We start from the raw sequence: 141391 nt of genomic DNA on the forward strand, positions 1-141391 counted from the left end.
TGCGGCCATGAACCATTGCACCACTGAGTGTCCAAACTGCAGCAAAACCCTTGGTTACAGCCGCATACGTAAACAGCTCCAGATCTGAGGAAAAAACAAAATCGTCCTGAAAAAAGGATCTACCGTTATAAGTGTAAAAAACTCACACCAAACCAAGAGATCATCCTTAAGGTAAAGGACTGACGTCTAATGTGTGAAAAGGGAGACTTTAAGCATGAAGTGGCCAAAGATAAACGCCTCGAAAAAATCTTGCCAACCTGCATAATACGTGAAGCAAAAGCAAGAAGCCCAAGCAGAGAGTGGAGCTCCTTCAGCAACACCTTCTTCTTACGGAGAAGCCTGATAATAGACAACTTTGCCTTCTCCACCTTAGCCTCAGGGAGCTGAAACTAACAGAATTGTATCAATATGAATACCAAGAAAATCAAGAGAAATAGAAGGGAAGACTGTCTTTTCAGAGGCCAACGGAACCCCAAAATTCTCTGAGATGCCTCAAAATAATTTCAACCAATTAAGACAGCGAGGGGAATCAGCAGAACTGACAAACAAAAAATCATCCAAGTAATGAATAACATGATCAAAACCTGATTCATAAACCACCACCCACTGCAAAAAACTGGAAAAAGACTCAAAATAAGAACTGGACATAGAGCACTCCATTGGCAAACATCTGTCGAAATAGTAAGACCCATCAAAGAAAAAACCAAGACTAGGGATGAGCCGAACACCCCCCGTTCAATTCGCATCCAGAACATGCAAACGGACCAAAAGTTTGCGCGAACATTCTGACACCATTAAAGTCTATGGGACTCAAACGTGAGAAATCAAAAGTGCGAATTTTAAAGGCTAATATACAAGTTATTGTCCTAAAAAGCGTTTGGGGACCCGGTTCCTGCCCCAGGGGACATGTATTAATGCAAAAGAAAGTTGGAGCAGTGATTTTAATGATGCTTAAAGTGAAAAAATAAAAGTGAAATATTCCTTTAAATATCATAGCTAGGGGGTGTCTATAGTATGTCTGTAAAGTGGCACGTGTTTCCTGTGTTTAGAACAGTCCCTGTACAAAATGACATTTCTAAAGGAATAAAAGTAATTTCAAACTGCTTGCAGCTGTAATGTAATGTCTGATCCCGGCAATATGGATGAAAATTATTGAGAAAAATGGCATGTGTAACCCCACAACCCATTACCAGGCCCTTTGGGTTTTGTATGGATATTAACCACTTCAGCCCCGGAAGGATTTACCCCCTTCCTGACCAGAGCACTTTTTACAATTTGGCACTGCGTTGCTTTAACTGATAATTGCGCGGTCATGCAATGCTGTACCCAAACGAAATTTGCGTCCTTTTCTTCCGACAAATAGAGCTTTCTTTTGATGGTATTTGATCACCTCTGCCGTTTTTATTTTTTGTGCTATAAACGGAAAAAGACTGAAAATTTTGAAAAAAAATGATATTTTCTACTTTTTGTTATAAAAAAAATTCAATAAACTCAATTTTAGTCATACATTTAGGACAAAATGTATTAGGCCACATGTCTTTGGTAAAAAAAATGTCAATAAGTGTATATTTATTGGTTTGCGCAAAAGTTATAGCGCCTACAAACTAGGGTACATTTTCTGGAATTTACACTGCCTTCAATTTATGACTGCCTATGTCATTTCTTGAGGTGCTAAAATGGCAGGGCAGTACAACCCCCCCCCCCCCAAATGACCCCATTTTGGAAAGTAGACACCCCAAGGAAATTGCTGAGAGGCATGTTGAGCCCATTGAATATTAATTTTTTTTTGTCCCAAGTGATTGAATAATGACAAAAAAAATTTACAAAAAGTTGTCACTAAATGATATATTGCTCACACAGGCCATGGGCATATGTGGAATTGCACCCCAAAATACATTCAGCTGCTTTTCCTGAGTATGGGGATACCACATGTGTGGGACTTTTTGGGAGCCTAGCCGCGTACGGGGCCCCCGAAAACCAATCACCGCCTTCAGGATTCCTAAGGGCGTAAATTTTTTATTTCACTCCTCACTACCTATCACAGTTTGGAAGGCCATAAAATGCCCAGATGGCACAAACCCCCCCAAATGACCCCATTTTGGAAAGTAGACACCCCAAGCTATTTGCTGAGAGGCATGTTGAGTCCATGGAATATTTTATATTTTGACACAAGTTGCAGGAAAGTGACAATTTTTTTTTTTTTTTGCACAAAGTTGTCACTAAATGATATATTGCTCACACAGGCCATGGGCATATGTGGAATTGCACCCCAAAATCCATTTATCTGCTTCTCCTGAGTATGGGGATACCACATGCGTGGGACTTTTTGGGAGCCTAGCCGCGTACAGGGCTCCGAAAACCAATCACCGCCTTCAGAATTTCTAAGGGCGTAAATTTTTGATTTCACTCTTCACTGCCTATCACAGTTTCGGAGGCCATGGAATGCCCAAATGGCACAACCCCCCCCCCCAAATGACCCCATTTTGGAAAGTAGACACCCCAAGCTATTTGCTGAGAGGCATAGTGAGTATTTTGCAGCTCTCATTTGTTTTTGAAAATGAAGAAAGGCAAGAAAATTTTTTTTTTTTACTTTTTTCAAAATCAAAAATTTACGCCCTTAGAAAGCCTGAAGGCGGTGCTTGGTTTTCGGGGTCCCGTACGTGGCTAGGCTCCCAAAAAGTCTCACACATGTGGTATCTGCATACTCAGGAGAAGCAACAGAATGTATTTTGGGGTGTAATTTCACATATTCCCATGGCATGTTTGAGCAATATATCATTTAGTGACAACTTTGTGCAAAAAAAAAAAAAAAATTGTCTTTTTCCCGCAACTTGTGTCACAATATAAAATATTCCATGGACTCGACATTCCTCTCAGCAAATAGCTTAGGGTGTCTACTTTCCAAAATGGGGTCATTTGGGGGGGGTTGAACTGTCCTGGCATTTTATGCACAACATTTAGAAGCTTATGTCACATATCACCCACTCTAATAACCACTTGAAGACAAAGCCCTGTCTGACACTTTTTGTTTACATGAAAACATTTTTTTTTTTTGCAAGAAAATTACTGTGAACCCCCAAACATTATATATTTTTTAAAGAAAATGCCCTACAGAATAAAATGGTGGGTGTTTCATTTTTTTTTCACACAGTATTTGCGCAGCGATTTTTCAAACGCATTTTTTGGGGAAAAAACCACACACGTTTTTAAATTTTAATGCACTAAAACACACTATATTGCCCAAATGTTTGATGAAATAAAAAAGATGATCTTAGGCCGAGTACATGGATACCAAACATGACATGCTTTAAAATTGCGCACAAACGTGCAGTGGCAACAAACTAAATACATTTTTAAAAGCCTTTAAAAGCCTTTACAGGTTACCACTTTAGATTTACAGAGGAGGTGTACTGCTAAAATTAATGCCCTCGATCTGACCTTCGCGGTGATACCTCACATGCATGGTGCAATTGCTGTTTACATTTGACGCCAGACCGACGCTTGCGTTGTCCTTTGTGCGAGAGCAGGGGGGGACAGGGGTGCTTTTTTTTTTGCTTTTTTTTTGCTTTTTTATCTTATTTTTAAACTGTTCCTTTCATTTTTTTTTTTTATCATTTTTATTGTTATCTCAAGGAATGTAAATATCCCCTATAATAGCAATAGGTTTCTTTGGAGCCACTCTGGTCTCTGATCAGCTCTATGGTCAGCTGGCTGAATCACCGGCTGCATTCTCAGGTTCCCTGTTGGGACAGGAGAGCCAGAGAAAAACATGGAAGACGGTGGGGGTCCCTCCCATTGCTTGTAAAAGCAGTCTAGTGGCTAATTAGCCGCTAGGATTGCTTTTACATGAAAGACGACCGCTGGCTGAAAAAGAATGATACCAAGATGATACCTAAACCTGCAGGCATCATTCTGGTATAACCACTCAAAGCCCAGCAACATACCAGTACGTTGCTGGTCCTTGTTGGGCATATATTGTAATCTTTTTTTTTCATGCAGCCTGTGGGCTGAACGAAAAAAAGAGATTGGAGGGTATGCCCACCATTAGAATACCTCCCTTCATCCACCCACTTCTAATGATGGGCATACATGCACCATTTATATATGCCGAAGCATGGGGGCATCCTCCCGCAAAAGTTAGGAGCAAATCGCTCCTCCGCCCCTGCTGCCCCCATGCTTCGGCATACATCACCTCCGCTGGAATCACAGGTTTATAGCTGTAGCTGTCAAGATAAATAAATCCGCGCTGCAGCTGAATGGCGTACCTGAAGACAAAAAAATGGTTAACAATGAAACACAGTAAACGGTAAAGTATAAAAAAATGGCATACCTGAAAAGCAAACATGATAAAACATAATAACAATAAAACATTGCAGAATAGAATACAGTAAAAAAGAGCAGAACAATAGAGAGAGAATAAAGAGAGAGAGAACAATAAAACGACAACTATTTTTGTTTTTATTTTAAATTTTTTTGTATTTTTTTTTTTTTTACACTTTTTTTTGTAACTGTACCGGTTCCAGGTTCGGGTCTCTCAAAATGCGATGGCATCTTGGGAGACCCTGTGAAAGTGTGCCTAGTCTGTGCAATGCTGTACACTACGCTAATACTCAACTAGTGTATGGTAGCGTTCAAAACATTCACCAAGCAAAGACCAAGATTGTCAGGACAGGAGGGACAATAATACCGGGTGTCACACCTATATCCGCGCTTGCTGCAGACACAACATCTTTTTTTGGGGGGTTCGTTGGGTAGGGGTACTCGGGAGGACATAAAGAAAATGCCTCTCATGCAGCCGACTGCATTTGGTTGGGGATGTGAATGGGGGAAGAACGGGTGCTGCAGAAGTGGTGGGTTCCCAATTAGGATTGGCGAATGCAGCAGGAAGGGCACTATGGGCACGACGGGCCTGTGTTTGTCTTCTTGGTGGCAGCGGGACACTACTTGTGCTTGCCACCTCACCAGCTTGAACTGCACTTATGGGACTTGCCACGTCACCAAGTGTTACTGCAGTGCTGGGTGTACTAGGTGCTTGCCAGTTCACCAAAACGCTACCAAAAAAACTGCTAGTGATTGCAGGGATCTCTGCGAACGCTGCAGTTATGCGTTTAGTGTTTTGTAAGTGACAGTGATCGATCGATACTGCACTTGGGTGGGCTGGGCTGGGCCGGGCGGAGGGGTAAAACGCAGGTGCTAGCAGGTATCTAGGCTGATCCCGCTAACACTGCGTTTTTGGGAACCCTAAACTGCTGGGGACGCTAGTATAGATCTGATCGGATCAGATATTGATCCGTTCAGATACTATACCACTAAGGGAGGTGTATGCTGCGTGCGTGGGTGTTAGCGGTACTGGCGCTAACCTGACGCTGCCTGGGGCGACGCAGACCCTATCTGACCCTAAAACCTAACTTATATCACCGCCGGGCGATCAGGGGGTTAAACCTTTATTCGGTAATAAACGGCGGGTGCCCTGACACTATAAAAAATAAACGAACTAACCAGCGTCACCCGTAACAGTTATACGGTGATCACTGGTGAAAGGGTTAACTAGGGGGCAATCAAGGGGTTACCTCCCTAACTAGCGTCACCAGTGACACTAATACAGCGATCAGAAAAATGATCGCTTAGTGACACTGGCGACAGGGGGTGATCAAGGGGTTAAAACTTTATTAGGGGGGGTTAGGGGGGTATCCTAGACCTAAAGGGGACTACCACTAACTGCCCTACCACACTGTCACAAACTGACACCAATGCAGTAATCAGAAAAAAAAACTGCTTGGTGTCACTGTGACAGGGGGGGGGTGATTGAGGGGTGATCAGGGGGTGATCGGGGGGTGATGGGGGGTGTAATGTGTGCCTGGCGTGTTCTACTGTGTGTGTTGTGTTGTGCAACTCACTCAGATGCCTTCTCTCCTCGGCGCCGGAACAGAAAATACCAAGCCGAGGAGAGATGACATCACTTCCTCTGCTGCTGTTTACTATACAGCAGCAGAGGAAGGATTTCATGGGCTGGGAGCAATCGCGAGGGAGGGCCACGAATGGATGGCCTCCTCCTCACCTCTCATCGTTCCCGGACAGAAGCCGTCCGCCTCGGGCACCAGGGGGGGTCCAACAGGTACGTGATTTTGCCTGCCCGTGCCATTCTGCCGACGTATATCGTCGTGAGGCGTTCGGCAACTGGTTAAAGGGAACCCCGCACCGAAATTAAAAAAAGAAAAGGCGTGGGGCCCCCAGGCCCTATATACTCTGAACAGCAGTATACAGGAGGTCCAAACAAGACAGGAACTGTAGGTTTGTTCTTAAGTTGAATCTGTTTGTAATTTGGAACAGGTACATTTTTTAAGTGTAGCTCCAGCCAAAAAAATCTATTTTTAAGCTTTTTGGATAACATAGGGAAGAGTTATCATCACCCCTGTAACATTTGTTTTGCTGTCTGTGCCCCTGTACAGAAGATTTCACCTCACTTTCTGTCCCAATGACAATTGGATTTTGAAAATTTGCTATTTTTATTGAAACAAGGATTGGTGATAATAAAGCACCAGTGGAGACACCTTTTTCCCATATTAACGCTTACAGGAGAGAATTTCCCTTCCTAGGGGGTAGATTTCCTCTCACTTCCTGTTGTCTCCCTCCGTTTGTAAGTAGGAGTCATTTGTAAGTCAGATGTTTGAAAGTAGGGGACCGCCTGTATATACTATATGGCCTGCCCTATATACTCTGCAAACATTTGGGCCTTAGGTGTTGGTGGTACCAGAACACTGTAAGCCCTCACAGTTACTCTTGGTGGGCGCTGGAACGGACCCTGCTGTGAAATATTATATCAAGAATTGTAATTACATGACCCTGTTGAACAGGGTCAGAAAAATTGGGCCTTTGGTGGTGGGTGTGGTGGTGTTGCCACAACACTGTAAGCTCTCACAGTTACTCTTAGTGGGCGCTGGAGCGGGCCTGCTGTGAAATATTATATCAAGAATTGTAATTACATGCCCCTGTTGAACCTGTTGGTCAAATTGGGCCTTTAATGGTGGTATGGTGGTATGACCACAACACTGTAAGCCCTCACAGTTACTCTTGGTGGGCACAGGAACGGGCCCTGCTGTGAAATATTAGCTCAAAAATTGTAATTACATGCCCCTGTTAAACAGGGGCAGAAAAATTGAGCTTTAGGCACTGGTGCTGGTGCCACAACACTGCAATCCCTCACAGATACTCTAGTTGAGCGTAGGAACGAGCCCTGCTGCAAAATATTACAGCAAAAATTGTAATTACATGCCCCTGTTAAACAGGGGCAGAATGATTGGGCTTTAGGCACTGGTGGTGGTGCCCAGGACCAAAAATGTTCTTAGAAGCTAACAACATGAACATTGAGGAGGAATAGGATAGTCACTCAGCATCAGCATAGGCAGTCATCAAGGGATCTCACATTCATAAAAAAATGAATCAGTTACATCAGCATCAGGTGCTTGGTAGCTGGTGATCCAAGACTGATTCATTTTTATGAAGGTGAGCTGATCAACCAAGTCTGTGGACAGGTGCACTCTGTGATCGGTTACAAAGCCTCCAGCAGCACTGAATGCGCTTTCAGAACGCTGGATGCAGGACAGGCCAGTAGCTCAATTGCATACTGTGCAAGCTCTGGCCAGTGATCCATCCTCAAGACCCAGTAACCCAGTGGATTTTCGGATGGAAAGGTCTCCAAGTCTGATCTTGCCCGAAGGTATTCCTGCACCATGTAAATCAGACGCTAAAATGATGGCAGGCTTGTGTGCTTCCTGTGGACGTTTTTTCCCTCTTCCAATACCACTACATAGCTGATTTGCTTGTGTATGCCAGATGGACTATATTGTCAATTACTAGCAGATTTGTATTGGGACTTTTATGATCTCTGTGTTGATGCGCCTATACTTGTGCTCATGTCTGCCTTGTTCTTTGGTGTGGGTCTTTTCAGTACTGTTGCCAACGGACTGCATGGGAGCTCAACATATGTCTGGTCAAGCATGTGGTGCCCAAGCGGCTGCTGTTTTGGCCATGCTTGATACGCTTCAGACATATGTTGTAAACAGCAACGGTGAGATCTGCTGCCCCCATCTTAAAAAAGGCCCACACCAAAGAACTTTTGAAAAAACGTGCTGAGTCAGCAGCGCCCTGCACATGCAGAGCTCTGCGGTGTGATGCAGTCGGTTGGCTGTCCTTAAGCTGGCCCCTGGAGAGCATCCTGCCTCATTGGAGATGTGCCTCCTCCTCCTCTCTTCTATCAGGCACCCACGTAGAGTCAGTGACCTCATCATCCCCTCCCTCCTCGCCACTGGAGCAAACCTGGCAGTATGCTGCAGCTGGGGGAACATGACTGCCAGTTTCTTGTCCTTCTTGGGTACCCCCTCTCTCTGGGCTCACGTTACTGCCTTCCTCAAGCTGGGTACCATCATCGGAGCCTTCAAAATGCTGCGCATCCTCCTGCAGCATGTACCCGACACTGTGGTCGAACAGTTCAAGGGACTCCTCAAGACATGATGGTGGGGCTAGGGAAGGAGTGACTGATGCTATTGAGCCGATGGAATAGGCCGCTTTGGCAGCTGCATTGGCAGCCAAACTTGTCTTAGCCTGGGTGACAGCTCAACACGGCCAGCTGTCAAAAAAAAAAGGACAAGCATGCCCCACGTCCACGTGCTGAGGATGCACCGTGTCCACGACCAACACTGTTGGCTATAGACACAGAGACTGCTTGCCCTATTTTAATGGTCTGAGAGCATCTGCCTTTCCTTGGTGGCCTTCCAGACATGCTGTAAAATTGGATTAGCAAAACACCGCCTGAAGTCTACTAGAAAAATTACACCAGGAATGGCCTGCAGTCAGGTATAGGCTTAGCTAGACTAGAATGCAGCGGATATATATGTAGGAGACTGTATATATATCTTTATGCACTGCAGATCACTGAATCACCTGCCTGCCTGAAAGTGTTGTTGAAAACGTACACCAGGAATGGCCTGTAGTCAGGTATAGGCTTGGCTAGACTAGAATGTAGTGGGTATATATGTAGCAGACTGTATATATATCTTTATGCACTGCAGATCAATGAATCACCTGCCTGGCCTGCCTGAAAGCGTCTTTGAATATGTACACCAGGAATGGCCTATAGTCAGGTATAGGCTTGGCTAGACTAGAATGCAGTGGATATATATGCAGGAGACTGTATATATATCTTTATGCACTGCAGATCACTGAATCACCTGCCTGGCCTGCTTGCCTGAAAGTGTCTTTGAATACGTACACCAGGAATGGCTTATAGTCAGGTATAGGCTTGGCTAGACTAGAATGCAGTGGATATATATGTAGGAGACAGTATATATATTTTATGCACTGCAAATCACTGAATCACCTGCCTGAAAGTGTATTTGAAAACGTAGACCAGGAATGGCTTGCAGTCAGATATAGGCTTGGCTAGACTGGAATGCAGTGGATATATATATATGTTGGAGACTGTATATATATTTAATGCACTGCAGATCACTGAATCACTTGCCTGCCTGCCTGAAAGTGTATTTGAAAACATACACCAGCAATGGCCTGCAGTCAGATATAGGCTTGGCTAGACTGGAATGCAGTGGATATATATATATATATGTTGGAGACTGTATATATATTTTATGCACTGCAGATCACTGAATCACCTGCTTGCCTGCCTGCCTGAAAGTGTATTTGAAAACGTACACCAGGAAATACCTGCAGTTAGATATAGGCTTGGCTAGACTTGAATGCAGTGGACATATATGTAGGAGACAGTATATATATTTTATGCACTGAAGATCACTGAATAACCTGCCTGGCCTGTCTGCCTGAAAGTGTATTTGAATATGTACACCAGGAACAGTCTGTAGTGAGATCAATAACCTGCCTGGCCTGTCTGCCTGAAAGTGTATTTGAATATGTACACCAGGAACAGTCTGCAGTGAGATCTAGCTAAACTGGATACAGTGTATCCTGGTATGGATTTTGGGGGGACCCCACGCCGTTTTTTCGGCGTAGGGGGTTCCCCTTAAAATCCGTAGCAGACCTAAGGGCCTGGTATGCCCCTGGGGGGAACCCATGCCGGTTTTTTATTTAAAATTTGGCGCGACGTTCCCCCTCATGATTCATACCAGACAGCTTTCGGCACTGCCTGTCACTCATCGCGAAAGGAAAACAAAGTTTTCCTTTACCGATGAGCGAGCCAGCTCGGCGCTGGCTCCCGTGACGGGGCTCACTAGTGTCAAATCTCACCGATAACAGCGCCGAGATTGACACAATATCGCGGTCACCTACTGTGTGTATATGTATATATATATATATATATATATATATATATATATATACACAAAGCTGGGATGTACTGTATATATATATATATATATATATATATATATATATATATATATATACACATATACACACAGTAGGTGACCGCGATATTGTGTCAATCTCGACGCTGTTATCGGTGAGATTTGACACTTGCGAGCCCCGTCACGGGAGCCAGCGCCGAGCTGGCTCGCTCATCGGTAAAGGAAAACTTTGTTTTCCTTTCGCGATGAGTGACAGGCAGTGCCGAAAGCTGTCTGGTATGAATCATGAGGGGGAACGCCGCGCCAAATTTTAAATAAAAAACCGGCATGGGTTCCCCCCAGGGGCATACCAGGCCCTTAGGTCTGCTACGGATTTTAAGGGGAACCCCCTACGCCGAAAAAACGGCGTGGGGTCCCCCCAAAATCCATACCAGACCCCTATCCGAGCACGCAGCCCGGACGGTCAGGAAAGGGGGCGGGGACGAGCGAGATGATGACGCAGAAGACCGGGCCACCGCTAGCAAAAGAGCGGCAGAATATAGCAGAGTTGCCCGGCAGAAGAACCGGACACTGGGAGAAGAGGCCGAACACCGGGAGAAGAGGCCGGAGAGAGCGGAGAAGTCGGAAGAAGACCCCCGAAGTCGGAAGAAGACCCCCGGAGCTGCCTAATAAATTACTTTAAAAACCTGTGTACTGTGTTTTTTTATTGACGCTTTTTTCCCTAGGTGAATAGGTAGGGGTACGATGTACCTCATACTCATTCACATAGGGTGGGGGGCCAGGATCTGGGGGCCCCCTTATTAAAGGGGGCTCCCTGATTCCGATAAGCCCCCGACAACCAACAGCCAGGGTTGTCGGGAAGAGGCTCTTGTCCTCGTCAACATGGGGACAAGGTGCTTTGGGGTGGGGGGGTCCGCAGGGCGCCTCCCTGCCCCAAAGCACCCACCTCCCATGTTGAGGGCATGTGGCCTGGTACGGTTCAGGAGGGGGGAAGCACTCGCTCGTCCCCACCCCCTTTCCTGACCGGCCTGCTGCGTGCTCAGGTAAGGGTCTAGTATGGATTTGGGGGGGACCCCCACGCTGTTTTTTCGGCATAGGGGGTTCCCCTTAAAATTCATACCAGACCTAAGGGCCTGGTATGCCCCTGGGGGGAACCCATGCCGGTTTTTTATTTAAAATTTGGCGTGGCGTTCCCCCTCATGATTCATACCAGACAGCTGTTAGCACTGCCTGTCGCTCATCGTGAAAGGAAAAAAAAGTTTTCCTTTCCCGATGAGCGAGCCAGTGTGAGATGCACAGTACCTTGTCGCTGAGAACCAGTGCAATGGGATTGCGCTGGAAACACATTCTCGCGGTCAGGTACTGTACTAAATACACTGCCGCTAATTGAATCAACTGCCTGCCTGAAGTATATTAGAAACAGTACAGCAGGAATGGTCTGCAGTGAGATCTAGCTAACTGAATAAACTGCATGCTCAAAGTAAATAATATGACACTCTCTCTCTCTATCTCTCTGTGCAGGCGGCCTTATATAGTGTGGGGCGTGGACTTAACCCCCTGAGCCATATTTGCGGGTCATAGTGCATGCTTGGCCAATCATCAGCCAGCAATGCACTGCGATGACGCCACTCAAATTTGGCGCGAACGCCCCATAATGTTCGATCTTCGAACGATCGAACAGCCGATCTTCGAGTCGAACTCATGTGCGACTCGAACTCGAAGCTTATCCCTAACCAAGACAATTAAAAGAGCGAGGAGAAAAGGTTAAACGCCTGAAGGCAGACTTAATGTCTGACTTGGCCAAAAGGGCACCCAGACCACAATGTTTAACTGAATAGCATCATCAAACGTAGCGTATGAGACCGAACAGGAGGATGCATCAATTTCTTCATTAAGGGACTGTCCAGTTGGAAATGACAAGTGGTGTATCAGCTGGAAAGAGTTAGGCTCCTTCTTGGGCACGATACCTAGAGGAGATATACGAAAATTATCAAAAGAGGGGGAGCTAAACAGGCCGGCCTACCCTCTGAGATTTCCTTAGAAACCCTGTCCTGCACAGCCTGCTTGTAAACCTCCACCGACTTAAAATTATTCACAGCCGAACAACTCGTACCTGAAAAAATTGGCAGCTGGAAACCATCAGCAAAGTTTTCAATCAAAAGGCTGGCCCTCTCCCTGTCTGGATACAGATGCAGCCACAGCAACATTCCTTCCAGCCTCACAGCATGCAGCATGCAGGCTTTTTGGAAAATATCCCCCTCCATGGCTGAGCTGTCCCAGAAGATTTCTTGAAGCATTTTACCAGTAATTACCAGAACAGAATGAACACTCATGCCAGTAGCAACAAGACGTATTCTATCTGCATTGATTCTCATTGAAAGCATAGCAAATACCATGCTTGTAAGCCGCTTGCACATTTGCCACAGGGGCAGGCTGCCTAGGGAGAGTGGACTTCTGCGGCAGGGTCAGGTTAAGCCATAAACCTACATCTTTCACCCCCCCTCTTCAAATTAGTATACACGGACAGTTTCTGGAAGAAGGACTCATCATATAAGAAACACCCTAGGCCGTCAAAATGCCTGTAAGTCTCCACATACTGAAAAAGACCACCACACACGTAAACTTCTCCCCCATGATACGTGCGAAAATACAAAACGCGTGGAGCCAATTGTTAAACGACCGTGAAACCGACCGACGCCTGTCCTCCTCGGCTCTATCTTCCTGCCTTCTATCTGACCTAACTGGAAAATCTTTAGCAGAAGGGAGCAAAGATAAAATATCAATAAATTCCCCCGTCCAAAGCTTCTGCTTGGTCGCTAGGGGCAAATGAAAACCCAGAGGGGACAACTCACGAGGAAGCACCTCCCTTAAACAAGCCTCAGTGACAGAGGTACTCAATGCAGGCTGAGTAGAAACCACAGAGGAAGAAGGAACATTAGCAGACAAGGCAGGAGGACTGGACACCGTAGCACAAGCAGCAGGGGGAGACCAGACATTAGAAAGAGAAAAAAAGACAGAAGCTGCAGGCTAAGAAGAAAAAAACCTCAAACCTTGATTTAATTGCTAAAAATTAATGATTAAAACAAACTGTGCAGACGCACCCATCCCTGTAGCAGGAGCAGCTGGCGGCTGCAGTACCTTATGCAGCCACTCTGTGGAGGGATACACCACAAGCCCGAGATCCAGAGCAGCAGTAGTGCTTGGTGCAGGAGCTGCCGCTGACACTAGGTGGCCGACAGTCTGGAAAGCACGTTGCCCGGCAACAGGGACCGCGGCCGGGAACGTGGTAATCGCTCCGGCCCCCGGGGGCCTGCCCCTGTCCATCCTCTCACCGCCTCTCGCCAGAGAAGGAGACCCAGCCCGCCTCCTCTTCTGTCCAGCCCGCCTCCTCTTCTGTACACGGCAGCTAGAACGCCAAGCCCTGCTGATGTCACAGGCCCCCGCCTGCTGCAGATGCGGCTCCTTCTCTTGACATGATGTGACCGGGCGCTCTGAGGATGCTTCTTTGTGGCATCCGTGCCAATGGCGTTGCTGCTGCCCGCCTTCCTGGAGTGTGCAGTGGGCCGTGATCCGAGGGCCCAGCAGCGGCTTCCAGGTCCCCTTCACGCTGCTGGCCTGCATCCGCATCAGCCAGCTAAAGACAGCGCTGAAGCCACTCCTCCCCTCTAGCACTTTCCTCCAGCAACCTGCGAACCAGACTTTCCATGATAAATACCCAGGCAGCAAGCTCTCAGGAGTGCAGGGGCACTCTTTACATCTAGAGGAAAAGAGATTTCATCTCCAAATACGGAAAGGTTTCTTCACAGTAAGAGCTGTGAAAATGTGGAATAGACTTCCGCCAGAGGTGGTTCTGGCCAGCTCAGTAGATTGCTTTAAGAAAGGCCTGGATACTTTCCTAAATGTACATAATATAACTGGGTACTAACATTTATATGTAAAGTTGATCCAGGGAAAATCCGATATTCTCTTGGGGGATCAGGAAGGAATTTTTTCCCCTGCTGTAGCAAATTGGAACATGCTCTGCTAGGGTTTTTTGCCTTCCTTCGGATCAACTGTGGGTATAAAATTGCGTATATTGGATTGTACAATATTTTTTATTTTATTTATTTATTGTTTTTAGGGTTGAACTGGATGGACTTGTGTCTTTTTTCTACCTGACTAACTATGTAACCACTTAGCCACTGCGATGGCCACATGATGCACTAGAATGCATGTTACTATATGACAACACACTGTACCATATGCACTGTCTCCCAAATGTAAAGTCTATTTCTGGGTTTCTTATAACTTTAAATAGTTTATTTGGACTAAGCTGGTCCAAACAAACTATTTGCTCCGCTAAGTAGGAGAGCTGTATAAACTGTATGTAGCCTCAGCTGTGTTCCTGCAACACAACAGACACTTCCTGTCCTACTCCTGGAACAAAAATTAGTTGAGTTAAGCGCAGAGCCTCTTCTGATTGGCTGAAAAGAAGAAGCGGGCAAGTGACATCACAATCCCCACTTCAGCCAATCAGAGCCTTGTATTCATTGATGAAATACAAGGCATCCTGTGAATGGCTGAGCAGCTCTCACCCTGACTCGATTTTGTTCCAGGAGCGGGATGGGAAGTCCCCATTCCACTGCCAGAACACAATGTTGAATACTGGATGTAGCTGATGCCACACACAGTTTATACAGCGCTCCCAGCAGACACATCTGCTAGTGAAGGAAATAGTTTGTTTGGACCCGCTTGATTCAAACAAACTATTTAAAGTCACAAGAAACCTGGATTTAGGCGTTAATTTCACCCCGGGAGGAGGGAGGAGCCAGATGTGGGCGGGGTCTAGCTGTCGATGCTGAGCCCGGGATGCCCGGCATCCCCCTATCCGTGATGCACGCTTCGGATTGCTCACGGTCCACCCCCTAGCCCATTGCCGTCCCCTCGACACGCTGACCTTGGTCCCCTCCGCCTATCCGTCAGACATCGAAGCCCCAGGAGTCGGCCGCAGATGGTGGAGGCGGTGAGAGCGGTGCGCCCGGACCTGCAGCATTAAGCCGACACCGCAGTGAGGAGTTCCGTCGAAGCTGCGGGTACATCGAGCCTTCTCCTATGCGAGCGGGTGCCTGGTGGGCTCTCGCCGAAACTACAAAAAAAAAAAAAAAATGCATGGATCTGTTTAAGGCTGGGCTCATGGAGACCGTCCCCTAGCTACTTACGAGGAAGCAAAAAAGAAAGCAGTAAGTAAGAGAAGTCCAATGTGTGACTGGAAGGCAGTAAGGAGCAGGAGAGAGCCCCAGGAGCTACACAACTGGTAAAGACACTGATTCGTTTAAAACCGACCAGAAGGGTAAGTGACCGTTTTGAATCTTTAGGACCTGTATGTATTTCTAAATACCGCATGTTAATGCCATACCACTATACTCTATCGGAGCAATAATCAAAGGAGGAGATTCAATTGATAATATCTTGCAAACTGTATTGGACTGTAAGCTGACAACAATAAATCGATCGATCCCTGGGGTTGTGTAACAGTTGAGGATTTGTGTAGCAGTGTGATATGTTATACCATGTAGCCCCCAGGGAACGGTAGTCACCGCAGAGTTAGAGGTGACAGGCAGCGACCTGTTATATAGTATTTCTGTTTGAATTTGCAAAGATCCGGCGGCGTGGATCGGTAACTCGCCAGCCTCCACTTCCGCTGGGAATAAAACACCTGTTAACCTTTTTACATTATACAGAAGTAAGGTTGTAGCGAGATGAAGGGAAAGAAATAAAAGGATGTGTTTAACTCTTGCCAAAACATCACAACCATAAGTCCATTAAAAACGTTCTGTACAGGATGATATCTGGGGGATACCAAAAGGCGGGAACAAAAGAGTGAACCACATGAATATATGATTTTTGAGGTGAATAGAACGATTGATAATTAAGCCTTTAAGTGTGGACTCTTGGTTGGCGGTTTATGCCTGGCGGATAGACTAAATCTCCATAAGAGCAGAATTACCCCTGGCCTGGTAGAAGGGAACCTCCCAAGGATCGCTCTCGGGGCGAAAGAGCCACGAGAAAAGGCCCTTATTCATAGGTGGGCGTTCTTTGCAGCCCGCGGTGATAGAGGTGGTAAGTGAGGAGGAGGAGAAGCCGGTGTACTCGTAACAACTTTGCCCTACCGGTTTATAATAAGAAGGGGAAAAAGAAAGAAGAAAGAGAAGAGGAAGGTGAAAGAGGAGGAGGAAACAGAAAGAAGACAGGGAAGAAGGAAAAATGAGAGGTAAATCAACGAAAGGGGCAACCACCAACCCACCTAGAACAAGCGCAAGCCCAGGAACTATTAGAAAATATATGGTTAACGACAGTAGCAAGGAAAGCCCGGGTAAAACAACAGGGGCCAAAAATAAAACTCCACAATGCCCATCTAAAATTGGGACAAGAAGACAGCTTGCCGACACTGAAATATGACTCTCTGGTAGCGAGACAATGGAAGAACTACCAACGGAACCCCAACAAATAAAACAACTCCCCACAAAGGGAGAAATGGCAGAAATGTTCGCAAAACTTGAAGCATCGATTAAAGGTGAGATAGGTATCTTGCATGAGAACATGAAACATATATTAAAAAGAGTTGAAGAGGTAGAAACCATAGTTGACAAGCAAGGGGCCGAGATAAAAGATCTGAAGCTCCAGATGGAAGCACTACAGATAGAACAAAGAAACATAAGGTACAGACTGGAAGACCAAGAGAACTGTAGTAGAAGGAAAAATCTCCGGATTAGAGGTCTCCCTGAGATGCAAGGCGGAAAAGAGAATCTGCAAGAAAAAATGGATGTAATTTTTAAAGACCTGATGAATCCAACTGATACCAGTTGCAAATTAAAATTGGATAGAGTGCACAGGATCAGAAAGCCGGCTGAAATTGGGGGAGACGCTCAGCGAGACGTTATTGTACGATTTCTTAACTACCAGGATAAGGAACAGATCAAAGTCAGCCTAAGAAAAAATAATCAATTGAAGTATGGGGAAACAAACCTGCAAATCTTCCAGGATCTGGCCGCAGAGACCTTAATTAGGAGAAGAACCCTGAAACCACTACTGGCTGTACTTAAAACGCACGAGGTACAATACTCTTGGGGCTTCCCTGCCTGCCTAATTGGACGTAAGGATGGCCATACAGCAGTACTGAGATTCCTGAAAGAAACGCAAAAATGTTGTCATCGTTTAGACATCCCACTAATGGAGATTCCGGGTTGGTGGGAGGGAACAGTCAACCAAGAGTCTACAGATGAACTAACTGCATGGAAACCTATACTTACAGTAAAATGAACTAAGAGGCTAAAACTAAATTAGATTTAAAGGGACTTAGTATGGACATCTTTATATTTCTGTGGCTGATGGGGGGCGTGGGTGGCGGGGTGGTGGGGGGATTGATGGGCCAGGTTAATCTCCAATCCAGGGAAGAGTTATTGGCACCTGATCAGGCCTACTTTAAGCTCAACCTCTAGGGGGACAACCGGAGGGCCGGGAGGAGTTGGAGGGGCCACGGTTTTCTGGGTCCATGAGAGGCCTGTTTTTCCCCTAAATGTATGGGGGTTTTGAAGTCGGGAGAGGGAGGGGAAGGCAGAGGGGATGATGCGGGGGGTTTGGTAGGTGGAAGGGGTGAAGGGGGAATGGGGGGAAGTAGGCAGGGGGAAGGGCGTGTTAAGGATATCGAGTCATGGGCTTCTACCCTTTAGAGAGGTTCAAAAATACGAGAGTAAGAGAGGATGTCTAGTTTAAAAATTATTTCTTACAATGTAAGGGGCCTGAATTCTCCCATAAAACGCGCCAACATATTAATCGAACTGAAATTCCTGAAAGACGAGGTGGCAATGCTCCAAGAGACACATCTAAGCATAGCAAATGCGTCTCGGAGTGCTCACTGGCAAACATTTATGGGCCAAATAAGAACACATTTAGATACGTAATGGGCGCCCTGGCTAAATTTGAAGAATTTAAGAGGGGGGGGGGGCATCATAGCAGAGGACTTTAATTTATGCCTAGATCCCATGAGAGACTGTATGTACCATGTACAGGTGGAGTTTGGGTGAATAAACTCAAAAAGAAGTTGCATCAGCTCCAGCTTGTAGACGTTTGGAGGATGCAACATGGCAATACAAGAGACTATACATTCTACTCCCCCGTACATGCGACGTACTCGAGATTGGATTTCTTTTTGGTTGAACACCGGTTACTGGAGGCGGTCATTGATGCGGCCATCGGTAACATGACGTTTTCCAATCATTCACCGGTGAGCCTACAAACAAAAGTAGGGGAACTCCGAACACAGGGTTTAGGCTGGAGATTGAATGAGGATCTTCTCCAAGATAAAGATATGACAAAGAGGATCAAAGAAGAATTAGACCTGTACTTTAAAATAAATGTGCTGGGGGGGGAACACTGAGGCCACAGTCTGGGAGGCTCATAAAAGCATATATTAGGGGCATATTATTGATGATAGGATCGGAAAGAAAAAAGAGATTGGTAAAAGAAAAAAAAACGTCCTGTTAAAAGAAATCCAAGAACTAGAACAGCAACATAAAACATCGGGAGAGGGGGAGGTGTTGGTAAGTCTACATAGGAGAAGAGAAGAGATGAGGGCTTTAATTGAACATGAAACGCGTAAGATTTACAATCTAGTGAAAAAAAGATAGATATATTAATGTCAATAAACCGGCAAATTACTAGCCAGGGCCTTGAAAAAAAAGAAAAAGACTAATTATATCGAAAAATAAGGACCAAGTCAGGGGAAATCAGATATAGAACGTGTGATATCACGAGAGCTTTCCAAGAATTCTATGGAGAGTTATAAGCAATAAACACAAACAACCCACATGAGGCCAACAAAAGAGAGGATATCAAAAACTTTTTAAAAAACGCACGTTTACATAAAATAGCGGAAAGCGATAAAACCATATTAGATGCCCCTATAACTAAACAGGAGCTCAAGAAAGCCCTCCAGGATTCCCCAACCGGTAAAAGTCCAGGGCCAGATGGGTTGACCGTTCTCTACTACAAAAAATTTCAGGGCTTACTGATACCTATAATGTGTTCATACATGAACGGAATAGGGGAGAACTGGGAGATGAGGAAAGAAGCACTAGAAGCTAGTATCGCTATCATTTGGAAAGAAGGAAAGGACAGCACGTTATGCTCCAGCTACAGGCCCATTTCACTCCTAAACGTCGACACGAAATTATTCTTAATAATTAATTAATCTTAGCTGACAGGTTGAAACAGATAATCAATGAGATTATCCACCCAGATGAGGTGGGTTTCGTGCCAGGTAAAGAAGGGAGAGACAATGGTATCAAGACGTTAATGGTGGTCCAGAAAATAAAAGATAGTGGAGCCCCAGGTCTACTCCTGTCGATTGATGCAGAAAAAGCTTTCGACAGGGTAGACTGGGGCATCATGTGGGACACTTTGGAGGAGATTGGACTGGGTAATAGAATGCTTAGCTGGATAAAGGCCTTATATACACACCCCACAGCGAGAGTGAAGCCGAATGGAACTTTATCTGAACCATTCAAAATGTATAAACGGCACCAGACAGGGGTGCCCACTCTCCCCATTGCTGTTTGTGCTGGCTTTGGAGCCCCTCCTTGCGAAGATAAGGCTTAATCCGGACATTAGCGGGGTAAAAATAGGGGAAGAAGAGTACAAAATAGCTGCCTTCGTGGACGACATATTATTTTACGTCACCCGCCCGAGGATTACTCTTCTGAACCTGATAGAGACTATTAAAGCCTACAGTAGAATATCCAACTTCTGGGTCAACTCAACTAAGTCTGAAACTTTGGACATAGTTGAAGGCAAAGAAGGGGAAAATGCATATCAAAAGAGTTTTCCATTTAAATGGGGGATAAATGAGCTTAACTACCTAGGAGTTAAAATTACCACATCTAAAGAGTCATTGTTCCAAGCTAATTTTATTTCACTCATTAATGAGATCAAGACCGACCTGAACAGACTCCTGTGTAACCAACTCTCATGGGGATGTAGAATTAACCTATTTAAGATGACAATCCTGCCAAAAATCATTTATAAAATGCAAATGCTCCCAATCCTAATCCGCAGAGTTATTTCAACAGATTGCACAGTTTCTAAAGTTTATATGGAGAGGGAAAAAACCCCGAATAAAGTTTACACAATTAACCAATGATAAGAGGAAGGGGGGTGGGGGGCACCAGACATTAAAAAATATTATGTGGTAATAGCCTTATCACGTATTCTAGACTGGGTAAAAAATAATAAAGAAAAACAATGGGTGAAAATAGAGAATAAAATCAGCGAAGTAGAGTTGGGTAAAATTGTGTGGATTCCACCACAGTATAGAAAACTGAGCACAGAAATATTGGACATCACTAAACACGCACTAAATATGTGAGATAAATTGCATGAAAGGGAGCACTGGGGATACAATTCACCGTTAATCCCGCTTAAGGACACAGATTATTTTACACCTGGGAGAGAAGATCTGTTTGGGAGGTGGATTTTGAAGGAAGATGCCCAACTAAAAGACATCATGAGACAGGGCAAGCTGTGTACATACCAGGAGTTAAAAGCTAAAGATGAATGGTTTATTATAGATCTATGAAAGTATAAGCAGATGAAACATTTTGTCGATGCACTCCCGCAGCCAATTAGGTCGATGGAGGGTCTACTTCCCCTGGAGAAAATAGGGAGGGGGGGTGTCTCTAAGATCTATAAGATATTGAACGAATCAGGAGAGGTGGTGCGTCCACCATATCTTGAGAAGTGGGAGGAGGAATTGGACATCAAGATCAGTGAAAGGGAGGTGGGGCTGATTTTGAAGAGGGTGAACGCCACCTCGGTGGGCTTTAAGTTATCCGAGATGAATTATAAGATCCTTGCGAGAATGTACATCACCCCTGATAGAGAACACAAAATCCAGAAAGAATCATCGCAACTATGTTGGAGGGGCTACAGGGACATTGGGACAATGGCGCATATATGGTGGCAGTGTCCGGAAATTAAAAAATATTTGGGGGAGATAAGGAGAATCATTTCTGAGATCACTAGCATGGATATCCCGGATGACCCTTGGGTGTGCTTACACCATGGGAGTAAAATGCCCACGAAGAGGTACTTGAAATCGCTGCTACCACACCTCCTTAATGCTGCTAAAAGCCTCATTCCTAGATATTGGCTGGACAGAAGGAGACCTACATTGCGGGAGTGGTTCAACAAGATAAGTGAAATTCACTGCCTGGAATATTTGAGGTACAGTAAAGGGTTAGATATGGAAGTCTTTGATGAGACATGGAGGGATTGGGTAAAATATAAGTTCTCACTCCAGGTGGCCGAGGTGTGGGAAATTTAGTTTGATGCCTTACTGGGAATATAAACTAGACGATTCACACTAATCGGTATAAATGAGAAGGATGAGGATTGGAACAGGTAGAAGCCATGATAATAGGGGAAGGAGTCGGGGGGTTGGGATAGGGGGGTTGGGTGGGGGACCATGGGGTAGTGAGGGGGGTTGGTTTAGGAGGGTTATTGGGGATAAATAACTTCTAGGGGAAGATTTGTATCTCCTGTTTCTATTATTATTTTTGAATAATTGGTTAATAAAGAACGATTATGCCACAATGATGTGAATACGTAAAGGGATGAGATTGAACTGTAAAGTTGAAACTATATCTCCCACATAACACTTCGCTGATGTGGCAAAGAAAAAAAAGAAAGGCGTTAATTTCACCCCAATAAACTGCGTTGTAACGCAACTGGAAAAAAACTTGCACAAGACTTTTGTTCAGTAATTGAGGTACTTTGGTAGACCATTCAAAATGAATCAATGTACATATCATTATGGTGCGAATAAGCCCTAATAGTAAATCTTGTAGGAAAAAACTATGACGCTGCTGTAGACAGACCATTAATGCAGCAGGGTGGATGTGAGGGATGAAAAAGGGCTAAACAGTTTAAAAGATCAACATTTGGAGGGAAGAGGCAGCTCCCCTATATAGGTCCCGAGTAAAGCTAGTGTGTGAAAAACGAAAAAAAGCAGGACGCCTCTGAGTGTCAGGAATTGGAAACAGCTATTTAGTAGTGACGAATAAATATAGAGTTCACATTAGATGGAGAAAATATCGGCTAGTCATCTGTGCAAGTCTTAACATCCCTAGAAGGGTGGTGAGGGTGGTGGGAAGTGGTGGTGAGAAGGAAGCACTGGAAAATGGAGAGGCCAGCTGCGTTGTGTGCATCAGTGTCATGAATCTTGGAATACTGAAGTATTTCTCCTTTGATTCTGTTACACAGTGGTGGGTCTCCCACCCAACGCTGTATCCTGCCCTAGGCCAACAAGGCCCAGGCCTAGGGCAGCACTTTGCAGGGGGGCAGCACGGAAAGATTCTTGCTGGCTTGAGATACACTGTTAGTGTAGCATCGGTCTTATGGGGCGGACTGGGCTAACCCCCTCCAGACGGCTCTGTGGTCTGGAAGGAATGCATTGTTCTGTGTTTGACCATTTGTTTATGTACTTTAATTACCCCCTGAGGCTTCTCTGTGTCATTACACATATCAGTCCTTCTATTCAAGCTATAGGACCAATCCCTGCTGACCCTGTTTCAACGAGTTTGAGAGCGGTTGGCATTATATGGTGCTAACCCATCAGAGACCACCATACAGAATGCCATTAGAGACATCCAGCTGCAGGATGAGTGACAAGAGAGAAAACTAGAGCGGCAACATGAGCGGAGAATGGCGGAAATACGGCAATCGGAGACAACACCTAAAGATACAGCGCCTTTCCGTAAGTTGCCCTTTTGGGTGTTCAAACTATTTAAGGAAGGAGAGGAGGAAATTAAAGCATTCCTGCAGGACTTTGAGAGACTATGCCAGATACATGATGTACTGTCTCAAGATTGGGTCGCCTTACTGGCGAGTAATTTAACTGGCAGAGCGTCCGATGCGTATCGGGCCCTGGAGAACAAGGACGCTAAAAATTATGACCGGGTAAAAGAAGCTCTGCTAGCCCGATTTGCCATTACACCCGAAGCCAGCGGGATTAAGTTTCGAGAATCCCGGAAACAAACCAAAATAACATAGGTGGAGTGGGCACATCGTCTGCAGCGGAACCTTAAGGGCTGGTTCCAGGGAAGCCACACTCATACCATAGAGTACATCACCTAGCTAGTACTCTTAGAACAGTTCTTTAACCACACCCCTCTGGTAGTACGGGATTGGGTGCAAGATAAGAGACCACAGACTGTACAGCAAGCGGCTACTTTGACCGATTAATATCTGGACTCTCGAAGGTCAGGCAAAAGCGAGCGCTATCCACTCTCGGCCCAGTTTACCAGACTCTAACCCAACTTCAGTACCTCAGTGGTCTGCCTCTAGACCCCCAGCCCGACCCAACCCTCCTACCGGACCTAAGTGCTATACCTGTAACAAAACCGGTCATCTGCAGCGATATTGCCCTACCTAATCCACAAGGTACCGAGAGACTGCTCATCCATCCAGACCAGCAGCTCATTGCTTCCAGAACGAGCCCAATCATCGAGATGTTCAGGAAGAGAGCGGCAAACTTTTCGAGGCTGACCCCGTCCAAGCTGCTGCCAGAGATAATCGGCAGCACCATCGTAAGGCAGTATGGGTTAATGGGCAGCCGGCTCAGGGACTCCACGATTCTGGGGCTACGATTACCCTCACCCAGCCTCACATGATTCCCCAGTCAGCCCGGACCGGCCAGACTGTTGCAGTCAGGGTAGCAGGGGGCAAGGTGCTACGTTTATCCCCAGCCCAAGTCCTCTTGGATTGGGGCTCAGGGGAGCGACAAGTGCGAGTGGGATTACTATGTGAGTTACCCGCGGAAGTACTTTTGGGGAACGATTTGGGGCATTTAACTTCCTCATATGCCCCAGAGGCCGCCATGGCCGTGACAACCCGACGTCAGAGCCAACTTCAAGACAACACCACTCCTATGGGGACCCAGGTAAGACCAAATCCTCCTACGTTACCCAGACTTGACAAGCCTGTGTCCTGGGATTCTCCCTCCGACATTAGGCAAGAGACTCAGAATGACCCAACTTTAGCTGGTTATTGGGACAAGGCGGGTAAGGATCCAGGTGGGGTTGGGGGAAGACAGAATATAGAGGGAGGGGGGGTTTCTTTATCGTTACACTGAGGGAACGGGCACCGGGAAGCGACAGGGTCCCCACAAACAGCTAGTTGTACCCCAGAAATACAGACGGGAGCTATTGCGGCTGGCTCACGACACCCCCTTGGCCGGACATTTAGGGATAGCTAAGACTGGTTGTCTCATGCTTTCTTCTGGCCCAGGTTACTGAGGTGCGAGAATACTGCCGGACCTGTGAGACTTGTCAGAAAGTAGGGAAGACAGGGGATCACCCAAAAGCCTCGCTGCAACCCCTGACGATCATTAGAGAACCCTTTAGCCGCATAGCGGTAGATATTATAGGCCCACTGGCCCGCCCCAGTGCCACTGGGAAGAAGTATATTCTTACGGTGGTGGATTACGCCACCCGCTACCCAGAGGCCATTCCCTTATCCAATATCCAGGCTGATACAGTAGCAGATGCCTTACTGCGGGTATTCACTAGGGTAGGGTTTTCCCAGGAGATATTGTCCGATCAGGGTACCCAGTTCACAGCCGAGCTGTTCGCCTATAGATAGGTACCGCAAGAGACCACGGGGTTTTCCCCATTTGAGCTGTTATATGGGCGAAGGGTTAGGGGACCCTTAGACTTAGTGAGGGCCCAGTGGGAGGGGGTAGAGGATCCGGAAGGCCTCCCCATCCTTAGTTATGTCTTGGAATTCAGGGAGCGACTGCGGGAACTTACCGATCTAGTCCATGAGAATATGCAATCGGCCCAGAGTCAGCAGAAGGTTTGGTATGATCGGTCTGCGCGGAATCGCATCTTTTATATCGGACAGAAAGTCCTGGTACTAAAACCCCTGGAGCAAAATAAATTACAGGCCTCCTGGCAGGGCCCCTATCAGGTGGTAAAACAGCTGTGCAATACCACCTACGTGGTTACCAGCTATGCAGACACAAAAATTGTTTTAATATGATGAAGGCCTATCATGAGAGGACTGAGGCATTAGCCGTCATATGCGCTCCTGCCACCTGGGACTCTGAATATCTACCGATGCTGGAGCTTCCCGAAATCAGTAACTATTCCGGGGGTGTAGAAGATATATGGCTAGGAGATAGATTAGGATCCCAAGAACGAGAACAGGCCAGAGAATTACCCCAGGACCGGCAGGAGATGTTCTCAGCACTCCCTGGGTACACTCACATAGCTGTGCACAAGGTAGAGACCCCAGGCAGAGGCCCCTGAGACAACCAGCCTATAGGATTCCCGGAGCAGTGCAAGAAGGGATGAGAGCGGAGATTAGGGAGATGCTCGAGTTAGGGGTGATCGAACCATCAGCAAGCCCCTGGGCTTCCCCTGTAGTATTAGTCCCAAAACAGGATGGCACGAGCCGATTTTGTGTGGACTATAGGCGACTGAATGACTGTACTGTGACAGATGCCTACCCTATGCCCCGAGTGGATGAATTGCTTGACAAAATAGCTCAGGGACATTATCTGATGACTATTGACTTGTGCAAGGGCAACTGGCAGATTTGCTTGGAAGTGGAAGCCATTCCAAAGTCAGCCTTTATCACCCCGTTCTGCCTTTATCAGTTTCGGGTAATGCCATGCGGGATGAAGAATGCTCCAGCTACCTTCTAGCAGATGATAGATGAACTCCTCTATGGTCTACAAGATTTTGCATGCTCATATCTTGACGACATTGCAATCTATAGCCAGACATGGGAGGAACATCTTAAACACCTGGGAACAGTGCTAGATAGGATCCGAGCCGCTGACCTGACCCTGAAGCCAGACAAATTTAATATCGGGATGTCTGAGGTGCAATATCTGGGGCATAGAGTGGGATGTGGGAATCAGAGGCCAGAACCTGCAAAAATCGAGGCCGTCCTAAACTGCCCCAGGTACTTGCATTTTAGGGACAGCAGGGTACTACAGGAAGTTTGTACCCCACTATAGTGACATAGCCAAACCCCTGATGGGCCTGACCAAAAAGACTCTCCCTAGACAGGTCCTCTGGTCCCCGGAGTGCGAGACAGCGTTTCATCAGTTAAAAACTGCCCTAACGCAAGCTCCCATACTGGCGGCACCCGATCCTAACAAACGCTTTGTCATTCATACAGAGCAAGCAATGGGGGGAAAAGCTAACTTAGGACTTTAATTGGGACGCAAGGGAAAGTTTGCGCCCCCATCCTTAATATCATGAAAAAGAGGGGGGGAGGTTGGGACTTTGAATGAGGTGCGCATGATGCAGCCCAATCACACTCACAGAGGTGCAAACATATGTATGTTTATTAAGGACCAATGATCAACATGGCATAAAAAATGCATTGCATACATTAGACATAAAATAATCGCATATAGACAATAAATAAATGTATATACAACCATGGGGCATGGGTAGGTACAATTATGCATCTTAATCCCCCAAGCAAGATAAAAGTCACGTGAAGTAAAAAACATCTGAAAATTGGTCAATGTGTGTTGGATGCATCAAAAGTAGGCCCGACGCTGCGTTTCATGGACTTCAATCCACTCTTCAGGAGCCAGATGCATCTAAATTCTATAAAAAATGTATGAAAAGCAATATAGTTTCAGGGTCTAACAAAATCAGCAGAAAAGGGGGAAATTTGGGCATAATGGGCCATGCCAAAAAGATTACTCACATGATAGCCAAAACTGGGACCGTGCGACAAAACAAAGCCAGGGGTAAGCCATGGAGCCTGGCCCGGGAGCTGAGAGGGGGACCTCAGCGAGGAACACCGGACCGCACACACCAACACCCCGCAGTGGAGGGGACTTCTATAATGTAGGAAATATATAAAATGTATCTATGATGATACAAGTAACAAAAAACGAGATGATATAAGCTGCAGATCTCACCAAGGTGATTGAAAAAAGCACCCGGAAGATTACCTTGAAAAATACATGTGATGTTTGAAGCCACATAGATAGGAGAGGATCAGGGTGTGCATAGGTTGTATCAGCGCCATCTCTGAATACCATAAAGCAGGGAGTGAGGTGCAGCCCCAGTATGGAACGCCAGCTCCCCCTCAGAGTCATGCAGGCACGACACAGTGGAGCAAGACCTCGGCAAACGCCAGAGAAGCTCACCGCATGTCAGCCTAGCTGATATACCAGACATCTGTGTGTGCGACGCCCAACCAAGGAAGTCACATGCACAGTGCCGGGGGCGTGGCGCCGATGCACGGTGGAAAGATCCGCCCAGCCACCCACCCCCAACCCTGTGGACGGGAGGTAGGAGGGTGGACACCAGCATACATCGCAGCTCCCGGGAAACAGGACATCTGCCCACCCACCGACAATGAGTCACACAGACACAGTCTGGCCACAGAGAGTAAAAAATGTATAAAGTAGTGAAAGATCAAAGTATGTGAACTGTCAGTGCAATGAACGTTCCATATAAAGCATGCTGAATTACGGCCGGACCCGGTAGGAATCCGCCATAAGAGAGCGACGGGCTACATTCATGAGCACCTCCATCCCTAATCAATGCAAGCAATGGGGGGAAAAGCGAACTTAGGACTTTAATTGGGACGCAAGGGAAAGTTTGCGCCCCCATCCTTAATATCATGAAAAAGAGGGGGGGAGGTTGGGACTTTGAATGAGGTGCGCATGATGCAGCCCAATCACACTCACAGAGGTGCAAACATATGTATGTTTATTAAGGACCAATGATCAACATGGCATAAAAAAGGCATTGCATACATTAGACATAAAATAATCGCATATAGACAATAAATCTATATATATATACACAACCATGGGACATGGGTAGGTACAATTATGCATCTTAATCCCCCAAGCAAGATAAAAGTCACGTGAAGTAAAAAACATCTGAAAATTGGTCAATGTGTGTTGGATGCATCAAAAGTAGGCCCGACGCTGCGTTTCATGGACTTCAATCCACTCTTCAGGAGCCAGATGCATCTAAATTCTATAAAAAATGTATGAAAAGCAATATAGTTTCAGGGTCTAACAAAATCAGCAGAAAAGGGGGAAATTTGGGCATAATGGGCCATGCCAAAAAGATTACTCACATGATAGCCAAAACTGGGACCGTGCGACAAAACAAAGCCAGGGGTAAGCCATTGAGCCTGGCCCGGGAGCTGAGAGGGGGACCTCAGTGAGGAACACCGGACCGCACACACCAACACCCCGCAGTGGAGGGGACTTCTATAATGTAGGAAATATATAAAATGTATCTATGATGATACAAGTAACAAAAAACGAGATGATATAAGCTGCAGATCTCACCAAGGTGATTGAAAAAAGCACCCGGAAGATTACCTTGAAAAATACATGTGATGTTTGAAGCCACATAGATAGGAGAGGATCAGGGTGTGCATAGGTTGTATCAGCGCCATCTCTGAATACCATAAAGCAGGGAGTGAGGTGCAGCCCCAGTATGGAACGCCAGCTCCCCCTCAGAGTCATGCAGGCACGACACAGTGGAGCAAGACCTCGGCAAACGCCAGAGAAGCTCACCGCATGTCAGCCTAGCTGATATACCAGACATCTGTGTGTGCGACGCCCAACCAAGGAAGTCACATGCACAGTGCCGGGGGCGTGGCGCCGATGCACGGTGGAAAGATCCGCCCAGCCACCCACCCCCAACCCTGTGGACGGGAGGTAGGAGGGTGGACACCAGCATACATCGCAGCTCCCGGGAAACAGGACATCTGCCCACCCACCGACAATGAGTCACACAGACACAGTCTGGCCACAGAGAGTAAAAAATGTATAAAGTAGTGAAGGATCAAAGTATGTGAACTGTCAGTGCAATGAACGTTCCATATAAAGCATGCTGAATTACGGCCGGACCCGGTAGGAATCCGCCATAAGAGAGCGACGGGCTACATTCATGAGCACCTCCATCCCTAATCAATGCAAGCAATGGGGGGAAAAGCGAACTTAGGACTTTAATTGGGACGCAAGGGAAAGTTTGCGCCCCCATCCTTAATATCATGAAAAAGAGGGGGGGGGGTTGGGACTTTGAATGAGGTGCGCATGATGCAGCCCAATCACACTCACAGAGGTGCAAACATATGTATGTTTATTAAGGACCAATGATCAACATGGCATAAAAAAGGCATTGCATACATTAGACATAAAATAATCGCATATAGACAATAAATCTATATATTTACACAACCATGGGACATGGGTAGGTACAATTATGCATCTTAATCCCCCAAGCAAGATAAAAGTCACGTGAAGTAAAAAACATCTGAAAATTGGTCAATGTGTGTTGGATGCATCAAAAGTAGGCCCGACGCTGCGTTGCTTGGACTTCAATCCACTCTTCAGGAGCCAGATGCATCTAAATTCTATAAAAAATGTATGAAAAGCAATATAGTTTCAAGGTCTAACAAAATCAGCATACAGACGCCTCCATGTTCGGACTGGGAGCCGAACTAAGTCAAGTTGGCGATGACGGGAAAGAGCACCCGGTGGCGTATCTCAGCTGCAAGTTGTTACCCCATGAGGTTGGATATGCTGCTGTGGAAAAAGAGTGTTTGGCCTTAGTCTGGGCTTTAAAGAAATTGCAGCCCTATGTGTATGGATGCTCTTTTACCGTCATGACGGACCACAATCCTTTGATATGGCTTAATCGGGTGGCGGGAGAGAACGTCCGATTACTAAGGTGGAGCCTGGCTTTGCAACCGTACAGTTTCACCATACAATATCGACCAGGGCCTCAAAACAGGAATGCGGATGGGAAAATATGAGGGGGTTGTTTGGGACTTTAAATGAGGCACAATTAAGTGGCTTCATCCCGGTATATGGTACACTTAGAAAAGGAAGTTGGGACTTTAAATGAAGTGCTTGGGTAGTGGGGGTAGAATAAACCATATTTAGAAATGCGTTATGAAATGTTTATTGATTGTACACAATGGCAGGCAATAAAAAAGTATTCATTTCATATACAGTAAAAAATTAATTACATATATGTATAGGAGATGTATACATAGCATAAACATAATAAAAAGTATACACATATAGCAGCACATGATCTAATATAAATAAAAAAGTAATAAAGCATAATATTGCTAGCAACAACATGCCTGGTAGCGACACGTGCACCCACATGGTAAATGTGCATTTATTGAGTAGAGAAACAATTGATATAATTGGAAGAAATAGAAGATATAAATAACTAACTATGGTTCCATATAAGATGTAGCTGGGGCATCAAAAAATAAAGCTTGACGCGTTTCGTGGGTGTATCCCCACTCATCAGGAGCTGATGCGATCAAATTTCCTATGAAATGTATATAAAAAAGTATAATGAACCATAGTGTCCATATGAAAAAGTAAAAAATAAATAAATGAACATTGAATATATGTAGCTGTTCTTACCAAACACACTCACCAACTAAGGCAGCAAGTGCAGTGCGCGGTGGTGGGTGCAAGGGGGGCCAGGAACATAACCTCTCCACGGGAGCCGAGGCGGCATAAATATATAGATGCAACATCGGGCAGGAAGAAAGGAAGAAAATGGGGCAGAGTGAGTCCACAAGCGAAATGTGTTGTCGTACAAATCTAGGAACAGAATAATATAATCTATTAAGTGTATATATGGTTTAAAATAGTAGGGTTTTTTGGATAATATTAATTATATGATGAATGCGGATGGGTTATCCTGGCGACGGACCTGGAACCTTAAGACTACTTTTCCAACATCCTCGAGTTGACCCGTTTGGGGTCCCACTGTGGCTGTTGGACTGTTTCCCAGGGGGGGAGTATTGTCATGAACCTTGGAATACTGAAGTATTTCTCCTTTGATTCTACTACACAGTGGTGGGTCTCCCGCCCTGTCTTAAGGCTAACCCCCTCCAGATGGCTCTGTGGTTTAGAAGGAATGCATTGTTCTGTGTTTGACCGTTTGTTTATGTACTTTAATTACCCCCTGAGGCTTCTCTGTGTCATTACACATATCAGTCCTCCTATTCAAGCTATAGGACCAATCCCTGCTGACCCTGTTTCAAGTCCTCATTTGCATGGCCAAGAGGACCTGAGTGAGGACTAGTTTACTTTCCAATTAACCAATAGGAGAGTGGTTGTTGGGGCGGGGTGTTCAAACTGCTATGTATAAAAGTGTGTTGTGTGCATCCAATAAAGGTGAGATTCCTGTTTGAACTTACATACAGCCTGCCTGGTGTTTGTTCTGAGCTATCACAACTGGATTCAAACGGCACATAGCTGTAGTCCAAATCCGGTAGCATCGGATGACTGAACCATCAGATGTTGCGATATGATTCAATAGCCGCAGAAGAGTGTCAGGAGAGTGGAACTGAGCGAGCAGGGGCTCGTTACAATCAACAACTGTGTGTCCTTGCCTTGCTTGACACTCTTCTGAAATGCAGAATTTGGCCAGGAAGTGGCTGGGCAGAAAGACAGGAGCGCTGTGGCTAGGGAAGCTAAACCATGTGCAGATGTCACCACCTCACCCCAGTGGAGATTGCCATGCCATGCGAGGACACAGAGGCCTTGCACGTGGTTTAGATTCCCCAACCACAGCATTCCTGTCTTTTTTGTCCAGCCACTTCCTGGCCGAACTCTGCATTTCAGAAGAGTGTCAAGCAAGCCAAGGGCACCTAGACGCTGATGCCCACCACACCGCCAGCCTCTCCATTCACTAGTGCTTCCTTCTCACCACTAAGAATGAGCTCCGGCATGTTCGCACAGCCCACGTGCAGAGCCCGCCAGGAAGTCGGCACTGCGCTGCGCTAATCACAGGCAGTGAGACATTGTCCCGATGCGTGGCTGCAGAGATCGGGAAATGTCTCACTGCACTGCCTGTGATTAGCGCAGCGCAGTGCTCACTTCCTGGCGGGCTCTGCGCGTGGGCTGTGCTAACACACCGGAGCTCATCCTTACTCACCACCCAGAAGCTTCCTGGCCAATCTCTGCACAACACCAGTCGCTTGCCTGCCGATCTCTGCTAGAGATGTTAAGACTTCCGCAGATGACTAGCTGATATTTCCTCCATCAAATGTGAGTACTATATTTATTCATCACTACTAAATGGCTGTTTTCAATACTACACACTCAGATAGAAGCGCCTCCTCCTTTTTCTGTTCTAATAGTAAATCTTACTTATAATGTTTAGTATTGCCCCAAGGTGCAACAAAAACGGAAAATTTATATTAAATACTTACCGTAATTTTCCTTTCCTGATAGGCTCCATGGCAGCATACGTGTGAGGGTTGACCCCACCTCCATAACTACCCAATAGGACCCCTCTCTATAAATTTCAGCTGTGAGCTCCCAGCCGTGTTTCGTAACTAGCCTACTCCAAGCATTGGGAGGGACTCCTGCTGCCATTGAGCCTATCAGGGAAGGAAAATTACGGTAAGTATTTGATATAAATTTTCCGTTTTCCTGACAGGCTCCATGGCAGCATACGTGTGGGAAATAACTCGCCAAACACACCCGGGTGGGCACAATGCTGAGCAAGAAAATAAATTTAACACTGTCAACTGACAGCACTTTCAAACCAAAATTAACGGATGACAAGGCGGCTGGTTCAACACAGTGAGAAACAAACGTATTAATAGATTACCAAGAAGCCGCTCTGCATATAACTTCCGGCTCCACATGACGAGAAGCCGCCCAAGAGGTTGAGATACTCTGAGTTGTGTGTGCAGTCACTGCCTCTGGAGGAGCCAAGCCCTTTGCTTTATAAGCCCTTTGAATGGTCTGTACTATCCAAGCAGAAATGGATCTAATTAAGGCTTGTTTTCCTTTATTTTTTCCCTGTAGAATGAAAAGAAAGTCTGTTTGTCTAAATGATTCCGTAACTTCCAAATATTGACTCAGAGTATGTCCTACATCAAGGGGATGGACATCTTGACCCTCTGTTGTGCCAAAGGTAGGCAACACAATTTCTTGATTTTCGTGAAAAATAGATGTTACTTTGGGGTTTGATCCCAGCATGGGAATTAACACTGCTCTATCCAGAAAAAAGGTCAGGAAAGGCTCTATAGAACCTAGGTTTCTGATTTCAGACACTCTTTTGGCTGAAGTTACTGCCACCAGGAAGACGTTCTTGAGTGTGAGGTTGTTTACTGATAGAGGATTTTCAGGATCTGTTCCAAGTGTGGAAAGAAAATCTAGAACAAGGGAAAGATCCCATTTAGGAAACCTTGGTTTTCTTTGAGGTCTTCGCCTGATAGCACCCTTGAAGAATTGGCAAACCAGGGCATGGTTAGCCCATGAAATTCCTGTAAACGCCGAGATGGCTGATATTTGTACACAAAGGGAACCTACTGCTAGAGGCAAATCCAACCCAGTTTGCAGAAAGCTCAGGATATCCTAGACTTCTGGAGAACCATAAGAATTAGGTCTAGAGGCCATGTGTTCTTTTTTTTTTTTTTTTTTTTCCACTTCAGCGAAAATTTTTCTGAGAGACATTATTTCAACTTTATATGTCAAACTTTATCTCTTCTCATTTTTCACATCATTGTGGATTGTTTCCGTCACATCTTTATTGTTTTTCCCTTCTAGGATATTATTTAATAATTTTAAAAATCGACGACAAAACGCCTCCTATAAATATGAACCCACTATTATCTTATTCTCTCTCAGTCCCTCTTATTTCCCCCCACCCCCCTTCCCCCTCCCCCTCCCCTGTGTTTGGTCCGTTCCTTTATGTTATTTATTTATCCACTTGGCTCTGCACCTATTCTTTCTTTTATCTTATCTAAATAAATGTCTGAGACTTTGTATTTTTTCCAACTTTCCCATCTACTATTATTCCTTTTCTCTCCTCCTTCCATTTTGTAGTGATAATCTATTTCCTTTAGCCAGTTTCTAATATCTGGTTTTCCACTTTTTAGCCAATTCTTGGAAATTAAGGCCTTGGCCGCATTCAGGAGGTTAGGTACTATTGATTTTCTATATTGTTTCTTAGGTTTATTATAGATATGGAAAAGGCAAGTCCAGATGTTTTGTTCTATTTCTTCTTCAGTTATTTCTTTTATGTTATTTAACACTTCCTTCCAGTACTCCATTATTATTGGGCATTCCCACCATATGTGTATGATCGTTGCTATTTGGCCACATTTTCTCCAACACAAAGAGGTTTTGTCTTGATGAAATCTGTGTATTCTTACTGGGGTCATATACCATCTTGATACTAGTTTATAATTCATTTCAATAGTCTTCATGTCCCAGGCCTTATTATATCCCATTTCTATCATTTTTCCACTTTTTGGTTATCTATTTTTATATTCATTTCTTTTTCCCATTGATTTATGTATTCTGGTCTTTCTTGTGCTTCCAAATCTGTCAGTGTACTATAAATTTTTGATGTTCCGTTTTTCAATGGTATTTCATTGCTACATAGCTTTTCCAGTGCGGTTAATTTCGTTTCGTCTCTCAGTGGGTGTGGTATTGTGCTTACTAAGTGCCTTAGTTGATTATAATTCCATTCATTCATCTTCCATCCGTTCCTTTCCTCTATTTCTACTCGTGTTCTTATTTTGCCATTTCTAGTGATATCTTTCAATTGTGGGTTACGTATTCCTTGAATTCCAAATATTTCCTTCCCAGGGGTGAAGAAATTCGATCCTGTGAGTGCTAATAGTGGTGAATTATATTTCCATTCATTCTTTAAGTGAATGGTGTCCCAAATTTTAAATACATTTTTTGTTATTTCGTGTGAGTCAGTGTCCAATGTTCTATATTTCCGTGGGATCCAAATATTCTTATGTAATGTGACTCCGCTTATTATGTTTTCCATTTCCACCCATTTTTTTTCATTTTTCTCATTTGTCCACTCTAACATTCGTGTTAAAACTATGGCTTTATAGTACCTACTTATATCTGGAGCGGCCAAACCTCCGTGCTCCTTTTTCCTTGTAATCAGCGTGTATTTGATTCTTGGTTTTTTATTAAACCATATATATTTTAACAAAATTGTTTTAATTATTTTAAAAAAGCTCTGCGGGATCTTTACTGGTAACATCTGTAATCTGTAATTTATTTTGGGTAGTATCATCATCTTGAACATATTTATTCTTCCAATCCATGAAAGTGGCTGTATTCTTAACTTTTTCATTTCTTCTTTGACCTCATTGATCAATGGGATAAAATTTGCCTGGTAAATTTTTTCGACTCTAGGAGTTATTTTAATTCCAAGGTAATTTAGTTCTTTTACCCACGTAAATGGGAATTCTTTTTGTAAAAACTGAACTTCCTTTTTCTCTAGTCCTATGTTTAATATTTCCGTTTTTATTGGATTAATTTTGAAATTTGACAGTTCTCCGTATTTTTTTATTTCCTTCAATATGTTTGGGAGTGACACTCTTGGGTTGGATATGTACATCAAGATGTCGTCCGCGTAAGCTGCGATCTTATGCTCTTTTCCTCCTAGTCTCGCTCCTTCTACCTCTTTGTTATTGCGGAGTGTTGCTAATAATGGTTCTAAAGCCAATACGTATAATAGTGGAGACAGTGGACAGCCTTGCCGTGTTCCATTCTGCATCTTAATTTTTGGAGAGAGTCTACTGTTTACTTTTACGACTGCTGTCGGGCCATTATACAAATTTGTTATCCACTTCATCATTTTTGTCCCGATACCCAAGTGCCGCAATGTATCCATCATGAAACCCCAGTCTACCCTGTCGAATGCTTTTTCTGCATCCAATGACAGGAATAGAACTGGGGTCTCATTCTGCACCTTCTTGTGCAACATCAGTAATGATTTTAGGCTGTTGTCCCGCCCCTCTCTCCCCGGGACAAAACCAGTCTGGTCCGGGTTGATCCACTGTGGGATTAGTTTTTTTATCCTAGTGGCCAGGATCTTGGAGTACAGCTTCGTATCAGCGTTCAATAGGGCTATTGGCCTGTAGCTTGAGCAATTAACTTTGTCTTTCCCTTCTTTTGGTAGTATTGTAATATGAGCTAGTAGCGATTCACTTCTTATTTCTTCATCTTCCCCTAAGGAATTCATATATTCTAATAGTTTTGGAGTCAGCTGTTCTTCAAATTTTTTATAGTATTTGACCGTGAACCCGTCTGGTCCTGGACTTTTTCCTACGGGAGTTTCCTTTAATGCCAGTTTTACCTCTTCTTGCGTAATATTTTTTTCCAATTCTTCTAGTTGGTCTATTTTTATTTTTGGTAAATTTGCTTTTTTTAGATATTCTTGTATCCTCTTTGTTCTTGTATTCGCTTCTTTCCAACTTTCCTGTCCTTTTATTGCATATAGGGAGCTGAAGTATTTTTGAAATGTTATCGCTATATCTGTAGTTTTATTTACCACTTCTCCTTTTTCATTTTTGATCTTCTCAATGTAATTCAAAGACTTCTTTTTTTTTACCAAATTTGCTAGGTATTTTCCTGGTTTGTTACCCCATTTGTATTTTTCTTGTACTACTCTGTTGTACTCCTTCCTTTCTTCTTGTTCCATACAGTCTTTTAATTGCGCTCTCTTTTGAGATAATAGGCCGAAGATTTTGTTGTTTACTTGATTTTTGTGTTTTCGTTCCAATTCATAAATTTCTTTAATTATTTGTTGCATGTTTGTTTTCCTTTCCTGTTTTTTTCTTGCCCCTATGGCTATTAATTTGCCCCTAATAACAGATTTATGCGCCTCCCATATAGTTGCTTTCGATACCTCTGGTGTATCGTTTTCCTCAAAATATCTTTTAATTTCTTCTATGATACTTTTTTCGGTCTCGCTGTCTTCTAATAAAGTTTCGTTGATTCTCCATGGACCCCTTTCAAAGACTTCTCCTTTTATTTTCATTCTCAACGTTACTGGGCTGTGATCTGAGGCGGTTATTATACCTATTTTTGTTTCTTCTATTTCTTCCAAGTTTCTATGTTCGAGCATGATGTAATCCAATCTGGAGTAACTTTTGTGTACTGTTGAGTAGAATGTGTAGTCCTTTGTGCTGGGGTGCTGAATTCTCCAAGGATCTATTAGTTGCTGTTCATATAGTGTTCTTTTTAATTTCTTTAGTTGTTTTACCTCTTTGTCCCTTACTATTGAGGTGCTGTCCATTTTGTTATCCATGCTGAAGTTGAAGTCTCCGGCTAGTATTAATTTTCCTTGTTTGAATTCCATTAGTATTTTAATGATATCTATCAAATATTTTTTAGGGTTCTTATTAGGACAATAGACATTAGCCAATGTATATTTTACCCCTTGTATAGTTCCTGTAATAAAAAGATATCGACCCTCCGGATCTATTTTCCTTTGATCTATTAGAAAACGTACATTTTTCCCTAAACCGATGGCTACTCCTTTGGCCCTTCTTATTGACGAGTCTCCTTGATACCATGTTGATACCATGTTGGTATGTTTCTTGAATAAATTTTGGTATTTGAGTTTTGGGTTATATGCGTCTCCTGTAGGAAAATTATTTCTGCTTTACTTTTTTCTAGTTCTCTGAGAATGATGTTTCTCTTCCCTGGGGAATTTAGAGGCCATGTGTTCTGTGAATTTGGACCAGATACGTTCATAAACTTTATTAGTGCTCCTCCGTCTGGCATTAAGAAGAGTCGGAATGCCTTCTTCTGGACAACCTAAGGCTTCAAGCCTTCCCCTCTCAAAAACCAGACCCTGAGATGTAGATGAGCAGGGCATGGATGCAGGATTGTGCCTTGGGACAGAAGATACGGCCTGATAGGAAGAGGAATTGAATCCCGATAACTGAGGAGGGTTAAGAGGGGAAACCATGGCCTGTTGGGCCAAAATGGTATTACTGCTATGACTTCCACCTCCTCTTTTCTGAGCCTGCGGAGAAACTGGAGTATCACAGGTACCGGAGGGAAGGCATACGTGCTGAACCTCCACCGATCCGTGAGGGCATCTATCCCATAGGCTTGGGGATCCCGGAACCTCGAATGATATTTGGTCAGTTTGTAATTGCATGGGGATGCAAAGAGGTCCACTTCTGGAGACACTCCCAGTGTCAGGAGCCACTTGAACACCTCTTTGTGCAGGGACCACTCATTGTTGTCCATTTGAATACAGTACAGAAAGTCCGCCTGTACATTCTGGACCCCTGGAATGTAGACTGCCGAAATGTTGGACAGATTCTTCTGAGCCCAGTTCATGATTGGCTCCACCTCCCGTAGGAGAGACCAGCTTCGAGTTCCACCTTGCTTCCTTATGTAGGCCACCATGGTTGTATTGTCCAACCGGAGCATCACTGAGGAGTTTTCTATCAGATGGTGGAAGGATCTGAGCGCCTGAAAGGCTGCTCGTAGTTCCAGTATATTGGATACAATCCTCTGAGATGGCGAGTTCCATCTGCACTGAGCCACTTCCGACAGGCAATGAGCGCCCCAGCCCGGATTGCTGGCATCTGAGGTTACTGTAACCCATGTAATGGGGAGAATCGAGTGGCAGTTGCGGAGATTCTTCCCTTGGAGCCACCAAAGGAGAGTCTCTCTCATGGATGGAGTGAGGAGGATGCGATGACTCTTGCTGGGAGAATCCCATTGTTGGAGAAACCCTTTCTGGAATGGGCGAGTGTGCCATTGCGCCCACTTCACCATGGGAATGGTGGCTGCCATAGTGCCAATCACCTTCAGACATTGAAGAGCGGACAGGTGAGATGAAGCGAGTGTTGAGCGGATCCTGTCCCGGATCACCACAATCTTCTCCTCGGGTAATGAGCTGGTGCCTTCTAGTGTATTGAAATGGGCACCTAGAAATATGAGGGACTGAGATGGATTCAGGTGACTTTTCTCCAAATTCAGGAGCCACCCAAACTCTTGCAGAGTGGCAATTACTAGACTCCTGTGCTCTAGAAGTTGACCCTTGTCCTGGCCTAGAAGGAGGAGGTCATCTAGATAGTGGTGAAGACGAACTCCTTTGACACCGGAGCAGAGCAACAACAGCCAACAGAACCTTGGAGAACACCCGAGGTGATGCTGTGAGACCAAACTGAAGGCAGGTAAACTGTAAGTGATGATCACCTACTGCAAAGCGAAGGAACTTTTGGAAGTCTGCCACCACTGGAACATGAAAGTAGGCATCTTTCAAGTCTATTGACACCAACCAGTCTCCTAGATGAACTGATTGTTGAATCTTTAATAGTGACTCCATCTTGAATTTTTCCTTTCAGATAAACCGGTTGAGATGAGTCAGGTCTATAACAGGCCTCCATGTGCCGTTCTTCTTTTGCACCAAGAATGGATGGGAATACATGCCTTCGCCTCGTTCGCCATCTGGAACAGGAATCGCTGCACCTTGAGCTAATAAAGAGCTTACGTAAGCTAAAAGAACTTTCTTCTTCTCCTCTGAACTTGGAAGATTTGTTGGCAAGAATCTTAGTCTGGGAGTGCTGTTGAAAACCCAGGTGTGGCCTGAGGAGACCGTCCTGACAGTCCAGAAATCCCGAATTGAGGCCGCCCAAACATGCCGGAAGTGGAGAAGGCGAGCCCCCACCTGACATGTTTGAGCGGGCCCAATTTCAAAAGGACTTAGTGGAGTCCTGGTTACCAGTAGAAGCCTCTTTTGTGGGCTTTTTAAAAGAGGACTGCCTGGATTTCCAGGATCTTGAAAATTCCTGACCAGGCCTGTAACTACGTGCTTCCCTTGCACGGTCGGTGTTCTGCATTCTTGAAAAGGTACGTTTCTGATTCTGTAAACGTCTACCTTGAGGGAGGAACCACGATTTACCACCTGTAGCCCGGGTAATGGCGCTATCAAGCTTGTTGCCGAAGAGAGACGAACCCTCAAAGGGAATACGGCACCAAGCCTGTTTAGAAGCTGGATCCGCCAACCAGGGTCAGAGCCACAAGGTCCGACGGACGGTGATCGCTGACAACATCACCCAAGCCACTAGGCGAATAACATCAATAGAGACCTCCCCCAGAAAGGCAGAGGCTAGACTGATTTCCTGAATAGGGGAGCTCTTGGCCCCTTCTTCAGAGATACCTCTAAGAGAATCATTCACGTTGTCTGACCATGCCTCTAAAGCTTTAGAGACTGCTGCTAAAGCCAAGGCAGGTTTGCACACTGTGCCTGCTGTCAAATCATTTTTAGGTCGGAATCAATCCGTCTCTACAGAGGATCTTTAAATGAGATTGTATCTTCGAGAGGGAGAGTCACATACCTCACAAGTCTCATTAATGCAGCATCTACCAAGGGAGCTGACTCAAGGTGTTTAACCTCTTCTTCCTTGAAAGGGTATAGTTTAGATATTTTAGACTGCATGGAACTTTTTCTATCCATCTTGCCCCATTCTTCAGATATTATGACTCCTACTTCAGTGAGGAAAGGAAAAAAATATGACGCTCCTTGCTGAGCTGTTTGAAAAACTTTCTCTGTTTAGGAGGAGAAATTACTGGATCTTCCCAATTCAAAGCGTCTCAACAGCTTTCACTAGAGAAGGAACCAGGGCCCATCCCAGGGGCCCATCAAAGCCCATCCCAGGATCATCTGCTTCTGACCCGCTATCTGAAGGGGGAGCTGACTGGTGACTAGGTTGAGAAGACTCCCACGTCTCATGGACTGGATCCTCTTCTGATAGGGAAATCAGTGGATCTGGAGGAGAATCACGAGGCTTTGCAGCGTCTTTCTCCTACAGCGACTCTTACACCACTCGCTTAATTAGTGTTTCCAGGTGTTGGTCTGCACCTTCCCTCTCATTAGCTGCTCTAGAGAAACAGCGGTTACAGAGAGACTTGCTGGCAGGAACTGGAGCCCTGCATCCCCAACATAATTTCTCCGATCCCCTACTATGAGATGAGGGTGGGTGAGGAGAGCCTCTACTGTGGCCTTTAGACTTAGAGGATGAACCATGGTGTCTAGAGCCAGAGGAGGAATGCCGGTGGTGTGGTTTAGAAGACCCACTCCTTCTGCGGGAACTACTTTGTCTTTTGTCAGACTTAGAAGGACTGAGGAAAGGAGAAAGACAGGAATGGAGAGAGAGAAAAGGCACAAAATCAGAATAATGCCCTACACTCCACTCTCTTCCCCCCCAGCAGGCAAGTAAAGAAAAAACACTTTCCAATCCTACCTGCTGTGAGAGGATTGGCCACCAGGAGACAGTGAAGAGTCCATGGCTGATGCTTGGAATCACTGCAGGTGAACATAGGATACATCAGATATATCAGAAAAAAGGCAAACAGGCAAAGTTCAGACCAATCTGAACTGAACTTACCTGGGGTAGGCTCTGCAGGTGCTCAGGGAAGTCGCCGCTATGCCCTCGATCATTCCTGAGATCTGCAAGCCTCCCCAGGCATTTTAAAATTGGCGCCGCGTGACGTCACGGCCGCGCCAGGCCCGCGATCCTCGTGCGCATACGCGAAGCAGGCCTCGCTTTCGTTCCGGGACTGCACATGCGCAGAACGCAGACAGAACCCGGAAGTAGAGGGAGTGGCGGCTGGAACGCACAGGGAACCAGCCGCTGCATAGGCATTTGAGAAAGAAAAGGCACATAAGAGAGAAAAACAAAACGACAAATACACACACTGCTGCCATGAAGGCGATACATGCTCACCACCACCTATGATCGATTCGGCCAGGAACGTCCGTACACACACACACCGGACTTTCAGGCAGGTAATGGCCACCTGCATACTGCTAGGCAAACAGGCCTGTGCGCGCTTGTCATTCCACATGAATCCAGTTCTTCAGCGCTTACTCTGCAATACACTCCATACCCTGCTAACAGTCAAGGCTTATCGGAGGGACGTGACATCACATCGGTCGCCCGATACGATTGCAAGACATCGTCTTCAGGTAGGAGAACCAAACATATGGTCCTACGGAGGAGGACAAAAAAGGAACATGGCTGGGAGCTCACAGCTGAAATTTATAGGGAGGGGTCCTATTGGGTAGTTATGGAGGCGGGGTCAACCCTCACACGTATGCTGCCATGGAGCCCGTCAGGAAAATGGAAAATTGTATACTTGCCTTTCCGTAATTTTCCTTTCCTGTCGCATCTCATGGCAGCATACACCTATGGGGGTTGTGGCTCCGCCCCCGCAACCTGATAGGACCGCGTAGCTAATAAACTCTGAGAGGGCACCCGCCCCAGTATTCTCCGTATATATATATATATATATATATATATATATACGTATATATATATATACGTATATATATATCTTTTAATGATCTTCATCAACCATGCTGCGATGGTGCGAGAGGTTGCTGCTTGTCCTCTTCTAAAGCCATGTGGAATGATTAGGAGATTCGCCGTCTTTCTCAGTTTACTGGTTGCTGAGAGGTAGGCTTGGATACTGGTCTTTACATCAAGTGGGTGTGGATCACTCTGTTCTGTGGGGAGGGTGGGGAGGCATAACTCTTCATTAAAGTGGAAGGAAGATGACACCTTCGGGATGAAGCGATCCGATGGTTTTAAGACTACCTTGTCTGGGTAGAAAGTTAGGTATGGTTCCTTTGCCTGCAAGGCCTGCATTTCCGAGACCCTTTTAGCCGATGTAATTGCTATTAGGAAGGTGACCTTGAGAGTTAGGTCCCACAGAGAGATGCCCTCTAATGGAAAAAATGGCTCATGGGATAAGGCTTCCAGCACTACCGAAAGGTCCCATGTCGGGAAGGAAGGTTTTCTGGGTGGTCTCAACTTTAGGCAAGCCTTTTGGAATTGGATGACAAGAGGTTTCTGAGCCCACTTCACTCCTGTCATAGCGGACAGGGCTGACACATGTACCTTCAGGGTACTAGACCTAAGACCTTTATCTAATCCTAGCTGGAGAAACTCGAGGATATGAGCAACTGATGGAGATGACGAGCTCCAGGATTGCTGTTGTGCGACTGAGAGAAAACTTATAGGTTTTGTTGGTTGTGCATTTTCTGGCTTGAAGGAGAGTGTCTACCACTTTCTGGGAGCAGCCTTGGACTAAGAACCTAGTCCTTTCAATTTCCAGGCTGTTAGATGCAGCCTCTCCGGAAATGGGTGAAGGAGCTGTCCCTGCGACAGTATATCCGCTGTCATTGGGATCGGCAATGGCTTTGCTGTGTTCAGTTGGAGGAGCGTCGTGAACCATGGTCGTCTCGGCCAAAATGGGAGGACTGCTATCACTGTGGACTTTGACCTCTTGAGTCTGAGTAAGAATCTTGGAATGAGGGGCGTCGGTGGAAAGATGTACCCCAAACGGAAGTTCCAGTTGTGCTGTAGACAGTCCGTGCCCTCTGCCGATGGGAAAGGAATTCTCGCTAGATACCTCTGGCATTTCGTGTTGGTCGGTGTTGCTGCCAGGTCTATATCTGGTATCCCCCAGGTTTTGGTTATGAGGGTAAAGGTTTGATGGCTTAAAGCCCACTCGTTGTTGGATACAAAGGTCCGACTTAGAGAGTCGGCTAGTTGGTTTTGAACTCCTGGGACGTACATTGCCGTTAGTCCCGACAGGTTCAGCTGTGCCCACTCGAAGACTGGGCGGACTTCCTGCATCATGGAGCGACTCCTGGTGCCTCCCTGCCTGTTGATATAGGCAACTGCCACCCTGTTGTCCAATTTTAACAGGACTTCCTTCCCCCTGAGGAGGGGGCTGAAGGCTAACAGAGCTTGGAATGTTGCTTTTATCTCCAAGATATTTGAAACCACATTCTGTGTCTTGAATGTCCAAAGGCCTTGGACTGCGTGATGGCAGTATTGTGCCCCCCAGCCCTTTAGGCTGGCATCCGAAGTGATTACTTCTTGGAGAAGGGGGACTATATGCCTGCATCTCTTCAGATTGTTCAATCCTGTCCACCACCAGAGTGATTGTTTCACTTCTTTCTGGATTGCGATTGGCTGAGACAATGACACCCCGTTCCACTTTTTTAAAAGTGATGCTTGCAGGGGTCTTGTGTTCCATTGAGCCCATTGTACCATCAGGATGGTTGCTGAGAATGACCCCAATATGCTGAGGTACTCTTTGGCTGGCAGTGTGGTAGAAGCTAATAGCTTCTTTGCCTTCTGAATTAGACTGGGAATTTTTTCCCGCGGGAGTTCTATTGTGTTGAGGCGGGTATCTAGTTCCGCCCCCAGGAATATCATTCTCTGGGTGGGCTGTAAGTTGCTTTTCCCCCAGTTTATAATCCAGCCGAAGTTTTGTAGGGTGGTGGTCAGACTGGATCGATGCAGTAGAAGGGAATCCCGATTGTCTGCTAGCAGGAGGATGTCGTCCAGGTAATGATGGACCCTCAAGCCTTGTTCCCTCAGTAAGGCTATTACTGGCAGTAAGACTTTGGTGAATGTTCTTGGAGCAGTGGAGATCCTGAACGGGAGACTCCAGAATTGGAAATGGTGATGGCCTACCGCAAAGCGGAGAAACTTTTGAAATGAAATATGAATGGAAATGTGCAGATAAGCGTCCTATAAATCGACAGAAAGCATCCAATCCCCGATATTCATGGCCCAAAGAATTGACTGCAGGCTCTCCATTTTGAATGTTTCGACTAAGATTGAGCGATTGAGATTCTTTAAGTCCAGAACAGGACGGAGGTCCCCTGTTTTTTTCTTCACCAAAAACAACAGGGAGTAGAATCCCGTTGTTCTTTGGGATAGTGGAACTTCCACTATGGCTTCTTTCTGGAACAAATCTTGGACGTATTTTGTTAGTAGCGTCCTTTTCTCTCGAGATGCCGGTAGTGAATTGGTCTCTTGGTGACCGTGTCTTGAATTTCCATTTGTGCCCGAACTGGACAGCATCTACCGTCCATGGGTCCTTTATTGTTTCCGCCCAGACCTGCTTGTATCTCATGAGCCTGGCCCCTACTATAGCTGGTTGGGCGGACACACCTTCAAAAAGACTTTTGATCCCCTGTGGTAGGGGTCTTAGACTTTTGGAGCTTGAGAAATGATGACTGGGGGTTCTTCCAGTTCCTCCTTTACTCTTTTCCAGGCCTGTAAGATTTTCCCTGCCTGTATTTATCCGGGAGATTCCTTCTAGAAGCGGGTGGTCTCTGCTGTCTGGGCCTTCTATCTGAAGGAATAAGTCCAGATTTCCCGCTGGTGACTTTAGAAATGGCAGAGTCCAGCTTTTCTCCAAAAATATTTGTGCCATCAAAAGGTATTTTACACCAATTGGACTTTGAGGAGGGATCTGCCAACCAGGATTTTAACCAAAGCGCCCTTCTGGCCATTACTGAACTTAACATTGCTCTTGAAGTGGTTTTAATTATATCCACAGAGGCTTCTGCAACAAAGTCGCCTGCAAGACTAAGCTCTTGGAGGGCTGAGATAACTTTTTCTTGTTCCACTCCTGACACCAGATTCTCTGCATTAGTGGACCAGCTTGAGATAGCCCTACCGACAGCAGCCAGTGCTATTGCTGGCCTGCAAGCACCACCTGCCGACAGGTAGGTTCTTTTAAGATCCAGGTCGATCTTTCTATCCAGGACATCTTTGAATGTGACTGCGTCCTCTATTTGGAATGTTACGTGCCTAGCGAGGCGCATCAGAGAGGAGTCGACCATTGGAGGAGATATTAGTGGGTTGACGTTAGGCTCTTTAAGTGGATAGAGCTTTGCTAATCTGTTACTGAGGCTGTTTTTTTTCTCAGGCTTCTGCCACTCATCCTTAATTAGATCCTCAAGTTCGTCAATGAACGGGAAGGTCTCCGGGTCTTTTTTAAGGTTTGGAAAGTATTTCCTCAATTTTTGAGGAGTTTCTTTTTCCTCTACCCAATCGATTGCTTCCTTTACTGACTTCACGAATGGATCGATTAGTGAAAAATCAAAGCCGGTGGATGTCTCTAGATCATCATTGTCAGAAAGAGGATCTGACTTCTTTGATGATGATGGAGCAGCGGATGAAGTGCTTTGTATAGGTCTGCTGACCTCGGGCCCTGCGATTTGAAGGGATGGCTCTCTATTTGACTCCCTTGTATTTGTTTCTCTGTCTCTAGTTGCCTCGTTGAAGCATGTGTGACAGGCTAGTTTGTCTGGAAGCGCTGTAGCACCACAAATCCAGCAGGAATTCCCGGATGGACGGGAAGGCTGGGTGACAAGAGATTTCCTGCGTGCAGGGGATTTCTTGTGATGGGAGTGACTATGCCATGATTTTGATCGGCTTCTTCTGTGACTCGAGCTCCTCCTGCGGCTTGAGCGGCTTCTGCGACTTGAGCGACTTCTGCCGAGTTCTGAGCGACTCTGCCGGTGGCTTGAGCGGCTCTTTCTTGAAGGCTCCCCTCGTCTTGAATATGACGATCTGGAAAACCTGGTGGGGCTGTTCAATTTAAACAGCATTAGTAAAGGCTCTCTTTTTTTTCCTTTTTCTTCATACTTACCAATCATCCCCTCTTACCTAGTAGGCTGGCGATGGTCTACCGGGGCAGCGGCCTCCATGAAAGGTGAATGAACCAGACCTATAACATATAGGTAGATTAGCATGAATGAGTATAAGCAGGCATAGTGAGCATGAAAAAGAGGCCAGAGAGCTTACCTGGTACGTGGAGAGAGGGAGAGACAGGGCAGTGCAGCTGGATAATACAGCAAAAATCTGGTCGTTTTTTCCCCCCTTGCAAGCTCAGGAGACAAAAATGCTGACAATACAGCTTTTTAAACGCCGTCGCGACGGTGATGACGTCACGCTCGCGCATGCGCAGAAGCGCTCCGAGGTATCCGGCGCCATCTTGGAAGCTGGAAAGGGAATCCATGGACGAGATACCGCTGTCTGTGCATGTGTGAAAGAGGTGAGACGCCCGGCGCTATACACATGGAGCGGAGAGGAGTGACAGGGCTCAGAGACGCTGATGGAGGCAGAGAAAAAGGGAAAGTTTCCCCCCAAGTGCTCAGAAGAGAAGCTGGAGACCGCTGCAGGCAGTAAACCTATTTAAGGTTTGTAATGCATTATCAACATACCCCTGAGACCATCAGAGTGGGGTTCCTTCTGTTTAGCTCATTTAGGCTCTGTTTCCACTAGTGCGACTTTTCATGCGACTTGGGACTGAAAAGTCGCATGACAAATTGTTTCCCATGATTTCCAATGAGTACCGTTCATATCTGTGCGACTTCAAGTCGCAGCGACTTCAAAGTAGTTCCTGCACTACTTTGGTCCCACTTTGATGCGACTTGAGGTCCATAGATACAGGCATTGCTTCAAATCGCGGTAAAAAGTCGCGGTAAAATCGCGGTAAAAAATCGCGGCAAAATCGCGCGACTTTGGGGACGCAATAGTGGAAACATAGCCTTAGAGGCTGTACAGGAAAGGACTTCCACCCAGGAGACGCTAGAACCTGGCTGGGACGAGAGTGGTAAGGGATGCTGGGGCGAATACTGGGGCGGGTGCCCTCTCAGAGTTTAATAGCTACGCGGTCCTATCAGGTTGCGGGGGCGGAGCCACAACCCCCGTAGGTGTATGCTGCCATGATGCGACAGGAAACTAATATATGCCCATCTGTGTATAGTAAATACAACCCACAATTATAAAAACTGCACATGCTAAAGAACAGGCAATTTCTGGACCTAGTCTAGATAGATGCATGTTTTATTATTTTGGAGGATATGTAATAAGTAAATGTTATGGTTTAAGTAAGCACAGGCATTGCCAACTTTTTTAGCCTTTTTTTCCCCCCATTTTCTTGCTATTACAAATACAATCCTGTTTGTAGTTTTGTTTATATTTGTTATTCTCTTTTAAATCTTAAATAATTAAATAGAGAGTTTAAGTGACTCAGTACTGTAGATTGCAGATTAGCATTGCAGGAGTATTGTCTGCTAAGTAGCAGGCTCCAATTACTATGGGGAGGGAAATTGTAAATAGGGCTGGCTAAGAGCAGTTGGAAAGCAGAGAATGATATAGTCACACCTGTTGTGAATGAGGGAGAGAGAGGAAATGCTTGGAGTGAAAAGTCTTGGAACATCAATAATGTAGACATTTCCCTGTTATAAGGATATCTCAAGAAGCATTGGGAGACTCCTGAGTAGAAGAAAAAAGTGGATTTGTCTGCTAGGTCGTTATTGAAAATATCAGAACTGGCTTCTGGACCTGTATTATGCCTCCACAAGTGATGCTGGATTGCTCTGATGGGAAAAGGTTAAATCCACAATTATCTGCATCCCTAAGGAGGAGAAATTCATCCAGGCCCAGCAGCCAGGAGCTTGGAATCAAATGTGTCCTTGTGGGAGATGGTGCAGTAGGAAAGACGAGCCTGGTGGTTAGCTACACTATAAATGGCTACCCCACTGAGTACCAGCCAACTGCTCTAGACACATATTCAGGTGAGTTAATTTTAGTATCATTAATACTGTGTGAATTTTTATGTTGTTTCAATTAGGGAGGACTATAAAGCTTATTTTGGTGGCCAGTTTCCATATCTTCTGCTACAGCATCAAAAATAGCAAACGCTATAGTATATATATCTGTGGTGGATGAACTTTTATTGCATTTTGCATTTTTCCATTGGCACTCAGTTGCTAAATAGTACAATGTTTAATTTCCAAAACTGTTCAGATCATTTGTGACCCTAGGAAAAGTTCCTTCACCTCAACATACCAGCAATTTGATTGCAGGGTCCTACCAAAAAAAATGTATTGCAAGGACCTCCAAACACTATACTTCTACTCACACACAGTCATGCAATGCTGCAAGCAAGTTGCTCAAAAATCAGCTTAAAGTGGTTGTAAACTCGCATCAGGGGGAAAAAAAACCTGCAAGACAGAGGCATAATGAGCTAGTATGCATAGCATACTAGCTCATTATGTAATGCTCACCTGAGATCGAAGCCCCTGCTGCAGTGCCCGTACACAGCACCAGCCGGCGTCATTGCTCCCGAGTTACTTCCGGGTATCGCGGCTCCGGCGCTGTGATTGGCCGGAGCCGCAATGACGTCACTCCTGCGCATGCACGCGGGAGCCGCCGGTAACAGCACACTCACTGAAGCGTGTGTTTGCTTCAGTGCGCATGTGCCGATGACGTTGGCACATGCAGATACAGGGGATATCTCCTAAACCATGCAGGTTTAGGAGATATCCGGGGTAGCTACAGGTAAACCTTTATTATAGGCTTACCTGTAGCAAAAAGTGGATTTGTAAGGGTTTAAAACTACTTTAAAAGCAGTAACTGCAGGAGATTGTGGCAGTACAGACAAAATGGCCTTTAGAGTGGCACCCACACTGTAACCCCATTGATAACTGAACTTGAACAGTGTAATCTATGCATTGATCATATAGGGGTTTAAACGCATTTGGCACTTGGAGGCAGGGTTGCCAACTATCAGTAAATTTACTGACAGTTTGTAAAAATCTGATTTCCCTATTTATTTTTGTACAGCTGTCTATAAATATCAGGGGCTGATAATTTGCCATGCTGTGTTTTTAATTCTGAACCAGGCAAATTACTTTTTAGGAGTATTGTCAGAGTTTCCATATTGTGTTAATACTAGTTGTCTTAGTTTTTAATAGGATATCTGTCATTTTTTCAGGTTATCGGTAAAAAATGTGCTCTGCCAGTAAATTTTATATGTTCTGTTAGTAAAAAAATGCTGCGGAAGGTTGGCAACACTGCTTGGAGGGTTAACATCACAGAATAAGGCCTATTTATGCTTTTGCGTTTTTGACATGCTAAAACACATGCACTCCGCTTCACCTTTTAATGAAGTATTATTTAATTTCAGTGAAACATTGAAAGCTAGAGTGATGGCTGCATAAACTGTTGGTGCTATATAAATCCTGTATAATAATGCAGTAAAAAGACCAAATGGTCCCCATTTTTTTCACCTGATTGGGAGGGGGCATGAGCGCACAGTGAGCAGGTGACGTTGATGCGGCAGTGCGTTTTGGAAATGCAACATTCAGAGCCTTTAGTGAAGCCTTTAGGGAGCCCTAATGAAGTCAATGACAGCTCATGTAACATGCATTTTCATTTTGCGTTGGCAACGGGGTATTAACAAGTCTTGATCAATGGCTGTTAACTCAATCCATTCCACAGCCTAAAGTGAAAAATGCATTAGAAACAAGTATTAAAACTGTCAACTTACAAAGGAAATGCACCTGTGTCCATGCTCCTGCCTAACACTACAAAATACTGCACCTCTATGCACATGCATAGATCTAAATGGGCTCCAAGTGTTAAATAGCTACTGATTTCCTTTCAAAGTATAAACCTTTTGTCTTAATTAGGGAGGGGTGACAATTCACTGTTGTCATGCAGAGTGCGTGACATTACTAAGAGAGTGACACTTTCTAAGCACAATCTTCTTACTCCTTATTATCCTGGACAATTGTCTTTTATGTGTACTTCTCCCACCAGGTCTTGTCCCCTGCTAAGATGTCATAGTTCACACCATGCAATCATTTTAGTGCTACAAAGGCTGTAATAGAATATCCTATTAAATGGTGCACCTAAAAACTGATAGAAATGAATAGCCTCTGGTGAGCTGAATTCCCCCCCCCCCCCCCCCCTGTCACGTCTTCTGTTGCAGCAGGGGAACGTTCGCTTTTTCTGCTTCATTGTCATCATCTATCAAGGCGAGTGACACCCTCCTTTTCTATGAGCAGACACACAAAAACATTTCACCACCATTGCTCCAAGATAAGATTTAAATTTAAAAAAAAAAATGACCTGCATCTACTTAGAACTTAAAGTTTGTGTCAACTGACCCTTTTTCTTCATCTTCACTTTATAGACTCTATGTTGAACATTACATAGAATAATCAGTTTTTGGAAGTCTTCGCCCACGTTCACATTGGGCTGATTTGGAATGCGATTTGACATGTCAAATCGCATGCCAAATCGGCGGCTATTGCCGGCAATGGCACCGTCCTAATTGGTTCAGTGCTGGCTTTGCGACACCACACCGATTCCCAAAAGTAGTTCATGTAGTACTATTGGCAACTTCGGGGGCGATTTGAATAGACATCTGTGCAGCAACCCGCACAGATGTCTGTCAAATCGCCCCTGAAGTCAGGCTGCATTGCCGGTTTGAAACTTCTTTCCCAGTGTGAACCTGGGCTTAAAGCGGTAGTAAACACCGCTTGGTCATTTTTACCTACAGGTAAGCCTTACCTGTAGGTAAAATGAATATCTCCTAAACGTGCACAGTTTAGGACATATTCATCCTGCATGCAGCCAGTGACATCACTGGCGAATGCGCTCTGAAGGTTTGGCATACCTTGCCAAAAATTCCGAGCTTCGTGACGAAACCAAGGGCTCCTATGCGCCAATCACACAGCCGGAGCACGCAAACCCTGAAGACAGACCGGGGAACATGTCAGCCTTTTCAGAGGTGACTGTACAACGCTGGAGGGCTTCGTTCCAAGGTGAGAATTTCATAATGTGCTAGAATGTGATGCGATACATGCGCAGTTTAAAACCGCTTTAAGTTGGCTATGCACTAGTAGAATTTTTAGTTGAAATTTTTTTTAATTTTAGGGATATTTTTTCTGTTTTCTAATTGTTAATCAGGCTAAATATTCAATTGTTTTTGGCCATAGTGAAGAGAACTCAAAAGAGCAGAATTTTTTTTTTTTTTTTTCTGTTAAAAGCAAACAAAGTTGAACTAATTTCAGAGACATTTGTCAAGCCATTGAATGTACTTAAGATTTTTTCATATAAACTTTTGTACAAACATTTGAAATTCTACTACTGTAGGTAGTAAGACCTAATCTTAGGCGTGTTGCAATATAATAAAAACATTTTGAAGACATTTTCATTATTCATTGTGCAGAAGAGCTATGAAGGCTGAATATTTATTTTTTGTTTACAAAAGTTTTATTTGAAAGTTTGAACATATATGTGCAGTAAAGGAAGTTTCATATAACAATAGTGTGGTGTATATGTGTGTGTGTGTGGATTACTCAAGGAAGTATTGTATTGGTGAGGAGTTATGACAAGATCCAGTAGTTCCATTTATTATTAAAGATATTTATGCTATCATGAAGCGTATGGTGGATCCTTTCTGAAAGTTTAAGCATTTTCATCTGACGCAGAACCTGCGTCCATGATAGATTGTTGGTTCTCCAGTTAAGTGCTATCATCCATTGAATTGAACTGATCAATGAATGTAGCAGTCTGACGCAAGGTACCGGTGTGTTTGGAACATTGGCATATAGAATGCATATTTGTGGGGTAAGGGAGATTTTTTGTTTAGAAGATTCTTCAATTCTGGCCATAGCTGCTTGCCAGATGGGTTTGAGGTGATCACAACTCCAGAAAATGTGTACGAAAATACTATGTTCTAAGCAGCCCCTAAAACAGTAGGGGATTCCCTAAAAGAGATCGCTCTATTGCTTTTGCAGAGATTGTCAATCATAACACTTCATAGCTCAGAGGTGAAAGAACAATCCAACTCAGTCTCCTAGTGTATCATTAGAGCAGATTTTTTTTCTGGCATAGAGGGAATTTGTGTCTATAAAGTTGTGAGATTAGGCCTCTGTCTCTTGAGGAATATATGCATATTTGTTCAAAGATGGTATTTGAGGTATGGATTTGTAGTGAAAAGAATTGTTTTATTTGATTGTAGTGGGTGAGCTCTTAGTGGGGTAGATTGTATTTTGTTTGAAGTGTGTCAAAGGGAGGGAATTTTGATTTAGTGATGAAAGATCCCAAAGTGGTAAGGTTATTTTCAATCCATATTATGAACGTGTTATAGTCCATTGTAGGAATGCATGAATCTAGCATCTCCTAGGTATGAGGCTAGAGGAGGGGTGCTAGAAGCTAGTTTAAAGGGATCTTTGACCTTTCCCATGGTTGGAAGAATTGGGCAACTATCATGTTGGATTTATTTAATATATGATAATTGTACTTATTGGACCATAATATGCCTTGTAGGTATAGAGGAGAGATTGAGAATGACTCGAATATTTTTCAGGGGATATTGGGGATTGGGGCAAACCATTGGGAAAGTTGTGAGTCTGGCAGCAAGAAAGTAGTGCCATATGTTTGGAAGGCCGAAGCCTCCATTATTTTGTGGTCTGTGCATAAGAGAATAGCTGCATCTAGGTTTTTTGTTGCCCAGATAAATTTAAATAAATTTCTCTTTTGGAGGGACTGAATTCTGGTTTTGGGGACATTGATGGGGAGAGCTCTAAAGCAATATAAAAGTTTGGGGATGATTGATATCTTGATGGCACAGATTCTACCCAGGAAAGAAATGTGATATGAGGACCATCATTATTTTTTTTTTTTTTTTTTTTTTTTTAAGTAGGGAACAAATGTGGGAGAATAATGGAGGGTAATTCTGTTTGTAGATTGATTTGAATGATGGGGTGATATGGACACTGAGGTATCTGAAGGATGGTGTGCTCCATGTGAATGGGAAGTTTTGTTGTAGAGGAGATTGTGTATTTTGAGGGCGATTGATAGGTAGAGCTGAACATTTGTTTATATTAATACCCAGACCTTAGATGTTATGGAAATTTTTTAGTTCTGTGAGAAGGTTGGATATGGAGATAAAAGGATCGGATAAGAATAATAGGGCATCATCAGCGTATAAGCTTAATTTAAATTCATTGAGGCCTTTGGTGTAACCTTTTTATATCATTATTTATTAATGCACTAGCCAGGGGTTCAATTGCTAGGGCAAATAAAAGTGGGGATAGAGGACAGCCCTGCCTAGTTCCTCTGCTCAGAGGGAAGAATTTTGAGTACCTGGAATTTTGATTCTGGTATATGGAGAATGATAGAGGGCATTGAAGCCATGTAAAAATTTATCAGATTCCAAATTTGGGGAGGAGACTATTTAGGTAGGACCAATTGATGCTATCAAACGCCTTGTGGATGTCTAAGCTTAAAAGACAGACTGGTCATGAGTGGAGGTTGGCGTCTTGGATGATATTTGAAACTAGTGTGATGTCAACTATTTGTCGGCCTGGGATAAATCCAGTTTGATCTATGTGGATGAGGTTGGTGATCAATGCTGCAAGTCTGTCGGCCAACAATCTGCCAAATATCTTGGTCGTTATTTAGTACTGAGATGGGGTGAAAATTTTGTGGAAGGGTGTGGTTTAGGGATTAGTGACATGTTGGCCAGGAGCATTTCTTCAGGAAAGTGGTTTCCTTGTAGGATGTAGTTAAATAATTTGGTGAGTTTGGGTGCTAGAAGGGGTGCACATTTCTTATAGTAGGAAGATGTGTATGCAACGGGGCCTGGAGCTGTGGTTGTTAAGAGATGTAATTATGTTTGTTATCTCTAGGACTGTGCAAGGGTTGTTTAGGGATTTAATTTGTTCATTGGTAAGGGTTGAAAGTTGTAGATTGTTTAACCAGTTGAGAGATGAGCGTTGGTTTTGGCTCTGAAAGAAGGTTTTTGTAAAAGGAAGTAAATATTTCTAGGACTTCGGGGGGGTGGGTAACCAAGTTACCATTTTGGTCACGTAGTTTGTACAAATGTGGTGGTTTTTATTCTTGGTTGAGTTTTCGTGCAAACATGGTAGATGCAGAGTTTCCATGTAACAAAAATTTAGCTTTAGAAAATCTAAGAGCTTTTTCTGTCACAGTCCCAGGACATGATGGGACTGTGACGTCATAAGGGGGCGGGGTCACCGGGTGACATCACCTGGTGACCACGCCCCATGCCTATATAAGTCATTGCGCACCGCTCACACAGCATTACAGCGTGAGAGGGTCGTGTCAACATCGGAAGAAGAGAAGGAACAAGATGGCGGAGAAGACTGGGCCATCACTAGCAAAAGAGCAGAAGATAGCGGAGGAGCCCGGCAGAAGATCCGGAGAGCGGAAGAAGAGGCCGGAGAGCGGGAGAAGAACCGGACACCGGGAGAAGAGGCCGGAGAGAGCGGAGAAGTCAGAAGAAGACCCCAGGAGCTGCCTAATTACTTTAAAAACCTGTGTAGTGTGTGGGTTTTTTTTTTTTTTTTGACGCTTTTTCCCCCAGTTGAATGGGTAGGGGTACGATGTACCCCATTCTCATTCACATAGGGTGGGGGGCCGGGATCTGGGGGCTCCCGGATTCCGATAAGCCCTCCGCCTGCGGACCTTGACAACCAACGGCCAGGGTTGTCGGGAAGAGGCCCTTGTCCTCATCAACATGGGGACAAGGTGCTTTGGGGTGGGGGGCCACAAGGCGCCCCCCTGCCCCAAAGCGCCCACCCCCCCATGTTGAGGGCATGCGGCCTGGTACGGTTCAGGAGGGGGGGGCGCTTTCTCGTCCCCCACCCCCTTTCCTGACCGGCCGGGCTACATGCTCGGATAAGGGCCTGGTGTGGATTTTGGGAGTGACTCCACGCTGTTTTTAGGCATAGGGGGTTCCCCTTAAAATCCATACCAGACCTAAGGGCCTGGTATGCCCCTGGGGGGAACCCATGCCGGTTTTTTATTTAAAATTTTTTGCGCGGCGTTCCCCCCCCCCCCCCCTCATGATTCATACCAGACAGCTGTCAGCACTACCTGTCGATCATCGCAAAAGGGGAAAAAACTTTTTCCTTTCCCGATGAGCAAGCCAGCGCAAGATGCAAAGTACCTTGTCGCCGAGAACCAGCGCGATGGGACTGTATAAGTGATCTAGGTCTTTAGTGAGGCACTTAATTGCTGTAAGCCTATTCTTGTTTTTGGCTGCTGCAATGCTGATAAGGTGACCTCTCAAAACAGCTTTGTGTGCTGACCAAAGTGTTGTGGGAAGAATATCCTCTGTAGAGTTTTCATTGAAATAATTTTCAATATGAGTAGATATTTTTTGGATATTGGAGGGGAATTGTTTCGGCGCCAATTGAAGGGAGTTGGGGTCAGACCTTAATGAGATGTGTCAAATGAGACCATGTTGTGATCAGACCATTGGCAAACATATGCTTTGGTTGAGTTGGCGAGCAGGATTGGTGTACAGAACATATAGTCTAGTCGGGCATAGCAATCGTGAGGGTGGGAATAGTGGGTGTATTCTTTAATGGCTATGTTATGGGCTCTCCAGGAATCTATCAGCTGCAGCCCGTTAAGTCCTATTCATAAATTTAGAGAAGGTTTTAGAAGAAGGGACTATTCGGCTTCTATCCAGAGCTGGGTGAGCAGCCATATTGAAGTCCCCGTCTAGAATCATGTGTAGAGAGCTATATGGATTAAGGGAATCAAAAATTAAAAAAAAAAAAAGGAATGTTGGGATTCATTGGGGGTGTATACCGATGATAGTATCAGTAAACGGTTGTTAATCTTTCCTTTTGATAATGATGAAGTGGCTGTCGTCATCTCTGTAAACGTTCTGAACATCAAAAATAATGGAATTGCGAACAGACGACGACTCCTCGCTTTTGTTGTGAAATGTGGTGAAGTATGACTGACTGACAAATCTTACGAAGTATTTTGGGTGAGAGATGTGTTTCTTGCATCAGAATTATGTCTGCATCAAGTCTTTTTATAGTGCTGAAAGGCTTTTTTGCAATTGTGCGGGAGTTGAAACCTTGGACGTTTTGAGAAAAGATTTTAAGATCCATTAGGAAACAGACTATATTGAAGGTTATGTTTCTGCTAGAGGTTACCTGAGGTGTTCTGGTTACACAGTGTAGAAGAGATCATTGATATCTGAATGGTCTAGATTTAGCATTAGGATGACCTATAGAAAGGTATGATTAAATGTATGGAGTCGTTATGTATCCAGTATTTTGTGCTTTGAAGGGGGGTGTCTTTGAAATACCACAAGAAGCATAACTTGGTATATATGATGTACTAATGAGAAATTTCCAGTAAATAGAATGCAAATTTTAAACAGAGCCATATGGGCTATGTAAAAGCAGAGAAAATAAAAATAAAAAAAAATAATAAAAGGGGGTCAGGTGGCGTATAGCCAGATGACCTTGTAATAAGGCTAAGAGAAATTGCATAAGGTGTGCATAGTAATGGGGTATTTCTCAGCACTGCCCACTGCTTATAAGACTAAATATAATAATGTGAGAACAATATTAAACGAGAATATAACAATTAACTGAGAGAATTATTAACATTAATACTTTCCCTCCACCCCCCCAAAATATGAGGTGGTGAAAATGCTCAGTTGGTGAGGTGGTACATGAGGGAGGCATGCTCATGTGGGCACTCGGCTCACATTCCTGGTGGTTGTTGTGATAACTGGATAGCGTCCAAGGGAATCACAAAACTGATTCAGAAAGAACCTTTTAAACTGGATCCAAAAAAGAGGAAAATGAATTAACACGATCTAATATTAAATTGAATCAGTGAGAAGGGAACAAATCAAGGATTCAATCTAGAATGAAGTGGAGAGTCAATCCTAGGGTGATTATCGCCATCTTCTTGTGTCACGTTGGTTTCGGCGTGAAGCTGGGGTTGACCAAATAGGTGATGATCGTGGGGTAGAAGGGGGGGAAGGACAGGGGGTTCAGGATCCAGAAGGCCCGGTTTTACTAGGAGTTCTTTTCTCTCCAATGATGTTGTATACCGTGTAGGTAGAGCCGTTGTGTATCACTGAGAGTTTAAATGGGAAGCCCCAGCAATACTTGATTCTGGCTGTTTGTAGAATGATGGTAACTTCTTTCAGTCTGCTGCTCCTATCAAGCATAGCTGGTGAGATATCCGGGTATATCTGTACCCTGTGACCCTCAAACACTGTTTGGGGTGTTTCTGGAGGTGCGCATGATGTCCTCTTTATTAAGAGTCTTTAATGCACATGATGATGTCACGTGGAGGTTGTCGGGTGTTGGTTTGGGGCGAAGAGCCCTGTGAATCCTGTCGCAGGTGAATGCAGATATTTGTTTGTCTGGTAGTAGGTTGTGGAAAAGTTTGGAGATAGCAGATGCAAGGTCAGTGATCGATTTCTGGGATACCACGCACTCTTATATTATTAAGTGGGTTTTTTTTTTTTTTTTTTTTTTTTTTTTTCCCTGTTGTCCAAATCCTTCCATTTGAGCCTGCATAAAAGCAAAGTTATCAGCAAGAGTCTCAATCTTTTCTGAAATCATTATGGACAAGGTAAAGTTTGTCATGTGGTGTTTCAAGAATGTCAGTGCGGTTTATGTCTGCTATCTCCTGTGATAATGTACTGGTAGTCTTATGAAGTTCCAGCTGTATCTTGTCAGCTAATTTTTCATATATAGCTGGCAGACTTTCATCTAAGTCCGCTTTGGAGTGCTGTACTCACTGTTTTTAGCAGTTGCTTGCTGTGCAGGCGTGGGAGTGCTGGAGGCTGCAGAGGAGCCGGCGCCATCTTGGAGCTTTTTTGCCTGAGATTTCTCCATGTTTAGGAGATAGTTAGTTAGTTTGTCAGGGAGTGCTGGGAGCGGCTTTTTCGCCCTCTTTTCCGGATGGGCATGCACTGGTATGTTACGCTGGGGGTTTGGGCTAAATCCGGGTTAAATAGCCCTGGGAAGTCTGGCTTGACAGACTGGTGTTCTGCCGAGCAAGGTCCCCTTGGCGGATATGACCCCCTGTACTGCGCAGGCGCATCGCTTGCGCAGTACAAAGAACAAGGGAGCTGCCGAAAATATCTGAAGCTGAACAGCTGTGAGTCAGTTGTACACGGCACCAGCGCAATGAGCAGGACATTGTGCCCGACGCTGCCACAGTCTCCCGATGCTCGTACTACTCTGCAAAGGGCGGGTGTACTGTGACTCTCGGCTGTGTATGTTCAGCTAGGTAAAGCTTCGTACTGCGCAAGCACTGCGCTTGCGCAGTACAGGGGGGTCATTATCCACTGGGGGAACTTTATCAGCAAGACACTGGGTCAGACGGAACTGTGCTCAGACACGTCTGTCCCGCATCGCACCGTGCATGCGCCCCCGAAGGCTGAATATTGAACAACATAATCTGATACTGCTCAGTGTCAGTAATTGCATTTTAATATTATATCCTAATATGCCAATGGGCGATAAATTATCAAGGCAGAATTTGGGGAGCGGGGTGTCAGCAGAGTACATGGACATGTACAAATTTCTCAGGAGGATTTCAGCAATGTCATTTGGAAATGATTGGCCCTTAAACTCAAAAAAAGCAGATCAAAAAGTAGCCAATCATTTTCTGTATGAGCCAGCTATTTTAAATGCTCATTTAAAAGTGGGTAAAATGAAGCGGGATAAAGAATATTCTTGCATGAATAATTTTTTTGGTGTTCACTCACTCTGCCCCTGCTCCTAGATCCCCTGACAACTTTGTAATAATTATACCACTGGAAATATCTATGGTCATTCTGTTGAATTAAAACCGATTTGAGCTGATGAAAACTGAGGTGGGAGGGGGGGTTCATGTTTTAATTTATCCATAGGATTAAGGGCCGGTTCACACTGCAGCGATGCGGGTACCCTGCAAATCCACTGCGGGTTCCCGCATTGCATGTCTCCCAGCAGCAGTTTCCATTAAAAGTTAATGACACCCCCAAAGCAGTTCGCATATTGCAGTGCGAGCGGCAAATTAAGGACAGGAATCGGGTGTGAACACCATGCGATCTGATTCTGCTGCGGACCAAAGAAAGGGTCCTGTGCGAGTTTGGTCCAAATGCAACACAAATTCAGCTATGCTATCTGTATGGCTGAAATTGCATTGCATAGAGATCGCATGTGATTTGGGGTATGAATCACATCCGATCTCGGACATCACACCAGTGTGAACCGGTCCTAAAGGTTGTTTGATGGCTCTTTGGGAACCACTTCAGTTTTGTGCTCATTTTATTTCCACAGTTTTCAGTGATCTTCACATTGTGCGAGTTCAACTAACTTGCATGATTTCATTACTGCATGTTAGTCCCGACTTTGGGGGTGATTTCAGAGACATCTGTGTGGGTTTCTGCACAGATGTCAATGGAAATCGCACCCCGAAAAAGCCAAAAGTAGTACAAACTACTTTTGGGAATCGGTGCGGCGACGCACCGATTTGGATACTACAATTGCTGTCGATTTGACATGTCATATCACATGCCAAATCCCATCAATGTGAACCAGGGCTTAAGGTGGTCATACAAGAGAAGTCTCCTTTGATGTAAAGGTCATTAAATCTTTCTGCTGAAAACTGACTCACCAAATCTCTTCTCTGATATTAAAGTGATTGTAAACAATCACCTTGTAAAACAACCCTTTCAGTTTAAAATAGAACTGAAAGGCAAAAGTTTTTGTATAGATGTATAAAACAAAAAAAATATAAATAATAAATACTGAAGAAAACTAGTAGGAACACCAGGGATTTCACATAAAGGAAGCAATACAAAGAGAACAGGATACTTAATCGTAAATGGTACAAAAGGCACCTATCAGGAATATGAAGTGTTGGGGTAACAAACGCTTTAAGTAGCTGGAGTGTAGGTTGTAAATGAGGAGGGCTCACATACATATATATTGTATAAACACCGCAATTGTCTTCCACAATATTGTGTGGTGTAGGTGTGTTGTGTGTTGTTTTTTTTTTTTTCTCTCCCACTGCAGACCTCCATATCTCTGTTAGCCATTACATGTGCAGTGAAACCTGTTGCAGGTTAGCAGACATCCCAACCTGTAAAAACGAATTTCAGGGAGGTGCTGCTGTGTGGCTTTTCACTCACCCAAGCCCTCCCCCACCACCATCAGTCTGAAGAGTTCCCCTTTACATCAGGGCAGCGGAAACAGAAAATGGGCTCAGCCAACCTGCCAACAGATGGGGGGGGGGGGGGGGGGGTGCGGTGTGATCTGGATGCATACAGAGAAATCACCTGAAATTTGTACTCTCGCTTTGATCAGTGTCCCCTTGTCCCACCAAATTATTTCACCTGCCTCCCAAGTACCATCACTCCTCTATAGTTCCCATTGTGTGTACACCACGCAGGGGCTGCCTGCATGGTCACCAGACTTTGTGTGGAAGCATACAGAGTCAGCCAGGGACACAGTGCTGCCAGAGAAGATATTGCAGTGTATAACAGTAATGAATGTCATCCTCACACTCACCAGCTCTCTCTCACTCCTCCCTCTGTTGAATCTGACACAAGCTCCCTCCACACAGCTGCTGCTCACCTCTCATTGGCTGTCCCGGTGTTCTGCCGAGTTCCCCTCGGTGGATAAGGACCCCCCTGTACTGCGCAGGCGCAGCGCTTGCGCAGTACGAGCCGGCGGAAATAGCCGAAGCCGAATACTTTTAAATCAGCTGTACACGGCGCCTGTAAGAGGGCCCCTCATGGGCTCGCTTTGCTTGCCATGCTTCGCTCGGCACTTTTTTTTTATTCTACCTCTAGGTCCACTTGGATGGTGGGGTTTGAACCTGGATCTAGGGCGCAGGCGCCGTGTACAGCTGACTCAAGGTTTTCAGCTTCGGCTATTTTCGGCGGCTCCTTAGTCGTTTGTACTCCGCCTGCGCAGTACAGGGGAGTCCTTATCCGTCAGGGGGGAACTTTCTCGGCAAGACACAGGCTTCCAACTCTTGCTTGCAGCTTAAAGAGGCTCTGCAGTCTGCTTACATAGTTTGTAATAAAAACATCTTTGCCATTCTGAAGCTTACACCCCCCCCCCACCACCTCCACCACCACTTTGCATATATTCTGTACTTGCCAAATATGCTACAGAAATGTCCTTCCACTGAGTCTGGCTGCATCCATTTTAACTGTGGACAGCTGAAGCTCATGTGACCGGCTGCCTCTCTCCTCCTGACTGACCCCAGTGGGGGATTCTTGTCCCCTCCCACTCTAGCTCTCAGATCAGGAGAGGCAGCCGTCACGCAAGCGGCTCCCTGAAATCGGGTATAGACAGTCTTTGTGTGTATAGATAGACTTTTTTTTTTTTTTTTTTTTTTTTTATTTGCGTTTTACAGCTTCAGGTTTTTTTTGTTTAGCCAATAGACAGCATTAGGGGGAGGCCAGGGAGAGCTGCTGTTTAAGCAGAAAACGAGCAACAAAACACTCGTAAAACTCTCAAGTTGGGTGTTACTATTTAAGTCTATTGGGCCAAAAACGCTTGTAATCTGCCAAAAAGAAGAGAGATAGAGATATATATATATATATATATATATATATATATATATATATATATATATATATATATATATATATATATATATATATATATATATATATTATTGTTATTCTTCAGGCGGCAGAATGTTTGGATGTGAACAAGGGCCATTGAAATGCACGAGATTTGGCTTATTGAGTGTTACAGCTAAGTACACGTTTTTAAGCAGAAAATCAGTCAGGTATAAACAGGGCCAAAAGAATAAGTGCACCTTTAAAACAAAGTGCATTTATCCTTTTTGCCCCCTTCCTCTGACCTAATCTAACCCACCCTTCCACAACCGCATACGAACTTCTATCTGAAGGTCACAGTTCCACTGTTTACATCCAACAGTGCACTTCACTGTCCTGTCTGCACCAGTGCATTAGTGTCCACTTTTGTGGAGGGGGATCGCAGTGAAAGAATCACTGTGGTACACTTGACGACCGCCGTACGACGATATACGTCCACAGAGCGGCACGGGCAGGCAAAAGGACATACATATACCTCCTTGCCTTCCCGCAGGTGGGGGGTCCGATCGGACCCCCCCGGTGCCAGCAGTGGTCGCCTTTGGTCTGGCAGCGATCAGAGATGAGGGGGTGGCCATCCGATCGTGGCCCTCCCCTCGCGAGCGCTCCCAGCCAATGAGATTCTTCCCCTGCCTCTGTGTAGTACACAGAGGCAGAGGAAATTATGTCATCTCTCCTCGGCTCGGCAGTTTCCGTTCCGGCGCCGAGGAGAGAAGACTGAAATGTGAGACACACACACACACACACACACACACACACACACACACACACACACACACACACACACACACACACACACTAGAACATGCCAGGCACACATTACACCCCCCCTTTACCCCCCGATTTTTTTTTTTTTTTTTTTTTTTTTTTTTTTCACCCCCCCCCCCCCCCCCCCCCCGTCACACTGACACCAAGCAGTTTTTTTTTGATTACTGCATGGTGTCAGTTTGACAGTTACTGTGTTAGGGCAGTTAGGGTTAGCCCCCTTTTTAGGTCTAGGGTACACCCCTAACCCCCCCTAATAAAGTTTTAACCCCTTGATCACCCCCTGTCGCCAGTGTTGCTAAGCGATCATTTTTCTGATCGCTGTATTAGTGTCACTGGTGATGCTAGTTAGGGAGGTAAATATTTAGGTTCCCCGTTAGCGTTTTATAGCGACAGGGACCCCCATATACTATCTAATAAAGGTTTTAACCCCTTGATTGCCTCCAGTTAACCCTTTCACCACTGATCACCGTATAACCGTTACGGGTGACACTGGTTAGTTTATTTTTTATAGTGTCAGGGGCACCCGCCGTTTATTACCGAATAAAGGTTTAGCCCCCTGATCGCCCGGCGGTGATATGCATCGCCCCAGGCAGCGCCAGATTAGCGCCAGTACTGCTAACACCCACGCACGCAGCGTACACCTCCCTTAGTGGTATAGTATCTGATCCGATCAGATCTATACTAGCATCCCCAGCAGTTTAGGGTTCCCAAAAACGCAGTGTTAGCGGTATCAGCCCAGATACCTGCTAGCACCTGCGTTTTTGCCCCTCCGCCCGGCCCAGCCCACCCAAGTGCAGTATCGATCGATCACTGTCACTTACAAAACACTAAACACATAACTGCAGCGTTCGCAGAGTCAGGCCTGATCCCTGCGATCGCTAAGTTTTTTTTTTGGTAGCGTTTTGGTGAACTGGCAAGCACCAGTGGCCTAGTACACCCCGGTCGTAGTCAAACCAGCACTGCAGTAACACTTGGTGACGTGGCGAGTCCCATAAGTCCAGTTCAAGCTGGTGAGGTGGCAAGCACAAGTAGTGTCCCGCTGCCACCATTGCTGCATTCACCAATCCTAATTGGGAACCCACCACTTCTGCAGCGCCCGTACTTCCCCCATTCACATCCCCAACCAAATGCAGTCGGCTGCATGAGAGGCATTTTCTTTATGTCCTCCGAGTACCCCTACCCAACGAACCCCCCCCCCCCCAAAAAAAAAGATGTCGTGTCTGCAGCAAGCGCGGATATAGGCGTGACACCCGCTATTATTGTCCCTCCTGTGAATGTTTTGAATGCTACCATTCACTAGTTGAGTATTAGCGTAGGGTACAGCATTGCACAGACTAGGTACACTTTCACAGGGTCTCCCAAGATGCCATCGCATTTTGAGAGACCCGAACCTGGAACCGGTTACAGTTATAAAAGTTAGTTACAAAAAAAGTCCCTCTCCTCCCTCTCCTCCCTCTCCTCCCTCTCCTCCCTCTCCTCCCTCTCCTCCCTCTCCTCCCTCTCCTCCCTCTCCTCCCTCTCCTCCCTCTCCTCCCTCTCCTCCCTCTCCTCCCTCTCCTCCCTCTCCTCCCTCTCCTCCCTCTCCTCCCATGCAATTTTTTATACTTTACCGTTTACTGTGTTTTATTGTTAACCATTTTTTTTGTCTTGAGGTACGCCATTCACGACTTTGAGTGGTTATACCAGAATGATGCCTGCAGGTTTAGGTATCATTCTTTTCAGCCAGCGGTCGGCTTTCATGTAAAAGCAATCCTAGCGGCTAATTAGCCTCTAGAATGTGTTAGTGTATTCTGTTAGTAACACACCCCTCCCCCCAACTGGCAATGATGCTGTCCATAGGTGCCCCTGTGCTCATTCATCCAGAGTGAGTCATAGTTGCATAGACGATTAAGGCTGAAAAAAGACAATACTCTATTCAGTGCAGCCTGTGTAGGTGCACGTGTATCAGTGTCTATAATTTCCCATTTCCCTGTATGTTGTGTCTTTTTAGGATCTACATCTAAGAGTCTCTTAAATATAGCCGTACTCCCTGCAGCCACCACCAGTTGTGGGAGAGAGTTCCACATCCTTATTGCCCTAACAGTGAAGAAGCCCCTATGCAGTTTAAGGTTAAATCGCTTATCTTCCAGTCTCATTGTGTGCCCCCGTGTCCTTTTACGCTCCCTAGGACTGAATAGTTTATTTCCTATGCTGGGATCCCCATTGAGATACTTGTAGATCGCTATCATGTCCCCTCTCAAGCATCTCATCTCCAGCGAGAATAAATTTACTGTTTGCAGCCGTTCCTCGTAATTATGTCCTCCAGTCCCCTTTATTAGTTTTGTTGCCCTTTTCTGAACTCGCTCCAGCACATCCCTTTGGAGGGCTGGTGACCAGAACTGGACACAACTCCAGATGAGGCCTAACCAGAATTTATATAAAGTGGCAGATTCATAGTTTTGTTCCTGGAATATATCCCTTTGTTTTATGCATGCTAATATTCTGTCTACTTTTGGTAGCTGCAGCTTGGCACTGCATGCTGTTGCTCAATCTGTCATCTATTAGCACCCCTAAATCCTTCTCCATTCTTGGTTCTCCCAGCTGTTTTACACCTAATAAATATCGGACAATTGTTGGATTTTCCGCGGACAAATGTTGAAAAGCAGGCTTTAAAATTTTCCGCGGACAAATGTCTGTCAGATTTTCCGAGCGTGTGTACACAAGTCCGTCGGACAAAAGTCCAAATTATAAACACGCATGCTCGGAAGCAAGGACGAGCCAGAAGCGGACGGTCTTGTAAACTAGCGTTCGTAATGGAGAATTAACATTCGTGACGTGGAAAATGATAATCTCGAAATGCAGCGCACATTCTCTTCTTCTTTGATGGGATAATAATGAAGCTGCTTTGCTGGTAATACTGATGGAGTTATTGCAAACAAATTTTCAAAGGCTTTTTTTTCTAGTGATATCAAGAATATTATTATGCTCCCCTTTTATTTGGGAGAAGTTACCACCAACACCATTATCCCGTAGTTTTTAAGATCAAAGATACAATTATGTTGGTGTCCCTTTTCAATGTTACACTGTGTGTGTGTGTGTGTGTGTGTGTGTGTGTGTGGTGTGTGTGTGTGGTTTTTTTTTTTTTTTTTTTTTTTTTTTTTTTTATAAATGTATCTGCCTACTCTCAAAATGTCATTTGAAGTAAAACACATAGCAAAGTAGTATTCTCCACAATTTTTTTTTTTTTTTTTTTTTTTTTTATTGTGCATTAAAAAAAGAAAACAAATAAAATTAGGCATGCTATCTGCAATAGAACTTGCCCAAAAAGTGCATTCTATGCATCCAAAAATATAGAAAATATAACAGATCAAATCATTTATTATTCAACAAAAAAATAAATAAAAGCCTCATGCATGTGTCCTGCTTCTTAATATAGGGGGTCAACAATGTCAAGAGTTGGTGAAAGCAGGGGTCCGTCATCCAGGGATAATTCCAAAAAACATCCAGATTATTCTCCTGGAGCTCCCTCAGCAAAGGCATATGACATAATTGGTCACAATTTAATAAAGCAACCAATTTTTGGTCCCCCTCCTCCCTCCTCGAATTAATAAAGCAACCAATTTTTGGTGGTCCTCCCTTGGGTTTAAAGCAATACCTGCAAGGCCAATAATAATGTTATCTCCTCCGATTCTGCAACATGTCTGGTTGATGAGCGGCCGTTCAGAAACAAACTGAAAAGCGCAAATCAACACTCGCCAAACTTCTACTAACACAAAATTAGCAGGAGGAGCCCAGAGGGTGGCTCTAAAAGAGCTGAAAAACCATGTAGTATGTCAGTGTTTGTTGGCCGACAATTCCTTGCTGCTTCTTGTATGCAAGAAAAAATCCAGACACACGCCTTCGGACAAAAGTCCAAGATTTTGTCTGCGGAAAGTCCAATCGGGTGTACTAGGCTTTAGAATTCCATCGGGAAGAATCTGCAAATTCCTGCAGCTGCAAAAAGTTCCCATACGGCAATTCCCTGTGGTAATCATAGCTCGACACAAAACTGTGGCCGCATCAGCCTGTCATTGCATTGTATGGGCTGAGCAGCGGACACAATTGTCATTTAGCCACAGAAATTTGCAGGTTCTTGCCAAGTGAATTTGCAGTGTGCGAATTACCTGTGTGAATGTACCTGTAACCATCAGCTCTATCTACAATGAGAGTTTTGGTCTAGGAGCTTCTGTTCTCCTATATATTGTCCCTTTTTAATACCTCTTGCTGTAAGAAGATATGAATAACATTTAGCTTTCCATTCTATGTATTCAGATATCACTGGACACTCAGTACTTTACCAAGTTCCTTTGAACTATACCAGTACTGGTATTTCTTGTTTGCATTTGACTAGTATATAATATACTGATGCATAAACTATGCTAGAGGGTTAATGAGGAAAACAAACATAACTTTACTGTCACTGGTATCGGTTGACAATAGTGTTTCCGGTTAGACAGGTTCCTCTCCTATCTACGAAGGAGGTTATGATTTGATTTTCCCAGCAGTTAACAAGCTTCAGTAGTGACAGTATACACTCAATCACAGATCACACCCCGTCATTGTCTGACTTTCTTCCTTCACTTGCCATATATGACATCTGCTGCCTTATGGTGAAATGCTAGAAGAAAGGGGTGTGTGGGTGTGTATGTATGTAGATAGATAGAGATATATTCTAATATTTGGAATGAAGACTGTCATAATTAGTATTTTTTTTTTTCTATGGAAAACACACTGAACAGAAGAATGGAGGCAGAACAGATACAAAGTATCTTAAAAGAACTGTAAGCGAATCGGTCAATATGAATAACAATAGGTATGCAAGTGCTGATCGGATGCCATCTGGCTGCTGTTTTCTCCAGCATGCTCATTCGGCTGGCTTCTGACGGACAGGCTGCTGTACAGAGGCCTAATGTCGGGCGGTTTTCCTCGTTCAAAGGTTTTTATTGAGAGATCAACATATGGTAACAAGTATAATATATCAATTAAAGGTATATTAGTAGTTACATGTAAAATAAAGAAGCAGGTTACGGCATTGTATTAATATAACACACCGATGGTAAAATTAATGTTAGATAAGTTCCCGATTTATCAAAGTGATAGTTTTCAGACTGTTTCAATTTTAGCTTACATTAATATTTTGAGGATCATTATCAGTTAATGAAAGAAAATTAGGTCTATTTGTGTTTGAGTTCTTATGTGTGTTAAACATTTGAATAAAGTATACCGTATAAGTCGAGCTTTTCAGCCCTTTTTTTTTTTTTTTTAGGCTGAAAGTGCTCCCCCTCAGCCTAGTGCTTAATATTTCACTCACAAACATGGAATTGATCCCGGCTAGGGCTGCACTCCCATTCACATGGGCAGAAAAATCAATCCCATATCTTGGAATTCATTTAACAGCATCTCATTCTGACTTATTCTCAACCAATTATCCTCCTGTATTAAGACAGATCACAAATCTAATAAAACAATGGTCGCAACTTCCTTTATCCTGGATAGGGAAGATTAATGCAATCAAAATGACTATTCTACCCAAATTGCTTTATCTATTCAGAGTCCTCCCTATTCCAATTCCTTCCTATTTTTTGAGAATAGTACAAAAAAGAGCAACTTCGTTTATATGGGGCTCTTCTAAACCACGTATACCTATACACACACTACATCTTCCCAAAAATAAAGGAGGCCTGGGATACCCTAATTTTGCTAACTACTACAGAGCAGCACATTTGGCCAGTCTGTCCAAATACCATGCAAAACAGGAAATCCCATTATGGGTATTTATAGAGGCTTCAGAAAATGACCCTCTATTAATATCAAATTTATTATGGCTTGATCCTAAAGACCGCTTTAAAATTCATAATCCCATAACTAAACACTTCTTATCTCTCTGGGATAAACTAAAAACCAAATATCAGTTACAATCTCCAGACAATCCTCTCCTTTCTTTTATCAGAAATCCGGCCTTTTATCCGGCATGGATCTACCCAAATTCTTTTAAAGCTTGGACAACATCAGGCATTCAGACACTAAATGACTTCATAGCATCTAAATCATTCCTTTCATTCCCATCGCTTAGAGAAAAATATATGATCTACCAAACTCTGAGATATTTAGATATCTCCAAATCAAAAATTTCTATACACCATTCCTAAAGGGGGATACACCATTATCCCAATTATCCATTTTTGAATCAATCTGTACAAAAGATCCATTTGCTAAAGGTACAATTTCATCACTTTATAATCAATTATATGGAGTAGCAAATCTTAATAGACCCTCTTACGTTCAGAGGTGGGAGGAGGACCTGGGACGAACTTTAGAAGACACAAACTGGTCTAACATATGGCTCACATCTAAGTCATCTTCACCCAACATCTTAGCACTGGAGACAAATTATAAAGTCCTAACTCGCTGGTACCTTGTACCCACTAGAGTGGCAAAATATTCAAATAATACCTCAGCTCTTTGTTTTCGAGGATGCCCAGAAATAGGCACACATTTACACATATGGTGGACGTGCCCAGTAATCCAAACCTTCTGGAAGGAAGTCTTCGTGATTGCATCTAAAATATTTAAAAAAATAATACAACCAGATCCATATTTAACTTTACTTAATCTAAAACCGGAATGGTGAACACTCTCTCAATTCAAACTTATGATCCAACTAATAACGGCTGCAAAACAAACAGTGGCCAAGGCATGGAAATCTCCTACATTGGTACTAGCAGAAACAATTCACAGAATGAATAATACAATGTCCCATGCTAAGATGGTAGCCATCGATCAAAATCAAATTCCAAAATTTGAAAAACTTTGGCATCCTTGGATAAAACAGTTCCTGTCAAACTTCAATGACTCTGTCCTGTTGCCATGGTAACAGATTGAATGACTTACAGAGACACCCATTCTAAGGCTTCAGAGAGAACTAAAAAGAATAATAAACTGACGAGCGGGACAACCTTGTGGACCATACCTCTACCTTTCAACCCTTTTTCTTCTTTCTCTTTCCTTTTCTCCACCTTACGATTAAAGCTCATTATCAGAATTTATTTGACCTATATACACTCTACTTGTAAACAATATGTATAGTAGGTATAAATCATTTACCTACAAAAGTAACTAAGGAAATTATATATATCTTTAATTTAGGTTTACGTGAACCCAATGTTTAATATTTGAAATTTCATGATATTTACCTATATAAACCCTACTGTAAAACAATGAGCTTACTTTATAGATCCTTGTAAACTTACTTTATGTATCTTTATAACATTGTATACTCAATAAACTTCTTTTGACAAGGAAAGTGCCCCCCCTCGACTTAAACTCGAGTCACCGCCGTCTGCCTACATGATCAACGTGTCATGCAGACAGACGGCGGCCAGCGTGTGATATTACCATTCGGCGGCCATTCCACTGTTCAAAAGCCGTGCCTCCTCGTCTGATGGGCAGAAAACTTCATTTCCCAGCAGTCAGTGTACAGCCTATCACGGACATTCTTTCATCCTCATCCGTGGTATGGGGATGAGAGAATGTAGATGGGCATTGCTGACCCTCTTTTCCACTTACAGTAGCTGCTGCATTTCTCACCCTCGGGTCAATGCATTTTTCCCAGTTTTTTTTGTGGTAAATTAGGGGCCTTGACTTATACTCGGATTGACCTATACTCGAGTATATACGGTATGTATCAAACTACTGAGTGTGATATTTTAAATATATTCCATATCACCTGTTGCTGTTGGGTACTTTTATGAAATAATAAGAGAGAAATAATGAAGAGAAGAAAAAAAGAAAATAAGGGTAAGGAAAGGTGGGGGGGACACAGAGGGCATGGGAGTTCCGGAGGCATAATCTTTTCTTATAGTTTTATCATTGTTGCATATAAAAATGTTAGTTACCATGACTGGAGTACCTGATGGTCAAAGTTTATAGGTAAACAGTGTGTGTGATCTATGGTTTCCATAGACCTTCATATCCTTTCAGAAATTCTTTATCTAGGGCTTCATTTTTGCATGCAACAATGACCGATTCATTCTGTGCTTGGTTTCTGCTATGTTTAGTATGGGCGTTTTCCATGCTTTAGTTATTGTCTGTTTCGCGGCCGTCATAAGTTGTATGAATAGCTTGAATTGTTTACGAGTCCTGTAATACAAAAGTTCTTAATTTGAAGGTAACAAAATATTTCTGATTGAGGGAGCCCAAAAGACTTGCATAAGTCTGGGAAGGGACGGATTGTTGTATTTAGGATCATGTGATTTAAACATGTTATACCTGCTTTGGACCAAGCCCGAAAAGATCTGGGATAAGTCCATGCTGGATAGAAAGTTGGGTTTTTGAGAAAAGGATAAGTTGGGTTTTTGAGAAAAGGATAGAAGTGGATTATGTTTTGGATTGCAGACCATGAGAGATTTTGAGTCTATCCCAGATAGCTAGAGAATGTTTAGTGATTGGGTTTTTTAAAGTTTTACAATCTATGGGACGTAACCATAAAATATTGTGTATACAACTCTTCTGATTTATAAAGAAAGAATTGCACTAGGTGCGTGGTGCATAAAAAAAAAAAATGTAGGTTACTAAAATAAACGGTGAAGGATATCCTTCTGCTAGGCACTATAACCCCGATATAGGGCACAGAGAGATAAATGTATAAATAAAAGTGCAGCGCCGGATAATAGACCAATATTTACCAAGTGAATATAATGTGTAGGCTTACACTAATGTAAAGTATATAAAATTAATCATGATTAAAAATAAAAAAACATCCAGTGAAAAAATAGTCCATACGTAATTAATGTGTTGAAGAAAATATGTGCATGATGAAACACAAAATGTGACAAAGTTCATAAGTGAAGGTGTCCCATGAAAGAATTTTGATACAAGACCCTAAATCTGTATTCGCCACCACTCATGCTGCCTGTCACCTTTCAACAAATGGATTAACAGAAAGCCGGCGCCCGCCCTTCTCCGGGGGTCAAGTCAGGCTTAGTAGAAACAGCAGGGACACTGTTAAGGACTCGCTTCTCTCACAGGTGACCAGCTGGCGTCAAGGAATAACTTACATGGCACACTCACAGGAGACAAGTGCTGCGCACCGATGGAGGCTGCTAAAAAGATTCAACAAGGAGTGTTAAACCCTTGGGGCGAAGACCCATCGATGAACTTGGATGCTCATTGGCGTGCGGCTCCTGTCCCTTCGGTTATCCATCGGTGCGCAGCATTTGTCTCCTGTGAGTGTGCCATGGAAGTTATTCCTTATTGATGCCAGCTGGTCACCTGTGAGAGAAGTGAGTCCTTAACAGTGTCCCTGCTGTTTCTAGTAAGCCTGACTTCACCCCTGAGAAGGGCGGTCGCAGGCTTTCTGGTAAGCCTCCATTATTTGTTGAAAGGTGACGGGCAGCGGTGAATACAGATTCAGGGTCTTTTATCGGAATTCTTTCATTGGGACACCTTCACGTATGAACCTTTTTGTTGTCACATTTTGTTTCATTATGCACGTATTTTGTTCAACACCTTAATTACATATGGACTTTTTTTTTTTTTTTTTTTTTTTTTCACTGGATGTTTTTTATTTTTGATCATTCATTTTATATACTTTTACATTAGTGTAAGCCTACACATTATATTCACTTGGTAAATATTGGTCTATTATCCGGCGCTGCACTTTTATTTATACATCTATACAATTCTGCAGTGGTTAACGAGATGTTCATTGCTGTGGATTTGAGTATTAACCATAAGGCCTTAGATGATCGAAGGTGTGTTGTTGTGTATAATAATAATATTATATTTTTTGTATAATATATATATATATATTCATCTTGTGGTGACAACCTCCCAATTCTATGCCTGTTATAGAAGGTTAAATTTTTTTTCTTCTTTTTGTGCTAAAGGCTCAATAAGCAAAGCAAATAATAAAGGTGAGAGTGGGCATCCTTGACGTGTGCCCCCTTTCTATGTTGAATGTTTCAGATTTGTAACCTGCATATTTAATGTACGCTTTAGGTTTGCAGTAATGTGCTGAGATCCATTGTAAGAAATGGGGGGCCAAATCCCAATTTACTAAGAGTATAGTGTGTGTGTATATAGGACCATGAAATGCAATTAAATGCCTTTTTTTTTTTTTTTTGTATCTAATGAGAGGAAACCTGCTGGGATGCGACGTAATTTGGCAGCGTGTGATAGAGTGACACGTCTAATATTATCACTTGCTTGTCGGATAGGGATAAATCCTGCTTGGTCTTTATGTATAATTTTACCAATTAATGCATTAAGTCTAGTAGCAAGGATTTTGGCTAATATTTTAATATCTACATTTAGTAAAGAAATAGCATCTGTTCGAAATATCGTCCGAGTTTGGTTTGGGAAGCATACAAATAGTTGCTGTTAATGTTTCCTGTCTAAATGAGTGACCTGATAGTATAGAGTTGAAGGCATCAGTTAAGGTGGGTGATAATGTTTTATTATATGTACGATAATATAGTACGGAAAATCCGTCTGGGCCAGGTCTTTTGTTTGTTTTCAGTGTTTTGATAGCACTGGACACCTCTTCTTCAACCGATAGGTTTCTCTAGTAGCTCTAGCTGTGTTGTGGCTAATGGGGTGGAGGGAAATGTGGGAAAAGAACTCATCTGCTTTGGATGTATCCAGCTCAGTGTCAGACGCATATAAAGTGTTTTTAAATGTTTTACATTTTTGAAGTATTTTCCTTGGGTTATTGGAGTATAAATCTTTACATATTTTGAGACCAATAGGTTTAGTGGGAGAGTTGTGAGGTTTGAGCGTGTGGGCTAATAGTTTCTGGTTTATTAGCTTTCGTGTAAAAATAGTTTTATCTGCTGATTCTGTGAGAAACAGGTCAAATTCAAGTTTAGCCTTATCCAATTGCAGTTGTAACAAAGGGGAAGGATTGGATTGAACTGCCATGTATCAAATGTTAAAGTTTGTTTCTAGTTTGTTTATATAAAGCTCTACGCTCTCGATTAAATAGAGCCACTTGTCTCATACATATATCACGTAAAACCTGGTTTTTGAGCTTCCCACAGAGTGAGCGGGGATATATCATGGGTATAGTTGTCTACAATGTATTCTTTTGGTGCAAATTCAATATTACGTTTATGTGTTGGGTTTTTAAGTAGGTGATCTCTAAGAAGCCAAGTCGGATCATGTGCTTTTGGAATGGTAGAGGCTATAGTGGTAAGTATTGGTAACATTTTGGATGTTAGGATTTCAGGCACCATAGGAATATGAGGACTATTTGTGAGAATGAGCGATTGGGATGTGAATCATGGGTAAATTGTGTTTTTAGTTGGATTCAGTTCACGCCAAGAGTCTACTAAATTTATGTTTTATAATAAGTTGTGAAAGAGTGTCTTTTGTTTATTTTCAGTCTTTTGATAGCACTGGACACCTCTTCAACCGATGCAATGTAGTCTTAAAAAATAATTTTGTTTAGCCTACAGCTGTTGTGTTTATTGCTGTGCTGGTTTTCTCTGTTATATAAACATTATTTAACCACTTCAGCCCCAGAAGATTTGGCTGCTCAATGACCAGGCTATCTTTTGCGATACGGCACTGCGTCGCTTTAACTGACAATTGCGTGGTCGTGCAATGCTGTACCCAAACACTTTTTTTTTTTTTTCCTCAGTTTAGGCCGATTATGTATTCTATTACATAATTTTGGTAAAAAAAAAAATTGCAAAAAGCATATATTGATTGGTTTGCGCAAAAGTTATAGCGTCTACAAAATAGGGGGTAGATTTATGGCCTTTTTTTTTTTTTTTTTTTCTAGTAATGGCGATCTGCGACTTTTTAATCAGGACTGCGATATTGCGGCGGACAAATTGGACACTTTTGGGACCATTGACAATTATACAGTGATCAGTGCTATAAAAATGCACTGATTACTGTATAAATGTCACTGGCAGGGAAGGGGTTAGGGGGCAATCAAGGGATTAACTGTGTTCCCTAGGTGATTTGTCTAGAAAGGGAAAGTGAAAGTGGAAAGGGAAAGTGGAATCTCCACATAAATAACATTCCTATTTTATGTGATTTGATTACCTGTAAAAGGTGAGAGGAACAAAGTAGGACTTTTGTTGGGGGGAATAATATGAAATTACTGTTATGGCAGTATTATGCAAATATCCGGTTAGAATCAGATATCGCCCTTCGGGGTCATTAATCACCTTTTAATGTAAATGGGTTATTGCGGTGAAATGCATTAAGTACGCCTCACTGTTTAGTTGAAGCTGAGACTGTGTAGACCTGTGAGTACATTTTGCTGAAAAATTTAGAAGTGGGTTTCTTGAAGGCACAAGATGTGTGCTTTTCTAGTGGCAAAGGAGCGAAAGGCTTTGGTGTGTTTTTTGTGGGATGTGAAAGCCCTGAACATTCAGGGATAGTATATTTTTATCTGAGTCATAGGGTTATGAATGCATGAGGTAAGAGATCATGTTTTCCAAAACATTGTGTAGATAGACCTGCCTCTAGAAGGGGGGGGGGGGGGGAATAGGGAAGGATAGAAAAGGAAAGAAGATCTAATAATAAAAACATTAAATATTCTTCTTTTTGAATAGTAAATTAAAACATATCTCATTACACTTCCATTGAGGTGGTAAAAAAACTCCCCCCAAGGGTACATTGGCCACTGTCGATTGTCCACTATATCAATGAACTAACCGAGAGTAGCAAAAAGGAGTGCGAGAAACATTCCCAAAAGAAAAACAAAGCCTACTAGTAGCAAGTTTCCATACTTGTATAAGTAACGAGAATATTTTAGCACTAGCAGGAACTGGGGGACAGATGATGGAAAAGAAACATGGATATTGAAGATTGATCCATTAAGCCATTTATCTTGGATCTGGAGTAAAGCAGTTGTTACAATATGTTTATATTAAGAACTTGTTAAGACAATTTAAAGGTGATTAAATGGCAGAAAAAAATAAAGATAATTAGACTGTTTAGCTGTCTTATTAATCAAGAGATATATGAAGAATAGATCCTAGCAGTATGAAATTATGAAAATGGAAAAGAGAGCTAATTTTCACATTATCATAATCGAGTGTGTCTAAATATAATAATAATAATTAATTAGATGCAAAATGTGAAATAGACAGTAAGGATTGGTGAACTTGTCCATCAAGTAGAGAGAAATATGAGTATAATAGTATTCTTCAGTCCATAGTCATCAGGGGCTTGATCAGGTGATCAATATCGGCCCCTTTTTATGTGAGCTCTGGTGCTCATTTCTCCTTGGCAACGCAGAAGATTTATTTGGAGAAGATGATGTTGGTCTTCGTCGAGTGGTTTCTTGATTTCTGTGTCGAGTTCAGCAGATGCAGGTCTTGAAGGGTAGTTTGGAGTTCATTAGAACGACATGTAAATTTGGAGCCTTAAAATGCAAAACGCACTAAAAAGGGAATCCCCGTTGATGTGTAATTTGATTGCAGTAAGGGTTTTAAGGCCCTTCTTTTATTGTAAGTTGGGACAAGTCTGCAAAAAGCTGGTAATTGGGTCCTTGGAAATTAACCACTAGTGCACACCCCTAGTGGCCAAAAGGCAAAGTCACGTAAAGGGAACGTCGTTTCGCCTAGCCGTGCCGTTCTGCCACAGTAAAACTGTGGCAGCTGGTCAACAAGCGGTTAATGTGAGAATCCTGTTCATTTACAGACCACTGTTTTTTGTTTGTTCAAACTTTCTGTCCCATTGTCTTGAGTCTAGAGCAATTAGAATTGTTCACACCATTTCACTCCCAATGTGTCTCGCAGTGGGCATCTTTGAATTCAGTTTCACCTTTTTGTTTTGATGGTTGTTTGCCTTTTTATATATTTGGGTAAAAAGCATGAGACCATCAAATTATTTATTTATTTTTTTTTAATTCTTTCCAGCCTGGAGGAGAGATGTGGGGTCTTGTAGACCCCCACATCTCTCCATAAAGAGGACCTGTCACGCACCATTCCTATTACAAGGTACGTTTACATTCCTTGTGATAGGAATAAAAGTGATCAAAAAAATTAAAGGGAAAGTGTAAATAAATAAATTAAAAAATGGTCCCCGCAAGCTTGCACACAGAAGCGAACGCATACGTAAGTCGCGCCCGCATATGTAAACGACGTCCAAACCATACATGTGAGGTATCACTGTGAACGTTAGAGCGAGAGCAATAATTCTAGCACTAGACCTCTTCTGTAACTCTAAACAGGTAACTTGTAAAAAATTTTAAACCATTGCCTATGGAGATTTTGAAGTACCGAAGTTTGGCGCCATACCACGAGTGTGCTCAATTTTAAAGCGTGACATGTGAGGTATCTATTTACTCGGTGTAACATTTGTCACATTATTCAAAAAATGGGCTAACTTTATTGTATTTTTTTACCGCACAAATGCCATGCTAGGGTGTATAAAAAAAACATATATGATGTTTGGTGGTTCTGAGTAATTTTCTGGCAAAAAACAATGATTTTTACATGTAGGAGAGAAGTGTCAGAATTTAAGCGGTATGGAAGTGGTTAATATCCTTTATACAATAAAGTGGAAAGCAGCTACGAGCAAAATTGTAATGTATTTGGATTTGTACAAAGTATAGATGTCATAGAAGGTTTAATAAATGAAATGCTCTCAGAAATCCTACGCATGTCTAGCATAAAAGATGGGCAAGATAGGCATTGGGAGTTTTTTCCAGTACTGAGGAAATAGCCGTCTTAATACCTAGTGTTAAAATGAAAATGATTAAAACACCAACATTTACATTCTAATGTTAGAAATAAAATTGCCCATCTGTGCTGTATCCTGTATGTTTTTATTTTAATCACTTAATAGCCTTTTTTATTAAATCTCTATTGTTTGCCACAGGCCATTATTCAGAGACGTTACATAGTAGGTAAGGTTGAGAAAGATAACAGTCCATTCAGTTCAACCTGTGTAGGTTATGTGAGTCAGTGTTGATAACCATTTCCCATATCCATGAATGTTGTGTTCTTTAAGATGCACATCCAAGTTAAAAGTAAGGTATTATTTGGTAGTGTATGTATATGTCAGAAAACTAGTCCTGTATACTAGACTGATTTTGTCTCTAAGGCCTGATTCACACCTATGCTTTTTTTAGTGCTTTTTGCATTTTGCAGATTTGCACTACAATCTATTTAACATGGTTTCCTATAGAACACGTTCTGTAGTTAAAATCTGCAAAAAGCACAAAAAATTCATAGGTATGAATCGAGCCTCACAGGGTACAATTAAGTTCTGCCACCTGATTTTTCCAGGGTGGTTTGTGTGTTTGTTTTTTTTTTTTTTTTTTTTGTTTTTTTTTTTGTTTTTTTTTTGTGTGTGTAGTGGTGTGTGTGTGTGCGTTTTTTTTTTTTTTTTTTTTTATTTCCTCTACAATACGTATCTTTATATAGAGGTACATTTCTATTTACTAGATATTTCCAAAAGGTTAGTGACGGTGGAGCTGTTTTTTTCCAGTTTAAAACAATTGCCTTTCTCTCATAGAAAAGTAATTTGTGTTCTCTTTGCCACTGCATAACTATTTATTTATTTATTTTTTCCACTGTTCCTAAGAGGCAAATCACCACACTCTGTTCTAGAGTGACAGACGTAACTGCCACAATCACATATGGCTCCTGCCCAGAACATGACTATAGCCGGGCAGGGCCCGAATACATGAATAAAATCTCCTGGAACCTGTCCGCATCTGCAGCAGTTTTGAGAATTTGATGGACTTATTTTATGTAGTCTATATGGTGTATACTAAGATCTTTTCTTTATCTTAAATTGTATGTGTTTATCTCGTAAAGAGACCAGCGTCTTAAAGGGGAATCCCCATATATCATCCCAATCTTCTTCTTCCTCTAACTCTGGGATATCCCTCTCCCATCTTAGCCAGATCTCCCTCATATCCAATAGAGCAGTGGTTCTCAACCTTTCTAGTTACCCCTTGATAAAGTTTCCCAAGTTGTGGGGACCCCTAACAGTAAAATTATTTTCATAGCGTGGGTTGTCAGCACGCAAGACAAGTAATTTGCGCCCCTAACCCATGGACGTTTAGCGCTCCCTGAGTCCCTTCCACTCGTACAGTATTAAAACCCCTTATGGTACATTTTAGGATGTACTACTCTTTTTCTCTTTGTTCTCGTTTCTTTCCCTTTTATCTCTCTATCCATGTTTCTTGTTCTTTCTCTTATTCTTTCTCTCCCTTTTTTTTCTTTGTTCTTCCCCCCTTTTTTCCTCTCCCTTCCATGTATTCTATATTTTTATTCCTTACTCCTTGGTGGGGGTAATACTGGCGGGGAGTTGGGATGAGTGGCAGTGCTGGGGGGAGTTCTGATCAGCTATCTTAGGTGCTCTTGATCAAGGTCATCTGCTGATCTGAGAACTGTAGTGGGGACTTTTAATGGCAACTCTAATCACAGCTAGTGTTGCTCCACTGTTTTTCCGACTTCGTGGTGTATCGCAGCAGTGACACCTGTGCCGAAATCAGGCGATCGGGTCTCCTCCAGCCCCTCCCACTTCACATTCCTCACCAGTCAGCTAACCTCTAGTCTCTGCCCCCACCCCTGCCGTGAACTGAATTGGCGGCTGCGAAGAGGCTGAGTGGGCGGCCGCGTGCTCCAGGGACAGCCCTGCTGGGCGGCCGCAAAAAGGCTGGGAGAGCGGTGCGGGCTTTAGGAATAGCCTACGATTCTGTTACCCCTGGCAAATCGTCATTCAACCCCCAAGGTGGTCCCAACCCCCAGGTTGAGAACCAATGCGATAGAGATACTGTCAAAAGGTGGGTATATAGAGCTGATATGGGTTTCTTTTATTAGTTTCATTCTAACTACCTGCTCTAGCCTGGACTCTGTTGGGGGAGACCTTGTGGGAATTGAGCAGAAAGGGCGTGAAAAAGTTGCATATAGCGGAAAAGATAATTATCGGGAATATTTCACTGTTCCATTAATCCTACAAAAGGTTTCACATTTCCTCCCTGCACTACCTGGTCTATAGTTTTAACCTTAAATTTATCCCAGGCATCTGGATCTTGAATGGAGCTTAATTGGGGTAACTAGGGATTCCCCCACAAGGGGGTATTCAGGGACATAGTCATTCCGGGATATTGGATATTTTTCACAAGCTAGCCCGATTCTCCATGCTCTAATAGTTAACATTTAAGGGAGTCAAATTTATATGGGGCTTTCGAGCCTCAAAACAACAATGCTTGAAGTGCTTCAATGGAATGTACCACCCCTGCCTCTAACATTGTAGAAGGATTATATTTATCTGGGTTAAGCCATCCTACCACCGTTACCAAGTCCAAAGAGCCTCTGCCACTGGCTCTATTGCTATCACGAAGAGAGTTGGTCAGAGAGGGCAGCCCTGTCGTAGCCCCCTTTATAGCTGGAAAGGGGCTGACAACCTTCCTCCCAGCTTAACCACTGACATGGGATTTCAATATGTTGTCTGCAACTACAAGATAAACACCAACGGGAATCCCATCCTTCTAAGTATTCCCCATACAAAAAGGCCATTCAACAGTGTCAAAGGGCTTTTCTATATCCAAAGAGGCAACCGTTCTAGAGCCTTCATTTATGTGTTGGACATGTATATTTAGTGTGTAATCTACGTAAATGAATATTTGTTCTTTGGGGCATAAATCCTGTCTGATCTGAGTCAATAATAGATGTCAACAGGGGTTGAATTCTTAAGATGAGTATCTTCATCAATATTTTAAAATCAGTATTTAATAAAGCTATTGGCCTATAAAGAAGCACATAATTGTGGCTCCTTATCTTCCTTATGACTAAGAACTATGTGTGCATATCTCTTTGAAATGGGAAGCGACCCCCTGTAGTAACCCCCTTGTGTATATACCACTGCCAATTTTGGAGCTAAAATATCTCCATATTCTTTATACAGTTCACTAGGGAGTCCATCCGGACCCAGAGTCTTTCCACTTGGGAAAGTATTTATAGTTTTCTGGATCTCTTCACTAGTAATAGGTCAAACCAATGCCTCTCTCACTACCCGACAGCCATCCTAGCGCTATACAACCCAAAAGGACAAATGGCTCCCCTGGATGGAAGTCAGGGGGGAGAGTAGAGGTGTATAAAGAGCTATAGAACGGCTTAAAAGTCTCTAAAATTTCTTCTGGGTTAGAAACCATTTTCCCCTCAGGAGTTCTGACTTCAGATATACAGTGCTGTGAAAGTATTTGCCCCCTTCCTGATTTTTTGGTTGGTTGTTTGCATATTTCTCACAAATAAATGATTCAGATCATCAAATTTTATCATAATAAAAAGATAATAAGTAAATCCACTGCAATTTTTTTAAAATTATTTCATTTATTAAGGGAAAAAAGCTGTTCAAACCTGCCTGGCCCTATGTGAAAAAGTAATTGCCCCCTCTCATGCTGAATCATGAATGAACTGTGATTAACCACAATGTTTTGGAAAGCTAAAGTTTTAAGTTAAATTTTACTTGTCACACCCAGGTCTGATTACTGCCAGACCTGTTGAATAAAGAAATCGCATATGTCTGACAAAGTAAAGCACGCTAACAGATCACAAAAAGCCACACATCATGCCACAATCTAAAAAAAAATTTAAGAACAGATTAGAAACAAAATAATGAACATGTATGCACATATATCGATCTAAAAAGGGTTTCAAAGCAATTTCTAAGGCTTTGGAACTCCAGCGAACCACAGGGAGAGCCATTATCCACGAATAGAGATAACTTGGAACAGTGGTGAACCTTCCCAGGAGTGGCCGGCCTACAAAAATTACTCCAAGAGCATGACGACGACTCATCCAGGAGGTCATAAAGAACCCAGAACAACATCTAAAGAACTGCAGCCCTCACTTGCCTCAGGTAAGATCAGTGTTGATGATTCAACAATAAAAAAGAGACTATGCAAAAATGGCATCCATGGGAGAGTTCCGAAGCCACTGCTGGCCAAAGAGAATACAAAGGCTCATCTCACATTTACCAAAAAAAAATCTTGATTATCCCCAAGATTTTTAGGCAAATATTCTGTGGACTGATGAAACAAACGTTTAGCTTTTTGAAAGGTGTGCATCCCGTTACATCTGGCATCAAACTAAGACAGCATTTCATAACAAGAACATCATAACAACAGTCAGACATGGTGGTGGTAGTGTAATGGTCTGGGGCTGCAGGACCTGGACCACTTGCCATAATTGATGGAACCATGAACTCTGAGCTCTACCAGAAAATCCTAAAGGAGAATGTTCGGCCATCAGTCCATGACCTCAAGTGCATTTTGGGTTATGCAGCAGGACAATGATCCGAAAAGCAATAGTAAGTACACCTCCAATTGGTTCAAACAAAGCAAATTTAGCAATTTTTTAGGTTTTGGAGTGGCCTAGTCAAAGCCCGGACTAAAATCCAATTGAGATGCTGTATCATGACCTTACACAGGCTGTTAATGCTGGAAAACCCTCCAATGTGGCTTTATTAAAACAATTCTGCAAAGAGTGGGCCAAAATTGCTCCACAGCAATGTGAAAGACTCCTTGCAAGTTATCGCAAATGCTTGATTGCAGTTGCCACCAAGGGTGGCACAACCAGTTTATTAGGTTTAGGGGGCAATTACTTTTTCACATAAAGCCAGGCAGGTTTGGACAGCTTTTTTGCCTTTTAATAAATAAAACCATCATTTAAAAACTGCATTTTGTATTTATTGGGTTATCTTTGTGTAATAATAATAATAAAGTGTAGCTGGATGATCTTGTTGTGCTAACATTGCCAAGAACTTTCCATTTCCATCTCCCTGTTCAAAAACGTTCTGCCTATTTTTATATAAATCGAATCTAGTTTATTTGTTATATGTAGATGCAGATCCCTTTGTGCAGCCATTAATAGATAAAAATTGTTTATTATTAGGATCAGGGCCATATATCTCCTTTTTTGAAGTTCCAGTTGATTTTGTAGAGACCGAGTATTAGTCTTCTGTCTCTTCCGAAACCGCCGTTATAGCTGAAATATATTGCTCCCTCACAAATGCCTTTTTAAAGGCATCCCATACAACATCTGGAGAGGATAATCCAGCATTATTTTCCCAATATCCGTTTATTAATGGTATTTTATCTTCTACCTCAGGATAAGAGACCCACCGGGGTCCCCATCTCCATAGTGATGCACTTTTTGAAGGAGGGGTACGAATTAACAGATGGCAATGGTTCGAAAGACCGCTTGGTAGATATTTGGCTTCTATAATATCTGTCAACAAAGCTGGATTTGAAAAAGCTAGATCTATTCGAGACAAAGTTTTTATAGGAGGTGGAAAAGCCTGAATATGCTCTTTTTGTTGGATTTTTCCATCTCTAAAGTTCTGTAACTCCTGCCGCTTGCGCCCAATTATATAATTCCATCGAATGTTGCTTAGGGGGACTTGGTCTATCTAAATTTGGGGATATAACAGAATTAAAATCTCCCATAAAAAGTAAGTGTGCTGGATAATCCTCTCCAATATTGCATTTAATATCTCGGGAGAAAAAGGAGGGGGGATTTTAAATTGCTGCTATAACATACTTTTGTTGCCACAGTGTAAACGCCATGATAACATATTTACCCTGTGGATCGGTATATATGTTCTCAAATACACCGGGAAAATTATTTATTAAAACTGACATCCCCCTAGCATATGAGGAGTAAGTGGCGTGGTAAGTTTCTTTTTTTTAATTGAATTTTTCAGATAAGAAAAACATTTAGCATACAATCAAGTAAGATGGACGTTGTTTGTCGTGTTTTTAAAGTATTAACAGGGTAGATCATATATAAAATGAGTGGTAACGTCCAAAGAAGAACATTATAACATATATTGAGCTTTACATAGTGGCTTATTTTACTAGATCAGTAAATGGAGTAGTGTCTCCTTCTCCAGACACTCCATATGGAAGCAAACTGTGCCCAAGAGGGAGGCCTACCCACCAATTCCTCATTTTTGTAGGTTTTGCTAAAAAGTATACGACAACAACAAAGCAATGAATACATTTATATTCTATACTTGGTGTAGTGACACTCTCTTGTGATTTCTTCTTAGCGAGTGGGATCTATGGTACGCCTAGGTCATGTCATTGAAAATACAATAGCCAGTTTTCATATTGACTATCTATCTGTAGGTGTCTAGATGTTATGTTAGTTTAGCTATCCTAAAGCCAGTTCAACCACAGTTGCCAGAGCGATATCGTCTTAACGTGTGTACCTCTGCTGAAGGACATCGATGATTCATAGAAGTGTCTGTTCACTATCTCTAATGTATCTTTTGACATTGTTTGATTTGTTTGATTTCCCCATTGTTAGGCTTAATTTTGCTGCTAGGAGAACAAGAGTTGTTACCATTATGAATTGGTGCAGTGTATATTACCTATTGAAAGGTTTAGTAGTGCTAGGGTCTGCAGTATATTCGTTTTTGTGATAGCTCCCAATATTTTGAAGATGTGCCCAAAAGGATTGTAGTGCAGGGCATGTCCAGAATATATCTCCCCATGCTCTATGGCATCTCCAGGAGTTGGAATGTTGGGATCCAAAAGTAGCTAGCTTGTCAGGGCTCAAGTACCATCTCAGTGAGGGTTTTTTTTTTTTTCTGGAGTGTATTGTAGAAAAGTGATATACCTTTTTGTTGGATTGGTGAGGTAACACCAGGAGTTGGCAGGGATGTGTTATATTGGGTTTGCTAGGTATTGTAAGCGGTGAGATATTCAGAGGTAGTTAAAGTGTTCAGAGGATGGGAGGTGATAGTCATGGCATAGTTGGTTAAAAGGTTTAACTTTCTTTCTCAGGAATAGGTCCTGAATGTGTTTTTTGAATGCCCTTTTTTTTTTTTTTTTTTTTTTTGCCAGTGTTATTCCAAGGTCTGGTGTTCTTGGTATCTAGTGGGATAGGTGGGGGAATACAATACCCTCACGAGATTCTTGATTTGGCCAATCTAAGCCAAGCAATAGCTGAGGCTCTCATCGTTGGAGGGTAGGCTGAGGGGGATCAGGGATCTATTCCTAGAATCCATGATTTTAGGTCAGATTGGGGTATGATTGAGGATTCAATGTAACGTCAGAGTTTTAACGATAGGTTGGAACCAGTCACGCATTTTGGACTAGAATTGAGGCTATGTAATAGTCTTCAAAGTCGATCTACCCCGTGCCTCCAACTGACCTGCTTTTTGTAAGGTATGAACGTACGCAGCAGGGCTTTTTCCCTTACCATATGTAATTCACTGTGGTCTGGAGATTTTTGAAGTACTGTTTAGGGATAATTATGGGGATGGTTCTGAACAGGTATAGCAGTTGGGGTAGGTGGAGCCTTTTAAATGCAGCTAATCTCCCTTTTAATTGCTGCTATGTTATAGCAGCAATAGTTCGTGTTTGGATAAAGATCGTAGGCCTGAGTGTAGTTTTTATTAGCGAATGGTTTATAGTTGGCTGCTAAGAGATCTCTCACTGATTTTGGTAAGTTGAGTACCCAAGTATGATATACTAACATCTGCCCATATGTAAGGAAATTGAGCTTGTAGCAGGTTTTTGGTTGTGGCATCTAGACTTAGGTCTAGTAGAAATTGCTTAGTTTCATTTACCTTTTATAATACGATATCTTACTGAACCAATGTAAAGTATTTTGTATTTCCTACAGGGAAGAAGCCGGTTTTGTGATCATGAGAATTGCATCATCCACAAACTGATTTTGTGGGAGATTTGGCCTACTTGAAAACCAGAGATTAGAGGGTTAGAACTGATGTGGGCTGCTAGAGGTTCCGTGAGTACGTTAAAAACTAGTGGTGAGAGTGGACATTCCCGCCTGGTGCCGGTGCTAATTTTAAATGGTTGCGAGAGCATGTCAGGAGAATATTTTCGCTGATGGTGTAGTGTATATAGGGCAAGGATCGCTGTTAATATTTTGCCTTGGAATCCAAATTTAAGAAGGACCTGTTGTAGGTAGGTCCAGTGAATCCTGATGAATGCCTTCTCCGCATCCAACAATGGGAGAAGAGAGGGCGTTCCGGAGGACTCTGCATGGTGGATAATATCAATAAAACTTCTAGTGGCATCAGATGCCTGGGGACCTTTTGTGAATCCCGTTTGATTGCTGTGAAACAGAGGGTAGTATATCAAGTAGGCGTGATGCTATAGTTTTGGGATACATTTTTATGTCTAGATTGAGGAGGGAAATGGGCCTAAAATTTTGGGGTCGACAGGTTCCTTCCCTGGTTTTGGTAGTGTTATCGTTGCTTGGAGCATTTCAGATGGGAAAGAGGAAGCAGCGTTGCTGAAAATTGTGCTTATATGTGGGGCTAAGATGTGGGCAAATTGCTTATGGTATTCCCCGGTCAGACCATCAGGTCCAGGAGATTTGCCTGCAGGTAGTTTTTATAATTGTATCTCTTGGGTCGTGAAGGGAGCATTTAAGTAAGTTTCTTGTTCATTAGTTATTTTCGGAAGGTTAATTTGATTAAGGTATTGATATCTTCTAGAGAAGGTTGATGTGTGGATTGGTCGTGGTTGAGATTATATAGATCGCTGTAGTATATACCACTGCCAATTTTGGAGCTAAAATATCTCCATATTCTTTATACAGTTCACTAGGCATTTGACCTTAACATATACCCACATGTTCAGTTAACCGTGGCCTGTGTTACATATTGTAAATAATGTAGTTTGAACAAGCCAGCGTGTGGTTTTGTGTGAAGTGATGGAATCCAGTAATGGTGATCTGTGGACAGTCTGCGACCTTCTCACTGCTTGATCTCAAAAGGAGAGCTGATTGTCCAGGATGGGTTTTATGGCCATTTGTTTATGTTCTAGGAGTCAAGGCTGGAAATGGAAACATTTTTATTTGTTAATAAACAATGTCAGCTGATAAGGAACATGTGTGTTTATAACACAATTGTTCAGGCCTACTTGAGATCAGATCATAGGCCATGTCTATGGTCAGCATAAGCAGAGGTTGTATTTGTTTTTTCTAAAATCATTTCAAGACCTCTTTAACCAGTTCCTGCCAGAAGGTGGGCTTTAACACCAAGAGGCCGCATATATGCGTGCCTATATAAACCTATTTCTGTGCTGAGAGCACACTCCCTGGGGGTACTGGAAAGCTCCTGATGCATACTTGCGAATCACATGATCAGAATGCCCACTTCTGCCTCCCAGCATTTAGAACCTCTTAAAGGGCTGGGAGACAGCAGTGGGAATGGCGTTCAAAGAGAAAAGTGAGAATGGAAAAAAACAAACCTACTTGCCTCTCTGCTTCAGCTGTCCCCCACCAGTTCCAAGCCCAACTGAGAGATCACATGACTTGGTTCTCAGTCACCACTCTCTGCTCTGCCCCTCCAGTGCACACTGGAGTGTTGTGCTATGGAGGGGGTAGGAATTGCTGGCACAGGCTCTCAGCAGTGCTGATCAGGCATCTGAGTGGATCCCAACATTGTCATGATTCTTCAAGAGCATGGAGCAGATTTGAGACATCTGCCTTCACTGGGCTTTAGCCCGCTCCTTCCGGGTCACAGGAGAGCACAAGTTTTTTTTAATAGATGAGCTTCTTAATGAACTGTTTATAATCCCCCTTAACCTAATTTCACCTAACGTCCACGGTTGTAATTTCATTGTTGCTTCAAATGATCAGGTTGTCAAATACAGGTGATCAGCTCTGTGTGCTGTGATTATGGCTACTCTAGGATCCTATCCTATTACACAGATGATCATTAACTGCATTATGGCACAACAGAATTATAGCTACTTTCAGGTATCTGGTCGGTTTTATGACATTTTGCAGTGCCTCTAATATGTTAGGATGGGTCCCAGTAACAGACGTGGCAGCCTCAGTGGTTCTCTGTATTTTCTACCTCCCCGATCACATGGATTTTACTTTAGGAATCAGTGTTAGTGCTCTAATAAAAGAAATATTGAAGAAATAAAGAACGAGGAACCCTGGGATTGTACGGGTGGGGGGGTAGGAATTGTTGGTAAATAAGTAAGGGGGAAAGGACAAAGTAATAGGTAATGTGATTGGTATGACAAGTGCCCAAAGGTAATATAAAATATATACTTTATTTGAAATATACCAAAACAATATTTAAAACAATGAACAGTCCATACAAAATACCTAAACCATATGAATGAGCATACTGGTTAAAAGAAGCATACATATATGAGGTACATAGGAACCCAACATGTTTCGGAAATGCAATTCCTTCTTCAGGGGTTTCCTGTAAGGATTGTTGTATGATCTGGGAGAGGTACATAAGTAAAGCATACCAATCATTAGTATATACGTGTAATGGACGTATATCATAGGTGTGTGTGTATGTCTGTATCTAATCTATCTAATCTATCTGATCTATCCTAGAGAGACAAGAAAACCAAGAAGCAGTAAGAGATAATGAGAGGACTTACTCAATTCAAAAAGTTCACTGCATATCGCGACTGGGCTGTCACCTGACAATCTGCCAGCTAGTGCTTTAAAACATCATTGCCATATTATAAGTTGCATGTCACAGAAGGCCATGTGTGGAAGGCCCTGTATGGATGGCCAGGGGTAGTTTGGAGACTTTTTATGGTGTAAATCAAAGGGAGATCATTGAAGCCAACCAGATGCGGCAAGACACGCCAAAAACACCAGCGTCCACGAGGAACAGCAAATGCAAGCAGGGGAATGTGCGTCCCTACATATAAAGAAAAGTATATTATGGTAAAAATTTCAATGAGTGAAAAATGATTGGACAACAGGAGAGTGTCCAATGTTCAGTGTGTATGGTTATATCAATGCAATTGAAATCCAACTAAGCCTTGCTGTTATATTGGGGTTGCATTGAGGGGGTGTGGTGCAAGCATATATATTAGCTCTATGCGGCACCCAGACCAGTATAAAACAAATGTCAGGTGTATTAGTTTGATTTTTAGTCTACTGTCCTATAATCGCCATGCATTGTAACACATACAAAGAGTTGATGTTAAAGAGGAGGATCAGTGGTACAATTACCAGTGTATGGAACTTTCTAACAAAAAGGTGAAAAAATGTCACTACAGAAAGATGTGCATAACATTGGGATGTTAAGATTTAGCACTTACTTCAGGTTTGTAGAGTCTGAAGGGCAGCGACCTCCTCCTAGAGATATGATCTAGGTATGCAGCCTAGCTCTGTATCTGCACTTAGAGGTTTTTATAGAGGGAGAGTATATATGAAATACACCTGTGTTGGGTAGGGAGTGTATATACCTTTTTAATTAGGCTGATGCATTAGAGGCAGCGGGGGTTGGGGGTTTTTCGGCGTCACTAACCCTCCGCTGATCAGTGTCAGCAGAGGAGGTATTGTGCGCCGGAAGCTGTTCCCCCGGCGCGGCGGCGTGCAGCTTCCTAAGGCGCGGTGACATCAGACGTCGCAGCGCCGCCGACACGGGAGAGGAGGACTCCATATAGACCATCCCAAGGATCGGCCGTATCGCGCATGTGCGAACGGCAGATACAGTGGGCGGCCTGGAGTCCTAGGTACGGCCCCACTGACGGATGCAGTGGAGCCTACCCATGCCGGGGGACATGATGCCGGTGGTTGGCGTGACTGAACCGATCACTGGGCGATCGATCCCATATGTAATCAAGCATCCAAGCATGATGCTTCTGTAATGTAAACATTGCTAACTATGCAGAAAAACAATAAAATGGTAACAGGCCATGTGCAACTATGCATATATAAACAATTGCATGCATGAAACTTTAACCTTCAAAGATGCATGATAATACATACAGATAATGATTATGATATATATATATATATATATATATATATATATATATATATATATATATATATATATATATATATATATATATATATATATATATATATATATAGTTACAGGGTACCACATGGTGGAATACAGTTTAATTATAAGGGTACAGATGATCATGTTGACAACAATGTACAATATATGTCTCATGTGATAAAGCGTAACATCACATTAATACAATATCAATGATTTTTACAAAAACATCTATTTGAAGAAAGGTCAATTTGTGACATATATTGGTAAGTTTCATGTATGAGGTATGTCTGTAATTTATGACAGTGAGGCAGATCCCTGCTACAGAGCAAGTCCATCAAAACGAACTCGATATTTAAGTTCCCTTCATAACCCCCTGATGTAAAGCCTTGTAGAAATGGTTTGAAGCTTAATATTTCATTTAGGCCTGGGGGTGAAGTGGCGTTCAAGTTTGCAATCCACCTCATTTCACGTTGGAGAAGCAATTTATTTGAGTCTCCTCCTCTGAAAGTTTGGTGGATGCGATCCAAAACCAAGACTGAGATCTTGGGGAAACGTTCATTATGCATTAATGCTATATGGCGACCCCATGGGGAGTCTGGGTCTTTTGACTTCATAGCTGCTATGTGTCGGTACAAGCGCTTACATAGTTTCTGGATAGTTTTGCCAACATAGAAACAACCACACTCGCACTGTATAAGATACACCACGAGTGTGGTTTGGCAATTGGCGTAATGTTTTGAAAGAAAGATCCACCCATTGGGGAGGCGTGGATTTTTGTGGGTATTAATATACTTGCAGTAGCCGCACGAGCCACATGGAAAGGTGCCAAGTGTGTTGCAGGGGTCGCCACGGGTAAGTCCTTTGAATTCGCTTTTGACCAAACGATCTCCAACCGAGATGTTCCGTCTAAAGGTGATCAAAGGGTTGGGAGAAACAAAGGGGCCCACCAAGGGGTCATTTGTCAGCACATGCCAGTATCTAGCAAGAATGTGTCTTATCTCTGTGTGTTCATTTGAGAATGTGGTGATAATTCTGGTATAGGGATTAGTGTCGCGAGTAGATCTGTTACGTGGTTGTAGTAATTCCTGTCTATCCCGGCTATTGGCCTTGTTAAAGGCTCGTTTTAAGCATCTATGGCTGTAGCCTCTATCCAAGAGGTGATTTTTAGAGCTTTAGAGATTTTTTAGAGCTCTAGATTCACGTAAAAAGTCATCATTATTCATGCAGTTTCGCTTAATCCTAAGGAATTGACTAAATGGGATGGAATTTATTAATGGTTTTGGGTGGAAGCTATTCGAGTGTAGAATAGTGTTCCCGGATGTTGGTTTGCGGTGAAGTTTGCAAGCTAAAGAATTGTTTGTGTCCTTAAATATCTCAACGTCCAAGAAAGTTATTGAAGTATAGTCATAAGTCATTGTGAACTTTAGGTTAAATTCATTACAATTTAATGTAGTTAAGAAGTTGTGGAGTAAGTCAACTGTTCCCTCCCACAAGATGAGGATGTCGTCGATGTACCTGCGCCACATGGTAATGTGGCGCAGGTACATCGAGAGGTCCACATCATTGAATAAGGACTTTTCCCATTCCCCCAGGTACAGATTGGCGTAGCCAGGGGCACAAGTGCCCCTGGCTACGCCCTGCACCTGGAGGAAGTATTGTCCGTGAAAACTAAAGACATTGTGTTTGAAGAATGTAATCCAATGCCTGTAATATAAATTCATTGAATTATCTATCAGAGGGGGTAGTTTGAGATAGAATTCGTCGGATACAGGCTAGACCCTTACTGTGCGGTATAGAGCTATACAATGTTTCAACATCGATCGAGACCAAGATAGTGTGGTCAGATACTTGAATTCCATTGGTAATTTGAAGTAGGTGGATCATGTCTCTTATGTAAGATGATAGGGACGATACTAAGGGTCTAAAGTGTTCATCAACTACCTTGGACAAGTTTTCAGTAATGGATCCATTACCCGACACAATGGGTCTGCCTGGGGGGTCCTTAGGGTTCTTATGAATTTTGGGAGGGAGTAGAATGTGGGAATGACTGGAAATGTAGTACGGATGAATTTCCACATCTGATTGGAGATGATGTTGTTCAACGCTCGGTCAACGAGAATATAGAATTCCTCATTAAACCGAGTGATTGTATGAAGTTCAATGGGTCTATACCAATCTGTATTGTTCAATAATTTCATGCACATGGATATATATTTCTCGTTATTCATCAAGACGATGTTCCCGCCCTTATCTGTGGGTTTAATAACCAAATCAGAATTTTTTGCTAGATCATTAAGGGCTATTTGTTCATTAGTTGTTAGATTATCAGACACTTGGGAATTGGTGTTCATACGTTTTGATCTCTTGGGTAATTAATTTTAAGAAGGTAGCTATGCCATGATTAGAGCTTGGAGAGGGATAGAGGTCAGACTTTTTCTTTAGTTTGGAAGTTGATTGTTCTGTGGTGGTGGGATTAGTGGGTGCATTTAAATAAGCGTCCAGATCGATCGTATCGATCAGATCTCGAGTGTCGCTCTCTTCTAAGAGTGCATTTAAATCCGCTAGTGCTTGGCGTTCTTTAACTGTTTGGAAAGTGCTTGAATCAACGTCAGTTTTGTTAAACATGCTGTGCAGCTGGAGCTTGCGAGTAAACAGGTGTACATCTTTTATTTCGAATTTATCCGTTTTACGGTTGGGGCAGAAAGTAAGTCCCTTGGATAACACAGAGGTTTCATCCACTGTAAGGGGATATGATGAAAGATTAATTATGTTATACGATTGAGATGCAGTGTGTTCTATGTCTGAGAGGTGGCGGGGGTATTCAAGTTTTTTGGCTGAAAAAGACTAGGAATTTTAATGGTGGTAGAAGGAATTTCTTTTATCGTCGGTCCAACAGAAGTTGGGCCGGACATGTTGTCAGGGAGGGTAGGTGTTTTGATAGGGGTCTTGCGTGTGCGGGTCCCTTGATTCCGTTTAGGTCTACCCTCAGAGCTATCCCCATCTCTTTGTCTCTTTTGTTTTCTTGTATATCTGTTAGTTTTAGAGAATGAGTGCGATATACCTGAGGCCACAGATGAAGTATCTGAGGCGTCTGATTGGTAGCCATGTTGTATGTGACGACGTTGGTGATTTCTATTGTTAGTCTGTTGGTGCCATTTATAGGCCCGTCCTTCTTGGAAGGCCTGTTTATCATGTAGGAATTTATTTTCCTTTTTGGCGAGAATATCTCTGTTAAATGTTTCAATATGTACCCTTAGTTTCTCATTAAGCTCTGGGAAGGAGGGGTGGGTATTAAGTGTGTTGATTTGAGAATATAATTTATCTATGTTCCTGTCAATATCTATGAGTCGCCTCTTGTACTCTTCAATGAGGAGATTCATCATTTGACTGGAGCATGATTTTAAAACATTTTCCCAAGCCATTTTAAAAGTAGAATCGATGTTTTCAAAGGATGGGAAAATCTGAACCCTGAGTCCCAATGGGTTCAGGTCCTCCCTGATATATTCCTGGAATGTCCTAGTGTGCCAGTAAAGTGAGGATTTCTTCTCTAACCATTTAGTGAGATTGAAGAATAAAAAACTCTCCTTTTGGTGGACTGTTGTCCAATCATTTTTCACTCATTGAAATTTTTACCATAATATACTTTTCTTTATATGTAGGGACGCACATTCCCCTGCTTGCATTTGCTGTTCCTCGTGGATGCTGGTGTTTTTGGCATGTCTTGCCGCATCTGGTTGGCTTCAATGATCTCCCTTTGATTTACATCATAAAGTCTCCAAACTACCCCTGGCCATCCATACAGGGCCTTCCACACATGACCTTCTGTGACATGCAACTTATAATATGGCAATGATGTTTTAAAGCACTAGCTGGCAGATTGTCAGGTGACAGCCCAGTCGCGATATGCAGTGAACTTTTTGAATTGAGTAAGTCCTCTCATTATCTCTTACTGCTTCTTGGTTTTCTTGTCTCTCTAGAGTCCCTGTTTTCCTTCTCTTTTGCTTCTATAGACTCTGACCCCTCACTATCTATACCTATGATATACGTCCATTACACGTATATACTAATGATTGGTATGCTTTACTTATGTACCTCTCCCAGATCATACAACAATCCTTACAGGAAACCCCCGAAGAAGGAATTGCATTTCCGAAACATGTTGGGTTCCTATGTACCTCATATATGTATGCTTCTTTTAACCAGTATGCTCATTCATATGGTTTAGGTATTTTGTATGGACTGTTCATTGTTTTAAATATTGTTTTGGTATATTTCAAATAAAGTATATATTTTATATTACCTTTTGGGCACTTGTCATACCAATCACATTACCTATTACTTTGTCCTTTCCCCCTTACTTAATTATTTACCAACAATTCCTACACCCCCACCCGTACAATCCCAGGGTTCCTCATTCTTTATTTCTTCAATATATTATTGGGATGTGGTGAACTGAGTAGGAATCTACCTCTATACTCTCATGTGGCAGTACACCATCCTTTATTAAAACTAATAAAAGAAATACATCTGTCAAGCTGGCCATATGCCAGTAAAATTGTGGTTAAAAGTTTGTACGAAAATTCAGAAAAAACATTTTGATCATTCATTCATTCATTCATTCATTCATTCATTCGTACCACTATTGACTCGCCAAATTTTGTGTGAAAACACTGAAAAATGTTGTCAGATTTCCATGCCAATGTTTAGAATTCTATGTGTGCACATTATAGTAAGTACAATTTTTTTATATAAAAAAAACTAAAAAAGGGGAATAAATGTCCAAAAAAACTTTATCTATTAGCATCCAACAGAAGCACAAAGGGTCTTCCAAACACCATAATGTGTACATACAAAATAGGGTTAGGTGCCCGACCACCATGGCTGTAAATTGCGCTTACCAAACAGCAAACAGTATGAGCAGATGGCTTACAACCCAGCCAGGGCCTTTTAGATGTAGTGAATACTTTCACTCTCTCCAGGCTCAGATCACCGTTCCCAACTCGCAAGCTTTATAGGCAGATGGCTGATGACTCAACCTGGGATCTTAACAGATGATGATGGGAAGTAAGGATATTCACTCACTACAGCCAGGAGATCCGTTTCCTGGCAGCTATGGGCTGCCGCAGCCACCCGCCGAGGGCTCAATGTTCACAGCTCGGAAATTATTATATAAATGATTATATTATATATTTTTTTTTTTTTTTTTTTTTTTTTTATTCAGGGACATCAACACAATTCTAATCTTTTTGGCTCTATACACCACCACAATGGATTTGAAATGAAACAAACAAAATGTGCTTTAACTGCAAACTTTCAGCTTTAATTTGAGGGTATTTACATCCAAATCAGGTGAACGGTGTAGGAATTACAACAGTTTGTATATGTTCCTCCCACTTTTTAAGGGACCAAAAGTAAAGGGACAATTGGCTGCCCAGCTGTTCCATGGCCAGGTGTGTGTTATTCCCTCATTCCCTCATTCCCTCATTATCACATTTACAAGGAGCAGATAAAAGGTCCAGAGTTCATTTCAAGTGTGCTATTTGCATTTGGAATCTGTTGCTGTCAACTCTCAATATGAGATCCAAAGAGCTGTCACTATCAGTGAAGCAAGCAATCATTGGGCTAAAAAAACAAAACAAACCCATCCGAGAGATAGCAAGAACATTAGGTGTGGCCAAATCAACTGTTTGGAACATCCTGAAAAAAGAATGCACCGGTGAGCTCAGCAACACCAAAAGACCCGGAAGACCACGGAAAAACTGTGGTGGATGACCGAAGAATTCTTTCCCTGGTGAAGAAAACACCCTTCACAACAGTTGGCCAGTTCAAAAACACTCTCCAGGAGGTAGGTGTATGTGTGTGAAAAGTCAACAATCAAGAGAAGACTAAACCAGAGTGACTACAGAGGGTTCACCACAAGATGTAAACCATTGGTGAGCCTCAAACAGGAAGGCCAGATTAAAGTTTGCCAAACAACATCTAAAAAAGCCTTCACAGTTCTGGAACAACATCCTATGGACAGATGAGACCAAGATCAACTTGTACCAGAGTGATGGGAAGAGAAGAGTATGGAGAAGGAAAGGAACTGCTCATGATCTAAAGCATACCACCTCATCAGTGAAGCATGGTGGTGGTAGTGTCATGGCGTGGACATGTATGGCTGCCAATGGAACTGGTTCTCATGTATGTATTGATGATGTGACTGCTGCCAAAAGCAGGAACATGAATTCTGAAGTGTTTCTGGAAAAATCTGCTCATATTCAGCAAAATGCTTCAGAACTCATTGGACGGCGCTTCACAGTGCAGATGGCCAATGACCCGAAGCATACTGCGAAAGCAACCAAAGAGTTTAAGGGAAAGAAGTGGAATGTTATGCAATGGCCAAGTAAATCACCTGACCTGAATCCGATCTGAGCATGCATTTCACTTGCTGAAGACAAAACTGAAGGGAAAATTCCACAAGAACAAGCAGGAACTGAAGACCGTTGCAGTAGAGGCCTGGCAGAGCATCACCAGGAATGAAACCCAGCATCTGGTGATGTCTATGCGTTCCAGACTTCAGGCTGTAATTGACTGCAAGGGATTTGCAACCAAGTAACAAAGTGAAAGTTTGATGGATGATTGTTAATCTGTCCCATTACTTCCTACACCGTTCACCTGATTTGAATGTAAATACCCTCAAATTAAAGCTGAAAGTCTGCAGTTAAAGCACATCTTGTTCGTTTAATTTCAAATCCATTGTGGTGGTATATAGAGCCAAAAAGATTAGGGGTGTGTGTGTGTGTGTGTGTGTGTGTGTGATTTTTTTTTTAATTTAAAATCTATATATATTTTTTTTTTTTTTTCCTCATAACGAAAATCACTGTGAATTTTTGTTTAAGAAAAAAATCCCATTCTTATCTATTGATACTGCGGCTCACTATATATAAATAAAATATTGGTGCTACTGGTGTATTAGTAAAAAGCAAGACTGGCGTTGTTGCCCTTAAATATTAGGGGTAATGATTTTCTTCCACTAAAATTAAATAGATGATGTAGTGAATAATGGTGCAGTTTTAGCTAGAAAAGGCCTAGATGAGGTTGTGGGCAGCAAGAAGGGGGTACACTTAATATAACAGAACAAGATCTGTGTGTGTGCTTGTGTGTAATTCTGAGCAAATGTTTTAAACCTTTTCATTAAATACAGTACCTCAGAATAAATATTTTCTCTTTCAGTTCAAGTGTTGGTGGATGAAGCGCCTGTTCGAATTCAACTTTGTGACACAGCAGGACAGGTATGCAAAGAGAATAATCGTTTTTATACACTGATATATGGGCAGCCTCAGCCATGCTGGATCTAACAGTCTTTTTCTCTAGCTAATAAATATCTATATCTATATCTCCTCTTGCACCTTCAGGACCGGAAGTGCAAGGAATTTTCTGCATCAGGGCATACAGCAACACATAAACTGACAGTGGTTTTAACCATTCCCTACTCTATTTAACACTAATAAACTGTTTTGGCTACTAATGAAATGTAATCTATAACCAAAACCTTTTTTCTGTTGAACAGATATCTGATGCTCAGTTAAATCACTTTCTATTCTAGGAACAACCTTAAAGCGGTTGTAAACCGTTCATGTTCAAAACAAAACATGAAAGGCAATGGCATAATGTGCTAGTATGCATAGCATACTAGCATACTATAAAATGCTCACCTTGGAATGAAGCCCTCCAGCGCTGTAAAGTCACAGCTGACAGGGCTGACATGTTCACCCGGTGTCTTCTGTCATAGCAACCATTGTTGTGGCAACCTGTCAATCACATTCCGACCCAGAGGATGCCCATTGACTTCTGGGATTGATTATACCTCTATCCCAGGAGCCAAAGGGTGGGAGGATATTGCGCACCTCGCAGTGGTAAGGACAGAAGTGGAGCCTTATAAGGTCCTAACACTTTAGAAAAAAAACTTCCAAACATTAATGACCTAGCATCGAGCAACAGCGGGAGCCAAAGTAAAAAAAAAAATAGGGTGGAACTCCGCTTTTAAAGTGATTCTAAAGGCAATTTTTAAATTTTTAATTTATTTATTTTTTTTAATAATGTTATACTCTCATGGTGTCATTTAGGCTGGGTTAGCATCTTCGTGTTTCTGAATGCAAGGCAACCTGTGTTTCTAAAATGCGCGGAAATGCACATCGCACTTGCAATACTATTTAGTCTGCATTCTCAATTGCGTTTTTCCAAATGCGCAGCAACCTGCCTTGCATTTGCTACCATTCGTTCGGATATGTGTGTTTCCAAATGCATGGCAACCTACAAGAAAACGCACGCTTTGCCATATGTTTTGAAAACGCATGGCAATGTGTGTCGTGTTTGTTACCATTCATTTGCATCCGGTTCTTTTTGAATGCACAGCTACTTCCAAGAAAATGCACGCTTTGGCGAGTGTTTTGAAAACCCACAGCAACATGCAGCTTGCTTGCATTACCATTCGTTCACATTTGCATGTTTTCAAACGCATGGCAACCTGCAATTTAAAAAACGCACGCATTGCCATGCGTTTCAAAAATGTTCAGCATTGTGCATCACGCTAGTGTTACCAATTTGGCTGTGTTCTCATTTACACATTTCCAAAAGCGCAGCAAAGACAACATGTGCTTTGTCACGTGTTTTGAAAACGCACAGCAACATGCGTCACACTTGCATTACCACTCATTTGCATCTGTGCATTTACGAATGCACGGCAATTCACAAGAAAACACATGCTTTGCTGTGCGATACGAAAACTCAGTTCACCGGTCATGCTTTTGTTAGCATTCATTCATATCTGCATGTTTCCGAACGCATGGCAACCCACAAGAAAACAGAAGCTTTGCTGCACGTTTCCAGAACATGCAGCAAGGTGCTGCTTGCTTGCGTTGCCATTTGTTTGAATCTGTCCATTTCTGATATGCGGCAACCCACAAGAAGATGCACGGCGATGTGTGGCGCACTTGCGTTACCATTCCTTTGCAGCTGTGCTTTTCCCAACACGTGGCAACCCACACAAAAACATGCACTTTGCCATGTGTTTTTAAAATGCATAGCATCACCCTTGCATTATTATTCATTTGCGCGTTTCCGAACATGCTGCAACTGGCAAGAAAACGCATGCCTTGCCGTGCTTTTCAAAAACGCGTAGCAATGTGGCATTCGCATCTGTGCAATGTGCATCGTGCTTGAGTTACTACTATTTGCATCTGTGCTTTTCCAAACGCAGGGCAACCCATAAGATAAAGCAGTTTTGTTTTGTTTTTTTTTTTTTTTTTTTTCTGTGTGGATTGTCGTGCATTCGGAAAACTGCAGATGTAAATGCAGCCTAATGGCCACCCCAATCATGGTTAGCAGACACATGTTTTGCTGTGTACGTAAAACCCTCTACAAATGCTTTAAAACTTGCACTGAAAAACCATGTGACCCTCCACGACTAAAAACATTGCAGTGCTAATTTGGAGCATTCATGCAGGTAAGGCAGCCCATTTAAGTGTACGTTTGAAAAACACGCAAGGAACTGCAAGTGGGAACATGTGCTTCCACAACGCTGAGGTGTGAATGGAATGAAAAAGTGGGCATAAATTGGCATGGGATTGTGGCGGCCACAATAAAATTAAGTAAACTGTCTTTCAAATTTCATGCCTGGCATGTCAGGAGGATTCCAGGTGGGAAAAACTCATGTTTCTTGGAGCTTCTACATGGGTTTGGGGGCTATATAAGGCTCCCATCGCAGTTTACCTGCATCGGCTTTGGCAAGCTCCATAGGCAATAATACAGGAGCTCGCCTGCCCTGTGAGGTCATGAAGACACTCGTCAGAAGGGTCCTGGAGAAGGCGGCGTCGGAGGGAGGAGAAGAGTGGCTGCGGCGATGCCTGGCAGAGTTGGGAGCGGTGCCGGAGTTGGAGGATCCGTTGGCACCCCTGTCAGCCCCCGGGATGGATATCGAGCTGGTCCCACTGCCACCTGCGAACCCTGCATCAAGTCAGCGCTCTGAATCCCGCAAGCTACAGCGAAGCCTCCCGCTGGAACGCCCCGGGTCTTCAGCAGCTTCGGGTCAGGTGGAAGAGTCCTGCCCACATGAGGAGGAGGCTGGTGTCATCACAGCAACTCAGCACAGCGGCCGGTGTGCTCAGAAGAGGAGGGCAGCTTTCCCTCTGTCTCCCATCCGCGTCAGCGAGGGGCGGGGGGAGAGCGCGACAATCCCCGCCACTCGGAAGAGCTGCTCCTCCTACTCTGCATGACAATCATGGGTGAGCGTCTCCCATTTCTCCCTTCGTCTTTCAGGACAGCACCTGGAGAGAGCGCAGCTCCACCCACTTTCCCAGGAAACACTGCAGTCAGTTTCTTTAAAGACCGGACACTTCCACCATGGCCTCAGTTGTAGTGTTTCCTCCGCCATGGTGGAAGCGCTGCAGGGAACCAGGGGTGTGCTGCGCTTTCTTCAGGTGGTGAAAGTAGGAGGCATACCGGTTGATGTCGCCTTTTTTTCTTCAGAGGACAGCCCAGCATCCTCCCTGACGTGTGGGGGATTCTCCGGCGCCCCCTCCTCTTCATGCTCGGCGAGAGCCAGGCTGCGAGGGTCCCGCTCCTACAAGACAAGCGGCATGGGCTGTGGAGTAGCGAATGGCGTCTACTCTGCTGTCCGCACGCCTTCCGGGTTCGGATGGCGAGCGCGTCATTTCCGACCGGGGGCGGGGCCTCAAGCGGCGCGACGCGGCTTCCGGTTCCGGCCACTGGAACGCAGGAGGAAGGGGGCGGTCTCTACGACTGATGTAATTTCCGGCCCTCACAGCGGTGAGTGGCCCGGGAAAATTAAATAAAAGAGCACAGACGCCGCTGTTTGTCCTGTCAGCAATGGAGGACGATCAGATGGCGGTGGCAGGAGCAGGAGCCACACCAATCAGCCAGGCTCAGGTAAGCAGGGACATTGATCACTGTTATTACTCTATGGGCAGTTGTGATATTTATGAATATAAATTCCCTTCCTTAAAAAAAAAAAAAAAAGGGGGAGCCTGCAGATCACTTTTTCCTGATTACTAATGGAAGGATAAGTGATTTGATTATTTGGTTTAAGGTGGATCTGTGGGGTGATTCACCGGCTGTGGAACAAGAATTAGGGGTTAAAGGGTTAACTTCCTTGGTAGTTTTTTTTTTTCTGTGTTCTTTGTATACAGCATGTAAACTGTTTTGGTGAAATATGGTTCAGCAAATGTCTTTTTTCCCTTGGGATATTGCAGAAGGCTAAAGAAAAGACAAAGCATGTCTCCCCTATTGTTAAAAGGAAATGTCCCTCATGTAAGGGATTCTGAGGGATTCTGATTCCTGGACCAAAATATCATGCAAATCTTGTATTGCGGACTTAGTTAAGGAGGAGACAGCTCCCGCTAGTCCTGCAACTCAGCAAGGGGAATTGCTGAGCTCTTTCAGGAAGGAAATGGCGGACACCTTTGAGTCCTTCAGGTCCTACCTGGATAGACGCCCAACGGCGCATAGCAGTATGGTGCCGTGTTCTCAATCCTCTGTTTCAGCATCCAGAGGGGGCAGCGACTCAGAGGAGGAAGAATGTAACGTTTTACTAAATTCTGACGAGGAAGCGGAAGAAGGGAATGAAGCTTCTTCGCCTTCTTCTAGATACAAACTATCCCTTGAGGAGGTGGATGATCTACTAAAGACAATACACACTACCCTTAACATCACAGAGGATAAAACTCAGCTATCCTTACACGATAGGATGTTTCAGGGCCTTGGGGAGGAAAAACACAGGGTTTTTCCTGTACATAGGTTTTTATCAGAAACCATTAAGAGGGAGTGGAAGGATCCAGAAAGAGCCCCCTTCTTTTCTAAATCCCTCAAGCGGAGGTTTCCGTTTGATGAGGATAGCTCGCATATCTGGAACAAAAAACCAAGATTGGACGCAGCGTTTTCCCAGGTATCAAGGAATACTGACCTGGCGTTTGAGGACATGGGTATCCTTAAGGATACCATGGATAAAAAGGCAGACTCCCTATTAAGGAAGGCATGGGATTCATCTTTAGCAAATTTGAAACCTGCCATGGCTTCAACAGTGGTAGCCAGAAATCTGGAACACTGGCTGGAGCAGCTGAAAGCTCACATTGAGGCGGGGACGCCTCGTAAAGATCTGCTAGATACGCTCCCGGTGTTATCTAAGGCAGTAGGGTATATAGCAGATGCCTCAGCGGAGTCAATCAGAATGTCAGCCAGATCCACAGCCCTGATAAACTCAGCTCGCAGGGCTTTATGGGTCAAGACATGGACAGGGGATACGGCCTCAAAAACAAAGTTATGTGGTTTACCCTTTGAGGGTGATCTGGTGTTTGGCCCTGGGTTGGAAGCTATACTTGACAGAACAGCTGACAAAAAGAAGGCTTTCCCTATAAAGAAAAAGGTGATTCCGCAAGGGAACAAGAATTTTCGTGCTTTTCGGAAAACCCCTGATACCAAAGAGCCAGGCTATAAAAGGCCTTGGAAATCTCAAAGAGGGAGGGGCAAGTCAGGAGTACTTTTTCGCCCCCCGACCACAAGCACAAAAACCCAGTGACTGTCATCCAACTGTGGGAGCAAGGCTACAGACCTTCTTTTTACAGTGGAAGACTATAACGAACAGCCAGTTTATCCTCAAGACCACTCTGGAGGGTTACAGGCTGGAATTTTCTCAACCTCCTCCTGTGCGTTTTTACATAACCCAGGCTCCCCGAGACCCAGAAAAGTCACTAGCAATGACAGCTATCCTGAGAGAATTGATGCTACAAAAGGTGATCATGAGCGTGCCCCCCGGGGAATTAGAACGGGGGTGCTATTCACACATATTTCTTGTGAAGAAGCCTTCGGGGAAATTCAGGCTCATCCTGAGCCTGAAGATTCTCAACAAGACTATCAGATACAAAAAATTCAAGATGGACACAATATTCTCAGTGAAGAGTCTCCTGAACCCAAGATGTTTTATGGCGTCCATAGACCTGAGAGATGCATACTTACATGTACCAGTAGCATCAACATCGCAGAAGCACCTAAGGTTTGCGATAAAATTGGGGAAATCAACCCTGCATCTCCAGTTCAGAGCTCCCCCTTTCGGGCTGTCATCCTCTCCGAGGATTTTCACAAAGATCCTGGCAGAGGCCTTAGCCCCACTCAGAGTAGAGGGAGTATCAGTCCTGCCTTATCTAGACGATCTACTAATTTTTGCCAAAACAAGGGACCTATTAGTGAGGGATCTGGAAAAGACAATGAGACACTTGGTAGGTCTAGGATGGATAATAAACGAGGAGAAATCAAACTTGATTCCATCTCAGACCATACTATTCCTGGGCTACACGATAGATTCCATCCAGGAGAGAATTTTTCTCCCCGAGGAGAAGATGGAGAAGCTTCAGGGGGCAGTAAAGAGGACACAAACAAATATGCCAATCTCCATAAGAGCAGCTATGTCGGTCCTAGGGCTACTCACTGCGACTATACCAGCAGTGCAGTGGGCACGTCTACATACAAGGGAGCTTCAGCAGGCAATTTTAATGAGTTGGTCCTATGGGGAGTCCCTGGAAAGATTAATAAAGATACCTACGCGGGTTCAGAGGAAGCTTTGGTGGTGGAGAAATCACTCAAACCTGGACAGGGGTCTGCTCTGGGGCTTTCCTTTGGAGAAAAGACTAACAACAGACGCAAGTTCCTGGGGCTGGGGTGCCCACCTGGACGAGCAGATGGCTCAGGGGAGTTGGACAGACTGGGAAGCCAGAAAGTCCTCCAATTGGAGAGAGCTAAGGGCTATTCTCCTGGGTTTATGGGCCTTCGAAAAGACAGTCCGGGGCCATCATGTTCAAGTTTTATCGGACAGGGAGGAACAAGGAGCAGGGCTCTGCTATCCTTGGCACTCCAGATTCTAGCCTGGGCAGAAAACAATCTAAAATCCATAACAGCAATACATCTGAGGAAGATTTGAACCTTCTAGCAGACTTTCTGAGCAGGGAAAGAATACTGGAAGCAGAATGGAGTCTGAACGCAGGAACTTTCCAAAAACTAACAGAAAGATGGGGAGTACCCCAAATAGATCTTTTTGCATCTCAAAAGAATGCAAAAGTAGAGGCCGCCTTCTCACTAAACAGGCAGGATCAGGCGAAGGGATTGGATGCATTAGCGCAGCCATGGAACTTCCAGTTGTGCTACGCTTTTCCCCCCTTTCAGATGATTCCCTTGGTCTTAAAAAAGCTACAGAAAGAGAACACGAGTATGATTCTAGTGGCCCCTTTCTGGCCCAAACGGGCTTGGTTCGCAACAATACAGAGGATGGCGGTGGAACCTTATTGGGCGCTTCCGCTGCGGAAGGATCTACTAACGCAGGGCCCCTTCATCATCCGAATACCCAGCATCTCAGGTTGACAGGGTGGTTACTGCGGAGCAGATGTTAAAAAATAAGGGCCTTTCAGATAAACTGGTCTCTACCCTGCTGAATAGTCGTAAGGAGGTTACCAGGGCCATCTATTTCAAGACATGGAAGCGATTTAATAGCTGGTGTGCAGCTAGGATACTTTCACCACAAGAAATTGCTCCAGTATTGGAATTTCTCCATGAGGGAATGGAGATGGGGTTGGCAGCTAGCACCCTAAAGGTACAGGTAGCTGTATTATCGGTTTTCCTTGAGAGACAATTATCTAGGGAGCCGCTCATTATTAGGTTTCTCAGGGCATTGGCCAGAGCTAGGCCAATACCTTTTAAGTTTTTTCCTAGATGGGACCTGTCTGTGGTTCTGCGGGGTCTAATCAAAGAGCCTTTTGAACCTCCAGAGGAAGCATCAATCAGGCTATGGTCGTTAAAAATAGTCCTGTTAGTAGCGGTAACTTCAGCTAGGAGAATAAGCGAGTTACAAGCTCTTTCCATAAGAGAACCCTTTTTGTTATTTTTTTCCAGACCGGGTAGTGCTAAAAACTGACCCGGGTTTTCTGCCAAAGGTGTCATCAGCATTTCATAGGGCACAAGAGATAATTCTCCCTACTTTTTGTCCTAACCCGTCCAGTGCTAAGGAGAGGTCTTTCCATTCCCTGGACGTGAGAAGGTGTCTATTACACTATATAGAGATAACAAAAAATTTTAGAAGATCAGATTCTCTTTGTTCTATTCTCTTGTCCACGTAGGGGGTATAGAGCATCCAAAAGCACCATAGGTAGATGGCTGAGAATGGCCATCAGTGAAGCTTATAGAGCTTCAGGAGCAGAGCCCCCTAAGGGGGTAGTGGCCCATTCAACAAGGGCAGTAGCAACGTCCTGGGCAGAGAGGGCAGGGGCTTCCCCGGGTCGGATCTGTAAAGCGGCCACGTGGACAAGTTTCTCCACCTTCACCTGCCACTACAGGTTGGACTTGCTATCAGCAGCGGAACAATCGTTTGGCAGGAAGGTCCTGCAGGCGGTGGTCCCACCCTAGAGTAAGTACTCTTTTATCATCTCCAGGTGCTGTCCTGAAAGACGAAGGGAGAAAACCCTAGTTAGACTTACCGGTAACGGTATTTCTACGAGTCTTTCAGGACAGCGCCGATGACCCGCCCTAAATTTTAAGGTTATAAGATGTGTTATTGCTATGTTCTGCTTATCTAATTTCAGCATGGTTGGAGGTACTCTATGAACAACTGAGGCCATGGTGGAAGTGTCCAGTCTTTAAAGAAACTGACTGCAGTGTTTCCTGGGAAAGTGGGTGGAGCTGCGCTCTCTCCAGGTGCTGTCCCGAAAGACTTGTAGAAATACCGTTACCAGTAAGTCTAACTAGGGTTTTCCAGGCCAACCGCGTTGCGTGTCTAGGCTGTCAAGGCTGGACAGGTAAACAACTACACAGGGCAGTAATCTCCCAGATGATCAGCCAGCTATGGGAACCCTTCAGGCTGGTGAGTCAGCACAACAGCAGTTATTCACCCAGTTGCTTAATTCTTTATCTAAATGTACTGATTCCTTAAAGTTCTCTACAATTATCTGTACCTGTCTCCTCTCCTGCTAATGTTTGGTCTCCTGCTTCTGATGCTTCTATCTCACATGCTTCTGCCAATGCTCCTAATGTTCACACTGTGCAGGAGTCTAATACAATTTCTAGTGTGTTATCTCATGTTCCGGAAACTTGTTATAACGAGGTTCTGCCATGCGAAATATCACCCTTAGGTTTTCATTTAGCTATGTCAGAAAAGGAAAAAATATGGAGAGTTGAGTTTATTGATTTATTGACTTTGCTTTCTAGCTCAAAGGATTTTTCTATTTAAAATGATAAAAGAGCTGAGGATGCAGTTGAAGACGGGCGTCGTACAGCTCCTAGATCCTTTTATAGTTGGTTATGAGCCTTCTGTATATTTTCTGCAGTCATGGGTGAGAAATCCCCAGAAAAATGCAGTGGTTTCAACATCTAAAACATATAATTGAAGCTTATAGGAACTTTGGCGGGTTTGGTTGGTACAGCTATGATGAATCATTCCGCCAAAAGATGGCTGTTTACCCTAACCTCAAATTGGGGATGAAAGATGTGGGTTTATGGTTAAACCTCATCCTCCCGCAAAAAAAACGTTTTTACAGAACAGCTGCCATTAAATCTGAATATTTCTTCAGTATGTAAAAAGGGTGTATGTTATGCTTATAACGAATCCCAATGCAAATGGTCTACATTATGCCGTTGTAAGCATGAGTGTTCTTTTTGTTTTGAGACTCCCCCTTTATCTGAGTGTTTTAAAAGGACCTATTCTCACACACAGGCTAGGGACCATTCCAAAAGCTTTCACACCAGAAATTTTAATTGAGGGTTTTTCTTTAGGAAATTAAAATTGACAATTTGTCTTCTGTAACATATACTACCTTTGATGATGCCATAAAACTTATAAGAAAATTTGGTCAAGGCACCCTATTAGCAAAATCTGCTTTTAGGTTGTTGTCTATTTCCCCATAGTCCTTTAATTGAAATGTCCGGGTTCAAATCCCCTTTTTCCCATATCCACCTTACTTCTGATCTAAAAGACTATCTTTTAGTTTGGTCAGATTTTCTAACGGACTATAGCGGTCGACTTTTTTCCAGGAAGAATGTTTTTTCTGCAGATATGGAACTATATACGGACGTTGCCGTTTCCCTTGATTTTACAGTGATCTGGTGCTGTGGCTCTTGGACTCCTTTTTGGGTTTCCAGCAAAGCTAACAAAATGTTTTGTTGGAGCTTTTCCCCATAGTGGAGGCTTTTGAGATCTTTGGGAATTTTTTGCTAATAAAAGGATCATGGTTCATTCAGATAACAAAGGAGTGCTTTTTGCCTTGAACTGTCCTTTCTTCTAAATCTGTGTGATTAAAACGTTTGCGTTATTTTGTCAGGTTATGCTAAAGATTAAATATTTGGATTAAAGCAAAGTATGTACCTGGTAGGCATAATGCGGTAGCTGAAGCGTTCTCATTTCCAGATGGCTTGTTTCAGACAGCTTTTTCCCGAAGCGGACCTCCTATGTTACACCTGCCCAAGTCATCTGTGGGATTTGACTTAACACCATTTTTTTCTGCTATTCAGTATTCCATTGCTCCTAGAACATGGACCGAGTATTCGGTTGCATGAAGGAAATGGCTTTTATTTAATGAACCAGTTTCGCTGGTTGTTCTCCTACGGAACAAACTGTTTTGGCCTTTCTTTGTTCGTTCATGCAAATAAAACTTTCATTTATTAATAAAACTTTGTCAGGAATTTTCTTTTTTCTTAAAACTTTATAAATTGCCAGCTTGTAAGTTTTTTTTTTTTTTTTTTTTTTTTTTTTTTTTCGATCCGTCATTTGCTTAAAGGTTATAGGAAATTTAACTTTTACGCCGGACATGCGTAGACCTATTTCTTTAGACATCTTAACAAAAATTTGTTTAACAACTTCCATTGTGTGCCGTTCAGAATACGAAGCGTTCTTTCATCGGCTTTTGTTATAATTTTCTGGGCCTCAATGCTTTTATTATGAGGCTGGGGAGGTGAGAATCTCACAGATTTCATCTTTATGTTCGTCCTAATTTATCTCTTTGATTTTCTTAGGTTCCAAGTCTTACATTTGGATTATTGAACATTTGTTTGTTCATTGGGCTCACAAAAGAGCATGCCAACGCTGTTATACTTCCAACTTATCTTTACCTCCTGATTCTTTTCAAGTCCTTTTGGAAGGGCATTCGTAGTCTTCAATGGACTAATTTTTTTTCTTTCACCTTTCCAAGTTAGCTCAGCTGTGGCCATCTCCAGCTATATTAATAGCTCATTTAGGTGGCAATGACGTAGGTAGGCTAAAAACTTTGGATTTTATCTTTATGATCAAGCGTGATTTACATCACACACAACTCTTTTCCAGGTACTTCTGTGATAATTTTATTTTTTTATTTTTTTTCAGAACTGGTACCACGTCTCATTTGGTTATCTTCTTTTGAGGGAAAACCTTTGGAAAAGATTAGGAGGTGTGTAAACCATTCACTTCAAAAAATTCATGCCTTTACTAGATAGCTTCTCTTTCCATCATATAGATTTGGTAGGAGGTTTTTCTGGCCTTTACAGACAAGACAGTGTTCACTTCTCTGATGTAGGCCTAGATATTTTTAATCTGGGTCTTCAAAATATCATGGAAATGGCCGCGGTGTTGTGGTAGGCCAATTTTGTTTGATAACAAAATCAGCTGGTGGGATAGATAGAGATATATATATATATATATCTATATATATACCAATAAAGGTGCCGTGGCCATTTTATCACCATAAAGAAATTTGTGTTTGGTTTATTTCTTCGTGATATCAGTATTTAATTCTAGTATATGTGCAGCCCACATTCCCATGTGCTTGGGAGGAAGCTTTTAGGCAGCAAGAATGACCAGGGAGGAGTCATAGGTTGCATAGGAATGATAGTTGCACTGTAAGTCACACTTTCATATCATGCTCGTGTGAACCAGGGCTATCTATTCAATCCCTCCCAGAATCGGCACAGCTTTCTCTCACAGCAGGCTGTCTGTGTGCATATGTGTGTTTTCTACTTAAATAATGCTGTGATCTGTAAGGCGGGATTTGGGAGGTTTGAACGCTTTCTGTAGGTGTGACTGGTCAGGATTGAATGCTAATTAGGATTTATTCAATCCCACCCACCATCAGCGCTGTGAAGGAAGTTACATCATTAGCAGAGTCTAAAAGACTACATAGAACATTACGGCCTTCCGCCCTACATCGCTGCATGCCGCTGCTTCACCCACCAGGTTGAACTCCCTTGCCCGGACCCCCTGTTGGAACACCCCCCTCCATTGCCCCCAGATTGGTATTACTGCCGCTACCCCCCTGGGACATCTTAACCCTCACAGGGACTGGATGCACACAGTCTGGAGCATCACACAGGAATACCGCAGTGGCTTACTGGGCCGGACCATAAGGGAATAAAACCCCCTCCTTTCGGAGACCCGCAGTCCTCTGCCTGCATTGGCCTTTTCCCGGCCTTCTCCAGATTGGAGCATACTTAAGATTACTCTTCTTCACGGTGGGTTTTGTGGTGCCCTTTGCTGGGGAGCTCTCTCAAGCCGCCCCGCCGGGTCTGGGTGTCACGGGCCAGACGTGGACTGGGGGCGAGCGGCCTACTGAAGTCCAGTGGTGTGTCTTTTTATCCCCCCCCTACAAAACCCCCCTCCCGTCCTTTTGAGTGCTTCTTTGGATACACGTGCAGTAATACATGCCTTCCAAGCAACATTATATGACACACCACTGTGCTTGCTGATCCCTATCAGACACCCCTGAGGAAGAGTTTATCTTGAAACACGTCGGGTACTGTGTGTGTGTCCCATACACACCTGGAGTCCTATGATTGTGGATCCTCTGCATGTTGTATTGCCATGTCTTCATGTTTGTAACTTGTATCCTGTACCTTATGCCCACTCATCTGTTGTACCCCTAAATTACCCGTACCCTCACCCCAATAAATACCTAAACTTTTGCAATCAAACCTATACTTATTATACTCCTTATTATACTCTATTACTTATGAGCAGGTGTCCCCTTTAACCACTTGCCGACCGCCGCACGACTATATACGTCGGCAGAATGGCACGGGCAGGCAAAAGGACTTACAGGTACGTCCTTGCCTGCCCGCAGGTGGGGGGTCCGATCGGACCCCCCCCCCCCCCCAGTGCCTGCGGCGGTCGGCAAATCTCCCCCGGCGATCGGTGGTGAGGGGGAGGCCATCCATTCGTGGCCCCCCCCTCGCGATCGCTCCCAGCCAATGGGATTATTTCCCTGCCTCTGTATTGTACACAGAGGCAGAGGAAATGATGTCATCTCTCCTCGGCTCGGTATTTTCCGTTCCGGGCCGAGGAGAGAAGACTGTAATGTGAGTGCACCAACACACTACACACACAGTAGAACATGCCAGGCACACAAAACACCCCGATTTCCCCCCCCCCAATCACCCCCCCTGTCACAAACTGACACCAAGCAGGTTTTTTTTTTTTTCTGATTACTGTATTGGTGTCAGTTTGTGACAGTTACAGTGTTAGGGCAGTGAGTGTTGGGCCCCCTTTAGGTCTAGGATACCCCCCTAACCCTCCCTAATAAAGTTTTAACCCCTTGATCACCCCCCGTCACCAGTGTCGCTAAGCGATCATTTTTCTGATTGCTGTATTAGTGTCGCTGGTGACGCTAGTTAGGGACGTAAATATTTAGGTTCGCCGTCAGCGTTTTATAGCGACAGGGACCCCCATATACTATCTAATAAATGTTTTAACCCCTTGATTGCCCCCTAGTTAACCCTTTCACCACTGATCACCGTATAACCGTTACGGGTGACGCTGGTTAGTTCGTTTATTTTTTATAGTGTCAGGGCACCCGCCGTTTATTACCGAATAAAGGTTTAGCCCCCTGATCGCCCGGCGGTGATATGCGTCGCCCCAGGCAGCGTCAGATTAGCGCCAGTACCGCTAACACCCACGCACGCAGCATACGCCTCCCTTAGTGGTATAGTATCTGATCGGATCAATATCTGATCCGTTCAGATCTATACTAGCGTCCCCAGCAGTTTAGGGTTCCCAAAAACGCAGTGTTAGCGGGATCAGCCCAGATACCTGCTAGCACCAGCGTTTTGCTCCTCCGCCCAGCCCAGCCCACCCAAGTGCAGTATCGATCGATCACTGTCACTTACAAAACACTTAACGCATAACTGCAGCGTTCGCAGAGTCAGGCCTGATCCCTGCGATCGCTAACAGTTTTTTTGGTAGCGTTTTGGTGAACTGGCAAGCACCAGCCCCAGGCAGCGTCAGGTTAGTGCCAGTAGCGCTAACACCCACGCACGCACCGTACACCTCCCTTAGTGGTATAGTATCTGAACTGATCAATATCTGATCTGATCCGATCAGATCTATACTGGCGTCCCCAGCAGTTTAGGGTTCCCAAAAACGCAGTGTTAGTGGGATCAGCCCAGATACCTGCTAGCACCTGCGTTTTGCCCCTCCGCCAGGCCCAGCCCACCCAAGCGCAGTATCGATCGATCACTGTCACTTACAAAACACTTAACGCATAACTGCAGCGTTCGCAGAGTCAGGCCTGATCCCTGCGATCGTTAACAGTTTTTTTGGTAGCGTTTTGGTGAACTGGCAAGCGCCAGCGGCCTAGTACACCCCGGTCGTAGTCAAACCAGCACTGCAGTAACACTTGGTGACGTGGCGAGTCCCATAAGTGCAGTTCAAGCTGGTGAGGTGGCAAGCACAAGTAGTGTCCCGCTACCATCAAAAAGACAAACACAGGCCCGTCGTGCCCATAATGCCTTCCTGCTGCATTCGCCAATCCTAATTGGGAACCCACCACTTCTGCAGCGCCCGTACTTCCCCCATTCACATCCCCAACCAAATGCAGTCGGCTGCATGAGAGGCATTTTTATGTCCTCCCAAGTACCCCTACCCAACGAACCCCCCCAAAAAAGATGTGTCTGCAGCAAACGCGGATATAGGCGTGACACCCGCTATTATTGTCCCTCCTGTCCTGACAATCCTGCTCTTTGCATTGGTGAATGTTTTGAACGCTACCATTCACTAGTTGAGTATTAGCGTAGGGTACAGCATTGCACAGACTAGGACACACTTTCACAGGGTCTCCCAAGATGCCATCGCATTTTGAGAGACCCGAACCTGGAACCGGTTACAGTTATAAAAGTTACAGTTACAAAAAAAGTGTGAAAAAAAAAAAACCACAAACAAAAATATAAAATAAAAAATAATAGTTGTCGTTTTATTATTCTCTCTCTATTCTCTCTCTCTATTCTCTCTATTGTTCTGCTCTTTTTTACTGTATTCTATTCTGCAATGTTTTATTGTTATTATGTTTTATCATGTTTGCTTTTCAGGTATGCAATTTTTTATACTTTACCGTTTACTGTGCTTTATTGTTAACCATTTTTTTGTCTTCAGGTACACCATTCACGACTTTGAGTGGTTATACCAGAATGATGCTTGCAGGTTTAGGTATCATCTTGGTATCATTCTTTTCAGCCAGCGGTCGGCTTTCATGTAAAAGCAATCCTAGCAGCTAATTAGCCTCTAGACTGCTTTTACAAGCAGTGGGAGAGAATGCCCCCCCACCGTCTTCCGTGTTTTTCTCTGGCTCTCCTGTCTCAACAGGGAACCTGAGAATGCAGCCGGTGATTCAGTCAGCTGACCATAGAGCTGATCAGAGACCAGAGTGGCTCCAAACATCTCTATGGCCTAAGAAACCGGAAGCTACGAGCATTTTATGACTTAGATTTCGCCGGATGTAAATAGCGCCATTGGGAAATTGGGGAAGCATTTTATCACACCGATCTTGGTGTGGTCAGATGCTTTGAGGGCAGAGGAGAAATCTAGGGTCTAATAGACCCCAATTTTTTCAAAAAAGAGTACCCGTCACTACCTATTGCTATCATAGGGGATATTTACATTCCCTGAGATAACAATAAAAATGATTAAAAAAAAAAAAAAATGAAAGGATTAGTTTTAAAATAAGATAAAAAAGCAAAAAAATAATAAAGAAAAAAAAAAAGCACCCCTGTCCCCCCTGCTCTCGCGCTAAGGCGAACGCAAGCGTCGGTCTGGCGTCAAATGTAAACAGCAATTGCACCATGCATGTGAGGTATCACCGCGACGGTCAGATCGAGGGCAGTAGACCTCCTCTGTAAATCTAAAGTGGTAACCTGTAAAGGCTTTTAAAGGCTTTTAAAAATGTATTTATTTTGTTGCCACTGCACGTTTGTGCGCAATTGTAAAGCATGTCATGTTTGGTATCCATGTACTCGGCCTAAGATCATCTTTTTTATTTCATCAAACATTTGGGCAATATAGTGTGTTTTAGTGCATTAAAATGTAAAAAAGTGTGTTTTTTTTTCCCCAAAAAATGCGTTTGAAAAATCGCTGCGCAAATACTGTGTGAAAAAAAAAAATTAAACACCCACCATTTTAATCTGTAGGGCATTTGCTTTAAAAAAATATATAATGTGTGGGGGTTCAAAGTAATTTTTTTGCAAAAAAAAAAATAACTTTTTCATGTAAACAATGAGTGTCAGAAAGGGCTTTGTCTTCAAGTGGTTAGAGTGGGTGATGTGTGACATAAGCTTCTAAATGTTGTGCATAAAATGCCAGGACAGTTCAAACCCCCCCCAAATGACCCCATTTTGGAAAGTAGACACCCCAAGCTATTTGCTGAGAGGCATGTCGAGTCCATGGAATATTTATTTTATATTGTGACACAAGTTGCGGGAAAGAGACAAATTTTTTTTTTTTTTTTTTTTTTTGCACAAAGTTGTCACTAAATCATATATTGCTCAAACATGCCATGGGAATATGTGAAATTACACCCCAAAATACATTCTGTTGCTTCTCCTGAGTACGGGGATACCACATGTGTGAGACTTTTTGGGAGCCTAGCCGTGTATGGGACCCCGAAAACCAAGCACCGCCTTCAGGCTTTCTAAGGGCGTAACTGTGATAGGCAGTGAAGAGTGAAATCAAAAATGTACACCCTTAGAAATCCTGAAGGCGGTGATTGGTTTTCGGGGTCCCGTACGCGGCTAGGCTCCTAAAAAGTCCCACACATGTGGTATCCCCGTACTCAAGAGAAGCAGCAGAATGTATTTTGGGGTGCAATTCCACATATGCCCATGACCTGTGTGAGCAATATATCATTTAGTGACAACTTTGTGCAAAAAAAAAAAAATAAAATAAATAAATTGTCACTTTCCCGCAACTTGTGTCAAAATATAAAATATTCCATGGACTCAACATGCCTCTCAGCAAATAGCTTGGGGTGTCTACTTTCCAAAATGGGGTCATTTGGGGGGGGGTTGTGCCATCTGGGCATTTTATGGCCTTCAAAACTGTGATAGGTAGTGAGGAGTAAAATCAAAAATGTACGCCCTTAGAAATCCTGAAGGCAGTGATTGGTTTTCGGGGCCCGTATGCGGCTAGGCTCCCAAAAAGTCCCACACATGTGGTATCCCCATACTCAGGAGAAGCAGCTAAATGTATTTTGGGGTGCAATTCCACATATGCCCATGGCCTGTGTGAGCAATATATCATTTAGTGACAACTTTTTGTAATTTTTTTTTTTTTTTTGTCATTATTCAATCACTTGGGACAAAAAAAATGAATATTCAATGGGCTCAACATGCCTCTCAGCAATTTCCTTGGGGTGTCTACTTTCCAAAATGGGGTCATTTGTGGGGGTTTTGTACTGCCCTGCCATTTTAGCACCTCAAGAAACGACATAGGCAGTCATAAATTAAAGGCTGTGTAAATTCCAGAAAATGTACCCTAGTTTGTAGGCGCTATAACTTTTGCGCAAACCAATAAATATACACTTATTGACATTTTTTTTACCAAAGACATGTGGCCAAATACATTTTGGCCTAAATGTATGACTAAAATTGAGTTTATTGGATTTTTTTTTAGAACAAAAAGTAGAAAATATAATTTTTTTTCAAAATTTTCGGTCTTTTTCCGTGTATAGCGCAAAAAATAAAAATGGCAGAGGTGATCAAATACCATCAAAAGAAAGCTCTATTTGTGGGAAGAAAAGGACGCAAATTTCGTTTGGTTACAGCATTGCATGACCGCGCAATTAGCAGTTAAAGCGACGCAGTGCCAAATTGTAAAAAGTGCTCTGGTCAGGAAGGGGGTACATCCTTCCGGGGCTAAAGTGGTTAAAGTCCCATAAGAGGAACAAAATTTCCATTCTCTTCAAAAGACTACATAGGGAAGTGTTGGACTCTGGGCACTGCAGGAATTGGCTGTGAAGGGGACAGAGTCTATTGGCAGGATATACAGTGTCACATGACACAAAGCCACAACTAAACCCAGAATATCGGGGGATAACCGAGCAACATGGTACAGAGGTATGATCTATGCTAGGATTGATTATTCCATTCAGTTCTAGTGAAAAGAAAGATGGACCATTCTGTGTTTTTCTGTCAATATGGGGTGCCGTGTGTACATTTAATGAGGAAAAAAAATGAACCTTAATCTCTCTCTCTCCTCTCTCCTCTCTCCTCTCTCCTCTCTCCTCTCTCCTCTCTCCTCTCTCCTCTCTCCTCTCTCCTCTCTCCTCTCTCCTCTCTCTTCTCCTCTCTCTTCTCCTCTCTCTTCTCCTCTCTCTTCTCCTCTCTCTTCTCCTCTCTCTTCTTCTCTCTCCTAAAAAATAACCCTGTGTCAGTACTGATAACATACAGGAGAGTTCAGGGACAGCTGAAAAAAAGCCCAACTGCTCCTAAAAGTCTGTTTACCACCTGCAGTGTACATGAAGCCTAGGAAACATTTTTTTATATGTTGCATACTATGGTATTGCTTTCTTATTCTATGAATGGTATCATGTGCCTCTTCATTTCAGCTAACCATGTCCTGCTTGCTGTACATTATATACGCCACAGATACTTTTCACTCTATATTGAGTGGACAACTGCAGTAACTGAAATCCATAGCTTTGAATCACTATATCAGATCGCTTCTTCTATGAAGAGTTAAATAGTGCTTAGGCAGGGGTCCCGGCTATTATCTGATCTGGCCATGGTGTCTTGCTAAATATTATTTTTTTTACTTTTTTTTTTTTTTTTTTTTTTTATAGGAAGACTTTGACCATCTTCGATCCCTGTGTTACCCTGAGACGGACATTTTTCTGGTGTGTTTTAGCGTGGTGAATCCTAGCTCATTTCAGAATGTCACAGAAAAATGGATTCCAGAAATCCGCACGCACAGCCCGCACACTCCAGTGGTATTAGTTGGAACTCAAACAGACCTCAGAGATGATGTGAATGTGTTGATCAATCTAAACCGCTTCCGTGTCAAGCCTGTAAGTGAGTCCCAAGCACAGGCTGTGGCTCAGAAAATCCGAGCTCATACATATGTTGAATGCTCTGCACTGACTCAGAAAAACCTGAAAGAGGTGTTTGATACAGTCATTCTCAGTGCAATTGAACACAAGGTACGATTGGAGAAAAAACTGAGCTCAAAGGGTTTTAAACGACTTTCAAAATGCAGATGGAAGAAATATTTCTGCTTTGTTTAAATCTACTCCAGCTGCATTTGTTTAACTTTACACTCCTTGAATTATCTCCTATGCCTTGGAGACTCCACTATGACTGATTACAAGAATGCAGGAGCACTGGTTCCCACTACGCGGACGTGAATACAGCCTTAACTTTTTTCAAATGGTATCCTGCACTTGTCCTTTACATATGTGTGAAGACTATAAGACTTAGCCCCTCATTTATTGTTGCAACCAAACCATGTATTTTCATGGAAACCTCTATTTTATTTCCCAACAAAGGAGTTGGGCTATTAGCTAAAGTTCTTGTGATATGGTTTTATAACAATTTGAATATGTAGGTGTTTGTATAGGTCACCCACTTGTAAAAAATCACTGTTAACTAGGCTTCTGGTATGGTCCTCTCTACAGAAACATTACTATGAAAAACTACTATTTTTATATTTTTAATGGATGCAAATAGTATCTGCCACTGTAGCAAGTGATTTTGTCTATTTGTGGTTTTCTGAAACTGAAGTTGAGGGCAATACAGTCTCAAACCACACACTTCCCTTCTCTCATCAATTTGCTTCTTTTCTAATATGTAATGAGGGAGCCTTTTATGATTTTTGATGCTGTCATTTTGAAGCAGCCATGATTTTATTTAGCTCAAAGTTCAAATATAAACAGTGGTGCCTACTTTTCTAAGCACTTTTTGGGACCTTGTTAATTTGTCTAATCGGTGCTATGCTGGCTAAACGATAGGTAACTTTTCAGCTAATATGATGGAAAAAATCTGTTAAAGAGGTTGTAACCCCCAAAAAAACAGACCCTGTTCTCTTATAGCAGGTTAAACTGCACAGTGCTTCTGCTGTCTAATCTGTCCCTTTTTTTTGTATGCGAGTAAAAAAAAACTGGTTGATTCTGCCTGTTCCTGTGTCCCCCTTAGTGTGCTGAGTACACAGTAATTATGGCTGCTAATCCATGATACTGTGGTCAGGTTACGTGCCTCTGTCGTCCCGCTGCTCTCTTCTCTCCCCCATCCCTGTCTGTCAGCTCGTGTGTGTGTGTGCCGTCAACTCTGCCCCCCTCCCGTTACGATTAGTAGCTGGCAGGAAAGTTAAAGAAAGATCACTGCCAGCCCCTCCGTTCTTTCAAGCCATACTACAGTGTACATGTGTGTGTATAAAATGATGCTTCTAAATACCTTCCCCCCCCAGAGTTCCTTTCTGGCCAGTCACGTGAGGCCGCTCTTCTTCTCTCCCAATCTAGGGGCTAAGCGGACAGCAGTGGTCACGCGACCTCCCCGGCTGATGTCAGAGGAGGATCTCGCCTTCTCCTGCTGTAGCCCTTAGATTGGGGGTGGAGAGTGACCGGAGGTCACATGACCATCTAGAAACAAACTGAAATAAGGTATTTAGAGGCATAATTTTATATAAATATTTACACAGTGTAGTATGGCTAGATAGAACAGAGGGGCTGGCAGTAATACTTGAGTTTACAACCACTTTTTAAAATCTTTAATTATATTGTAGATTAAGAACCATTTAGTTGGAGAGTGTGTTGATGCAAGGATAAGGGAATGTGTGTGGGTTTTTTTTTTTGCCCCCCCCCCCTCGTTTAATGGGGAAAAAAAAAATGTATTTTTATACCCAGTTTAGGTATTTAACACTGCATGCTATTAGAGAGAGGGGGTTATTTAGAAAGTCCAAAAATACTCTCTCAAATACTGCTAAAAGATGTTTTAATGCAAAATATTCTAGTTTAACTTTGTGATTCAGCTTCATGGTGGAAAGTACCTGGAGTGTACGTCCATTATCAGTATGCAAATACAGAGATGGTGCTAATTTTATTCAGAAGCCTGGGAATGCTATAATGAAGGCTGTGACTGGTTATGCCAGGAACCACAGAGGGTGACTTCAGTGTTTTTTTTTAAACGTGTTTTTATTTTTTCTGCAATAATACCTTTTTGTAGGAAATTAAACACCTTAGCAGTTTCCTAATGAGTAGGCCTTTTTAAATCTGATGATCTACGCAGGGGTCTTCAAACTATGGCCCTCCAGTTGTTCAGGAACTACAATTCCCATCATGCCTAGTCATGTCTGTGAATGTCAGAGTTTTACAATGCCTCATGGGATGTGTAGTTCCACAACAGCTGGAGGGCCGTAGTTTGAGGATCCCTAAACTAGAGTAAAATATGATTTCCCTAAGACTGAAAATTAAAAGGTTAAGATGTGAAAATTGGTGGGAAGAGTCACTGATTTTTGTTGGGGAACAAGAAAGTGAAAAATGTTGCAAACTCGCTTCTAAAGGGGTTTTGTTATTTAAAAAATTATACATACCTGCCTCTGCTATGGTTTGGCACAGAGCAGCCCTGATCCTCTTCTTTTTGGATCCTCCGCTGGTGGTCCTGGCTCCTTCCCCCTGCCAAATACCCCGTTGTGCTATGAGGGTGCATGAGCAGACTTGCTCCTGTGAATGGATATTGTCCATTCCCTGCCCCCTGCTCTCTCCTAATTGGCTCAATGGCTGTGATTGACATTGTTTGAGCCGATAGGGGTGGTGCAGCATGGTGCTGAGGCAATTAATTTACACAAGCAGGTGCAATGAAAGACTTTTATTGAAGTAATGCAGTAACAGTTCACAACAAACCTGGTCTGAGGGCTACCTAGCTTGGTGCACTCAGTTTTCAGCCACGCAGAGATTGCGGACAGACTGACAGCATCTGTTGAGAGGGGACAGAATGCGGCCTGGCCGTTTAGTGCCCAATCGGGAAGGTGTCCAGAAGAGATGCGACCCTACACTTTCCCTCCTTATCAGGAACCTCTCCCTAATGCTACTACTGTCCCTAACAGATGTCTCTACTCACTAGCAAAATGCGTGGCGATCCATCCGATCGCTTCCCCAGTGACCCAGGAAACTATAGAGGAACAATGTTACCCCTGATTTACTCTCCGACTGCAGTGCTGCTGCAAAACAATGCTACCTAGTCTGCGTTTGCCTACAAGCCAATGAGGGGAGGGGCGCTACACTCATGTATATTGCTGGATCGAGATGGGGCTCGAGATGTGTGTGGGTTGTGTGTGTTTTTTTTTTTTTTAGCTTAATGCGTAGAATGCATTAAAGGAGTTGTAAACCCTCGTTTGTTATTTAAAAAAAAAAATGTTATACCCTTCACTGTGCAGTTAATTTTGCACAGAGTGGCCCCAGTCCGCCTCTTCTGGGTTGTCACATACAATGCATTATATGTGGGGATTTCGAGGGCTTGTCCAAAGTTCAGCATGGAGTGGAGAAGAGTGCTAGCTGCTGGAGGAGTGAGGAATACAGAGTATTTTATCCCCTTTACTAAATAAGCCATGCTTCCTTAGTACCCATTCACACCAGAATGACGTGTGGAAATGCTGCATACCGTGCACTTATCCCACACCGCATTCAAAGCACCCTGCAGTTGCAATCTGAAGCAGGTGTCAATTTTAAGTTGGACACCCCAAACACAGGTTGCAAATGCAGTGAGTTTGCCCGTACTGCGATCTAGTTGCAGTGAGTTTCCAAATATAGTGCATGCAGTACTTTTGGTGAAGTGCGATTTCAGCCCATTCAAAATAGGCTGAAATCGCACTGCACAGAACTGCATGTGAATCGCTCAGGAATGCACATCACTTTCTGTGCGATTCCTGGTATGAACCAACTTTTTTTAGGGGGGACTTTGCTCTAAAGCAAACCTGTAGTTAGATAATACATGGGCTACCATAGCTTACCTCCTTAAGAAAAAAAAAATGCTACTTGCCTTGCTGTTAATACTATGAGTCACCATCCCAGAACAAGACTGCAAATTGAAAGCTCTGACTTCAACAGCTACATGTATGTGTCAGATTAAGGCCACAATAGACAGAATTTTGGACGATTTCTCCTAAATTCACCACAATTCAAGCAGTGGGTGGCTCTGCAAGCAGCAAAAGTCCATTTCAAAATGAGCTGTACCGAGTGGGGAAACTATCCAGTAAACGGTGACTGCATCGGGTGCAGTGAGATGCATATTTTGGCAGTGGTAGAGGCCATGGCTGCCTGAATACATGGCCATCCACATGGTTAGCATGGATGGGGGAATCCTATTGATTCTTCTCTCATTCCAAAGGGCTGAACAAGGAAAAATCGAGCTGTATATGGCAGCCTTTATTAAATATTTTATCAAGACACAGCCAGGCAATTCCAATTTTGAGAAGCATGTCAGCAATGGCAGCCTAATTATCTCTAAGTAAAGATTTATTTTACATAAATCAGCTGATTAGCTCTCTAAAACATGCTAAGCTCAATGAACAGTCAGTTACTTTTCTGGTTCTACAATATCTAATGACATTCAGTGACAGCTGCAGTATTTACTTCCAAACTGCAAAGCTTTAAAAGGCTTGCCTGCCATACAAACACCGCTTTATCACACCTTTGTAAGCAAATGCTAAACTATATCCAAAAATAAGGACCTGGTTTCTGATCTCCTTGTTATGTGTATATTTGTATAAACCTAACCATTCTCAGCACTGGCTGCAAGAAAATGGAATGTACATATTGTAAATAAATTTCTATTAGCTTTGTCTAAAATTGTGTATGCACTGTATAGCGGACATTGGGTTATAAAGGAGGTCTTTACTGGACTTCCTGAATAGACATTAGCGTTCATGTAAAAAAAAAAAAGCAGTATTGCATATTGGGTATCATTTTGAGGTGGTTTTAGGTAGTTTTATGAGCTTCTTCATTGTATGATGATGTTGCTTGAGAGCGAAGTTCATGTAATTTTGTAAAATGAAAAACTGGTCTGAATTTTTTTTTTTTCTTGCAATGTTAAATGCCTAATTCATAAAATCCTTTGCAGCATTGACATCACTGCTTAGATCCATCCGCAGGAGCTGTGCAGAATTGTAAAGCTAAACTACAGGAAGGGGCTACACCCACATGAAATGTATAAAAGGGAGATATCTTACCTGCAAAATTATTTTAATTTCTGTCCATCCAGTTCTGAGATTTACACATTCTACTACACCACACAGCCCTATCGTGAGGCAAGAGACCTGATTTTCTCTGCTGAAATTAAAGCAGTATTAAAGGTGAAGTATGTCCCTACTTTTACCACATTTTGTTATGTTACATCCTTATTCCAAACTGGATTAAATTAATAATTTTCCTCAATTTTACAAACAATATCCCATAATGACATTATAAAAGAAGTTTGTTTGAAATGTTTGCAAATTTATTAAAAATGAAAAACAAACCAATCACATGTACATAAGTATTCACAGCCTTTGCCATGATGCTCCAAAATTTAGCTTAGGTGCATCCTGTTTCCAATGATCATCCTTGAGCTGTTTCTACAACTTGATTAGAGTCCACCTGTGATAAATTCAAGTGATTGAACAAGATTTGGAAAGGCACAAACCTGTCTATATAAGGTCCCACAGTTAACAGTGTATGTCAGAGCACAAACCAAGCCATGAAGTATAAGGAATTGTCTGTAGACCTCCAAGACAGGATTGTATCATGGCACAGATTTGGGGAAGGGTAGAGAATTTCTGCATCATTGAGGGTCCCAATGAGCACAGTGACCGCCATCATCCGTAAATGGAAGAAATTTGGAACCACCAGGACTCTTCCTATAGCGGGCCGCCTAGCCAAACTGAGCGATTGTGGGGGAGAAGGGCCTTAGCCAGGGAGGTGACCAAGAACTGGATGGTCACTCTGTTAAAGCTCCAGCATTTCTCTTTGGAGAGAGGAGAACCTTCCAGAAGAACAATCATCTCTGCAGCACTCCACCAATCGGGCCTGTATGGTAGAGTAGCCAGACGGAAGCGACTCCTCAGTAAAAGGCACATGACAGCCCACTTTGAGTTTGTCAAAAGGAACCTGAAGGACACTCAGACCATGAGACACCAAATTCTCTGTGTAGCAATGTACAGAGACATCCTTGATGAAAACCTGCTCCAGAGTGCTCTGGACCTCAGACTGGGGTGACGTTTCATCTACCAAAAGGACAACAACACCTTAAGTACACCACCAATCTAACAAAGGAGTGGCTACGGGACAACCTGTGAATGTCCTTGAGTGGCCCAGACTTGAACCCGATTTACCATCTCTGGAGAGATCTGAAAATGGCTATGCACTGATGCTCCCCATCCAACCTGATCTTGAGAGATCCTGCAAAAAAAGAATGGGAGAAACTGTTCAAAAATAGATGTGCCAAGCTTGTAGCATCATACTCAAAAAGACCTGAGGCTGTCATTGGTGCCAAAGGTGCTTCAACAAAGTATTGAGCAAAGGCTGTGACTTCCTTTTTGTACATGAGATTTTTTTTTCCCTTTTTTTTTTTTTTTTTTTTTTTTTTTTTTTTTTATTTTTAATAAATTTGCAAAAATTTCAAACAAACTTCTTTTACGTTGTCAATTTAAAAAAAAAAAAAAAAAAAACTGGTAAAGTTGGCTGCTGAGTAAACCGGAAGTGACATTGTGGGCTCGGATGGGAAACCCGGACTGAGCAGTGGGAGGGGGGTTGGGGGATGTCCCTTCCTGCTCCTTGTAATAACAGCCGAGTGGCTACTTAGCCGCATCAGTTGTTACAAGAAAGCCAACTGTCTCTCTAAAAACGACATACAGAAAGTGGTTAAAACTATTTTCAGTCTCATTGCGTGGCCCCGTGTCTTCTTACACTCCCTGAGCCTGAATAGTATCCTACCTACTCTGGGATCACCAGATATTTGTATATCGCTACCACATCTCCTCTCAAGTGTCTCCTCCAGGGAGAATAAATTTAGTGCTTGTAGTCGTTCCTCATAATTGACGTCCTCCAGTCCCCGAATTGTTACCCTTCTATGGACTCTCTCCAGCACATGCTTCCTGAGGATTGGTAACCAGAACTGGACAGAATACTCCAGATGTGGCCGAATCAGAGTTTTATAAAGTGGCAGGATTATAGTTTTTATCTCTTGAGTAAATCCCTTTTTTAATGCATGCTAATATTCTGCTAGTTTTACTTGCTGCAGCTTGATGTTGTATGCCATTGCTCAGTCTGTCTTCTACTAGGACACCCAGGTCCTTCTCCGTCCTGGAATGCCCAGAGCTTCTCCCCCCTAGTGAGTAACTTGCATTTATATTTTTAACCCCCAAGTGCATCACTATCAGGGAATTTAGTAGACTAGACTGTGTGGACTGCACAGAGGAAACCAGAAACACATGTAAGTGAAAAATAAGGGTGTTTATTATTAAATGGGTGACAAATAAGTGAAATATATACAGTGCAAACCACCACAGACCCACAAACAAATGGTATATACAAATGGATGGGAAATACCGTAATGGTAACAAAAGCCGGGCCGAGGTCATACACAAGGAGGTCAGTCAGATGGGAAAGGACGGGGAACCAACAGGACTGGGAGAGGGTAGATAGGCTGCAGGGCAGGGATCCAGGGAAACCAGGAAACCGGAGGGACAAGAACAGGATAGGGATCGGATCAGGTCAGGACAGATGCAGGCTCAAGTACAAGATACAGGCAGCAAGATCAGGGCACAGGGAGAGATATACCAAGGCAAGCATGTGAGGGCTTGCCGGGTATTTATAAGGCTGCAGTAATTGACCTAATATTACACCTGAGCACAGAGGGTGCAGTCTGCTCCACACTGCCGGAGTACACCCGCTGGTGGACACCGGTACTACAGCCCAAGGATGCAACAGTGCCACCAGCAGGTGAGTCCTCTTACTACAGGTCCTAGGTGTTGGAAGACACCCGCTAGTGGACACTGGTACTGCGATTCAAGAGACCGATGGTGCTACCAACGGGTAAACCTTCTCATGACAATCACTCTACATTTTTTAATGTTAGACCTTATTTGCCATCAAGTTTCCCACTCCATTAATGTATATAGGTCCTCTTGTAAGGTTTATATATCCTGCGGTGATGTTATCGACCTACTCATTTTTGTGTCATCAGCAAACACTGAGATTGAGCTATTTATCACATCCTCTATAATCCTTTATAAAAAAGTTAACATAATTGGTCCCAGGAACAGAGCCTTGGGATACCCCACTTACCACTCTAGACTGTTATAGGCCAGATGAGAAGGTGTTAATGATTCATACTCTGGTCTAAGGTTATTAGTGGTATACCCCAAGGTTCAGTGTTTGGGACCCTTCATTTTTAATTGTATTTATAAATGATATAGGGTCTGTAATTAAAAGTACCATTTCAGGCTTTGCAAATGACACCAAGCTGAAGTGGAATAACCTCCTTACAGGGAGGGGTCTAACTTTCAAGCTGACCTAAATGCACTGTTTAAATGGGCAACTGTGTGGCAACTGAGTTTTAATATTGGTAAAAGTTATGCATTTGGGGAATAAAAAATATGCACATTTCATACAGACTAGGGGGAGTGCAACTGGGGAAATTAATGGTGCAGAAGGATCTGGGTGTTCTGGTAGATTATAAGCTTAATGGGATGCAAATGCCAAGCTGCGTTTTCCAAAGTGAGCAAAGTATTTTCTTGTATTAAGAGGTGTGGACTGCAAAGAGATAATTTTGTCCCTATGCAAATCATCTGCAATATGCAGTTCAGTTTTGGGCACCAGTTCACAAAAATGATATTGGGGAACTGGAGAAAGTGCAGAGAAGGGCAATCAAGCTGCTAAAAGGCATAGAGAAGCTCAGCTATGAGGAAATGTTAGCTAAACTGAGTTTATTCTTTCTTGAGAAGAATAAGTGGGGATATGATCAATATGTATGAATACATAAGTGGTCCATATACTGAACTTGGTGTAGAGTTATTCATTAAAGGTCATCACAAAGGACAAGGGGGTGCTCTTTATGTCTGGAGGAAAGGAGATTTCATCTCCAAATACAGAAAGGCTTCTTCACAGTAAGGGCTGTGGAAAATGTGGAATAGACTCCCTCATGAGCTGGTCCTGGCCAGGGCCGTCTTTAATATTGATTGGACCCTGGACAAAAATTTTCTGGGGGGGGGGGGGGGGGGGGGCCATGCAATTTTGCTCTCCACCTGCTTTGAGACATACAATAAATAGCAGCTGGACTCAAAATCAGTTTACTGTATCAGATCAGGGAGCAATCTGTGATTGGTTGCCAGAGGTTACAGTATATCATTACCGCTTACTGACTGGTTGCTAGAGGTTACAGCACACAGATGGAGGTTACAGCACACAGTTGCTAGAGGTTACAACACATGTCTGCTTGTTGATTGGTTGCTAGAGATTAATGTACAGTGTCACTGCTCACTGATCTGTTGCTAGAGGTTACAGCACACCAGCTCTTCACTGCCTGCACACCGTGGACTGGGGTGGTGAACAGACCCATCAATAGACAGCTCCTAGGGATCCTAGAACTCCGGTGATCAGTGGCAGTGCTGGGGGGAGGGGAGGGTGTGATCAATGGCAATGCTGATTTTTTTTTTTTTTTTTTTTTTTTTTTTTTACACTGACTACCAATCTAAGGAGGAGTTTCAACACTGGCTACCAATTTAATAGGGATTTACACTGACCACTAATGTAATTGAAGCATTCGCAGTAAGCACCAATGTAAGGAAGGATTTACACTGACCACTAATGTAAGGGGAACATTCACACTGGCCACTAGTGTGAATGAAAGGATTCTACACCAAGCCCCAATGTAATGAGAAGATTTACACTGACCACCAATGTAACTGAGACATGTAGCCTGCGTTCACGTGTGTGTGTGTTGGGAACACATGCACAATCGCTTTCCTGACACCACAGAAATGTACTGCCCTTTAGCAGATACACAGCAGTGCCTCTGCACTCCCAAACCTCCCTCATCCTCTCCACTCCAACCCTCCCCCCTTTATCTCTACCTGCCTCCTCTGCTCATCTTTGCACCCACCTTCCTTACCTCCATACATCCCCTCCTTGCTCACCTATGCACCCTAAACTGTAATTCCTTCTCTGCCTGCCTCTCCACACCCCACACCACCCTCCCCCCACCACCAATTTGCTTACCTTTGCAGAACAGGCTGATGGTAGGTGTAATGACCACAGTTGCAGGCAGGACTTTCAAGCATGCTCCCCCCCCAGTGGGCAGCATTCAGTATAGGTGATGGTGGATATGACCTCGGGGGGGCATGATATGCATACAAATGCCACCTTTTATTTACATATCAATGCTGCCGGACGCTGCTATTTATAAATAAAAGCAGCAGCTATTTACATATGAATACTGGTTATTTACATGTAAACACAGGGTCTGCAGGTGAGTCATCCGTACACAACAATAGGGCAGAGCTGGGCAGCATTAGTAGCAGCACAGGACTAAAACTTCAAGGGATAAAGGAATTTAAACCAGGATAGTTGACAAGTAGGGATGAGCCGAACACCCCACCCCCCCGGTTCGGTTCTCATCAGAACATTCGAACGGACCGAAAGTTCGCGCAAACTTTCGAACCCCATTAAAGTCTATGGGACTCGAACGTGAGAAATCAAAAGTGCAAATTTTAAAGGCTAATATGCAAGTTATTGTCCTTAATAGGGTTTGGGGACCCGGGTCCTGCCCCAGGGTACATGTATCAATGCAAAAAAAAGTTTTAAAAACTGCAGTTTTTTTCGGGAGCAGTGATTTTAATGATGCTTAAAGTGAAAAAATAAAAGTGTAATATTCCTTTAAATATCGTGCCTGGGGGGTCTCTATAGTATGCCTGTAAAGTGGCGCTTGTTTCCCGTGCTTAAAACAGACCCTGCTCAAAATGACATTTCTAAAGGAAAAAAAGTCATTTAAAACTGCTTGCGGCTTTAATGTCATGTCTGGTCCCGGCAATATATGGATGAAAATCATTGAGAACCCCCGCCCATTACCAGCCCCTTTGGATCTTGTATGGATATTAAGGGGAACCCCGCACCCAAATAAAAAAAAAAAAAAAAAGGAAAGGCATAGGGGCCCCCAGGTCCGATATACTCTGAACAGCAGTATACAGGCGGTGTAAACAAGACAGGGACTGTAGGTTTGTTAAGTAGAATCTGTTTGTAATTTTGAACTGGTACATTTTTTACGTGTAGCTCCAGCCAAAAAATCTATTTTTAAGCTTTTTGGAAAACATAGGGAAGGATTATCACCCCTGCAACATTTGTTTTGCTGTCTGTGCACCTGTTCAGAAAATTTCACCTCACTTTCTATCCCAGTGACAATTTTGATTTTGAAAATTTGGGGTTTTTAGTGAAACAACTACCTCTAATGCCCTGTACACAGGAGCAGACTTTTCGAGCGGACTGGTCCGACGGACCAAATCCGTTGGACAAGCCGACCATGTGTGGGCTTCATCGGACTTCCGACGGACCTTTTCGGGTGAAAATCCGCCCGACTTTAGATTTGAAACCTGTTTCAAATCTTTCCGCCGGACCCAGTTCCTATCGGGAAGCCCGTTTGTCTGTATGCTGGTCCGACAGACCAAATACGACGCAAGGGCAGCTACAGCACCTGCCCGCAAGAATGTTTCCAGCGCAATTCTATTGCGCCGGTTCTCGGCGACAGGGTATAATCTCGCGCTCAAAATATAAAGAAAAAAAACTTTTGCGCTAACCAGACAAATTAAATAAAATAAAATATTAGGTGTAGCTGCTAGTGTTAGTCAAAAAAATACAAAAGACCCTAATACAATACATATATAGTGACAAGCGTGCATCCTGACACAGTGTGTATTATACAGTGTGTGTAATCCTTAGTGTTTTGAACCCTATAGGTGTGATATTGAATAATAAATATCCAAAATAATTTATGTGACAAAAAACAACTTATTGAAGAGTTTGTTATAGTTTCGCTAAATATTGAATTACCATGCTCCAAACAATATTGTGAAAACAATATAGTAAAAAATGTTGGTATAGTGACACTTTTTTAGCCACAATGTTGCTAAAAAAAACTTTTGGTCAGCAACAATGTAGCATCCACTCATTACTCAAAATAACATTGTGAACATCATCATTCATGGTGAAATATAGTGGTATAGTGACACCAGCCACAATGTTGCAAAAAGACTCTTTGGTCAGCAACAATGTAGTATTCACTCCACACCTCAAAAATAGTGCTAGAGAAAAATAGTCTGTCAGTGAGAACTTCTTCCCCCTGAATATCCTGTGTAAGGATTTAAACAATAAAAAATATGTATTCAAACTCAGTCCTCATAGAAATATATATTATGCTGATGATTAAATAAATCTTCTAATGGAATACAACGATGATCTTCCTATTCAGAAAATATAGTAGAAGAGGCCGCTTACCGGATCAGATGGATCTCTGGTTAGGGTGATCAAACAAGCTTGTTGCATTAGCCTGCCGGTGTCTTGCCGAATAAGTTCCTTCAGCGGATAGGTTCCCCCCCTGTACTGCGCAGGTGCAGCGCCTGAGCAGTACGTACTGTCGGCCGCCGGAGATAGCCGAAGCTCAAACGCTTCACTCAGCTGTACACGGCGCCTGCGCTCTGGGTCCAGGTTCCTTCCCCACTATCCAAGTGGACCTAGAGGAGGAATCTAAAAGTACCGAGCGCAGCGAGGCCGTGCCCGAAGCGTGGCGAGCGAAGTGAGCCCGCGAGGGGCCCTCTTACAGGCGCCGTGTACAGCTGATTTTCAGCTGTTCCGCTTCGGCTATTTCCGCCGGCTTCTACTGCGCATGCGCAGTAGAGGGGGGAACTAATCCGCCGAGCGGAACTTTCTCGGCAGAACACCGGCTTCCCTGATTATCAGCTGGATGTCAGTTGTAGGATCTTCATCCACTTTACCCAATCCACAGAACAGGTATCCTCTGTTTTTGGTATACAGGATTTCACAACTCCAGAATGATTTTAAGTCTTTGAATTATCCATAGTATAGCCAAACACCTCAGTGGGAACAAAGCGGGAGAAACTCCATAGTGCAGATGTGTATTTCAAAAAAATTTATTTTAAAAAACTTTTTCACAGTCACTTCAACAAATTCCACTGCAGTTAATCACAGCAATGACACACAGCACTCTAGGAACCGCAAATCAACAACTTCAAAAGTGCACAGCAAACGGGAACCAGATAAAAAAACGCTAAAAAAACAGCTAAAAAGTTCAACTGCAAATTTTAGCAGACATGCAGCGAGGGAGCAAACCGACTGACTGCATGGGGAAAAAAACTAAAAAAACGTGATGGCGTCACAGCCTCTAGCTCCACCCAACATGTTCCCCTAAACAGGCTTCCACTGGGAACGGAGACATCTCACGCTCGCTGCAATAGGAAAAACACATTTTCCTATTGCAGCGAGTGCGAGAAAGAGGTGACAATGTTGTATGGTATGGATTTTAAGGGGAACGCCCTACGCCGAAAAAAACGGCGTAGGGGTCTCCTCCAAAATCCATACCAGGCCCTTATCTGAGCACGCAGCCCTGCCGGTCAGGAAAGGGGATAGGGACGAGCAAGCACCCCCCCCCCTCTCCTGAACCGTACCAGGCCACATGCCGTCAACATGGGGGTGAGTGCTTTGGGGAAGGGGGGCACCCTGCTGCCCCCCCCCAAATCACCTTGTCCCCCTGTTGATGAGGACAATGGCCTCTTCCCGACAACCCTGGCCGTTGGTTGTCGGGGTCTGCGGGCGGGGGGCTTATCAGAATCCAGGAGCCCCCTTTAATAAGGGGGCCCCCAGATCCTGGCCCCCTGCCCTATGTGGATGAGTATGGGGTACATCGTACCCCTACCCATTCACCTGGGGAAAAAAGTGTCAATAAAAAACACACTACACAGGTTTTTAAAGTAGTTTATTAGGCAGCTCTGGGGGTCTTCTTCCGACTTCTCTGCTCTCTCCGGCCTCTTCTCCCGGTGTCCAGTTCTTCTCCCACTCTCCGGTTCTTCTGCTGAGCTCCTCCGCTATCTTCTGCTCTTTTGCTGCTCTTTTGCTAGTGGTGGCCCAGTCTTTTCCGTTGTCTTGTTCCCTCTTCTCTTCCGATGTTGACATGACACTCTCTCCCACTGTAATGCTGTGTGAGCGATGCGCAATGACTTTTATATAGGCATGGGGCGTGGTCACCGGGTGGTGACCCCACCCCTTATGATGGCACAGTCCCAGCATGCCTGGGACCATGACGTCATAAGGGGCGGGGTCACCGGGTGACATCACCCGGTGACCACGCCCCATGCCTATATAAGTCATTGCGCACCGCTCACACAGCATTACAGCGGGAGAGAGCATTGTGTCAACATCGGAAGAAGAGAAGAGGGAACAAGACGACGGAGAAGACCGGGCCACCGCTAGCAAACATGCAGAAGATAGTGGAGGAGCCCGGCAGAAGAACCGGACATCGGGAGGAGAGGCCAGAGAGCGGGAGGAGAGAGCGGAGAAGTCAGAAGAAGACCCCTGGAGCTGCCTAATAAACTACTTTAACCACTTGCCTACAGGGCACTTTCACCCCCTTCCTGCCCAGACCAATTTTCAGCTTTCAGCGCTCTCACACTTTGAATGACAATTACTCAGTCATGCAACACTGTACCCCAATGAAATTTGCGTCCTTTTTTTCACACGAATAGAGCTTTCTTTTGGTGGTATTTAATCACTAGTGGGTTTTTTTTTTTTGTGCTATAAATAAAAAGACTGAAAATTTGGTGAAAAAATGCCTTTTTCTTTGTTTCTGTCATAAAATTTTGCAAATTAGTAATATTTCTTCATAAATTTTGGTCAAAATTTATACGACTACATATCTTTGGTAAAAATAAGCCTAATTGGTGTATATTATTTGGTTTTTGTGAAAGTTATAGAGTCCACAAGCTATGGTGCAAATCATTGAAAATTGATCACACCTGATGTACTGAAGACTTATCTAATTTCTTGAGACACTAACAAGCTAGGAAAGTACAAATACCCACAAAATGACCCCATTTTGGAAAGCAGACACCCCAACGTATAATCTATGAGGCATAATGAGTCTTTTGAACTGTTCATTTTTTTTTCCAGAAGTTTTTGGAAAATGTGGGGAAAAAAATGAAAACGCATTTTTTTTTTTTTCCCACAAAGTTGTCCATTTTAAAGATATTTCCAACACATAGCATGTACATAGCAAAAATGACACCCCAAAATACATTCTGCTACTCCTGAGTATGGCGATACCACATGTGTGAGACTTTTACACAGCCTGGCCACATACAGAGGCCCACCATTGAAGTAGCACCTTCAGGCGTTCTACAAGCATAAATTACACATCTAATTTCCTGACAACCTATTATTTTTGAATGCCCTTATATTTCTAACGCATTGCATTTACATACCAAAAATTACACTCCAAAATAAATTCTATTGAGGAAAGGGTAAAAAAAAGTATTACCTGTGGTTTTAGTAGTGTCCCCAGAGGAGAGAATTGGTGCATGCAGCAGGCAGGGATGTGCTTAGCAACAATAGTAATTATCCAGGCAGCAGGCAGTAATATTGTCTATAGTCAGCACAAGGATATCGTCCGCACAGCCAAAACATTTGTCCATAGAAATTGTCCAGGCAGAGACAGCCAACACAGCCATAATATTGGTCCTGGTACACCGTTACCTCCCTGCACTCATTATTGTACCACTCTCCAGCCCTTCATAAACACACTGCCTCTTGCTACAGCTAATTATTTCCAATAAAATAAATTCTATTGAGGAAAGGGTAAAAAAAAGTATTACCTGTGGTTTTAGTAGTGTCCCCAGAGGAGAGAATTGGTGCATGCAGCAGGCAGGGATGTGCTTAGCAACAATAGTAATTATCCAGGCAGCAGGCAGTAATATTGTCTATAGTCAGCACAAGGATATCGTCCGCACAGCCAAAACATTTGTCCATAGAAATTGTCCAGGCAGAGACAGCCAACACAGCCATAATATTGGTCCTGGTACACCGTTACCTCCCTGCACTCATTATTGTACCACTCTCCAGCCCTTCATAAACACACTGCCTCTTGCTACAGCTAATTATTTCCATAGTCCAGGTAGCAGGCAGAGGTGTGTTCAGTTTATGCTGCAGGCAGGGGGATGGCGGCAGTAAGTCAACAGCAGGCTGAGGGCCGCAATCAGGTAAGACCTGTGCACAGGGGTAGAGGCTTCGACCCACCCAAATCTCTATGAAGCCTCCGGACTCCAGACCCTAATCCGGAAATTACGAAACCCGGAGACAACAAAAAAAAATTGTTTTCTCCATCCGGAAAAACATTTCTGGAGCCCCTCACATGTGAGAGACCCTTGTGTCCTCCAGTAGCAGAGCAACAGATCAGTCCAAGCGATAGGCAAAAGCAAAGTCCATAAAACAGGCCAGGGTCAGGTGACGTGCAAGCAGTCCAAGTGGTAGGCAAAAGCGTAGTTGGTAAAACAGGCCATGGTCAGTTCACATGCAAGCAGTCCAAACAGAAGGCAGAAGCGTGGTTAGTAAAACAGGCCAGGGTCAGTTCACATGAAAGCAGTCCAAATAGTAGGCAGAAGCGTAGTTGGTAAAACAGGCCAGGGTTGGTTCACATGTAAGCAGTCCAAACGGTTGGCAGAGGCATAGTCAAAAAACAGGCCAGGGTCAGTTCACGTAGAAGGCAGTGGAATGATTATTTGAGGAAGCATGGGAAATGGTCAGCACAGATGATGAAAATGGGGAAGTGGTTAAGAATATGGGCTAATATTTAAGGGATGTGTGATATAGTCTGAAGCATTCACCAATGCAAAGGCCAGGTTCAAGGGGACACTGGGGACAATGGTAGCTGGCATCTCTTCGAAATCCTTTACTGCTGCATACTCAACCTCTTTTTTGGCGTCTTCAGCCTGCTTCAGATGGGGGAATGTGGTCCGGGAAGTGGCGTTCATGAAGTCGGCTAACAGCATCAGAGCGAAGGTTTTCTGGGGGGGGGGGGGGTCTTTGATGGTAGATGAGGGACGTGACAACTTCTTCAGTGAATTTTAGGAAGTGGGCAGGGCTTTCGGTGGATTTGGTGTTAATTATGCAGGCATTATAAATGGCCAAATTAATTAAATAGAGTGCTACTTTCTTGTACCAGAAACGGGACCTCCTTATTGCTAAATAGGGCTGAAGCATTTGGTCGTTTAAATCCACCCCCCCATGTACAGATTGTAATCTTGTACACAATTTGGCTTTACAATGGGACCTCGTCTTCTCTGAACTTCAACTGTAGTGTCGTCATGGATGGTGGACATCATGTACACATTCCTGGTATCCTTCCACCTCAAGGCCAGCACTTCGTTGCATCTCAAAGTTGCTCTTTCTCCCCTTCGGAATTTCTTGTTTACTATGGCTTGTGGGAAGCCCTTTCTATTCTTTCTGGAGGTTTTACAGGCCAGGGTTTGTGCGAGGTATAGGTGTTTGAAAAGGGGCAGGCTGGTATAAAAGTTATCCAGGTATATGTGGTAACCTTTCTTCAGCAGTGGGTAGGCCAGGTCCCATACAATTTTACCAGTTGTGCCCATGTAGGCCGGGCACTCAGGGGGCTGGAGCTGGGAATCTCTTCCTTCGTATATGCGGAACGCATACAGATATCCCGTGACTCTCTCGCAAAGCTTATAAAATTTCACTCCGTATTTGGCCCTTTTGCTAGGAATGTATTGTTTTATTCCTAGCCGGCCTGAAAAGGGTACCAGGGACTCTTAAGCATATATGTGTAGTTTTTTTTTTTTTTTTTTTATCGGGGACATAGAGTTCTGCAAATCGTTGGGAAAAGAAATTAATGAGTGGGCGAAGTTTATATAATTTATCGTAATTTGGATGATCGCGGGGAGGGCACTGGGTGTTGTCATTGAAATGAAGGAAGCACATTATCATTTCGTATCGGGACCTGGGCATTACAGAAGAATAAATGGGCATGTGGTGAATGGGATGGGTGGACCAATAGGCATGTCCTTCATTTTTTTTTTTTTTTGTAAGCCCCATGTTTATGGTGAGGCTCATAAACATTTTGAACTCCTCCAGAGTCAAATCCTTCCACTCGAATGGACGGGCGTAAGAAGATTGGGGGTTGTTGGCAATATGCTGCTGGGCATATAAATTGGTCTGGTCCACGATGAGTAGCAGCAAAGTGTTGGGCAAAAATAAATTAAAACAATCAATTTCAGAAAAATTTGGGGTATTGGCCTGCACACCTGGCTGTGCGGTGAAAAGGGGAATTCTTGATGATCCTGAGTCGGAAGGCAGCCATGTTGGATTGGCAAGACCATCTGGGAGATATGTAGCGGCCCTGGCTCTTGGGGGACGTGGCACTCCAGTGCTGGTAGTTGGGTGTGATGCTGCGGAAGTGCTGGTACTGGGTATTTCTTGTGGCCTTTCACTGGCGGCAGCTCTAGGACTGGGCCTTTGGTTTTGGGGTCTATCGCTGGCAGCAGCGCTGGTACTGGGAATTTGATCCTGGGGTATATTGCTGGTGGCTGCCTGGTTTCCAGAGCGCCGTGCTTTTTTTTTTTTTTTTTTTTTTTTTTTTTTTTTTTTTTTTAGGAGGCATCCATTCTTCCTCTGAATAGTTTGCCGATCCACTACTTTCGATCGGTTCAAATGCTGAATTTGATTCACAATCGGAATTGGCATTTGAATCTGATGAGAGCTCCCCGCTGCTCTCATCAGTCATGGAGAGGATCTGGAACACCTCCTCACTTGTATAGAATCTTTTGGACATTTTTTCTGATGGGCTGTGTGACAGGTGACAAATTACGGTTACTGACGGGCGACAGGTGACGGTCACTGATGGGCGACAGGTGATCGGTGACGTGCGACGGTCACTGGTGGGTGACAGGTAACGGTTGACAGTCACTGATGGCAGTCTCTGATGGTGACTGGTGCACTTTATTGGACTGATAGGTGACAGATGAGGGTCACGGATGGGTCACTGATGGCGGTCACTGACGACGATCACTGAAGGGTGACAGGTGCACCGCTGACGGCAGTCTCTGATGGTGACAGGTGCACTTTGTGGGCACTGACGGGTGACAGGTGCACTTTGTGGGCACTGACGGGTGACAGGTGCACTTTGTGGGCACTGACGGGTGACAGGTGCACTTTGTGGGCACTGACGGGTGACAGGTGCACTTTGTGGGCACTGACGGGTGACAGGTGCACTTTGTGGGCACTGACGGGTGACAGGTGCACTTTTATAAGTACTGATGTGGTGACTGATGGGTGACAGCTGTAATTGGGGGGGCGCGATGTGACAGGTTCTCTTTGTGGTGTTGGTGCAGTACACTACAGAACACACACGGAGCGGTCACTCACTGCTCCTGGCTCTTCTCTCCTCACACTGGAAACGGTGTGTGAGGAGAGAAGAGCCGGTGACAGCTAGTAACCGGTCTTTGTTTACAGTTAGTGATCGGCTGTGAATGGATCACAGCCGATCACATGGTAAACAGCCACCAGCCATTGGCTGTTTACCCTTGTCGGTGACAAGCAGTGTTCCTGGGAACACGCTGCCACCGACGTGACCGCGCTCCCGATTGCGCGGTCTAAATCGGGGAATACCCTTTGTGATCGGCCGTGATGTAATTGCGGCCGATCACATGGTGAACAGCCATGCCCAATGGCTGTTCACCCCTGTCGGTGACGCGCTGTGTCCCGGGGTCACCGACAGAGCAGGGCTGCGTACCCGCGATCGCGCGCATGCCCTGTGTAAACCAGCCGCCGTCATATGACGGCGGCCCAGAACAATAGCCGCACCGCTCCGCCGTCATATGACGGTGGGCGGGCGGCAACATGTTAAAAACCTGTGTAGTGTGTTTTTTATTGACACTTTTTTCCCCAGGTGAATGGGTAGGGGTACGATGTACCCCATACTCATTCACATAGGTCGGGGGGCCAGGCACTGGGTGCCCCCTTATTAAAGGGGGTTCCTGGATTCTGATAAGCCCCCCTGCCCGCAGACCCCGACAATCAACGGCAGGGTTGTCGGGAAGAGGCCCTTATCCTCATCAACATGGGGACAAGGTGTTTTGGGGTGGGGGAGCCACAGGGCGCCCCCCCTTCCCCAAAGCACCCACCCCCATGTTGAGGGCATGTGGCCTGGTACGATTGAGGACGGGGGGCTGCTCGCTTGTCCTCACCCCCTTTCCTGACCGGCCAGGCTGCGTGCTCAGATAAGGGTCTGGTATGGATTTTGGGGGACCCTCACGCAATTTTTTTTTTTATGGCGGGTTTATGGGTTCCCCTTAAAATCCATTCAAAATGAGCGGACTTTAGCCCATGTGTGGGCAAGTCCATTCATTCGGAAGTCCGGCATAACTCCGTCGAAAGTCCGTCGGGAAGACCGGCGGACCTAGTCTGCTGGAAAGTCCGGTCGTGAGTAGGCAAGTCCGTTCGTTTTGAAAGTCCGCCGGAAGTCCATCAAGAAGACCGTCGGACCTAGTCTGCCAGAAAGTCTGGTCGTGTGTACGCAGCATTACAGGAGAGAATTTCCCTTCCTAGGGATAGATTTCCTCTCACTTCCTGTTGTCTCCTTCCGTTTGCAAGTAGGAGTCGTTTGTAAGTTGGATGTTTGAAAGTAGGGGCCTGTCCTATATACTCTGCAGAAATTTGGGCCTTAGGTGTTGGTGTTGCCACAACACTTTAAGCCCTCAGTTACTCTTGGTGGGCACAGGAACAGGCCCTGCTGTGAAATATTAGATCAAGAATAGTAATTACATGCCCCTGTTGAACAGGGTCTGAAAAATTGGGCCTTTGGTGGTGGACGGTGTGGTGGTGTTGCCACTACACTGTAAGGCCTCAGTTACTCTTGGTGGGCGCAGGAATGGGCCCTGCTGTGAAATATTAGATCAAGAATTGTAATTGCATGCCCATATTAAACAGGGGCAGAAAAATTGGGCCTTAGCCACTGGTGGTGGTGCCCAGAACCAAAAATGTTTTTACAAGCTATCAGCATGAACATTGAGGAGGAAGAGGATAGTCACTCAGCATCAGCATTGGCAGTCTTGAAGGGATCTCACGTTAAAAAAAAAAAAATATTCGGTTACATCAGCATCAGGTGCTTGGTAGCTGGTGATCCAAGACTGATTCATTTTGATGAAGGTCAGCCGATCGACTGATTTGTTGGTTAGGCGCACCCTGTGATTGGTTACAAAGCCATCAGCAGCACTGAATGTGCGTTCCGAAAGAATGCTGGATGCAGGACAGGCCAGTAGCTCAATTACATACCGTGCAAGCTCTGGCCAGTGATCCATCCTCAAGACCCAGTAACCCAGAAGATTTTCGGTGGGAAAGGTGTCCGAGCCTGATCTTGCCCCTAGGTATTCCTGCATCATGTGAACCTGACACTGGCGATGGTTGCTGGAACCGATCATACCTTGGGGCTGCGGACTAAACAATTGTCTGAATGCATCGGTCAGATGGCCACCTTCTCCACCGCTCTTTCTGTGACTGACCAAAGCCTCAGCAACACGTTGTCCAGGAGGACCAGGAAATTGTAACCTCCCAGGCTCTGGAAACGCATTGCACAAACCTTTCTGTAAGGCCTCCCGAATATGTTTCATCTTCTGCTCCCTCTGCGATGGCAAGATAAGGTCCGCAACCTTACCCTTGTAACGTGGATCAAGGAGGGTTGCCAGCCAGTAATGATCCCTCTCCTTGATACCACGAACACGAGGATCCTTCCGCAGGCTTTGCAGGATCAGGGAGGCCATGCAGCGTAGGTTTGCTGAAGCATTTGGTCCGGAGTCCTCTTGTTCACTAAGGATGACATGATCCGCAGCCACCTCCTCCAAGCCACGTACAAGTCCATGGGTTTCTTCAGACTGTAAATGATCCCTTGAAGACTGCTGCTGATGTTGAGTGCTAGGCTCCACCTCCATGCTGACACAATCCTCCTCATCCTCTTCCTGTGTGATCATGCAGGAACACTGTCTGGATAAAGGGGGCCTTGAGAGGTAAGGAAGTCCTCCTCTTCCTGCCTCTGTTCTGCCTCAAGTGCCCTGTCCATTATTCCATGCAGCGTGTGCTCCAACAGGTGGACAAGAGGGACAGTGTCACTGCATGCAAGCATGCACTTTTACTGCTCACCATCCTCGTGGCCTCCTCAAATGGTGATAGGACAGTGCATGCATCCCTGATCATGACCTACTGGCGTGGGGAAAAAAAATCAAGCTCCCCTGACCTGGTGCCATAGTCACACAGGTACTCATTTATGGTCCTCTGCTGCGTGTGCAGCTGCTGCAGCATGGCCGACGTTTAGTTCCACCAGATGGGCATGTCACAGACATTCCTTTTGGAGGTCAGCCAGCCGAGCACTGGCATTATGTGACCGGCAGAAATGCACACAGACTTTCCTGGCCTGCCTCAGGACATCCTGTAAGCCCGGGTACCTGCCCAAGAACCGCTGCACCACCAAGTTAAGGACATGAGCCAAACAGGGCACATGGGTCAATTGTCCCTGTCAGAGGGCGGAGAGGAGGTTGGTGCTGTTGTCGCAAACCACCATTCCTGGCTTAAGCTGGCGTGACGTCAACCACCTCTGAGCCCTGCCCCTGCAGAGCTGACAGAATCTCTGCCCCAGTGAGGCTCCTGTCCCCCCAGGCACACCAGCTCAAGCACCGCATGGCATCTTTTTGCCTGCGTGCTTGCGTAGCCCCTTGAACGCCTACGGAGCACTGCTGGTTCCGAGTACATAGCAGCACAGGAAGAGGTCATGGAGGAAGAAGAAGAGGTGGGGGTGGAGGAGAGAGGTATGGCAGAATCATCACTAGTAGAATTTTGGAGGCGTGGTGGCAGAACAACCTCCAACACTACTGCACCCTGTCCTGCATCCTTTCCAGCAGCCAGCAGATTCACCCAGTGCACGGTGAAAGATAGGTAACGTCCCTGTCCATGCCTGCTGGACCATGAGTCAGCGGTAATATGCACCTTACCGCTGACTGCCCTGTCCCTGGCATTGAGATTGCCTTCCACATGCCGGTAGAGAACCGAAATCGCCTTCCATGAAAAAAGTGGCATTTGGAAACCTGCCACTGATGTACCGCACATTCCACAAACTCACGGAAGGGGGCAGAGTCTACCAACTGAAAAGGCAGCAGTTAAAGTGCTAGCAATTTAGCCAAGCTAGCATTCAACCACTGGGCATGTGGATGGCTGGGAGCTAACTTCTTTCACGGTTGAGCAACTGGGGTAGGGAAATCTGCCTGCTAGAATCAGACGTTGGTGTATCGATAGCAGATTACCCACACGTACTTGGCAGTGGCACACCTAATTCTACACCACCATTCCTCTCAGTGCAGGTTTCTGAGAGGACTGAAGGTATAGTGGGGTTGTAGATCCCAGCTGATGAGGAGGAGCAAGGAGAGGTCCGCCTTGCTCTTTGGTGTGGGTCTTTTAGGTAGTGTTGCCAACGGGCTGCATGCGAGCTCGACATATGTCTGATTTAAGCATGTGCTTGCTGTCTAGTCCACGCTTTGATAAGCTTCAGACATATGTTGCAAATAGCAACGGTGCGATCTGCTGCACACATCTCAAAAAAGGCCCACACCAAAGAAATTTTGGAATAACAAGCAGAGTCACCAGCGCCCTGCACTTGCGGAGCTCTGAGGTGTGATGCAGTCCGTTGGCTGCCCTTAAGCTGGCCCCTGGAGGGCATCCTGCCTCATTGGAGATGTGCCTCCTCCTCCTCCTCCTCCTCCTCCCCTCTCCAATCATTCACCCACATAGAATCAGTGAGCTAATCATCCCCTCCCTCCTCGTCACTGGAGCAAATCTGGCAGTATGATGCATCTGGGGGAACATGACTGCCAGTTTGTTGTCCTTCTTGGGCAACCCCTCTCTCTGGGCTCACGTTACTGCTTTCCTCAAGCTGGGTACCATCATTGGAGCCTTCAAAATGCTGCGCATCCTCCTGCAGCATGTACCCGACACTGTGGTCGAACAGTTCGGGGGACTCCTCCAGTGGGGCTAGGAAAGGAGTAACTGATGATGACCTAGAGTCTAAGGAATAGGCCGCTTTGGCACCTGCATTCGCAGCCAAGGTAGCCTGGGTGACAGAGGATGAGGACGGCTTGGTCATCCACTCTACCAACTCTTCGGCATGTTGTGGCTCAACGCCGCGAGCTGCAGAGAAAAAGGACAAGTGTGCCCCACGGCCACGTGCTGATGAGGATGCACTGTGTCCATGACCAGCACTGTTGTCTCTAGACACAGAGCCTGCTTGCCCTCTTTTATTGGCCTGTGACTGTCTGCCTCTCCTTTTTCGCCTTCCAGACATACTGTCTTTGATGTATTGGAATAGGTATACAAGGAATGGCCTGCAGTGAGATGTAGCTGCACAAAGCTGGGATGTGTGTATGTGTGTATATGTATGCGTGTGTATATACAGTATATATACCGATTTATACTGCAGCTAGCTGAATTGCCTGCCTGTAGTATTATTAGGAAGAAAACACCAGCAATTGTCTGCATTTAGATTTAGTTGCACACTGTGCACGGGATACAGTACACTGACTGAAAATACTGCAGCTGCCTGCCGGTAAGTATATTAGGAAGAGAATAACAGTGTGTGTGTGTGTGTGTGTGTATATATATATGTATGTGTATATGTGTATATATATATATATATATATGTGTATGTATGTATGTATGTATATGTGTGTATGTATGTATGTATGTATATATATATATATATATATATATATATATATATATATATATATAATATATGCAGTGGGGATCGAAAGTTTGGGCACCCCAGGTAAAAATGTCTATTAATGTGTATAACGAAGCCAAGGAAAGATGGAAAAATCTCCAAATGGCATCAAATTACAGATTAGACATTCTTATATGTCAAAAAAGTTAGATTTTATTTCCATCATTTACACTTTCAAAATTACAGAAAACAAAAAAATGGCGTCTGCAAAAGTTTGGGCACCCTGCAGAATTTATAGCATGCACTGCCCCTTTGCAAAGCTGAGATATATATATATATATATATATATATATATATATATATATATATATATATATATATATATATATATATATATATATATATATATATATATATATATATATATATATATATATATATATATATATATATATATATATATATATATATATATATATATATATATATATATATATATATATATATATATATATATATATATATATATATATATATATATATATATATATATATATATATATATATATATATATATATATATATATAT

At 43.7% G+C, this 141391-nt stretch overlaps 1 protein-coding gene across 1 annotated transcript; it reads left to right on the top strand.

The window, feature by feature from the left end:
* Nucleotides 1–48095: 48095 nt before the first annotated feature.
* Nucleotides 48096–120845, top strand: RHOV (ras homolog family member V). Its single transcript, XM_073609973.1, has 3 exons — nucleotides 48096–48583; nucleotides 96967–97025; nucleotides 115851–120845. The coding sequence occupies exons 1-3, from the start codon at nucleotides 48358–48360 to the stop codon at nucleotides 116289–116291; spliced, it is 726 nt and encodes a 241-aa protein (XP_073466074.1). The 5' UTR covers nucleotides 48096–48357; the 3' UTR covers nucleotides 116292–120845.
* The last annotated feature ends 20546 nt before the right edge of the window (nucleotides 120846–141391 follow it).

Source organism: Aquarana catesbeiana, linkage group LG13 (assembly GCF_042186555.1).
Source record: "Aquarana catesbeiana isolate 2022-GZ linkage group LG13, ASM4218655v1, whole genome shotgun sequence".
Classification (NCBI taxonomy): domain Eukaryota; kingdom Metazoa; phylum Chordata; class Amphibia; order Anura; family Ranidae; genus Aquarana; species Aquarana catesbeiana.

Coding starts and splice junctions, on each gene's coding strand:
- RHOV (XM_073609973.1), top strand. CDS start 48,358: ATGCCTCCACAAGTGATGCTGGATTGCTCTGATGGGAAAAGGTTAAAT. Junction 48,584..96,966: donor TGCTCTAGACACATATTCAG/GTGAGTTAATTT, acceptor TTTCTCTTTCAG/TTCAAGTGTTGGTGGATGAA. Junction 97,026..115,850: donor TTTGTGACACAGCAGGACAG/GTATGCAAAGAG, acceptor TTTTTTTTATAG/GAAGACTTTGACCATCTTCG.